At 39.0% G+C, this 144179-nt stretch overlaps 1 protein-coding gene across 6 annotated transcripts; it reads right to left on the bottom strand.

Moving 5' to 3' along the window:
• Window positions 1-28460: 28460 nt before the first annotated feature.
• Window positions 28461-116740, bottom strand: FAR1 (fatty acyl-CoA reductase 1). Of its 6 annotated transcripts, none has more exons than XM_064288393.1 (14): window positions 116609-116717; window positions 115550-115645; window positions 114441-114539; window positions 69588-69787; window positions 60081-60256; window positions 52636-52815; window positions 49746-49923; window positions 48664-48708; window positions 48404-48531; window positions 47420-47487; window positions 46130-46301; window positions 38202-38331; window positions 31622-31749; window positions 28461-30302 (listed from the first exon to the last, which is right to left on the bottom strand). In XM_064288393.1, exons 4-14 carry the CDS (start codon window positions 69774-69776, stop codon window positions 30140-30142), a joined length of 1557 nt encoding a protein of 518 aa, XP_064144463.1. In that variant the 5' UTR covers window positions 69777-69787; window positions 114441-114539; window positions 115550-115645; window positions 116609-116717; the 3' UTR covers window positions 28461-30139. The 6 variants fall into 6 exon arrangements, with proteins under 6 accessions (XP_064144463.1, XP_064144462.1, XP_003412046.1 ...); XM_064288392.1 differs by having other exon boundaries at window positions 115465-115645; XM_003411998.4 differs by lacking the exon at window positions 115550-115645 and having other exon boundaries at window positions 48413-48531; window positions 116609-116740.
• Window positions 116741-144179: the final 27439 nt, after the last annotated feature.

A 144179-nucleotide genomic window follows, 5' to 3' on the forward strand; every position in this document is an offset into this window, starting at 1 on the left:
CTCAGACAAAAATTCTCATTGTTTTCTCAGTAGAAAGTATGTCAGTTACTGAGCCAACCACTGGAGCCACAAGGTATAATACTCTTAACTGGTCAGTCATATGCTCCTTCCCTGAAACTCGGAGAATTGGGATACTATAACTGAAAGAAGGGGGGAATGGATCCTGAGCAGCAAACATTACAAATGATTACAGTACTAGAGACTCCAAACAGAGGTGGCTGAGGACACTGTGTACCAGGACTTGGGAATCTTGTTGAAGATCGCTGTGTCTGAGCTTGTTATAACACACACAGGGTCCACTGCCTCTGAATGGGTTGAGCAGAACATGGGCACAAAGTTCCAAGAGCTGCACCCACCTCCTAACAGCCTTCTTTGGGGAACACCCATAAGCCCCCAGGACTCTTGCACAATCACTAGGCAGAAAAGTCACACACATACACACAAGACAGACTTTGCTTTTTGCGCTAATCCTGGCAGATTTACAACTAAGCCAGATCTGTGTGTTTTAGAATATGAAGTTTGTAACACCCAGATACCCACAGTAGATTGATTTTCATCATATAAACTTTGTTTCCAACCCATTGTCTCATTCCTGTGGTTTCTGTGTGACTGCGTTCCTACTTCTTTCATCTGCTCTGAGTCAACTCTCTCCAGGGTTCCTTTATCACCAGGAGCCACATTTCACAACCACACCTTTCTTTATTCTGCCAACATTATACAGTCCTGGCTGCTACAACCTAATCCTATTCTTCACCATAGAGGTACCGCCCTTCAAAAAAAAAAAAAAAAAGCTTCTTCATTCATGTTAGAAAGAATTGGCCCCTGACCAACACTGCCTATTCCCAACCAGAGATTTAAAACATGGCAAGCCCTTCATTGCGGTACTTTCTGGTTTCCTCACTTTAGAACAGTATTTTTCAACAATTTTTAACCTTTGTTCTCTTTTGCTAGACATAAAAATCCCCTACTCTCTTCTTCTAAGGTAATTTGAAATTTTAAACTAAATATTTTGAAAAAAAAATTAAATGAAAGCAATGATACTCTTAGATCAAAACATTACCCCCCCCAATCTGATATAACCCCACAGTGTGGGGGCATATGCCCACCCCCATGGAAAATCACCTTAGTCATGATAAAAGCAGCAAGGACTTCATATCATGGCACTCTCAGGGTTTTGTGGGTTTTATCACCTTTTTGAGCCTTTTCTGTTCTTCAGTAAAATCCTGCTGACTAATGTAGAATTTTAAAGACACGTGTGAACATTAACCAAACTGAAGCCTTAACCTTATGCATATAGATATATATGCATATATTTATATATATGTATGTTTGTAAATATATGCTTAAGTGTCTGTGTGTGTGTGTGTATATATATAGAGAGAGAGAGAGAGAGAGAGAGAGAATTTGCTCATTCATTCATTTATTCATTCAGCAGGTATGTACCACGCGCCTACCATGTGCCTGGCACTGTGCTGAGCCAATAAACAGCAAAAAACAGACACAGTCCTGTCCTCATGGAGCTTAGTCTAGCTGGGGAGACAGACATTAATCAAATAATGTCACGAACACAGTGGACCTGTGTTTCTCTGCTGCCCCAGCTCAGTGGCAATTACAAATTGGCTCCGTGTAGCCCTTCCTTGGAGAGGGCAAGGGTTCCCCTTGTTGCCCCCATACCCATCAAGACACAAAGACCCCAATCTTACACTCTGGGAGTTACTGAGCGTGCCTGGCCATAGAAAGGTGGCATGTCCTCAGGGAATGATGGGTTTCTCATCTGCCCGGCTCATCTTCTTCCCAGTTTGGGACTTGACCTCTTTTTACTAATCTCTTGGAGAGGAAGGAAAAAACAAAACAAAACAAACCACTCACTCTGCAAATTTGCACCGGAATATTTCAGTCTTGTGCTTAGACCAGCAACATGCTTCTTTGCTTACACTGGAAGATCTGCAGGCTTTTGTTTCTAGTTCCACAGTGGGTGGCTTCTACCGAGCTGTTCAGACAGGCGGGGAGGAGGCCCTCGGGGTTCAGCAGGGAAATCAGTGAACACCAGGGAGAAACACGCTCAGGAGTATTTTGAAATATGATCAATTGTGCCACATAAACAAATGTGTGACCAGTGCTTAAGGAAGACAGCATGATGTATGAAACCCAGTAATGGGGTATATGTTTTAGGGAGAATTAACTGGAAGGGGGAGTCCCTGGGTGGTGCAAATAGTTAACATATTCTGCTGTTAACCCAAAGGTTGGAGGTTCAAATCCACTCAGAGGTGCCTTGAAAGATAGGCCTGGAAATCTACTTCCAAAAATCAGCCATTGAAAACCCTATTGAGCAGTTCTACTCTAACACACGTGGGGTTGCCATGAGTCAGAAGTGACTTGATGGCAACTAGTTTAATTGGAATTGGAAGGGGACACGTTGTGAAAGCAGGAGACCAGTTAAATAAAAATTTTTTTTTTTTTTTAAATTAAAGGAGGTCGTTAATAATAGATCAGAAGAGGGATAACAGTGGCGTGGACTAACTAGGGTGGTGGCAGTGGCAATGTGGTGGAGTGAATGGATTTGAGCTATATTTTGAAAGTAGCACTGACAGGACTTGCTGAGGGATTGGCTGTGGAGGGCGACAGAGAGGACAGAATGGAGAATGATTCCCAAATTTCTGGCTTGAGCAAGCCAGGTGGATGGTGGAGCCATCCCCTGAAATAAGGAATCCACAGGGAAGAACCAGTCTGGGGAGAGGTAGAAAAATAGTCTTAATTGGAAAGAGCTAATTTCTGTACTTGATTTTTATCTTAACAGAGTCTGAAACTGCTTCGAAAAGGCAGTGTGTGCTGTTAGGGCAAAGGGCATAAACAGGCAAGGATTTAAATCCTGGCTCTACCAATCACTGCTTGTTTGATCCTGGGCGAAGTTAGCGACCTTTTGGTATAATAACCACTTAACTTGCAGGGTTAAACGAACATTAAAAGTGAACAGGATGTCTTGTCAGGGCTAAGGCTGATACTTAAGAAGTGAAATTAGTTAACATTCTACCCAAGTATCCATTTGCTGGAATCCATAATCCTGAGAGGATGTGAATGGGTGAGCAGGGCACAGAGGGCCCTGAGCTGGGGCAAAGGGGAAGATGAGAACAAGGTTGTGGAGAAAAAAATGCTGCCAGATCTCTGGCCCCGCTTGAGGCACCGGTTTTGAGCTCTTCCTGATGGGGGCAGGGGATAGGGTCAGAAGCTGAAGACGTTCTGTCTGAGAAGGCATCTGTGCTGCTTCAGGAGCCAAGCCACCCAACATGACTCACTGTTGGGGAAGGGCGTTCACACCACACCCCTCCACTGAGGGCTTAGGGGAACACTGAGAGGACAGGTGTGCCTGACAGAGCAGCATAATATACCAAGGGCATTGTCAACAGGGACACAAATGTCTTCAGGCACCAAATTCCAAAGAGGAGTGGAAAAACATGAATAAAGTTTACCTGAACACAGGTAAACAGAAACACCTAGGGGTGACTTTGAGAGCACCTGGACTCTTTTGTGAGCACATGGGACCCACAGCCCTCAGGAAGTGAGACTCAAGGTTAATTCAACCACACGTACATTCTCAGGCGGGTGAAGCCGGGAGGTGGGGTGGGTGGGAGTCACATAGTTGAGGTCAACAATGGCTGGCAAAGAGTAGGTGTGGCCTATGTGGTCCTCACCTACTCCTGGAACCCTTTTACAATAAAAAGCCCTCTGGCCCAGATTCTACTCTCAGTATTTCACCTTATTGGCATCATCCTGTGCATAACTTAGCTCCTCTATATTGTACTATGCATAAAGTGAACCTAGGTTCTGTTGCCCCATGTCTGTCAGTTTGTCGTACTGTGGGGGCTTGCGTGTTGCTGTGATGCTGGAAGCTATGCCACCAGTATTCAGATACCAGCAGAGTCACCCATGGAGGACAGGTTTCAGCTGAGCTTCCAGGCTAAGACAGACTAGGAAGAAGGACCTGGCAGTCTACTTCTGAAAAGCATTAGCCAGTGAAAAGCTTATGAATAGCAGCGGAACATTGTCTGATATAGTGCTGAAAGATGAGCCCCCCAGGTTGGAAGGCACTCAAAAGATGACTGGGGAAGAGCTGCCTCCTCAAAGTGGAGTCGACCTTAATGACGTGGATGCAGTAAAGCTTTCGGGACCTTCATTTGCTGATGTGGAATAACTCAAAATGAGAAGAAACAGCTACAAACATCCATTAATGATTGGAACCTGGAATGTATGAAGTACGAATCTAGGAAAATTAGAAATTGTCAGAAATGAAATGGAACACATAAACATCGATATTCTAGGCATTAGTGAACTGAAATGGACTGGTATTGGCCATTTTGAATTGGACAATCGTATAGTCTACTATGCTGGGAATGACAACTTGAAGAGGAATGGTGTTGCATTCATCGTCAAAAAGAACATTTCAACATCTATCCTGAAGTACAATGCTGTCAGTGACAGGATAATATCCATACGCCTAGAAGGAAGACCAGTTAATACGACTATTATTCAAATTAACGCATCAAACACTAGGGCCAAAGATGAAGAAATAGAAGATTTTTATCAGCTGCTGCAGTCAGAAATTGATCGAACATGCAATCAAGATGCATTGATAATTACTGGAGATTGGAATGCGAAAATTGGAAACAAAGAAGGATCTGTAGTACCTGTGCACAAATGGGGGGCCTGGCCTTGAACAGTAGGAGGAATATAACTTCTAAGACTCAGGGAAGGACGGCTGCACTCACAGGTGAGGCTCTAACTGGAGGGGTTTTCATGCCTGAGGGTCTCTGATATTTTGGAGGAAGGAATCTAGACTGATATAAGAATTTGTGGAGAGTGGAGAAGACACACAACCACCACCATGGGGAGTAGGCAAAGGAGCCCACAAGAGTTGCTGAGAAGAGCTGATTTGTTTCTGCTTTGTTTTTCCTGCAGCCCAGGTGCAAGAGAATTTGCCGAAGCAGAAAAACAACAGCTGAGTGAAACCCCTACAGCTCTCTGCACGCCACATCCAGCCAAGGGAACTGGAAGACAATGCCTGTATTCATGGCCAGGTAGTCACCTGGCCTTGGGTTCTCTTTTTCCCCTCTTGCACCTTCAACTTTTCTCCAAAAAGCAAGTGTCCTGTGAAACCTTAAGCCATTTTTCTTTTCACAAATGTTTATCAGAAAGTACTGAGAGGCGGGGCCAAGATGGCAGAATAGACGGATGCTTCCAGCAGCCCTCTTACAACAAAGACCAAAAAAAAAAAAAAAGTGAAACGAGTATATTTTTGACAAGATAGGAGCCCTGAACATCAAAGGCAAAGTCAGAAAAATGACCTGAGCGGGGGGGTGGGGGGGGGTGTGTGGAGACGATTCAGAAGTAGAGAGGAGTTACTGGACCTGAACCGCCAGAAACCCTCAGGCACCGTTCCCAGGAGCAGCTGCAGTGGCTGATACTAGCATTCAGCCACAGTTTCCTCAGGGAGAAGCAGCCAGCCACATAGCCTACTCACACCTCCAGAACCACAGAAGAACGGTGCTCTTGACAAAAGTTAAGTCCTTGTGTGTATTCACTGCACCCCCCTCCCCCAAGCCAGCTTCAGTGGCTATTGATTTCCCTGGGCCTAAGATAGGCCCTGTTGAGTGCCTAGAGCCATCCTCCCCACCTTGGAGAAGGCATAAATTTGCAACTGGGGGAGAAGATAATTTGCCAGCTCCACTAACAGGGGGGAGCTCAAGACAGAAGCAGATCCTGTCCAGGCATAAACGGTGCATACACTTTGAGTACTTTTCCCCGCTGCGTGGACCTCTGTGGGCCTATTTCAGGAGAATAGGCCCTTGTTGGCAGACTAAAACTGTTTCAGCTGTGTGGTGGAGAAGTGGGTGTTTGAAGTTTGACACTGCTTTGCATATTAAACAGGGTCCTCACCTACCCACATCAGGGGCCTAAGGATTGGTGGCTCCATTTAAGTCACCGAGCCACTCATGACAGGGGTCCAAGGATAACTGGTACCTCCCAGTCTTTACAACCAAAAACATTGGGTTCCCATGGTAAGTCTACAGAACCCACCCACCTGTATGCTCTAGGAAACAGGGACACGCTTTCCTCAGAGACACTTGGGGCATGACTCTCAGCCCCTTGCCTTGTTCAGAGCGTAACCCCCTGCTGCAACCAGACACCGGTACCTACACCAATCACCCCTTCCACGCTAAGACTGTAGGACAGAGCCTGTACCACACACTTGATGATCAGCAACCTGGACACCTGAGCTGAATTTATACAAGAAAAGTGAATGGACTGCTATACTGATATACCTAATAACAGTTCTAGCCATCTGGTGACAGGACGTCAGAGCTCCAAAGGCAAAAATAATCAAGCTAGTTCACTCAAGCAACACATTTGGGCATATCAAAACAAAACAAAGCAAAAAGCTAAGATATAGTAAGCAACCATAAAATGAACAAATACAATAACTTACACATGGCTCAGAGACAACGGTCAATATCAAGTCACATAAAGAAACAGAACATGATCGCCTCAACAAGCTCTCAAAACAAAGAATCAAGAAATCTTGTAGATGAAAGTGCCTTCCTGGAATTACCAGATACAGAATACAAAAGATTAATATACAGAACCCTTCAAGACATCAGGAATGAAATCAGGCAATACACAGAACAAGCCAAGGAACACACAGATAAAGCAGTTGAAGAAATTAAAAAATTTATTCAGCAACATAATGAAAAATTTAATAAGCTAGAAAAATCTACAGACAGCAATCAGAAATTCAGAAGATTAACAATAAAATTACAGAATTAGACAACTCAATAGAAAGTCAGAGGAGCAGAACTGAGCAAGTGAACTTGAAGATAAAGCACTTGGCACCAATATATTTGAAGAAAAATCAGATAAAAGAATTTACAAAATGAAGAAACCTTAAAAATCATGTGGGACTCTATCGAGAGAAATAACCTAGGAGTGATTGGAGTGCCAGAACAGGGAGGGGTAACAGAAAATACAGAGACAATTGTTGAAGATTTGTTGGCAGAAAACTTCCCTGATATCGTGAAAGATGAGAGGTTATCTATCCAAGATGCTCATCGAACTCCATATAAGGTAGATTTTAAAAAAGAAAGTTAAAAGACATATTATAATCAAACCTGCCAAAATCAAAGATAAAGAGAGAATTTTAAGGGCATCTAGGGATAAACAAAAACTCACCTACTAGGGAGAGTCAATAAGAATAAGCTCAGACTACTTGGCAGAAACCATGCAAGCAAGAAGGCCATGGGATAACTTATATGAACCATTGATGGAAAAAAATTGCCAGCCGAGAATCATATATCCAGCAAAACTGTCTCTCAAATATGAAGGTGAAATTAGGACATTTCCAGATAAACACAAGTTTAGGGAATTCGTAAAAACCAAACCAAAACTACAAGAAATACTAAAGGGAGTTCTTTGGTTAGAAAATCAATAATATTAGTTAACAACCCAAGACTAGAACACTGGACAGAGCAATCTGATGTCAACCCACACAGGGAAATCACAAAAATAAATCAAGATTAAAAAAAAAAATGCTCAAAACAGGGAAACAAAGATGTCATTACGTAAAAGAAGACAACAATAAAACAATAAAGAGGGACTAAAAAATGTAGTCATAGATCTTCCATATGGGGAGGAAGATGAGGCAATACAAAGAAATAAAAGATAAGTTTAAATTTAGAAAAATACAGGTAAATATTAAGGTAACCACAAAGGAGACAAGCTATCCTACACATCAAAATAAAATACAAGAAAAAAATAGAGACTCAGCAGAAACAAAATCAACAACAACAAATATGAGGAAAACAACTCAGCACAAAAAATTAAGTGGGAAAAAGAAACTGTCAACAACACACAAAAAAAGACATCAAAATGATAGCACTAAATTCACACCTATCCATAAGTACGCTGAATGTAAATAGACTAAATAAACCAATAAAGAGAGAGAGAGTGGCACAATGGATTAAAAAAACATGATCCGTCTGTATGCTGCCTACAAGAGACACACCTTAGACTTAGAGACACATACTAAAACTCAAAGGATGGAAAAAAATACGTCAAGCAAACAACAATCAAAAAAGAGCTGGAGTGGCAATATTAATTTCTGACAAAATAGACTTTAAAGTTAAATCCATCAGAAAGGATAAGGAAGGACACTACATAGTGATTAAAGGGACAGTACACCAAGAAGATATAACCATATTAAATATTTATGCACCCAATGACAGGGCTGTAAGATACATAAAACAAACTCTAACAGCTTTGAAAAGTGTGATAGACAGCTCCACAATAATAGTAGGAGACTTCAACACACCACATTCGGTGAAGGACAGGACATCCAGAAAGAAGCTCAATAAAAACAAAGAAGATCTAAATGCCACAATCAACCAACTTGACCTCATAGACATATATAGAACACTCCACCCAACAGCAACCAACTATACTTTCTTTTCTAGTGCACATGGGACATTCTCTAGAATAAACCACATATTAGGCCATAAAGCAAACCTTAGCAGAATCCAAAACATTGAAATATTACAAAGCATCTTCTCTGACCATAAGGCCATAAAAGTGGAAATCAGTAACAGGAAAAGCAGAGAAAAGAAATCAAACACTTGGAAACTGAACAATACCCTGCTCAAAAAAGACTGGATTATAGAAGACATTAAGGATGGAATAAAGAAATTCAGAGAATCCAATGAGAATGAAAACACTTCCTATCATAACCTTTGGGATACAGCAAAAGCAGTGCTCAGAGGTCAATTTGTATCAACAAATGTACACATCCAAAAAGAAGAAAGAGCGAAAATAAAAAAAATTATTCCTTCAACTTAAACAAATAGAAAGAGAGCAACAAAAGAAACCCTCAGGCACCAGAAGAAAGCAAATAATAAAAATTAGAGCAGAATTAAATGAAATAGAAAACAGAAAAACAATTAAAAGAATTAACAAGGACAAAAGCTGGTTCTTTGAAAAAATTAACAAAATTGATAAACCACTGGCCAAACTGACAAAAGAAAAGCAGGAGAGGAAGCAAAAAACCCAAATAAGAAACGAGATGGGGGACATTACAACAGACCCAACTGAAATTAAAGGAATCATATCAAATTACTATAAAAAATTATACTCTAACAAATTTGAAAACCTAGAAGAAATGGATGAATTCCTAGAAGCACACTACCTACCTAAACTAACACAAAGGTAGAACAACTAAATAGACCCATAACAAAAGAAGAGATTGAAAAGGTAATCAAAAAACTCCCAACAAAAAAAAGCCCTGGCCTGGAAGGCTTCACTGTACAGTTCCACCAAACTTTCAGGGAAGAGTTAATACCACCACCACTAAAGGTACTTCAGAGCATAGAAAAGGACGGAATTCTCCCAAACTCGTTCTATGAAGCCACCATACCCCTGATACTGAAGCCAGGTAAAGATACCACAAAAAAAGAAAATTACAGACCTATATCCCTCATGAACTTAGATGCATAAATCCTCAAAAAATTCTAGCCAATAAAATTCAACAACATATCAGGTATGCAGGGATGGTTCAACATTAGAAAAGCAATTAATGTAACCCATCATATAAATAAAACAAAAGATAAGAATCACATGATTTTATCAATTGATGCAGAAAAGGCATTTGACAAAGTTCAACACCCATTCACAATAAAAACTCTCAGCAAAACAGGAATAGAAGGAAAATCCCTCAACATAATAAAGGGCATTCATACAAAGCCAATAGCCAACATCATCCTAAATGGACAGCATTCCCCTCGAGATCAAGAACCAGACAAGGATGTCCTTTATCACCACTCTTATTCAACATTGTGCTGGAGGTCCTAGCAATTAGGCTAGATAAAAAAATAAAGGTCATCCAGGTTGGCAAGGAAGAAGTAAAAGTATCTCAATTCGCAGATGACGTGATCTTATACACAGAACATCCTAAGGAATCCTCAAGAAAACTATTAGAAGAGTTCAGCAGAGTATCAGGATACAAGATAAAAATACAAAAATCAGTTGGATTCCTCTACACCAACAAATAGAACATAGAAGAGGACATCACCAAATCAATACAATTTAGAGTAGCCCCCAAGAAGATAAAATACTTAGGAATAAATCTTACCAGAGATGTAAAAACTTATACAAAGAAAACTACAAAACATTTCTGCAGGAAACCAAAAGAGACCTACATAAGCGGAAAAACATGCGTAGCTCATGGATAGGAACACTTAACATTGTAAAAATGTCTATTCTACCAAAAGCGATCTATACTTTTAATGCAATTCTGATCCAAATTCTAACAACATTCTTTAATGAGATCGAGAAACAAATGGCCAGCTTCATATGGAAGACAAAGAGGCCCCGGATAAGTAAAGCATTACTGAAAAAGAAGAACAAGATGGGAGGCCTTACTCTACCTGATTTTAGAACCTATTATACCACCACAGTAGTCAAAACAGCCTGGTACTAGTACAACAACAGATACATAGACCAATGGAAGAGAATTGAGAATCCAGACATAAATCCATCCACATATGAGCAGCTGATATTTGACAAAGGCCCCAAAACAGTTAAATAGGGAAAAGACAGTCTTTTTAATAAATGGTGCTGGCATAACTGTATATCCACCTGCAAAAAAATGAAACAAGGCCGATACCTCACTTCTTGCACAAAAATGAGCTCAAAATGGATCAAAGACCTAAATATAAAATCTAAAGTGATAAAGATCATGGAAGAAAAAATAGGGACAACGTTAGGAGCTAAACGATATAAACATCGTCAACAATGCAGAAGAGAAACTAGATAACTGGGAGCTCCTAAAAATCAAACACCCATGCTCATCCAAAGACTTCACCAAAAGAGTAAAAAGATTACCTACAGACTGGGAGAAAGTTTTTAGCTATGACATTTCTGATCAGTGCCTGATCTCTAAAATCTACATGATACTGCAAAGACTCAACTACAAAAAGACAAATAACCCAATTTAAAAATGGGCAAAAGATAATGAATAGACACTTCACTAAAGAAGACATTCAGGTAGCTCATGATCATTAGCCGTTAGAGAAATGCAAATCAAAACTACAATCAGATTTCATCTTACTTCAACAAGGCTGGAATTAATCCAAAATATACAAAATAATAAGTGTTGGAGAGGCTGTGGAGAGACTGGAACACTTATACACTGCTGGTGGGAATGTAAAATGGTACGACCACTTTGGAAATCAATTTGGCGCTTCCTTAAAAAGCTAGAAATAGAACAACCATACGATCCAGCAATCCCACTTGTTGGAATATATCCTAGAGAAATAAGAGCCTTTACACAAACAGATATATGCACACCCATGTTCATTGCAGCACTGTTTACAATAGCAAAAAGATGGAAGCAACCAAGGTGCCCATCAACAGATGGATAAATCAATTATGGTATATTCACACAATGGAATACTACGCATCAATGAAGAACAATGATGAATCCATGAAGCATTTCATAACACAGAGGAATCTGGAAGGCATTATGCTGAGTGAAATTAGTCAGTTGCAAAAGGACAAATATTGTATAAGACCACTATTATAAGAACTTGAGAAACAGTTTAAACAGAGAAGAAAATATTATGTGATGGTTATAAGAAGGGGGAGGGAGGGAGGGAGAGGGGTATTCACTAATTAGATAGTAGATAAGAACTACTTTAGGTGAAGGGAAAGACAACACACAATACAGGAGAGGTCAGCACAACTGGACTAAACCAAAAGCAAAGAAGTTTCCTGAATAAACTGAATGCTTTGAAGATCAATGTAGCAGGGGCGGGGGTTTGGGGACCATGATTTCAGGGGACATCTAAATCAATTGGCATAATAAAATCTATTAAGTAAACATTCTGCATCCCACTTTGGAGAGTGGTGTCTGGGGTCTTAAACGCTAGCAAGCGGCCACCTAATATGCATCGATTGGTCTCAACCCACCTTGATCAAAGGAGAATGAAGAACACCAAGGACACAAGGTAATCACAAGCCCAAGAGACAGAAAAGGCCACATAAACCAGAGACTACATCAGCCTGAGACCAGAAGAACTAGATGGTGCCTGGCTACAACCAGTGACTGCCCTGACAGGGAACACAACAGAGAACCCATGAGGGAGCAGGAGAGCAGTGGGATGCAGACCCCAAATTCTTGTAAAAAGACCAGACTTAATATTCTGACTGAGACTAGAAGGACCTGGTGGTCATAGCCCCCAGACCTTCTGTTGGCCTGGGACAGGAACCATTCCCGGGGCCAACTCTTCAGACAGGGATTGGACTGGACAATGGGTTGGAGGGAAATGCTGGTGACGAATGAGCTTCTTGGATCAGGTGGACACTTGAGACTATGTTGGCATCTCCTCCCTGGTGGGGAGATGAGTGGGTAGAGGGGGTTAGAAGCTGGCAAAATGGACACCAAAAGAGAGAGTGTAGAGAGGGAGCGGGCTGTCTCATTGCAGGGGGAGCAACTGGAAGTGTGTAGCAGGGTGTATATTAGTTTTTGTGTGAGAGAGTGACTTGATTTGTGGACTTTCACTTAAAACACAATAAAAAAAAAAAGACCACTATTATAAGAACTCAAGAAATAGTTTAAACAGAGAAGAAAATATTCTTTGATGGTCATGAGCGTGGGGAAGGAAGGAGGAAAGGAGGGAGGGAAAAGGGTATTCACTAATTAGATAGTAGATAAGAACTACTTTAGGTGAAGGGAAAGACAACACACAATACAGGAGAGGTCAGCACAACTGGACTAAACCAAAAGCAAAGAAGTTTCCTGAATAAACCGAATACTTTGAAGGCCAGTGTAGCAGGGGCAGGGGTTTGGGAACCATGGTTTCAGGGGACATCTATGTTAACTGGCATAATAAAATCTATTAAGAAAACATTCTGCATCCCACTTCGAAGAGTAGCATCTGGGGTCTTAAACGCTAGCAAGCTGCCATCTAAGATGCATCTGTTGGTCTCAACCCACCTGGACCAAAGGAGAATGAAGAACACCAAAGACACAAGGTAATTATGAGCCCAAGAGACAGAAAGGGCCACAGAAACCAGAGACTACATCAGCCTGAGACCAGAAGAACTAGATGCTGCCCGGCTACAACTGATGACTGCCCTGACAAGGAACACAACAGAGAACCCATGAGGGAGCAGGAGAGCAGTGGGATGCAGACCCCAAATTCTCATAAAAAGACCAGAATTAATGGTCTAAGACTAGAAGGACCTGGTGGTCATGGCCCCCAGACCTTCTGTTAGCCCAAGACAGGAACCATTCCCAAAGCCAACTCTTCAGACAGGGATTGGACTGGACAATGGGATAGAAAAAGATGCTGGTGAAGAATGAGCTTCTTGGATCAAGTAGACACTTGAGACTATGTTGGCATCTCCTATCTGAAGGGGAGGTGAGAGGGCAGAGGGGGTTAGAAGCTGGCAGAACGGACATGAAAACAGAGAGTGGAGGGAAGGAGTAGGCTGTCTCATTAGGGGGAGAGCAATTAGGAGTATATATAGCAAGGTGTATATAAATTTTTGTGTGAGAGACTGACTTGATATGTAAACTTTCACTTAGAGCACAACAAAAATTAAAAAAAAAAAAAAAGTACCTTTGATTGCCCAGAAATAATATTACCGCTGACGCTTCCAAAAGGCCTCTTCGGGCCTCCTCCTGGCCCGCTTCCTTAGGCTGGACAATGCCTATTAGAATATTGGTTTTTGATGCCAGATCTTCCAAAAACCATCTTTCCTGACAGCCTGAGTGGATGTGCCTGGGTGAGAGGATAGCAGGAGCACATATGCTCCAGATGTGGGAGCTGTTTCTTTGGAGCAGTCTGGAGGCAGAGAAAACATTTCCAGGTTGACGAAGACTGTAGAAAAGTTTTTGGAATTGCCTCAAGCTTCCAAAACAGCAGAAGCTTGGGAAATAACAGTGTCTCCCTTCACTGGGAGGTCCATAGTCATTGCTTAGTCAGCCTCTCTTCAACTGGGCTAGATCCCTCAGCTAAGGATCACAGCCAGCTAAGTGAAAGCTACCAAGACAGGGGCTAACCTTCCTCTTTCTCATTCACTGTGACTTTTTCTGTTTGAATAGCCTGGTGCAAAAGAGCCCCAGCCAACCCCTTAATCCAGTTTCCTCCTGGAGCAGCCCTGGATTGGGAGGCATACCGAGTACAAGTAAGAAAGTGAGAAGCCACCAAGTAAGCCCCTCTGAGGAAGAACATTTAGAAGCATGTACTCCTACACCAGGAGGAAGCCAATACTCTCTCCATGACCTGAACCTGTGGCCCTCCCACCTGTCACAAACACTTTTGTCTCACTCCACTTCACGCCACTCCTACTCTGCCCAGCTCTGCTTCCTCACCCCTTATTCCTGGATTCACGGCATCTCCCCAGTCCCTCAAAGCTCAGCTGCATCCTGTGCCCACATACCTCAGGGCTTTGGGTCAAGAGAACTCCTATAGAGCCCATGGCCTAGCACTCCCATGCCCACCCTGTATGTCCCGGACCCAGGAATGGACTCTTCCTTTGGCAGTTCTTACCTCCCCAGCCCTGTTCATGGCCTCATGGCTAGCTAGTACTTTCTCCTATGGGCTGACTTCTCAGTGTTTCCTTGCCTGACACTGACTTCTGGACCCAGACAGCAGTGGGAACAACTGACTTGCTGAGGCCTCCTGCTGTGGGTTCAGTCATCTGCCTGAGTCACACTGAGCTCCCCACGATGTCACCCCGAAAGCATTAGTTTCCTAGGGCTGCAAAGTAACACAAAGTACCAAAGTACCACAAAGTGAGTGGCTTCTAAGAAGAGCAGAAGTGTCTTGTCTCACAGTTCTGGGGGCTATTGTTGTTTTGTGGCATTGAGTCAATCCTGGCTCATAGCAACGCTATAGGACAGAGTGGAAGTGCCCCCATAGGGTTTTCTAGGCTATAATCTTTACAGAGGCAGATCACCAGGTCTTTTCTCCCACAGAACAGCTTGTGAGTACTAACAAACTTTTGGTTAGCTGTTGAGTGCTTAACCATTGTGCCACTAGGGCTATCAAAGTATGTTGATCCCATCTTAGGGCTCTGGAGGAGAATCTGTTCCATACTGCTCACCTAGTTTCTGGTAAAAAAAAGTAGCAGGCATTAATCCTTGGTGTTCTGTGGCTTGTAGGTGTATCACTCCATGTCTGTCTCTGTGTATCATCTCTTTTATAAGGATACCATCGTATTAGTAAAGCGGGACTAAGACCTATTTTACTCCAGTATGCCCTCATGTTAACTGGTATTATCTTCAAAGGCTCTATTTCCAAACAAGGTCATATTCACAGGTACTGGAGGTTAGGACTTCAACATATCTTTTGGGGAGATCAATTCAATCCCTAACACCCACTGACTATGACTTCCTTGAAGACAGAGATGCTGTTGGTATCAGTTATCTCCCCAGCACTTTACACAGGACCTGGCACAAGCAACAATTTGTGGGTGGACATATGAAGAGATGGGCAAGTGGTTGGCATGGATAGCTATGTGGATAGATGCCATTCCTGCCTACTGGTGTCTGCCAAGTGACTCCTGCCCAGACTTCACCCCAGCGAAGCTTGAAGATATTCTCGCCTTTACTACTGTCTGGTATTTCTAAAGATGAGTCCAATTGGCCCCAGAATTTCTAAATACGAGGGGCTTAAGGAGTGGCAATAAGGTTACAAAGGTCCGGGAGAAAATTTGTCTTAAAGCTGCATTTGCATAGCAAGCACCTCTTTTGTGGTAGACACGGAGATGTACCACCCACATACCCCTTCAAGGAAGGACTTGCTGTTCAACCGCAGGGAGTGCAGTCACCAGGCAGCCTTCGATGTCAGCTCCTGCAGGGTCAGCCTCGGCTGCAGATTTGCCAAGTCCTTATATCTGGTATAGGGCAGTCCATATCTGGTGATGAGTACTGGTTGGGTATTAAGGCTCAGCCATTTCAGCTCAATTCAAGGCTGACTCCTGAGCCCTCTGCTCAGGGGCTGCGACTTTATCAGGCCTGCAACACAGTTTGGTTTCTTCCTCTGCCCAATCCTGCTTCTTCCCTTCTTTTCACAGGTTGATCCTTAGTAAACATTTTCAGCCTAAACCCCAACACAGAGTCTCTTTCTATGAACCCAAATTGCCACATTATTTTTTTTTCAACTTAAGATCAATAAAAGAAGCAATATTTTCTAAAATGCTTATATTCAAGATTTTCACATTTGAGAAAAATAGGCTCCCTGGAGGTGCAGTTAAGCACTGACCTACTAGTCAAAAGATTGGCAGTTCGAACCCACCCAGAGGCACCTTGAAGACAAGCCTGGCTATCTGTTTCCGAAAGGTCAAAGCCTTGAAAACCCTATACAGCACCAGTTCTACTCATGTGGCCACCATGAGTTAGAATCAACTCGACGGCAACTAACATCATTAAATGCCAAGAGATTACTAGAGGGTTTTAGTGGAGATTATGGAGGGACTAAAGCCTCCTCTGGAGTCCCTGGGTGGCACAGTTAAGCATTCAGCTACTAGCCAAAAGGTTATGGTTTGAATCCACCCGGGGTGACTCAGAAGAAAGGCCTGATGATCTACTTCTGAAAGATCAGAGCCATTGAGAGCCCTATGGAGCACGTTTTTATTCCGAAATACATGGGCTCCTCATGAATAGGCATCAACTCAACGGTAACTGGTATGGCTTTTTGTTGTTTACAGTTTTCCTCAACCCACCCCTTTTCACTGACACTGACCTCCTGTGGTGAAGCTTTGTGGTTTGGAAGGCCTGTGGTGCAGGTAAACTCAGTAGGGACAGGGACAGGGAGCTGGTTGCTTCATCTGTATCTAGCGGGGCAAAGGAAGCTGCAGGTTCCTTTCTGGCTGTCAGGCACCTCCCTAATCAGGTAACCAGAAATAGTACCAAAGTCACCGGGGCTCTCCCTCAGGAGAAGCTTCTAGAACTTTGGGGGGTCCAGGACTGGGGGTGAAAGTGTGAGGAAAGAAGGGTGTTCCCTCCTTAGCAACATAGCTGCCAGTTTAGGCCAGGCTTCCCAGAAGCTCCAGGGAAAGCGTGAGTCAGGTTAGCCAGGAAGAATGTTCGTGGGGGACAAAAGGGAAGCTGAGCTTCACAGGGCAGGATGGTTTCCCAGTTCCTTTTGATCATTCTCTGTCTGGCAGAGCACCAATAGGAAATTTTCTTAGGCCAGCCAATGGGGCCAGGAGCTGAGTCGGTTTCCAGACCCCTTACAATTAAATCTAAAATGACCTTGACTGTATAGGGAGTAGGTCTTCTGGAACAGTGATAGCAGTGAAGATGGAGGGTAGTTAACATATCCCAAAAATGTTAAGGGAATAGAATGAAAAACTTTGGTGACTGATGCGGTATTTAGTCATAAGGAGGGGGAAGAGTCGAGAATGACTCCCAGGTTCTAGCTTACCTGGGTGGATGACTGGGTCTTTATTGATGAGACACAGAAGAAGAATTTCTGTGGGTAGCAAGAAGGGTTCCAGAGTAATAGATAATTTCCATTCTGGACAACCTTGAGCAATCTATTCCAGAGCTGAGTTCATCTTAACCAAACTTAAACCCATTGCTGTAGAGTTGATTCCGACTCATAGCGACCCTACAGGACAGAGTAGAACTGCCCTGTAGGGTTTCCAAGGCTGTAATCTTCATGGAAGCAGACCGCCAGACCTTTCTCCTGCAAAACAGCTGGTGGGTTAGAACCTCGACCTTTCAAGTTAGCAATCAAGCGCTTAGCCACTGTGCCACCAGGGCTCCTCAAGTTGATCTTAAAACCCATTGCTGTCAATTCCGACTCATAGCCACTCTCTAGGACAGAGATCCGCCCCATAGAGTTCCCAAGGAGTGCCTGGTGGATTCAAACTGCCAACCTTTTGGTTAGCAGCCATAGCTCGTAACCACTACACCACCAGGGTTTCCAATTCAAACCTAGCGCCACATAAACCAGAGACTCCATCAGCCTGAGACCAGAAGAACTAGATGGTGCCCAGCTACTACCAATGAACACCTTACAGGGAACACAAGAGTCCCTGATGGAGCAGGAGAAAAATGGAGTGCAGAACGCAAATTACAGTAAAAAGACCGGACTTAATGGTCTGAGACTGGAGGGACCCCAGAAGACATGGCCCCGGGACTCTCTGTTAACCCAGAACTAAAACCATCCCCAAAGCCAACTTTTCAAACAAAGATTAGACTGGGCTATAAGACATAAAATGATACTCATGAAGTATGTGCTTCATCTGGAGGCAAGATGAGAAGGCAGAAAGGGACAGGAGCTGGTTGAATGGACATGGGAAATCCGGGGTGGAAAGGATGAGTGTGCTGTCACATTACAGAGTAAGCAACTAGGGTCACATAATAATGTGAGTAAATTTTTGTGTGAGAAATTAACTGCAGCTGTAAACTTTCACTTAAAGCACAATAAAAAAAATTTTTTCCCACAGGAAAAAAAAAAAATTCAAGCCTAGAAAAAACCTGGCAAGCGAACATAGTAACGCTGTACATTCTCTTTTGAAGATGAGAAGAGTGAGTTGTATGGAATGCCTGAAAGCAGCAAGGGCCCAAATCCAAAGCTAAGAATGTGAGATTTGGCAATTTCTAAACACATATATCTGCAATTTCCAATTATACGTGGAACTTTTTTGGTGAACTATTTTGATTCCAAGAGCCTAGTTCAAATGGAAAGATTTTAAATGCGTACATGTGTGGGTGGGATGATTTCTATTTCAGTTAGCTGGGATATTTCAGTTTCTGGACAGTTCATTCTCATCTAGTTACAGGATACAGATAGTGTGTGCCTTTCAAGATGGTTAATTTTTCAACAACTTCTAATGGAATATGTAACGCTCTTAGGGTCCAAGTTATATAGCAATTACAGTTTTGTATTTTGGGTTTCTCTCTTTTAAATACTCAAAAGAGCAGGGAAACTCTCAGAATATTCTTTAAAGAAAACTGAGGCCCAGGAGTTCACACACTATGAACTTCTCAACCTCAGAAGCAAGAGAAGACAAACTATTGTTCACTGGACAGCTGCCTGGACTGCAGATCACTAGGATAATAAGGAGGGGTGAGTTGCCGCAAGGTATGGCTAACAAAAAATCAGTGGGGCTCAGTGGTTTGGGAACTCTCGCCAAGTTTAAGATTTTTTCTGTCCTCAGGGGAAGTATGTTAATGGAGATTTTGTCCTTGGGCGGGGCGGTTTTCAAAGATCTTCACTATCCCAGTAGACAAGCAGCTCCTGGTTGCAGATAAGCCACAGAGGGGAGGGATGTTCAATTCAAGTGATATTAAATATGAATGTGCAAGGGGAGAGCTGATTTTTAATACTTTAACTCAAAATGTTCAAAATGTATATTCTTTAATGATGAAAAAAATTGTGACAGAAATAAAACATTAGAAATAGGAAAATCATAGTGTAAAATTGGAGAATATAAATTGAGTTGTGTTAATATAATTCTCATGGAATTCATTTCACACTTTAGATTTTCTGGAGATTCTGAGGGAAGAGTTACTGAACATTTACAACGCACCATGCACTTTATAATCACATTTTATCATTCAACCCTTATAACCACCCTGCCAGCTAACTATTTTACAGAAGTGGAAACTGAGGCTGAGAGGTTAAATGACTCACTCACAGTCACACAACTGGTAAGTGGCAGTCAACTCATACCTACTCTCAGCAAAACTTACATTCTTTCCACTATACAATTTGGCCTCTCGGTCCTGAAGAGTTTTGTTATTATGATATTTTTTTAAATTTTAGAAGTGACCAGGTACTTCCACTCAGCAGTCACCATGGAATATTATGTTAAAGCTGCAGATATGGAGTATTTACTTATAAAACCATCACAATGTCTGCACTGAAATGGCAGTGGAATTTGCTGAAAATGCTACAGAATTGCAATTTTGCACGTTTCTGTCATCTGCTTTGGTTCTATTTGGAAAAAAATTCTTGAAAAGGTTTGGGTGGTTCCTGAGCTGCCCTGAGTACACCGAATCACCCACAAGGATTGTTATACAGATGCCAGATTCCCATCCCAGATCTCTGGGACTAAAAGATCCCTGGGTAGCTCTATGCCTAAAGAGCTCCTCACAGGATTCTGCTGCACACTACTTGGCTTAGGAAAACCCAAGCTTGGTTCATCATCAGAATCACTGAGAGAGAATTAGAAAAACTCAAATCTCCCTAGACACCACTAAATTCTGGGGATGGGTCCTGGGAACCTCTATGTTTAAAAAGTTTCCCTGATCATTTTGATCGGTCCAGGTATGAAAGCCTCTGGTTTGAAGGTCCCTGGGTGGCATATACAGTTTGCTCATCTGCTAACCTAAACATTGGCAATGTTATAAAGAAAATGTTCTACCTTCTACTTTGGTGAGTAGCATCTGGGGTCTTAAAAGCCCGTAAGCAGCCATCTAGATACTCCACTGGTCTCACCTCTTTGGGAACAAGGAAGAATGAAGAAAACTAAAGACACAAGGGAAACATTAGTCCAAAGGACATTACCACGGCCTCCACCAGACTTGAGTCCAGTAAACTAGATGGTGTCTGGCTACCACTGACTGCTCTGACAGGGATCATAATAGAGGGTCCCGGACAGAGCTGCAGAAAAGTGTAGAACGAAATTCTAACTACAAAAGAAAGACCAGACTTGCTGGCCTGACAGAAACTGGAGAAACCCTGAGAGTACGGCCCCCGAACACCGTTTCAGCTCAGTAATGAAGTCACTCCTGAGGTCCACCCTTCAACCAAAGACTGGACAGGCCCATAAAACAAAACAAGACTAAGGGGCACACCAGCCCAGGGGCAAGGACTAGAAGGCAGGAGGGGACAGTAAAGTCGGTAAGAGGGGAACCCAAGGTTGAGAAGGGAGTGTTGACATGTAGTGGGGATGTTAACCAATGTCATAAAACAATGTGTAGTATTTAATGAGAAACTAGTTTGTTCTATAAAACTTCATCTAAAATATAATTAAAAAAAAAAAAAAAGATTACAGCCAAGAAAACTCTATGAAGCAGTTCTACTGTGTAGCATATGGGGTTGCCATGAGTTGGAATGGACTCAACAGCAAAAGGTTTGGTTTTGTTTGGGGGTTACCTGGAATGAACTCTGGCTGTGTAGTGGTTGGAAGGTTGCAAAGCAATCTGGATCATCCAGGGGGAGATGGAATTTTCATTTGGGGCTGGACTAACTTTTGACCTGATTCTTCAAAGTTCTAGCAGTGCTGCAGAGTGTGTGAGCTCACAGAAATTACCCAACTTAAATAAGGATTAAATAAGCATAGTGCTTATCCTTCCTACATTTTTGTTATTACTTTATATTTCAGGGTAAGCTCCTCCCCTCCCTGATACTCTTTCTCTAATAAAAAACTTACTTGCTGTTATCTGGCAAAAAAAAAAAAAGGTAAAGTATCTGTATATACACAAAGGTCAGTTGGGTTAAAATGAACCTCAGATTAGCAAATTAGCAATGGATATTCAATGCTCTGGAAGAACTCCTTTTGACACTAATTTGTAACTGCTTAGCTATTTTCCATAGCCGCAAACCCTTCATGTGTATCTCTGTCTTGGATATAGACCTTAGAGGAACCCAGAGTCTCCTAGGAGAAACCTGTTGCTGTCCAGTCGACTCTAACTTATAGCAACCGTACAGGACTGAGTAGAACTGCTCCACAGTGTTTCCAAGGAGCAGCTGGTGGATTCAAACTGCTGACCTTTGGTTAGCAGCCGAGCTCTTAACCACCGTGCCACCAGGGCTCCCCTAGAAGAAGAAACAGTCTGATTCCCTGGAATAATGCCAGATGGTCCTGGAAGTCCCAGCACAGCTGGAAAGGGAGCTTTAAAGTGGGAGCTGGGGAAAGCAACGGCTTAGAGGATCTATCACGAATTACATGACAAAAGGCAGAGTAGCAATGGGACTGGGGTGGGCAAACTGCAGTGGCTCTCAAACAGATGAGGCTAACTTATTTTTCCGCATTAAGAAAAAAAAAAAAAAGGCTTCCTTTTTGATATAAGGGGTCCCTCCATTTTCCTTCTAGGGGATAGTTTTGTGCATGTCTTTTTGAAATTAAGCTAGTATGTCTGCCACTCTAGTGACAAGGAGAATCTCTGGATACTCCAGAGCCAATTCCAGAACCCCAGTTCTGACAGTTCTTTAAGAAACTGTCCATTTGCTCTATAATGACCTAAAATGCAGAGGGGGGGTTATATAGTTTACAAATAAAAACAATCTGGCCGGTCTCTTAAGCTGAGTATGGATATTACGTGCTTGTTGGTAAAATGCATTTAACAATACAGGAGAGGTTGTTGTTTTTAGGTGCCGTCAAGTCGGTTCCGATGCATAGCGACCCTAAAGGACAGAGTAGAACTGCCCCATAGGGTTTCCAAGGAGTGCCTGGTAGATTTGAACTGCTGACCTTTTAGTTGTTAGCCATGGCCCTTAACCACTATGCCACCAGGGTTTCCTTCCACAGGAGAGGTAGGAGGGTATACATAACACAGTATGAGTTAGAATACCGGAATTATACGACGAGGGAATGAAGGATTGAAGTCTGGTGGATGTCAGAGGAGGGTGAGCACTGTCTCTTACACCAGAGGACTAAACCCACTAAGGCCTACGAGATGAATTCTGGCACACTGGGGCAGAAGGCAGATGATGTAGTGAAGTGAAAGAGTTCCATTAGCTCATTCTAGTATGCTCTGGCAGGCGTTACATGCACAGCCACCCTCCAACCACTTTAGCACTACTGAGCTAAACAGATACATAAAGCTTATCCAGAGCTTTGCCAATCTAAAGCACATACCATTAGAGCCACCCAGGAATCAGGCTGCCCTTCAGCCTAGGCAATTATATTTCTTTGGCTAAATGTCTTCATAAAGTAAAACTGTGGAGGTAGTGCAGATGGCAATCAGAATTAGTACTTTGACTACAACCTGCTAAGGATTTAGAAGATAGTCATTTTGCATGATTTTACGGTAATGGATAACAAAGAGCCACCCAATATTTGCTGAATAGAAGATGTTGTAAAGTGTGTCAACTGTGCAGTTTCTAACTTGGAGCATTTATATTATCTGTTTTGCTAGCATCTCTAGATGAGAAAAAAAAGGTTGCTGATGTGGAATCAACTTTTACACTTCTTTCAGCAAAGCTGTCTTGATTGCAAAACGCTGCATACATAGCACCTGTGATTAATAAAAGCATGTCCAAACTTCACTCCACCAGATAAGTTGAAACATTTATTGAGTAGCTTCTACGTGCCACGCACCTGAAGAAATATGTCCTGGCCTCTAGGTGAGCTCAAAATCTAATGGAGGAAACGAAGCAAACAAGCAATAAATCTTTTTATAATAGTTAAGGCAAAATAACCCTGATCATTTCAGATTTCTTCAAATAAGACATTCTAAAAAATAGCAATATCTTCAACCACCTGGCCCATGCTATGGTAGTTAAGAGAGGCCCAATGAGGGGGAGGTTGACTGGCTACTTCTCATGGTCTCAGGGGCGGTGGTAGAGAGGTCCCTATGGCACAGGATCTAGAACTCAAAGCTTTACAGGATCATAAATACCTTCTCAATCTACCAAGAGTTGAGTGGTCTCTAGGGGAACTGATTCTCTATAAACTCATAATGGATTTATAAATGAGAATGCCAATGTAGCGTTACACTGGAAATTAAAGGTGAACAACGCTAGCTGGAGGACTGGGATTACTTTGAAGCAGAATAGGACAAACACACTTCAGCTGCCAAGGTCACCAGAGAAACTGGTAAGCACATAAATAAATAATTTACCAAGTATACCAAAAACATAACAAGCAAAAAGACCTAGACACTTTCAAGGGCTATAGCAGTCCAGTAAGTTGTTGTTTGCTAGTAAGGAGATAAAAATTTCATCTCAAGATCTGGAACTAAAAACCCAGAATGTATGGACCCTGACCTGTTACTGGAGGAAAGATATACTTTTTGCCTTTTGTTATTTTTCTAGATTTCATACATCCTCATCTTCAAGTTCCTTTAAAACAAAAAATCTGCTTTGGTTTAAAAATTCTCAGTTTCACTGCAGAAAACTGGAAAAATATGAAAGAATAAGGGGCAAAAAGCTACACCACATTTAACTGCACCATGTAAGCCTAACCTCTTAACATTTTGGCATCATTCCTGCCTGGCCAGACTTTTTCCTATGTCTACCTGTATGTTTTGTATCATACTTTATATACTGATTTTTAGTTTCAAGAGGTACTTTCCTGATGTTCCCAAATCCTAGGCATAAATTCTTATTTGGATCCTGTCGGTATCCCATGAATACTGACTACAATACCGGTAGTTCTCAAACTTTAGTGAGCAGCAGAATCATCTGCAGGGCTCATAAAAGGGTCCCTGGTCCCTGCCCCCAGAGTTTCTGCAGGTCTGGAATGGGCAATGAGAATTTGCATTTCTATTAAGTTCCCAGATGATGTTGATGCTGCTGGTCTGGGGACTGCACTTTGAGAATTACAAAACAAAAACAAAAACCAAAGAGACTGGTTGTTTAGACAAAGGTCTGGTCCGTAGTCTCAAAAACACTTAGTGACACTCTACTGGTAACTTTTTTCTTTCAAATTGATTTCATTCTGAAAGGACATGTAATAGACTATTCATTTGAAGTCCAATCTATTCGTATTTTAGTAAGAATTGGGTTGTGCTTTGGCTAGCAAAACCTGAGTTTGTTGACATGCATTCCACAGCCTACAGCGAATTCCAAGCATGCAAAAGGTCCTTCCCATGCTGGCCCTCAACTACCTCCTCAGCCATCTTATCATTCACAACAAAAAGCTTCTTTGCTGCTCTCCACCCTTAGCAGTCTTGGCACATGTTCTTCCCTCTGCCTGGAATGTTTCCCTATCTCAGCACTGCTCCCAATCAGACTTCAAACCACAATTCCAATGTCATGTTTGTATGAACTTTTTCTTGAAACACTGAAACAATTATGCAATAAATTGCTCCTCAATGCTTGATGCTTGTGGTATCTTGTTCATATCTGTAATATTCAAATGATCTGTTATCAATATCCATCTGATATCTATGTCAAATCATAAAATCCTAAAGTGTAGGCAGTATGTCATATTCAGGTTGGGCCACTGAGAAGCTTACAGTTTGATGAGTGATATAGACAGGTAAAGAGAGAATTATAAAACACAGATCCTAGCCCCAAATAGGTACTCAGTATTTGCTGAATGGATGAATGCTGGGTTTTAGAAATAAAGATGTTAATAAAGACGTTTTAGTCTAACTGCATGTTATAGGACCTCTCTGAACATAAGAAACATTTATGCTCCTATAGTGAAAGACAGTGCAACGAATGAGAGTGTGGTCTTTGGGGCTAGACTACTCGAGTTCAAACACAGGCTCTTGGTCACTAGCAGTATAACATGGGGTAAGTTCTTAACCTCATATGCCTTAGTTACCACATCTATAAGATATGGGTAATAGAGGTACCCTCCTCAAAGAATTGCTATAAGGAATAAATGGGATAATACATGTGAAATGCTTAGAATAGTGCCTGGCACATAGTATGTGCTCAACAAGTGTTAGCTAGTGTCAAACAATTAAGTACTCATGATATAAATATAAAATCTCCCCAAAATGACTATTTTGAAGAAAAGTACACTCGTCTGTATGTTTAGGTGCAGGTGTGTCTGTTAAAAAACAAAATGAAACCTAATTAGTGGCTTTAACACTAGGTTGAGTCATATTAAACTATCTTTCTAGGTCACAGTCTGTCAACTATTAGTATTTTTATATTGTTCAACCTAGGACTTTCTAGTTACATCTTGCTCACAACTGAAGGCAAGTTCTCCAGAGATTTATGCAAGAGAGAGGGAGAGTTAAGTTTTCTGTACAGGAGCAGAAAATGAAGGAATTCTGTGTTCAAAGCATCTTTGGAGGACACCTAATTCAACTTCATGTAGCTATAAGAGGAAAACTAAGTTAAATGTCTAGAAGAGAACCTTTAAAGATAAATATTTCTAAGAGAATAACTAGGACTGTTCGTACGTTTTAATGAATTCAAAAAACCTTGATCGTCTCTCTCCCCTTTTGAAAATTACAGGTATTATAAGTATTATCTGTGATATCTGCCCTCTCCTACTCCCCCCCCCCCCAAAAAGGACAAATTAGCCTTACACCTCTGCGCTGAGGATCACAGCAAAGATATTAAACTCATACTTATTACTTTGGGTTTTTCTTTCTTTCTTTTAAAAAAAAAAGGGTTTTGGAGCCATCAACTTGCAAAGGAGCACACTGACAATGTTACTCAAATTTTTCCTTAACTCAAGATAATCAAAGGAATTATCTAACAATTCTGCACAACAACATTCATCTGATAAAGATGACTTGTTTAGGAATCTTAAGTGATTTTAGAGTAGCAGAGAAGTATGCTAAGAGGATACCACCATACAAACAAACATATTCTATCACTAGAAAACGCTCCAAGAAAAAAACATTAATTCAGTAAGAAAACATTTCATATCTTTTTTTATCACAGAGACTATTCATTTAACTCATTTCAATATCAAGTTATGCAGTGTAGCTATCCCTTTCCAGTTTCTTGTGCAAAGGTTAGAGAGTATTCGCAAAAGAGAGAAAGAAACTTTTAGCACCGTCCAAGTCAGTGCTAACGGTTTCAAGTCAGGGCTTGGAAGATCATGGTCACAAGCCATTAATTAACATTCACTCGCACCTCAGCTTAATGCTTCCCTCCCCCCAAAAAGAGTCAGTTAATATCTATTACTACTTCATGAATCCTTGTACCCTACCCAGCAGACAGACAAATTACTGCAAATGTACCTATAAATTAACGCAGCATCATTCAATGTGGAGGAGTGCAGCTAGAGCCTAACGACACCCTGGCAGTCTCCTGGTACCATTTCTAGAAAACAGAAAAACCACCTTCATTGCAGCTAATACAGAAAAACAATACTTGTAACAAAAAGTGTTCATCCTGCCTATATGCTTCCCCTAAAATATTGTTTAAGGGAGTTAGAATTAAATAAAATGAAGATACAAGAATTAATGAATACACCTAAAAAGGACCAGAAGTATACATGAGGACTGCTTCCTGTAATGTTAGCCATGTTATCTCAAGGATAATTTCCAGAATGTAAAAATACAATAAATACTATAATGGAAATATAGGGATTCATTTATTCCTTTTTTGGTTTACAAACAAAGGCACCCAATAATGCTTCTATTTATTCTTGTAAACGATTATCAATTTACATTTAAAACAAACAAAAAAACAAAAACCCCAAACCAGTTCCTGTAGACAATCACAAAAAAGGAAGAAATAAGACTTTTTCCTCCCTGCTTCCAAACTTTTATTACACAGATTCATAAAATGTTTACTTTAATACCAGCCTTAAGTCAAAGAGCATACTGCTGTGCTTCTCTATGCTGAGCTTTAGGACACATCAATAGCGCCAAGTCACATTTACATGTAGTCACAATGACCTCACAATTGACAGGTGCGTAATATGCCAGATTTATGAGAGTCCATAATGAATGGGGGGGGGGACGGACAAATGTTTTAAAATACAGCTTAAACAAATGAGTTAATAAAATATTAAATTTATTTAATAGGCTATCCCGTTAATTAATGAAAGTTTGTGTAGAGGATATAATCAAACAGAACTAAAATCTACATCAAACAGAAATGACTTCCAAAACCTTTAAGTTCTGACTTAAGCTTAAAGTCTAGTTGGTAAGGGTCAACAATCTATATTCTTTCTATTAGTTTTTAAAATTTTAAGTTCCAGGATGATACAGTTACTTTATTCATTAGCTTTTCTTTTGACCACAGAATTCTAAACAAACAAGCATATGAAATAAATGTAGTAGCCTCTGCATACTCCTAGTTGTCATTTCTCTGAAAGTTAGATTGTAAGAGCAATAAAATAGTTCAGAGGCCTAAACCCCTATACACTACACAAACCTGCCCAAGTTGTACCTGATTCTTTTGCAAGATATAAAGACAACTGAATTGATTCTAGGTATATTTGGCCAAAGTATAAAAAACATACAAATGTTAGCATGATTTCAATACATTATGGAAATATATTTGGAGAGATGGAGCAATCAATGTATACAGCATCTGTAGCTAACTACATGGGCCATTTTAAATCAAAGGCATCAGCATTTATTCCATTTTTAAACGTTTTCATGGTCTCTCACACCTTATACAAGGTATGGTCCTAGACCAGAGACTTTAGTATCATCTCAAAGAATATATATATATATTTATATATACATATTTCTTTTAAAACAATGTTTAAAAGTTTTACTACAGAAAATCTGGCTTCAACATGGAAGCATTTTCCCTTTTCAAGATTATACACCTGCATGGAAGAAGGTGATTTCCTTTACATTTAGTTTTTTTTTTTTTTTAATAACAATAACAAAATAAACTATTTATACACTGCATTTAAATTGACAAAGAAAATTTAGATGTAAAGTTCTATGTAACTTTCTGTATTGTGAACTGACCTCTTTAAACATGTTCAAGATATACTGCTGATGATTTTAATATACTACAACTTGATCAGCTTAATTAGAACAGTATTATGCTAAATAATCTGTTAAAACAAATGTATGTTAAAACAGTAAGTAGAATTAACTACTATTAAGATTTAAAAGGAATTATAAGGTATCATTAAAATATACATCAATTTTCTTGCTATTACTTGTTTCTATGATGCATTTCTTTCTAAAGCTAAAACCACATGCAGAAAAAAATAGATGGTATCTTCAAACTCATTCAACAGTTTGCTACTTTATGTGGTATGTAAATAAAGTCCTTTATTTAATTTTGTACACATTATTCTATTCTTCTTGAAGGAATTCAGCTTTCAAAATCAAAAATTAGTTTCTGTGCTTACACACGTGAGAACATTTCTTAGCTTTATTACATTCTTCCATAATAATGCACTTTCAGTTTTCAATGGAAAGACAGAACAAATCTTTTTAAAGTCTTTTGAATAAAATTTATAAAGCGAGGTGAGCAAAGATATGGTGATGAATCCCTTCCTGCCCAACCAAAACCAAAAAGCCAAACCAAATCCATTGCTGTGAAGTCGATTCCGACCCTACAGGACAGAGTAGAACTGCCTTACAGGGTTTCTAAGGAGTGGTTCGTGGGTTCCAACTGCTGACCTTTAGGTTGGCTCTTAACCACTGCACCACCAGGGGCCCCAACCAAAGGCTCAAGAAATCCTTTTGCTTCAAAACATGAACAAAATCTCACAGGATTGATTTTTATTTGATCATAATTTGGACAAGAAAATTTTATTTCTATTATTTTTAATACTAACAATTTTATAAAATTTGTTTTCATGTTCCTTCAAAAAACACATAGCTCGTGTTGATACGGATTCTCAAACACAATTAGATCCAGTATGGTCTTTAGAAGAATATACAGCCTTCTGATTATGAAAGCAATTGAGTGTTCATAGAAAAATGATCTGTATTAGACCTTTAATCAGAAAAAAAGAGAACATGTCTTTCACATTTGAGACCATTCAGCGACAGGATGACGTGAGAGTAGTTTTGCTATAATATAACAAAGCTAAAACCCACTTCAACTTAGGAAAAAAAATCAAACACTGATGAATCAAATATCTACCAACTTAGCTAGTATTCCTGTCCAAACAGATGCTTTCCATTGCACTGAATATTAGAATTAGAAATTCACTATATGTTTAAGGCATATTTTAATTAATATGTTCCAGAATCGCACAGTTATACTGGTCAGTGTTCCTATTTCCCCACTCCTACCCTCACCCCACCCCTGTCCCCCAGGGATCAAAATGTTAAAAATTATGGTTTCGGTGGCTATCGTAGATTTGAGCTGGCATACCACAGTGTGTTCACTAGGCTTTTATGAGCATAAACATTAAAATGTTACATAAAATGTACCATAATTTACTCCACACTCCGATCTAAGATGGTTTAATGTCTTGACAAAAGGTGAGATGACTTAAGTACAGTTTACATTTTGTGCATTTAGACCACCGTATGCATAGATGTTCTAATGCTAAATTCTTGTCTTCAGTATCTCATAGTGCTGGATGCTCGGAAGTATGACAGAAACTTGTAACACAGACTAACCACAAAGTACCAGATGTTTCTTGCCATTTGTGATCTTGCAATAAAAATGCGCCAGATCAGGATCACAAGGATAGTATTGAAACCATAACGTATGTTCCTCAATCTGGAAAGCAAAGGAAGAGACATGTCGGGCAATTATATCCTAGAATACTATATTGTTGGATGGCAGCTAATTAATGCTCAGGTTTTAATCTACTCAAAGTTCAAATACATGTTAATTTGAAACTAAGTGAATTTTAGTCTTTCATAACAGTACCTTTGGGATGGAAATTTATTCATTCGACAAATATTAAGGAGCATCCTTTGTATACCCAATACTGTGCTAGGCATCAAGTATATTGTACGCAAAACAGATCTGTCCCTTGAACTTCTGGAGCTTCCTATCTAAAACGGTTTATTATATACATCACAATATAAACAAAATATAGTAAACAGCAGAGGGCCACATGATCAACAGCCAACTGGACAAGTCGTCATCTAAGAATGAAACATGGCACTGGCTCTATAAAGGAGGGCCTTTCCATTCTGAAAGAATAACACAAGTTACTTTGCTCATGTTTCAAAACACTTTTGATGGTGTTTGAAAGGAATATAAACTTTCCAGATATATAATAATATATAAATTCTATTAACTTCAGTAGGCTGTGTAAGCTAAGACTATAATATAGGAACAACAGATATAGAGAAAAGAGCTTTCTTTGAATTAGGTGTCAAAAGATCAATATTCTAACTTGCTTTGCCACTTAATATGATATGAGCTAAAAAAAGACAACATCCCTGAGCCCATTTCCTCATCTGTAAAACTGGTTGCTCTGCAAATTCTCATAGAATTGTATAACATGAGAAACATAATAATATGAAAGTTCTGAAAACTTATAAAAAACTACTATACAAATAAAAGAGATTACTATTAAAGTTACTTGCATCTCTAAACAATGGACTATTGATTTTCCCTCTTTCCTGATTTTTTATTTACAAAGAACCTAACAGAATAAAAATTGTTTTATAAACAAAGTTAGAATTCTATGCTGAATGATGTACTGTTATCACCCTTCCTCTTGAACAGTGTAAAAAAAACTTTAATGCATTACCTCCAGTTTACAATATATTTTTATTTTTTCCTAATTAGTACTTCTTCAGTAGTAATAAAAGGGAGGGTCATAGTGACTTTTAAAACTAAATTCCAAATGAACTTCATGCTAAAGAACAGTATAATTTGGCGACGCTAGTAAGCTTCAACAATCCTAGGCTGAAATAAATACCACTACTGTTTTTTTTTACTGTTCCAGTCCAAAGTTAAGTTCTTTTCTAAATACAACAGATTAACACCATCTTTCATTCACCATGCCAAATTATTTTAAAAATTCTTTAATATTTATTTCATAGCAAGACAAGAAGAAATTAAACTCATGACAAACTTACTTGTTCAGATGTTTTCTAGCTGCAGGAAGGCCAGACATCTCTTCATTCAATACGTATTTCTTAGTTCCCATGCAGTAGTTCTCTATATATTCTGCCCAATGTAACTGCCGTACATCAATATTAAATGTCTACGTTAATTAACAAAAAATTATTGGTTACTTTCTGGAGTAACTTTTATCAAAACTAGTCAAAAATTCGTATTTTTCTTACAGGCCAATTCTAAAAGACATGACTATATAATGCTTAAATATGGAATTAACTTTTGAAATCTTACTGTTAGTCACAACAATGTTCTTATTCCTATTTCACACTTTCCATTACACAAAGAAACACTTGAGAAGACATGACAGCATTTGAAGAGGAGTGTGTTAAGTGTAAGGAGAAAGAAACCTACACTATTTTGTTTAAAAAAAAGTAAAAAAGGCAAAATCCCATCGTCCAAATAGTCAGATCTATGTATTCCTCACCACTTTATGCATTTCCAGTTCCTTCCTATCTGCAGTCTCTCCTTTCTTCAATACGTCCTGTATACGACACTGATTAATTTTCCTAAGAACGCTTTTGATATCAAAAGAAAGGATGTGTTATGAAAGCCAATTTAGGAGTTTAGGTAACAGTGACTGGGCCAAAAAAGAAAGCCTTTCAGAAATGCTAAAACCCAAACCCAAAAAATGGTAAAATAACAGGACTACGTACCATGCAGTGCTTCTCAGCCCACAAACAGATTAATTTTTTTGGAGTGACAAAGAGATTATTGACTATAGGCCATCACTTAACTGAAAACAGCAAATTCTAAACTAACAAAAACTCCTACTGAAATAAATCATTAAAAACATGAAAATGGAGGTGAGGCCAAGATCGCAGAGGAGTCACACACTTCCAGTGGTCCCTCTTACAACAAAGACCCGAAAAAACAAGTGAATTGATTATGTATGTGACAAGTTAGAAGCCCTGAACAACAAAGGCAAAGTTAAGAAATCAGACTGAGCTGCAGAAGGAGGGAGAGATGGTTCAGAAGTAGTGAGAAGTTGCCAGACCTGACTTGGCAGGAACTGGCACCCCTCAGCCCCAATCCCCTGGCGCTACAACAGCGAGGCTGGTGGTAGCAGTCAGGACACGGTTTTATCAGCCACAGAGAGAGCTGCAGAGTCTACTCATCCCTCTGGGATCAGCGAAGAACAGTGCTCTCGGCTAAAGTGCTTGCGTATCATTTGCCGCGTGGATCTAAAAGCACCCCTTTTGAAAAAAACTCTCTCCCATTTATCTGATCCCTCCTCCTTCTGCCCCAGGCCCCGAGCCAGCTTCAGTGGCAGCTGAATTCCCTGGGCCTGAGATAGGTCCTGCTGTGCACCTTGAGCCATTTTCCTGGTCTTGGAGAAGGAACAAAATAGCAAATGGGGGGAAAAAAATAATCTGCTGGCTCCCCTAAGCTAAGAACTCAGGGCACAAGCAGCTCCCGTCCAGGCACAAGCGGTCCCCAGACTGTGAATGCCTTTTACCCCTGCATGGACCTGTGTGGGCCCATCTCAGCAGCATTTGCACTTGTTGGCACAGTGCAAGGGTGCATGCACCTCAGGTCCGACTTTTACTGTTTCAGTTGTGCAGTGGAGAGGCAGGTTTTTGACATTTGATGCTACCTGCCTATTAAACAGGGTCCTTACCTACCCACTTCAGGGGCCTGAGGACTGGTGGCTCCACCCATGCCATCCACCTACCCATGAGAGGGGCCCAAGGATAAGTGATGCCTCCCAGTCCTTACATCTAAAAGCACTGGGTGTCCATGGTCCGGCTGCAGAGCCCACCCACCTGTGTGCTCTAGGGAACCGGGATGTGTGATCCTCACATTTGGGGGTTGGTTGTAAGCCCCCTGCCTTGCTCATAGTGTGACCCCCTGCTGCAACAAGATACCTGTGCATACACCAATTGCCTCTGCTCTTCTAAGGCCATACACGAGAGCCTGCACCACATACTTGGTGACTGACTTTCTGGACATCCAAACTGAATCCATACATGAAAAGTGAACGGACTCCCAGGCTCATATACCTGGTAACAGCTCTAGCCATCTGGTGACATCTGGTAACAGGACATTAGACCTTCAAAGGCGCTAATAAGCTAGCTCACTCAAGCAGCCCATTTGGTTGTATCAAAACAAAACAAAACAAAGCAAGAAGCTAGGACACAGTAAGCAAACATAATACAATAACTTATAAATGGCTCAGAGACAACAGACAATATCAAATCACATAAAGAAGCACACCATGATCGCTTCAACAAGCTTCCAAAACAAATAATCAAGGAATTTTCCAGACAAACAGATATTCCTGGAATTACCAGAGGTAGAATACAAAAAATTAATATACAGAACTCTGAAGGAGATCAGGCAAAATGCAGAACAAGCCAAGGAACACACAGAGAAAGCACTCAAGGAAATTAAGAAGGTTACTCAAGAGCATAATGAAAAGTTTAACAGGCTGCAAGAATCTATAGAGAGACAGCAATCAGAAATTCGGAAGATTAACAATAAAATTTCAGAATTAGACAACTCTATTTCGATGGCACTAGTTTTTTTTTTTTTATTATAGAAAGTTGGAGGAGCAAAATTGAGGAAATGAAAGTTAGAATTAGTGAGATAAAACACTTGGCACCAACATATTTGAAGAAAAATCAGATAAAAGAATTTTAAAAAATGAAGAAACCCTAAGAAGCATGTGGGACTCTATCAAGAGAAATAACCTACAAGTAATTGGAGTACCAGAACAGGGAGGGAAAACAAAATATAGAGAGAATTGTTGAAGATTTGTTGGCAGAAAACTTTCTGGTATCATGAAAGACGTGATGATATCTATCCAACATGCTCATCGAACCCCACACAAGGTAGATCCCAAAAGAAAATCACCAAGACATATTATAATCAAACTTGCCAAAACCAAAGACAAAGAGAAAATTTTAAAGAGCGGTTAGGGATAAACAAAAAGTCACCTACAAAGAAAAGTCAATAAGAGCAAGCTTGGACTACTTGGCAGAAACCACACAGTCAAGAAGGCAATGGGATGACATATATAATGCCTTGAAGGAAAAAAACTGCCAGCCAAGAATCACCGCTGCTGGTGAGCAAGAGCCCTGCTGCCTGACCTGCTGATCTTGGGTTTGCCGGCCCCTGCAGCTACGTGAATCAGAAGCCTCTATCTTGACCCACACTCTTGAGATGTTCCAGCCTGTACGACCTTGATATAAATCTCTCTCTCTCTATATTTACACGCTTTACTGGTTTTGCTTCTCTAGAGAACCCAGCCTGAGACACATACCCTATGACACAGCTATTCTACCAAGATATATACCCTACACAAATGTGTGTACATGGGCAACATGAATGTTCTTAGAAAAATTATTCCTAATAACCAAAAACTGAAATATCTATCAACAACCGACTAGGACAAATTTTTTGGCTTTGATATAACTGGAAAAGATCTAATCTCCAAAATCCATGGGAAAATCTAACACCTCTACAATAAAAAGACAAATAATTCATTTTAAAAATGGGCAAACGAAATGAACAGACACTTCACCAAAGAAGACATTCAGGTGGCTAACAGACACATTGAGGAAATACTCGTGATCATTAGCCATTAGAGAAATGCAAGTCAAAACTACAATGAGATACTATCTCACCTCAATATTACTGGCACAAATTTAAAAAAAGCAGAAAATAACAATGTTGGAGAGGTTGTAGCGGGAACGGAACTCTTACACACTGTTGGTGGGAATGCAAAATGGTACATCTATTTTGGAAAACGATACGGCGCTTTCTTAAAAAGCTAGAAATAGAAACACCATACAATCTAGCAAACCCACTCCTAGAAATATATCCTAGAGAAATAAGAGCCGTCACACAGATAGGCATACACACACCCATTTTCATTGCAGCATTATTCACGATAGCAAAAAGATGGAAATAACCTAAGTGTCCATGGATAAACAAACTATGGTACATACACACAATGGAATACTACACAATGATAAAGAACAATGGTGAATCTGTGAAATGCCTCCTCACAACATGGATGAATCTGGAGGGCCTTATGCTGGGTGAAATAAGTCAATCACGAAAGGCCAAATACTGTATGAGACCACTATTATGAAAACTCAAGAAAGGTTTACATACAGAAAGAAACAATCTTAGATGGTTATGAGGGAGTGGAAGGGTGGGGAAGAAAAAACACTAACTAGATAGGAAATGAGTGGTAACTTTGCTATATAGGTTAAGACAGTACACAATACTGGGGATATCAGCACAATTTGACCTGGGCAAAGTCATAGAAGCTTCACAGGCACATTCAAATGCCCTGAGGGACTAAGCTACTGGGCCTAGGACTGGGGACCATGGCCTCGGGGGACATCCAGCTCAACTGGCATAACATAGTCTATAAAGAAAATGTTCTACATCTGGCTGTGGGGAATAGTGACTGAGGTCTTAAAAGGCTGTGAGCAGCCATCTAAGAAACATCTGATTAGAGCAAAGGAGAATGAAGAAAACCAGACACAGGGAAAGATTAGTACAAAGGACTAGTGGACCACAACTACCACAACCTCCACCAGACTGAACCCAGAACTACCACTAACTGTTCTGGCAGGGATCACTACAGAGGGTCCCGGACAGAGCAGGAGAAAAATGTAGAACGAAATTCATATTCACCAAAAAAAAAAAAAGACCAGGCTTGCTGGTCTGACAGAGACTGGAGAAACCCCAAGAGCACGGCCTGCAGACACTCTTTTAGCTCCGATATTATTTTTTAAATGTTCATAAGATTTGAAAAATCAACAGAATTTCTAAAAATAAAAACAGTAACTGAAACCCAAAATTACATTGGATGGTTTAGACACAGCTGATAGACTAGAGCATAAAACTTAAAAAAAAAAAAAAAAAAGAACTACATTTCACCTCAGAAAGAAATAGATATAAAATAGGAAATTAAAAGTCCCAGAGAATACAATGACCTAACATACAGTAGAATTTCATAAAAAGACTAGAGAATGATGAACAAATATTTGAATAAACAATGGCTAAGAATTATCTCAAACTGCTGAAAGACACAAACTTTATATCTAGAAAGCCCAGCCCAAGCAGAATAATTTTTAAAAACTACATCCAGACATATTCATAGTAAAAGCGTAGGACACCAAACATAAACAAAATTTGAAACTATGTGAGGATTAACAGATAACCTGTAAAGAACAGAAATTAGACTGTTCAATAGCAACAACACAAGACAAAACACAAAAAGATTATCTTTAATGTGCTGAAATCGTGTTACAAAAACAAAGGTGAAATAAAGACATGTCAGACAATCAAAATCTGAGAGTTCATTACTAACAGATCCCATCCCCTACTAAGCCATGTTCTAAAGAATATATTTCAGGCAAAAAGAAAATGATCCTAAAGAGAAGATCTGAGATACAAGAAGGAATGGTGAGCAAAGACTCTAGTAGATATATAATTAAATCTAAATAAAAACTGAATAAAATAATAATTTCTAATTACAGGGTTTAAATAGAGAACTAAAGTAATGGGCAATCATGTAAGTTGGTGCAAGTAGGGACCACAGCTAAAACATTTTAAGGTTCTAAATATCAATAAAGAGAACTAAAAAAAACCCACTGCTGTTGAGTTGAGGCCAACCCATAGTGACCCTAGGACAGAGTAGAATTGCCCCACGGGCTTTCCAAGGAACACCAGGTGGATTTGAACTGCCGACCTTCTGGTTAGCAGCCGAACTCCCAGCCACTATGACACCAGGGTTTCCCATTAAAGAGAAGACTATAGGAATTGTTTAACCCTTTGTTTGGTGCGCATGTTAAAAGAACTAGGGTAACCTCAAAAAAAAAAAAAAAAAACCCACACATAAAGAGTTTAAATTCCAAATCAGCAAAGGGCGAAATATAGAATGACAAAAAGTAAGAGTATATAAAAAATGATTTCTGAGAGAAGGTTTTCTCAAAATTCAGAGAAAAAGCACGTGTGGGGAGAATGCATTTTTTTGTGGTTGCCATGGAAATGATTCCAACTCATGGGGAGCCCCCTGTGTGTCAGAGTAGAAGTGTGTGCCCTCCACAGGGGTTTCAGCTGCTGATTTTTCAGTAGATGCCACGTCTTTTCCAAGGCACTGACCTTACAATTAGCAGCTGAGCTAATTAATCATTTGTTTAAATTCCAAACTAGCAGAGGGGAAAATATGGGAATGATAGAAAGTAAAAGAGCATATGCAAAACAATTTCTGTCTCAAAATTCAGAGAAAAGGTGTTGGGGGGAGAAAAGGATATAAAAGTCAAGTTTCTCTCTTAACCCAACATTTAAAGGGAAAGTTAATCAGCATTTCAGTCAAACTTTGAAGACACCTTTGCTGCTTTTAAATACTTACACTATAAATCCTAAGATAAAGCAACTTTAATTATCACCAACAATTATGACTGAGCTTTAATGATTATAAATAAATCGCTGACTTATCCAATTATTTCTCAGGTTGCTAATGGTTCTGTAATTAGTATACTGCTTATTTCCTAATATAAAACAGAAAATACTTGCCTTTTTATCTTCAGGGTTTAGTTGGTTCATTAACATATTGACATTGTCAGTATTCCAAACCCAAGAATTACTTGTGAAATATTCAAGAAACACCATAGCTTTGTGAAGGCGAGTTATTGTTTTCATCATCCTGTATTATAAGAAAAATTGATAGATTCATATTTTGTATCCATTAGGAAAAATTCTACCACCACCCAAGGTACCAGTAACTGCCAATATAGACATTAGCATTAAAATTTTAATGCATAATTAAATACACAAAACCAACAGGGATTAAGAATATTTCTGTATCTTGGAATGACACTTCATAAATTCGAAAAGAAAAACTGAAGCAGTATCAAATGAATTTAATACTCCATATATGAGTTCTGCTGATACATAAAATTAATTCACAAAGGAAATTCAATACTTTACAAAGTCGAATTTTACATAAAATACTAGAGAAATAAATGAATTTAACATTCCCTTTTTGTTCTTTAAACTACATTTTAGTTTAGCTGCATTACTAAGATTTTCTGTAAACTCGTAATACAGTGTGTAACATTGTAATTCCAACTCTTCAGCATCACTAAAGCAAAGCATACAGAAATATTCCTTTGCCATTTAATCAACTCTCTTTAAAAAACAACAGTAACAATAACTTCCTCTTTAGCATTGATTGGTGCCACTCTTGGTCATCTGCTTGTGCCGTGATTTCAATGACTTACACTGAAACTTTCTGAAAAAGACCTTCAAATATTTCATTTCCTCATATAGTCCCAATATCCGTTTTTTATGGAAATAAGAGAGTTCAATAATTTTTTGTTTGCTTCATTTTAAGAGGGCAGGGTCCTTAATCTTTAAATCTGTCAATTTATATATCCTAGCATACTGTAAGTCATTGATATCATAACATTAACCTGAGTGGTATAAAAAAAAAATCTATACAATGTAATTATCACCTATGATAAGTAAGGAGAGGGAAGAAAGAATTTTCTGCAACAAAACACCCAAAAAACCCAACTTCAGGTAAAAACAAAAACATTTTTTGAGAAATACTTTAAAAATAATCCCATTATTATTCCAACAATAAGGATTGGCATTATATGTAGTTTTGAAGCCCCTGAGTTAAGGATGAACATTAGAAATCAGGGGCAAAAATCAAAACAGTAACATTAGCTAAACAATTCTGATGACAGACACATTCAATACATTTAGAGTGAAACCCTGAATCCAGAATACTATGAGAAAATAAGGCAATATGGACTATGTAAAGAAAAACTGTAGTTCATGCAGTAAAATGATTCTAAAACAAAACCCCCATTAAACATTAAAAGAATCATCAAGCATCAAAGGCTCTATTTGGACATGAATAGTTCACACACACAGAAAGCACATGGGGAGGGGGCGGGGGGAAGACAGGCTTGCTTTTAGAAAGAAGAAATTAAGACAATTTTCTTCTAAAAATCAACAAAAAGACTTAACAGGTTTGTAAATAAATCAATACACACTATCACAGTCAGTATAATATATTCAAATGACACACATACTTGGTTAACGCAATTTTCCAACATATATCATAAAAGATTTTCTTCCTAAGTATTTTTCACTGACCATTCTCATCTAGTCTTTAAGATACATTTAAGTGACAGAATTACCCTAAAAACAAGAATTGATTCAGCCATTCAAAAATAATTACAACTAAAAAATGGGAAGAAAGAAATTAAAAAGGCCATTTATATATAAAATTCATAGACTATCAGGCAACAGAACTACTACATTGAATACTATGGAGAATGAAAAAAAACTTAAACATTGCCCATCACTCTTTGGTCAAGCATGCCATAAGAGCAGATGCTTGTGATTATATTGTCACGTATGTTCCAAGTATTTATTTTTTATTACGGCAACATTCAAAAAATAATGGCAACTCTTTAGAGTAGGACGAGATCTTCATGGATATCTAATTCAGAGTTTCTCAACCTCAGCACTGTAGACATTTTGGGCCAGAAAATTCTTTGTTGTGGAGGGCTGTCCTGTGCACTCTAAGATGTTTGGTAGTATCCCTGGCCTCTTATCATCAGATGCCAGTAACAATACTCCCCCCTTTTTAATAACTACGAATATCTCCAAACATTGTCAAAAGTTCCCTGGGGGTACAAAATTGTCCCAAAGTGAGAACCACAATTGAGAAATACTAGGTTCAGAGAAGTTGAGCTCAAGAGGGTTAAGCTAAATAACCAAAGCACAAGACCATGGAGCTATTTTTTCTGAGATGCATTTTTAACAATGATGAAATGTCTACTGTATTTCAAGTGCCAAAATGAATAATTTACCCTGCTTCTACATATAACAATATACATTCTAGTTCCCAACGATTATTAACCAGGAATCCATGTGATGCATGTCTGAGTTGTACTTTTTATAATTATGTCAAGATACATAGTGAGTCAGATTTTTATCTAGCTGCCACTCAGAAAAATGTAAGAGTAAACACCATGAATGACATGATTGATATTAATTTAATATAAAAGTAGGCACTATATTTAAAAAAGAAGCCTAGTGCCTTGCTCAGAAAATATCTACACAAATTTAAAAAGATAAATTTTAAAACTTTGTAGCTAACATTTATAAAAAGTCAAAATAAAAAACATTTATGTCCCTTGTTGCTTTTAGGCTATAATCTCCCAGTGGTCATGAATCATTCCTGCTTTGATACTTAGAAAGCTGGCTTCACACAGGGCAAACCTCAAGTAAGAAGATTCTTTACTTGCTACTTCCTATTTGTGGCAGATTTTAACTTGCAAAGGTGACTGCAATAGTATCTACCATCTTACATTCTCATCTACAATTTCACCTTAAACATCTTCCCATCAAGAGGTGAAGGTCTCTTGTAACCAACAGAATAAAGTGGAAGTAACACTGTAACTTCCAAGGCTACATTAGAAAAGGAAATGGAGCTTTCTGCCTTGCTCACTGGAATACTCACCCTTGAAGCCTTCAGTTGCCACGTATGCTGTCCAGCTCCCCCTGAGGTTGCCATGCCGTGAGGAAGCCCAAACTGGTCCATGTGGAGAGACCACATGGAAAGGCTGAGACTACAGGCAGAGAGAAAGATGCCTGGCCACCCCAGCTGCTTTGTACCTCTTTACCCCTCCTTCCTCCACATTGTACCTGGCTCCACTCCCTGTCTGACTGTACCCCTTGCAAGACTCTAAGCCAGAACCATCTCGCCAAGCCCTTCTAAAATTCCTGACCCATATAGTGAGAAATCATACAAAATGATTGTTTAAAGCCACTTACTTCGGGGTGTTTGTTACACAGCAATGATAAAAGGAACAGATCTTAGTACTGACAGTAGGGTAGTGCTATAATAAAAACCTAAACATGTGATAACAACCTTAGGATCAGGCAGTAGACAGAATATGGGAGGGCCTTGGGGAGACTGCGGAAACCCTGGTGGCATAGCCGTTAAGTGCTACGGCTGCTAACCAAAGGGTCGGCAGTTCGAATCCGCCAGGTGCTCCTTGGAAACTCTACGGGCCAGTTCTACTCTGTCCTATAGGGTTGCCATTAGTCGGAATGAACTCAATGGCACTGGGTTTGGTTTGGTTTTGGGGAGACTGCTAGTGAAACGTGTAACAACCATGAAAAGAATGTCAGTAGAAGCCTAAAGGGCTTTGAAGTGGCTGTTGGTGAGGGCTTAAAGGAAAATGAGGAAGATATTGTTGGAAGAAATAAGGCCATTATTTTGACAGAAAATTTAACAAAAGTGTTACTGCATTATCATGGATGATAGAAACTGTACCTAATAAACTTGTTGGTCTAGACAAGACTTCCAGCCAGTGCTGAAGGTGCCACCTGGCTTACCACAGTAAAATGAGAGAGGAGAAAGATGATCTAAAAACCACACTATTCAGTTTGAGTGGAATTTGGAGGAAATGTAAAATGCCTGACAAGAATTCTTCTAAGGGTAACTTTGGTGAAGTACCCGATACTGGCGGTGGGGGCGGGGGGGTAGAATTCTTCAAAGAAATGGATTCTAAGCATAAATCAAATCCTGGGTGGGGCTGAAAGAGTCTTTGTTAAGACCTCAGGAAAATCTAAGGTAGTGTCTCATAGCATCTTTCAGACAAACAAAAGGCTCTCTCCGAATCTTAAGGACATGTCTCACAGAAATGCTATTGTTTAAAGGCAGGATCTAAGAGTAAAGAGTGCTAAGGGTGTTGTCCCACTACAACCTCATAAAGGACCCAAGATAGAAAAGGGCATATCTTAAAGAGATCTGTAGGTATGGCTTTGGTCTAATGGAGTAGAATGTTTTAAAATGGATATACAGGAAACCCACACAATTTTAAAAAGGATTATATCAGTTTGCACTTAAAGCATTAGAAACAACAAAAAACGAAAAGAGGCCTCTGGACCAGGATATGGTAAACTAGAGCCTGTGAGCGAAATCCAGTCTGATACCTGTTTTTGTAAATAAGGTTTTATTGTAACACAGTCATGCCCATTCATTTACAGACTGTCTATGGCTTCTTTTACACTATAACAACAAACTGAGACCATATGGTCCACAAAGCCTAAAATATTTGCAATTATAGAAAACGTTTGCTGACCCCTGCTCTGTACTCCCAATCTTTTATGGGCAGGAAACAGGCTACCAGTCATTCAATTGTAAACACAGACCATTTCTTATGGAAAAGGAGGGATGGCTCAGAGGGCAGGGCCAATAGCACAGAGAGCAGGGCCAAGGGCCTCTGAGAACGTGCAAAGTGTAGGACTGAGCCCTAAGTAAGAAACTGTCAAGATGAACCTGGGTGGATTTCAGAACTGTTATGGACCAGTGACTGCTTGTACCGCTCATTTTTTCTTTTTAAACAAGATTATCTAAAGCTATTATCCTATGCTTGTTCCCCCACCGTATGTTGGGTGTATGGGCAGTAGATCACTTGTCTTTTTAATTCACAGGTTTTCAAATCAATACTTGAGGAAATATACTTGAGTAGCTATACCAACAAAACTACTTCTCAAGTGTCTCATCCACAGCTGGATCAGATTTAAATTACAAAATCCTGGGCTTCAAACTGATGCCACAGGGGTCTTTGGGAGAAAGGAGTAAGTGTATTTTCCATAGGGAGGAATATGAATTGTTCAGACTAGAGGGCTGACTGTAGCAAACTGCACCCTCCAAAAATGGCTAGAAAAGTATCTTCCTTCTCAATCATTTACATGAGTAAATGACCTTGACCATTCTCCCATTGAGAGATGGGGTCTATGTCTCCTCCTAGAATATGGTAGGGCTTAGCACTTGCTTGTGACCAAAAAATGAGGTGAAAGTGATGTTGCATGACTTCCATAGCTAGGTCAGAAAAGGCAATGTAGGGTCCACTCTGAAATACTTGCTGAAATACTTCCCCCCCGAAGTCTTCAGCCACCATGTAAGCAGTCCAATTCTCCTAAGGCTGCCACTAGTCTGAGCAAAGAAACTATATGGAGACATCCCGAGACTACATGAAGTGACAATGACATTTGGCCAGTCAGGCCTTCTCCCCAGCTACTTCACCTCCTTCCCCCACTCTTTCAGCCCTAGCCTCCATCTGACCACAACCCCAATAAAAGATTCCAAGATAGAACTGCTTAACTAAAAAAAAAAAAAAAAAAAGCCCTTCCTAAATTACTGATCCTGAGAAAAATAATAAATTGACAGAAATAATAAAATGACTGTTGCTGTTTTAAGCTACCAAATTTGAGATGCTTTGTTACGTAGCAACACCTATTCTGAATAATTTGTAAACTTTGTGTCATGGACTGAATTATGTATCCCCAAAAAACATGTGTATCAACTTGGTTAGGCCTGATTTTCAGTATTCTGTGGCTGTTCTCCATTTGTGATTGTAATTTTATGTTAAAAAGGATTTAGGTCACATCCTTGATGCAATGTAAAGGGAGTTTCCCTGGGGTGTGGCCTGTACTACCTTTTATCTCTCAAGAGATAGAAATGGAAGCAAGCAGAGAGTTGGGGACCTAATACCACCAAGAAAGCAGCACTGGGAGTAGATCGTGTCCTTCAGACCTGGGGTTCCTGCCCAGAGAAGCTTCTACTCCAGTGAAAGACTGACGAGAAAGACCTTCCTCCAGAGCTGAGAGAGAGAGAAAGCCTTCCTCTGGAGCTGACACCCTGAATTTGATCCTCTAGCCTACTAGACTGTGAAAAAAAAAATTTCTCTTTGTTAAAGCCATCCACTTGTGGTATTTCTGTTATAGTTGCGCTAGATGACTAAGACATTTGGGCTATTCACTCATTTTTTTAAGTTTACTAAGCCCCCTTTCTCTGTATAAGGCACTGTGATTAATTCAAGCTGTTTTACTTTTTTGACCCAGTTTTGACTTTTCTGCCCTAAATTGCAATAATTTCATTAATATCAAGAAACCATGATCATTATCATTCATAAATTTACATCTGCTTTCTAGTCATGAATAAAATACCGTCAATGACAAATACTGCATTTTGTAGATCGTTCCAGAAAAACTTAACAGTTTTGATATATTTTGGCTCTTTTTACTAGTATTTCTTTACCTATTCTAAAGTTGTTCAATTCAACACATCTCACATATTTCAATATTTAACATATAGAGCTAAAAACATCATGGACAACTGAATCCACAGAAAAATCCCTACAAGCAACTGAGATCCTGGTACACTATAACTGGCAGATACCTCACTTTTATTTTTTGAGCAGTTGATGGAAATTCTGGAATCAGCATCTTCTTTACATATAAATACTCAAATCCTGAACTCTCCAATCAAAGGCTCCACTGTAACGCCAATGTAGTTAAAAAAAAAATAAATATTTTTATAGTATTTCACTGTGATCATGTGGTAATGACAGTAAGAGAACATTATTTAAGCTTGTAGGGTTTCATAAAAATAAAAAAAGGGAAGAAAGGCTAAAACAACTATAAGAAAATAAAAATTTTCCTTTTTTTTTTTTTTTAAACTATGCAATTCCCAACCTGGAAAATTAGTCAGAAACAAGTACCATATTATAAGCTGAATGGGCAGCTGATATATTCTGGTTAATTTTCTAGAAGCATTTGTTTTTTCATATAAAACCACACCATCTACTTAAAGCAAAAACATTTTACTCTTAATCCCCTATAAAAATTCACCCCTAGGTTTTAAGGGGGAGAGGAGAAGGGCTCAACTTCAGCTTATAATAACAATGACAACCTTGACGTAGGACATTTCCATATCATGGGATTTTAGAGCACAATAGCCTAATACAGTGAGAGACACAGTCTCTCCAAATATCCCCAATTCTTATGAAACATCCTGACATCCTGATTGTGATTGTGATTCATTCGGTTAGTAATTCTATAGGAAAAGCTCATGCTAGTGACTTTCCGTCTCTCCAGCAAGCTTCCACCACCTTACCAATACGTAGTGTATTTACTGCTATTCTTCTTACCACGGTTCCTGACCTGTCAACCTGAGTGCAAGATCGTGCAATAATGCAGGTACTGTATGACTGACACCCCTCCAATAATGATGCAATAGGTTGTTGGAATAGAACTTAACATTAGGGCGCCTGAATACTTGGTTTAAAGGATTCATCTTGAAGGAATGATTTAGATAATATCCTGTGGGAAAAATAAGCATCAAAGCATTTTGAATATTATTTGTTACTCAGGGAAAAAATGAAAATTAGACCTAGAATTGAACACATGACAATAAGTTATCATCCAAACTCTAGAACAAATTAGAGTGACTTACAAGACTACCTGTTCTTTTTTGACAAAGTCTTAAATTCAAGAGTCTCATTCACAAAAGGCCATTAAGCCTTATCATAAGCATAAACAAATAAAAAGTTAATAATGCATTTTAGTATAAGCATGGGTTGTTGAACAGTCAGAGGAACAGAAAAGACAGAGCTAGCCATCATTACCTTGGGCTTCTTCCAGTCATCCTGAGGTAGATATCATACAGGAATGCTGGGGCCTTATGGCTTACAGCAATCCAGTAATGATATAAAAGGTGATTGGAGGTTAGATTTACATTGGGCCGTCTGAAGGCCTGTTCGAGAGGATTCCTCTTGAAAGTGGAAATTACATGGTATTCTGAGGAAGAAAAGTTGTGTAACAGCTTTGATAATAACCATGTAATGAAGTTTTGAAAAAAAAACCATGGTTTACAATGCAAAATATTTTACCAAAGATGTCAGAGTTCTCTCATTTACAGAAACAAACTTTTCTACTCTCTATAGTAGCTAAGAGAATATGAGTATTAGACTGCTGAACTCAAGTGGTTTTAGAACTCCCAGTATTTATGAATATTAGAAATGTCCTGAGCAGTTGATGAAATTTTTGCTAAAATTTGCTCTTAAAATCCTTTTAATGTTTTACCTATGCCAGTTTACAATGTCACTTTCTATATTTCACCTCTCACGATAGCTTCTTTCTTTCTGTTCCTCTTTCCAGATTCTTATTACTGTACTTACTTAAAAAAGAAAAGGAAAATCATCACCCTTTGCTTATGAATAAATTGCTCAAATTAACATATACCAACAAGTTTAAAACAACCCAAAATTAACTTCTGCTGTAATTTATTAAGGTTATGCAATGTCAACACTTAAACTTAATAATGTTACAGAAAAACCCTGGGACAGAATGACATAACAACTTATAAATAATTCCATTTCAATGGGCTTTAAATCATCCTATTCCTATCCTGGAACTAGTGGCATATCACACTGTGAATCTGTGAATTCAAATAAGATAAATAAAATAGAAAATATTCTTGCATACTGTATCCTACTTCCTAACTCCTTCATTTATTACCACTCTTGGGTCTATTTGCTATCTTCTGTGATATACTAACTCTTCTTGTAGTTGGAAATGATATTGCCTATCAGACAATGTCAGGACTGAGGGTGCCCATGAGGGAGGAAAAAAAGCATTCCTTCCACACCATAGGTATCTACAAGTGTTGCTACAGATGTCAGCGGAAAAAAACCGAGGTCAAAAAGGATAGGGTGGACTATATAGCAGGATATTTTAAATTTGTGAGACATTACTTAGAACTATAAGGCAGTTACTTCGAAGATGGCAATTAAAATAAGAACAAATTGGTAACTCAGTAGCCTTAATGGCTTCATGGGTCATTCTAACATATAAACTCAGTGCACATTTTAAGTTAAGATTTATTCTAATATTCAAAAATGCAGGTAAAATCATACCAACTTCACCCCAGTGGAAAGGATTAGTGCTGCCTGTTGTGCAATTATACACCATGATGTTCCTTGGTCTGCAAAGACAAAGATCAAAGCAATGAAACATATAAAGAGGCCAAACTTATCCAACCCTAAATCTTATATAATACTTAAGTAGGAAGAAATGAGGATGATGGGTACCTTTTCTATACTTATTATTTAAAAAAATTACCCTTAAAGGATTTTTATGTTTGAATGATTATTTATAATCCCTTCCTCCCTCCCCTACCAAAAACATTATTTATAAAAAAACAGATTACCCCCCCCCCATTTTTTATTCCTTGTATTAGCAGGAATGCCTAGTTTTAAATTTAAGGAAAACAATAACACAACAAATGATTTCAGGTCTTCCTATACGGCTTCCATTTTCAGAGCCTCTAGTTAAAAAAGACTAGAAATGGACTGAGTTCCCTTTTGCCAGAAACAATATATTCATATAATCACATCTCTTCTTTTGAATGATAAAATATTGAATTTAAAAACAAGGGCAATTTATTAGAGAAAAATAAAGTTTAAGTGTTACCTATAACACTACTACACTCTTTTAAAAGAAGGATGGCCATGGTTGGTTAAAACTGCTCTAGTATGCCATGTTTGATATATGTGAACCATTCTCTGTGAATTTCAGTTCTTTATATATGTCAAGTTTACATCAAGTTTTAGTATGGACAGAAAGCAATCTTTGGGAAGGGCAGAATTTTTTCTTTCTTTTTTTAAATCTCTAATGAATTTGTCCATCCTGTAGTATATGAGAATCAATATTAATTCTTAACTACTACTACTGATGAGACTACTTGCTACCACTGGTAAAATACCAACTCTTGCAGTTGGAAGTGATACTGTCTATATATATTGGTATGGTAATATCAGGACTGAGGGATTAATTAACATTAGTTAGTAGCTCTGTTTTCCCTCCTCAGTTACTATATATTTAACAAGCGACATCGTCACCTCATATACCTATTAACTCCGGAATACCAGGCTGCCGCAAGACTCATGTTGACAACTACATCTACAGGAACGAGATCTGCAAGGGCATTGTTGGAGGCACGCATTGTTCGAAGAATTCCTTTCCCTGCCTTTGTTGAAATTAAAAACAACACCTTAAGATACATAAGCCAGAATGTGTGTGTTATATATATACACACACATACACACACAGAAAACAGAAAAATATATAGAACATTAAATAAATAATAAGGTTTACTTACCGCAATAAAGAGGCCACTTGGTCCATTAAAGTTATCGATCCATCCCTAAAACCAAAAATTTTAAAAAAGGGGAGGAGCTTAGAAATAATATGAAACTAGAAATTTCTTATTTTAAAAAATTACAACCTCAAATACATATTTGGTAGTTCTTTTTCCTGAAAACCAAAAAATAGGCTAGATTCAGGCCAAATTATTTTTCCCAAATAGGGGCAGTCTTCCTCTGGGATCTCAAATCACCAAGTGAAAACAGTTTCAAGGGGTTACTTACTCTTACATTAATTCCCTGCAAAGATAATTTAAATAAAAGTTTACATCTGTCAAATACTTTTGCTAAATTAAGCTGGTTCAATTTTGATTTTTTGCTATTTACTGATGCAGCATCCTGAGATTAAGGAGAAATGGTATATCCTTCTCAAAACTACTGCGTTAAGACAGAGGAAAACAGAATAATTGTCAAAGGAACTAAACAGGTTCTATCACTTACTACCATTATAGAGACTCAAGTTTTTTCTAAAACAATTAATGTGTCTCTGGTTTCACTTATTCCAGGGATTCACAAATAATATTTTTATAGCAAGATACCATAGCATCTTATATTGTTCTTAGCTTGTGACCTATACAGAGACAGTCTACCTCTTAGAGGGGCTACCTCTTTCGGTACTTTAGCAAATGAAATAAAATAAGGCCCTGAATATTCTCATTTCTATTCTCTTCAGATTTACAAGGGAAACTTATCACTAAATAATTTTAAAGGCCAACACATGTTGATATGTCAGTGCAATCTCTTGTCAATCACAAAACTCATAAAGCATGGTCTCCTTTGACTCAAGACAATTTCATAGCTTTTGGTTTAATTTCCAATTAGATTTTTAAAAATGTTGATCTGCATTCCTATACATCCACCATCACATTAGAAACAAAAGTACCAATATCTCTTCCTATGAATGGAAAACAGTTTTGCTACCGTGCACCATGTTCAGTAAATAATATTTCTCTTAAACAACTGCCAACTGTTTTTATACAGAGTTACAACTTCGAATCTGAAAATCCAATTATTCACAAATCATTTTCAAACAACTTACCGGAAAAGGTTCTTTCCAGCTGGCACCAACAATCGATGGCCTTATAATCGCCACATTTAGCTTTGCTCCTTCTTGTTGTACAACATATTCTGCCAGTGCTTTTGTGTATATGTATGTATTGGGTCTGTCTCCTATCAATTTTGGGGTGATATCATTTACTAAGCCATCATCCATCCACCTGGTAAATAAAGAAATTGCATGCAAAAATATTTCCAAATTAAAAACCATTTAATTGCACTTTTGCACATTCAAATATATGTTGCGTTGACTCAAATGATTTGACAACTTTTACTAAAAATATACAAATTAGTCTTATTTTCACTAAGCATCAACTACTGGCCTACAATCCCTTATCTGCAATTTCTATATTCAAAAAGCTCTGAAAATTTAGAGTTCTTTCAAAATTACATGGTAGGTAGTAAAACCTGACCTGAACTGATTTATGGTCTTTTTTTTTAATACCACTTTGTGTAAATACTCATGCATTTCAGATATGCTTGATTAGGGATGCTACCTCAGATCTAGCTGAGATTATTTCATATTATACAGTACACATATTACATTTCATTTCTAAGGTCCAAATAAATTCCAAAATAGATGACACTGAGGATTTCAGATTAGGAATTATAGACCTGTATATAATCGCCTAACAGTAGCATACTAATTATATACATTTGCAGTTAACAGACACTTAAAATTAATATAAAAGTTTCAATAATCTAAACATTTAAAGTAGAGCACTGAAAATTATATGCAAATACTACAGTAAACAACAAAAATAAATTGAACCATGCTAAAAAAAAATTAACTAGCAATCTACTATAAAGTCGCAAAATTCTCTGTCTCTACGGAAAAGATCTACTCTACTCATTTGCAAAAGGGGTGACATCTATGGTATTTCCCAATCTAAATTTTCTGATTCCAACATGTTACATACTTGTTTTCAGATACCTTATACCTTTCCTTATTGTCTATAATGCTATGCATACAAGTAGACCCAGTAAACTGTGATACTCTAAGTATACCCACACTAACTGACAAGAAAGCATAGAGATTATCAAGATAAATAATCATTTTCCAACAGGTACATGGGAACACTTTTTGCGTATGGAAGGGAAAAAACACTAAATTGAAGGGAGGTTGCTATGAGTTGGAATCAACTTGATGGCAACAGGTTTGGGTTTTTTTAATTTTGCTGGCACTGGGTTATGGGTTACCCAACTTAGGAAAAATCCTATCGTAGAGATGAGTCTTGAAAATGGGAAGGGATGGCTGATAGACAATAAATGAATGAATGAATGAATGAATGCCTAAAGTGAGCACAGACTTTATCCAGTAAGCCTTAACACTGGCATGAGTGTACTGGGCCAATCTGTGAGTCATCCTAAAATCATCCATTAGTTAGATTTACTTGTAAGCAAGGAAAGGAGATAAAGAATTAGGTTACAGGCTCTTTTCTTAACTCATTAGATGTTTGGATATACCAAATGCTATTAAGAAAAAAAAAGTAAAATACTTGGTTAATTTTCACACTCAACTTTTCCCATAGATATGAAACACTTCCGTCTACTGACTTATGAGGAAAATGACAGGTAAAACTAAAATCAGACTACCCATTTATTTTAAAGTCAAGTGGAAGGACTATCAAAGAACGACTTGCTCTTATGAGAGGCAACAACTCACATGTCAGGAATAAAGAAAAAGACACCTACAGAGTGAGTAGGGGAGATACTTGGGAGCACTAAGAAACGGAGTTAGGAAACAGAAGCCCAAGAATCACCTAAGAATGCCTCTGTAAACTCCCATACTTATTTTCTTACAATATGTCTGTTTCCTCGTAGTGGTTAGCAGGAAAGCCTTAAAGAAAAGGATTTGTGGGCTTATTTCAGCAGAAAGTTAAGAGAAGGAGCTATAACCCTATGTAGCACCCTTGGGAAGAGGTGAATTCAACTGGGAAAGCAGAGTACCACTCTCTTTTACTAAAAGGAGCTGGAAGTGGATAGAATCTCTAGGAAGAAAAGTGACTAAGCGGAGACAGAAAAATAAACGAGGACAAAGGCTACAGGGATATTATAGGAAGAGTAACAAATATGTAAAGATATGATGGGTATTGAAACGCTTCTATAATTGCAGACTATAAAACAATAAGTTTCCTTTTTTTTTTTTTTTCCTGCTGATCCTTTTGGTTTGTTTTACTTGATGAGAAAGCCCAATCTGAAGCAAATGAGGACTCAGGTATAAGCATATTCACTTACTCCCCATGTATCAAATACTTTTAACAAATATATTTCTAATGTAGTAATTGCTGATAGAATCCCAGTCTTCAGAAAGATCATAAAAAATGACACTAGGGGTATGAATGAAAGGACAGTGATGCCTCTGACTCCCTCTAACTGTAAGTCCCTCTATTGATATACTCCACTGGGCAAAAAACAATCAGAGATAATCGTTTAATAAATTAGAACCTTGCTATTAAACAGGCAGTCCGTGGTCTCCAAGGATATCAGATACCTCTTAGTTGCTAAAATTGATTCCTTGAAAAACACAGCCCCTAATATGGATGAGTTGTTCAGAGGTGTCCTCCAGTTTCCCAACCATCACACTTGGTCAAAAGTGAAATCCCTACACTGACTTCAATAACAGTCATTTAGTTATCAATCTATATAATAAAAAAAATAGCAGGTAATCAACAATTTGTTGAATAAAGGAACAGATAATGCATGTATATAATCATATGTATGTGTATATGCGCATGTGTGTGCACATAAATGGAGGGAGAGAGAAAGGAAGAGGGAAACTGAGATAGACTAGGAAACATATATAAATAGATAAACCTGGATCCAAAGTTTTGGGATCAAAGCAAATGTATATACATTTCAAAAAAACATACTCTAAAGAATCAATCAGCTTCTTGGGATCGACGGGGGGTGGATAGACTACTTCATCAATATGCTTTCTATTGCAGTATGCGTATGCTGTTGACACATGCATAAACACTTCCAGGTTCTTCATTTGTTGTGCAAGGAGAATAAGCTGTTGTGTAGCAATCACATTTAACTGAACAGCATCTCTGTAAAAGAAAAAGTGACAATGAAAAGTCAGGAGCAATGTCATTTATTTCACCTGCTTAAAAAAAAAAAACCTTATTTCCATTAGAGAGAGATTTTTGTTTCTTTATAACCGAGCCCTTAGCTCTGATTTTATGTATTTTATTTCAATATGAAGTACATCTACTCTATCAGTTATGTTTAAAAAGAAATTTTCTAATTATTAAATAAACTTCATTGTTAGATTTGAAAAATAAAAGTACAAACTAAAAAAATTAAAATTACCCAGCGATAACATGGATGATTTAGCTTTTTTTACCTTTTATGCATGCACCTTAATGTCATGCTGGGTTTTTTTTTTTTTTGGAATCTTACTTTTTAAAGGTATAACCTTTCATGATATGGATGTGCCACAAGGAGAAGAAATTAAAATGCTAAGGCAAAATCAGCAATAAAGGTGAAACAATAATAATTAAAAAAATCTAGAAACAGTAAATTATGTTAATATATAATCAAATAAGAACGTAGCAAATCAATCCTTCGAACACCTCTTTAAGATTACCTTACAAAAGTCAAAGTGATATTAATAAAACTAGTACATATATTAATAAAATATGTTTTATTGTATTTTCACTACAATAATAATTTAAAAAATTAGTACATTTGTTATAAGAAGCATATCCAAGATCCCAAACTAATCTATATATTCCTTTCTTAGAATTTACTCAAACTAATTCTACAGAAGCAAAAACATGTATGCATAAGTAAATAAAATCAATGAAACGTCATCTAATAATAGCAAAAGCCTACAGAGCCCAAAAATTCACTACAAACGGAATGGTTTAATAAAATAGATATTTCATCACAATGAAAGAATACAACCATTAAAATAATTATAATATGAAAACTATAAAGACATGGAAAATCTATAAAAAGAATACAAAATGACATACACATGATGTAAGGCAGGCTTAAGAATAAGGCTCTTGAGTCAGACAGGCCTGAGTTCAAATCCTGCTTTGGCCTACCTATTAGCTAGGATTAGATGCTCTTGGTAAAGTTACTTCAGCACTCAGGCCTGTTTCCTCACCTGTAAATATGAGCAATATGCAATCTATCTACTATAATTTGTATAAAATTAAATAAAATAAATAGTTTGCAAGCATTTAGCATGATTCTTAAGTCCCAAGCAGGCAATAAACAAGTATTAGTTAAGGTAATGAGATGGCAGGTAGTTTTTGCTCTCTATTAAACTTTCTTTATAATCTGTTATTTTTTAAAAAGGCTGAAATACTTGATGCCAGTAATACCATGATAAAACTGGTAAAGTAACACACTGCTAGTGAGACTTATAAATTGGCACAACTGATCTGAAAGACATGAGGACAGAGTACCAGAAATTATAGAAATGAGATAGTTGTTAATCTAGTTAACCTACCGAAATTGAGAGGAAAAAACTTGTTGGTAAATGAAAACATCCTAAATTTGCTAATCTAAATATTACATAAGTGTAGTATAGCAACATGATGGGATATCATCAAATCACTAAAATTACAATCATGGGAAAAAATTAGAAATATGAAAATTTTTGTATATTCACAACTGTGTAAAATAATATATGCTCAAAGATGGACCAAAATATTTTTTAATGATAACAGTTAACACTTTTCAAGTTTCTCATTATTTTTAGTATTTAAGAAGAAAAAAATCCAACTATTCTTTAACAGGGAGTCCCTAGATGGCACAAACGGTTAAGCGCTACACTCCTAATCACAAAGTTGGAGGTCCGAACCCACCCAGAGGCGCCTCAGAAGAAAGCCCTGACGATCTGTCTCCAAAAGGTCACAGCTCTGAAAACCCTGTGGAGGGCAGTTTTACTCTGAACACATGGGGTCACCATGAATTGAAATCAACTCAACAGCAACTGGTTTTAGTCTTTAAAAAGCCAGGATACTTCACGGATACCCTGTCCACTCAATTGTAAAGTAGTGCTTTGATGTCTATCACATCTGAAAAACAACGGCAGTAAGGAAGGTACTGTTTTAGGAGAGGTGTATCAAGAATATTCTGTTACAGGTTCCTGAGGAAGGGACATCGAGTTCTGGGTCACCAGGAACAAGGAATAACTCATGAGAGAAAAAACTCTGTCCCTTGGTTTTTCATTTAATAGTATCTGAGGAAGAATCTATAAAAACATACTAGAAGGAAATTTTTTAAATTAAATAATTAAATTGGGGTAGTACAATCACGGATGCTATTTTTTTCTTCCTTGTTTCAATTGGGCGGGGGGCGGGGGGAGTCTGTTCACATGAAAATCCAGCAAGACATTTCACAGGGAGGATACTGTCTACTAGACTATAAGAGAATGTGCTATTTTCTTTTGCACCTGCAAAACAATGGGAGTAGAAAGGGTAATGTTTTGAGAGAAACACACAAAGGATATTCTGTTAAGGTTCCTGAGGATGGTGACCGAGATTCTGGGTCACTGAAAATAAGGAATTATTTGAGAGGAAACACTCCGGTGTCTTGCTTCCCCCTAGCCCCCATTTGTACCTGAGAGCTTAAACCTGAAGCTCTTTGTGCCCACACAGGAAACTATGCCAGGCTAGTCAATCTCATTCTATTTTACCTCAACCCAATTTTTACTCTACTGAACTTCACGCTGAGATCCAGACATGATAGCTCAAAAAGCATTTAGTACTAAACAAAAATAGTGTTCTCATTATGTGTTGGTTATATGGAGTCATAAACGCATCTTAAGACTGGCCTGGGGTGGGAGGGGAAGGGGGCTTTGCCAAGGAGTTGATTCCAATTCACGGTGACCCCATGTGTTACAGAGTAGAACTGAGCTCCATAGGGTTTTCCTGGTTATAATCTTTAGAGAAATAAATCACCAGGCCTTTCTTCCATGATGTGGCTGGGTGGGTTCAAACCTCCAACCTTGGGCTACTCAGGACACTGGCTTGGGGGAGAGGGGGTCAAAATGAACAAGCTTTGTTATTATGGTTCATTTTGTTAAAAATGAGGATTCCTGAATATTACTCCAGAAATAGAGGGTCAGAATTTGCCAAGTGCAGCTCAAGAATCTGCATTTTAAACACATTTTCCAGTAATTCTTAAGATTCATAATACATTCTAAGGTTTGGGAATCGATGCCCTTAGACTCAACAGTTTGATATTTTCTAATCATCAATCATTATTTACATTCCTTTCTCAAAACATACTCAGTCATACCCTTAGCCTTTTCACCCACAATTGCTCCACCTCTGAAATCTTGTACTATGAATTTCCACCAGACTACAACATCTGTCCTTTCATTTCTCCGCTTAAACCTGTTGTCCTTATCATGGTCTCCAGTTTGACACTTCTTTATTCTCAGCTCTATTGGTCCTGTCCTGCCTTCACTTCCCTTACTACCTAAGGCAGACCAGACCCCATAATCAACTATTTAAATAACTCCTTTTATTATCTTCGATATTACTCCCCTCTTCACCTTTTGCTAGTATTTTTTTTATAATTCCTAATTTGGATATCCAATTTTTCTCACCTCAAGATTTAGGTACCACCATATCTGAAAATGAATGAGCTCTCTCTCCTCTTAATCCTCTCAGCACTTTATGTGTGCCCTTAAGTAACTCCTTATTTTCTATCCTGTATTATGATTATTTAAGTATATCATATCTTTTCTATTTGACTATATGTACTTTGAGAACAGGATCTGTGTGCAACTTATCTTGGTTTCTCCCAAACTGTTTGGCATAACACTAGAGTAAAATCTGAGTTTTTTTCCTGGCAGTACTTTGTGCCATTTTTTATTTGTGGGTTAACTTAAAAAATGGTTATAAAGAGTAATTGTTTTATGAATAGTTATTTTATGCCAACCTACAGCACTTTAGAATATCTGGTCCAAACCTAATGTTGTCCTATCACCACTTACAAGTCAATATCCATTAGAATTGCTTCACAGAAAACAATAATTTCAATGTGCCTTGACAAGGAAAAGAAGAACAACGCAGTACTTACCACTTCCACAACTTATCTCTAGTAAACGAAGAAATCATAATAATGAAAAGACTTCTCTTTCATTAATGATTGTGTTGCTTTTACTCCAAGGGCAACAGAAAGAGGGAGAAGATTCCCTGAAGCTACTTTGGCCCTCCTCACAAAGGTTGCTTTGATGAGTCTCACCCTAATTAATGTTGCCTATTTTTTATTAACTAACCAAAATAATCTAATTTCCTCTTTAAGCCAATGAGGACTATACCACAATTAGTCAGTATCTACATACGTTTTTTCTTGAAACTTCACTAAGTTTTAGAAGGCTGTGTGAACTTTTTTTTTTTCTTTTTGGTTATGAAGGAAAAAATAAAAAAGCCAGAACTAAAACCAAAACCCAAACCAAACCCATTGCAGTCAAGTCAATTCTCACTTATAGTGACCCTACAGAACAGTGCAGAACTGCCCCACAGTGTTTCCAAGCTCTTGGCTGGTGGGCTGGTGGTTCAACTAGCATTCAAGACCGTTGCAATTAGCATTCAAGCACTTAACAAACTATCCATTAGAATGGCTATTTCATACCGATACCCAATAATGAATTTCAGGAAAGATAAATAAAGCATTAGAAACCATTCATAATCTTAGAAAATGAATTGTACAAAATTATGTACAAAGAAAAACATTTTTAATGTAAAAAACAAAGTTTTGTTAGTTAATGACAATAACAGTTCCTTCAAGCTTTTAAGTGCTGCTTTTTTAAAAATAATTTTTAAAAATTATTTGCTTACATCTTTATTTGAAGGGTAATATATTTTCACCGTGGAAAAAATAATACACAAGTAAAACTAAAAACCTACCTGTAACTGTACTATGTAAAGATAACAACTGGCAAATACAGAAACATGATTATACATATATATATGTATACATGTATTTTATAAAAATGAGATTGTATTATAGTTCTAAAAATATTCTTTTGTCACTTTTGAATCATGAACACATTAACAGTGCACAGTATTCCAACTATTTCACCTGTTGGCTGCATAGAAAAAGCCAAAAAATAAACAAGTAAAGCAACTGCTACACAGACCTTCTATGGTGGACAGGCAAACTGGAAAGTTATCGAAAGACTTTTGAAAGAGAGGAAAAAAAAAATCTTTTGAGAAATATTATCTCAATTTTATATATTAAAATTGAGGCTCAGGGAGGTTCATAACTTGCCCAAACTCACCAGCTAGTAAACGATAAAGGCCAGATTAGAACTAAGTATACAATTCCAAAGGTCACATCCTTTTCCATTACACAGTGTTGCCTCAGGTTCAAGTGTAAAATGAGTTTGTTATATAAAATAATGAATGAGAAAATACCTTGAAACCTATAAAGAACTACTGCAAAAATGTAAGGGACTATTACAGTGCCCTCATCCGACTACTGACAAAATTCACTGTAATGTTTTGGCATTGACCTGTCGTGTTATATAATTAAGGTTTACAGTTATGCATTAAATAATGACAACATGGGGAGTAATCTCAAAACCCTTTGTAATTAGAATTTAAAATTTTTTAAATTTTTATTGTGCTTTAAGTGAAAGTTTACAAATCAAGTCAGTCTCCCATACAAAAATTTATATACGCCTTACTATATACTCCTAGTTGCTCTCCTCCTAATGACACAGCACACTTCTTCCCTCCACTCTCTCTTTTCGTGTGTATTCGGCCAGCTTCTGATCCCTCTGCCCTCTTATCTCCCCTCCAGAGAGGAGATGACAACATAGTCTCAGGTGTCTACTTGATCCAAGAAGCTCACTCTTGACCAGTATCATTTTCTATCCCGAAGTCCAGTTCAATCCCTGTTTGAAGAGTTGCCTTTGGGAATGGTTCCTGTCTTGGGCTAACAGAAGGTCTGGGGACCATGACCTCCAGGGTGCTTCTAGTCTCAGTTAGACCAGTAAGTGTGATCTTTTTACTAGCATCTGGGGTCTGCATCCCACTGCTCTCCCGCTCCCTCAGGGGTTCTCTGTTGTCTTCCCTGTCAGGGCAGTCATCAGTTGCCGCCGGGCACCATCTAGTTCTTCTGGTCTCAGGCTGATGTAGTCTCTTGTTAATGTGGCCCTTTCTGTCTCTTGGGCTCATAATTACCTGGTGTCTTTGGTGTTCTTCATTCTCCTTTGCTCCATGTGGGTGGAGACCAACTGATGCATCTGAGATTGGCCGCTTGCTAGTGTTCAAGATCCCAGACACCACTCTCCAAAGTGGGATACAGAATGTTTTCTTAATTGATTTTATTATGCCAAATGACCTAGATGTCCCCTGAGACCATGGTCCCCAAATCCCTGCCCCTGCTACGCTGGCCTTCGAAGTGTTCCGTTTATTCAGGAAACTTCTTTGCTTTTGGTTTAGTCCAGTTGTGTTGACCTCTCCTGTATTGTGTGTTATCTTTCTCTTCATCTAAAATAAGAACTTAAAAACATTTTAAAGAGAAGGTTTTGAAGTAGTGTTGAAACCTAAAAAAGTCTACACCATCTCAACTGGCATAAGACCATACAATCAGATTAACATTATAAAAAAACTAATACTGAACATACAATCAAAAAGAATGCTCTAAATTAAGCATCATTATTTAAAATGCATATTTGTTAGTATTTTAAAAATTTTTTTTTTCTTGACATGGGCACCTTAAAGGAAATCAAATTTTTTTTTTTTAACTTTAAATGTCCAATGTACCCTGCCCCACTAATCCTGTCACCAGAGTTTTAAAACAAAAACAAGGTATGACTCAAATTTATAGGCTGCTTTGTCTTTTTTTTTTTTTTTTGTCTTATTATGCAAAACCTGAGCCTAATTTTGTTTAATTTTCAGATGGATAAGATATGGAGTAGAAAAAAAAAAAAGCTGCTGGGGTGTATGCTTCTGAAAGAATGGGAGGAGAAGGAAATAAACACTACTAGTTTTTTTTAGTTTTTAGTTGTTAAGACATACACCTACCAAAGGTAAACTTCTCTTTCTTCTATTCCATACTTCCCACTTCTTGCCTCCTTCTTCCCTATTCACATGTTTAAATTCATGGCAACTTCTTCCAGTAAACATACACTAGTTATCCAATGTTTTGAAAGCTAATTAGGCAGAGGAAGGTAATTCTCTTAACACTGTATAGGACACGAAAAACTACACTTAACATATGGTAAACAGTTTCATGTCGTTTTCAAAATAACTTGACTAAAAAGCAGACTTAAAATCAGATGTTTTAGAGTAACTATGTTGAAGTTCAATGTTATATAAATATCTGTACTTACCTTAAATTTTCATTAAACCTTACTGTAGCTGCACAGTGGAATATAATATTGGTAGAATCTATGATGGCCTCTTTATCTTCTTCACTAAGAGCCAGTTCAGGTTGAGTGAGTTCACTGTTGATTGCTATAATTTTCTCTCTAAAGTCTGGATTTTCATCTCTCAGTCTGTCAAAGAGCTATCAAAAGGGAAAAAATATTTTAGGGCAGTATATTTCAACTTTCTAAAACCATTATTACCCATCTTTAACCACTAAGGATCACTACTTAAAAAACTTAAACGATGCAATTCCTAAATTTGCTATTCTTAATTTTTATTATTCTGTATAGATAACACTCTATGAGGCATATACTATTATCCCATTTTATAGATGAAGAATCTGAGACACAGAGAGATTACGTAACTTGCCAAAGACACAGAGCTGGTTATTTGTGGAGATGAATTTGAACTGTCCACACCCTTGTTGATTAGATTACATTGCATCTGAGAATAGACTTAAGCAACACAAACATCAGGACAATGTTTAAAATGATCACTCAGATTTTTTAAATCTAGACCTTAATTTATCACTTGATTTTATTTTGCTTTTATTCTTTTTCAGTAGATTAAACACTACGAGATTCACATTCTACCTAAAATCTTAGAATTAAAAAAAAAGTAAACATGCTAAAGGGGAAGAAAAGAGTTGGTAACCAAATGTGCAGATTAGAAACTGGACAAACTATGATTCTAATCTCAAATTCAACATTCCTTAAATATACCAAAAGGAACCAATTTAGCTAGAGGATCGGCTGGATGACAAGATGATTATAGTGTAAAGACACATTCAACTGTGAGTCAAACTTAGTTTTTTATACCAAATTTTACAGAAGAACACTGATGCTACCTCCAAGTCACTGCTCTATCATACTCTGACTCTCCATTTCACTTAAGGTTAATACTTGCAGTTTAACCAAGGATTCTTAGCCTGGGAGGAAAGCCTACATAACATACTCAAGTGCTCACTTTCACCTTCCTAAATGACTTTAGTATATAACAGTCTTTCCCTACACTGCTGCCAGCTAGTGACTCCAATACTGATGTGTTTTTATACTAACTCAAAAAATATTTACTAAGCACTTCATATTGACCAGGTACCTTCTGGGCCCTGAGAAAACAAGGACATGCATGGTCTTTGCCCCTACATTGTTTAGAGTCTAACAGGAAAAACAAGACAAGTAAATTAAAATATAGTGTGGTAAGTAATAAAACAGACATAGCTTCTCAAAGTAAACGACATTTAAGCTGAGACCTAAATGACACACAGAGTGGAGGTGTGTGTGTTCATGTATGTGTTGGCGGTAGAGAGGACCTGCAAGAAGAAAGCAGAAAATTGTTCCAGCTGGGGATGCATTATATAGAACTGCCTAGAACTGAGTGGGCTTAATATGTTTGGGGAATTATAAGTAGTTCAGTAAGCTTGGAACATAGAGTAGAAACGGAAAAGTGGCCAGAGTTCTGCAGAGGTAAACAGGGCCAGATTAATTGTGACTTGTAAGCCATATTAAATAGATTGATTTTTATCTAGGAGCAATGGTGAGCTATTGATGGATTTTATGCAGGAAAGTGATGCAAGCATGTTTATAATTATAAAGAGCAGTTTGCTTGCAATGAATTTTTGGATGCTTTTGCATCCTAAACCCACATGAAGAAGGATCATGGTCTGACAAGGTAACGGCAATAAGGATGAAAAGATAGATACATATCAAAGATATATGTAGGAAGTACTATCAACAGGATTTTGCCAACGACTGGATTTGAGGGATAAAGAATATAAGCTCCATGAGGGGAAGAACTCTATCTACTTTGCTCCGTATACAGGCCCTAGCTGGCATAGTGCCTGGTAAGATGTAGGCGTGACAAACATTTGTTAAGTGAATAAATTCATTAGATTGAAAATGCCGGAAGAGAAAGGAATGCAGTTTTGTAGATACAAATTCAGTTTTGTGAAGACTGAGATTCAAGTGCCTATGTGACACCCCAGAAAACAGGTCTAATACAGGTGATTGGTTCTGTGGGTCTGAAGCGCAGGGGAGACAAGACTACTGATACAGATTTTACTATCGACATATGCATAGTAATTTAAGCCCCAGGCGTAGAAGAGATCATGTGGGTAGTAGCACTGACGAGAGCCCAAGGTCTAGACTATATGAAGCTTTTTTTCCTGCCATATCTATTTAAACACAATCACATTCATCTCACACAAAACAGGAAATGCTTAGTAACCATCTAAACTGAACCTCTGAGAAGAAATCAAGGCCTAGAAAAGAACCTTGAAGAACTGCACTAGTTACATGACAAGCAGAGATAAAGTGACCTGAGGAATGACGAGAAAACTTCCAAGAATTCACACTTCATTCTCTCAAAATGCTAGTGACCTTTAATTCTCCTTCATATCAGACATTTGTACCACATGATCATGCTGCTTCAAACCTGATCCTTTTCCCTTTTCTAAATACAATCTCTCTACTCAATACCATCTTTTCCAGTGCTTTTGACCTACCAGTGTCCCGATCAATTAACCCACCGTACTTTACTAAGTTAATTAGTACATACTTTAATATACTTTCTAGAATTTACTTCCTGATATCAACTATCTTAATTCAGTCCTCATCATCATGGAGTTTTTCTTGCTGAGACATTCCCTTAAGTCAGGGTTCTCAACCAGGGGTGATTTTGTCCCCCTGGGGACATCTGGCACTGTCTGGAGACATTTTTGGTTGTCAAAAACGAGTGAGGGAAGGGAAGGTACCACTGCTATCTAGTGGGTAAAAGACTGGGAGTGCTGCCACACTATACAATGCACAGGACAGCCTTCATAACAAACAACTATCCAGCCCAAAATGTCGATGGTGTTGAAATTTAGAAACGCTGCTACAAGCCAATGTCCCACTATGGTATACCCCTTTTGCCTATACTCTTATATTCCTGCTTCAAAATCATAGTAGGCCTTAACCTACAGGTTTCTTACTAACGTCAAGTGTACACTCACCGCTACTCAACACACACAAAAAAGGCTCATTTCTATTGATTCACCAGCAACATTATCCGTAACGGGAAATAAGTGGCCCTAGCATTAAGTGGTAGGATGTACAAGGAAGAAATTGAAGCCACAACCTAAAACGATGTAATTTTATGAAGTGCTATTTTAATCAAATATTTAGGGGCAAACCATTTTTATATTGAAAATAATGGCCATATGTTTAGTTTAAAACATAAAACTTCAATGAAATTTCAGGCTTTAAGTAGAAAATATTCATCTTCTTTACAGACTAGACTTACTATGAAGGAAAAGTTTTAGAAACTCTGCCCTGGATGCCCCAGAAGAGATGTCTGCATCTTTCACATTTTACTCAGGCCCTCAATTCCAACCAGAACACCAACTCCAATACCCTCCCCATCCAATCTCCTCTTGACACTCTATACTTTCTTCCTTCCCACCTACCTCTTCAGAACTCTTTAGACTGTGAGGTCCATTAAGGCAGAGAACCCATCTTATTTATCCCTGAATTCAATCCCCTGCATCAAGTGAGGTGCCCAGTACTGAGTAGGTATAATAAAACTTTCCTGGAAATAAAAAATGAATTAAGTAACCCCTTACTCGGGGCAAGAGGTGATTAAAACATACCAATACAAGTGGTTCATGATAAAATGCCAAGATGAGCAGGCAAAGGCTGAAGTGGCAATGGAAAACATGCATGCAGGCATTTTTATTTAACATAAGCCTTGTGGTTTTATAGCTGCCTCCTTGATGGCTCCCTTATTGTAGGTTTTAAGGGAAGCAGTGGATCCCAAAAGGATTCAACAAAGAATCAGAAAGAGAAACAGAAGTTAAAGAGACTAATTCAGACTATCCTGAATAGTTAAGGATAACGATAATTACTACATTTCTGAGAATGGACCACACATCTGAGGGTAAAAATGAGTAAATAAAAAGCTACGCAATGAGGAATATCTGCTGCATGGTGCCAAATAGGAGCTAAAGTGATCTGACAATTAACGCCAATCTGAGAATGGACCACACATCTGAGGGTAAAAATGAGTAAATAAAAAGCTACGCAATGAGGAATATCTGCTGCATGGTGCCAAATAGGAGCTAAAGTGATCTGACAATTAACGCCAATCTTAAGCAACTATCACAAAGGTATATGAAGTTCATTCAAAGTAAAAAGACTGGCTGGTTATGGAAGGGTTTTCCTACTGCTCTGATTTTAAAACAAGTCTGTACAATTTAAGATATTTTAATGGGCATCATTCTCATTCCAAAATACATGCTATCATAGGAATTCCTTTTTGAGATATGCCTGCAGAGTCAGATTCCTTACATGTACCAAAAATAAGCTCACGGCTTTTCAGTCACACCTGTCTCGGATCCCAACGTCATTCTCCAAACCTTTACCACCACACTTGGGTTTAAATAACTTCAGGATGTTTGAAAAAGTCAAATCTTTCCTTAAAGCGGGAAAATTTGCTCCTATTAGGGATATCCCAAAAAAAAAAAAATGGTCTGCGAATCCCTGGGATTCTTTCAGGAAGTTCATAAGGTCAAAACTATTTTCATAATAAAACTAAGACTTTATTCGCATTATTCACTCTCATTCTCTTTTAAGAATCCACAGTTTCCCAGAGGCTATACATTGTATAACATCATTGCTCTAATCCCTAATGGATTGCTCTAATCTCTAACGGAATGTGTGCTTGTATATCCTTGTGCTTTAAAAACCCCTCAGCTTTAATTTCTAAAATGTTAAATAAGATATAACCCAAAACAACAAAACCCCTTTGGAGTCCTCAGTAATTTCAGAGAGTGTAAAGGGGTTCACAGACTCAAAAGTTTGAGAAGGGCTGCCTTAAATAAAGAGAATCTTTCAACCTATTCTGCAGAATGAAAAAGTATAGCCATCCAAACCCATTGCCGTTGAGTGGATTCCAACTCACAGCAGCAACCTTACAGAACAGGGTCGAACTGCCCCATGGAGTTTCCAGGAGCGGCTGGTGGATTCAAACTGCCAATCTTTCAGTTAGCAGCCGAACCCTTAACCACTGCGCCACCAGGGCTCCCATACAGCCATAAGGTAACCATATCGTTTTGCCAATAGATTATAATCAATCTACTCTTTGAGATAATTTGCTCAACCGTTATAATTAAAAGTCACCTGGAGAAAAGCTCTAAATTATATTTTCTCAAAATTGTCCTTATATTACTCTACCAAATAGCTTTCATTTTAAAAAGATATGGAACACAGCTCCGTCCATTTTCTCAGTTCTAGGGAAAAAACTGAGAAAACGAACTTTATACCTACCGCCCATTTAGATGGCAAATTCTTCAAGAGCAGTTATTATGTACCTACCCTTACGTCAGTAAGTATGGGAATATTAACTCACATCTTACTTTTAAAAATAAGTAGCTAGGAAGTTCATGAAATAATTTTTTAAGAGTTTAGTTAAAACTAGCTGTACTTCTCTGATGTGTAATTATGCATATTTTTTTGGTCTGAAGCCCTCTTCCTCAAGTCAAACAAGTGGAAATTAAAAATAATAATATAACTAATAATTTGCATTGTATTTCAGAAGACAGAATCCTCTGGGGGAATGGGAGGGGTGCTGATAGGGGCAATGGGAAGAACGTTGTTGTTAGGTGCCATCCAGTCAATTCTGACTCATAGTGACACGACATACAATAGAACAAAACACTACCAGGTCCCCGCTATCCTCCCAATCCTTGCTATGTTTGAGCCCGTTGTTATGGCCACTGTGTCAATCCATTTTGCTGAGGGTCTTCCTCTTTTCTGCTAGTCCTCTATTTTACCAAGCATGTACTTCTCCAGGGACCGATTCCTCTTGATAACGTACCCAAAGTACGGGAGACAGTCTTGCCATCCTCCCTTCTAAGGAGCATGCTGGCTGTACTCCTTCCAAGACAGATTTGTTCGTTCTTCTGGCAGTCCGTGGTATGTTCAATATTCTTCGTCAACGCCATAATTGAAATTCATCAATTATTCTTCCGTATTCCTTATTTATTGTCCAGGTCTCGCATGCGTAGGAGGGGACTGAAAACACCACAGCTTGGGTCAGGCACACCTTAGTACTAAAGGTGGTATCTGCACTTTCTAACACTTTAAAGAGGTCTCTTGCAGCAGATTTGCCCAAAGCAATACATCATTTGATTTCTTGACTGCTGCTTTTGTGGCACTGATTGTGGATCCAAATAAAATGAAATCCTTGAAAAGTTCAATATTTTCTCCATTTATCATAATGCTGCTTATTGGTCCAGCTGTGAGGATTTTTGTTTTATGCTGAGGTGTAGCCCATACTGAAAGTTGTAGTGTTTGATCTTAATTAATCAGTAAGTGCTTCAAGTCCTCTTCGCTTTCGGCAGGCAAACTTGTGTCACTTGCATATCGTAAGTTGTTAATGAGTCTTCCTCCAAGGCTGACGACGCATTCTTCATATAGTCCAGCCTCTCGGATTATTTGCTCAGCATACAAACTGAGTAAGTATGCTGAAAGGATACAACCTTCACACCTTTCCTGACTTTAAACCATGCAGTATCCCCTTGCTCTGTTCAAACAGCTGCCTCTTGGTCTATGTATAGTTTCCACATAAGCACAATTAAGGACTCTGGAATTCCCATTCTTCGTAATGTTACCCATAATTTGTTATGATCCACACAGCAGAGTGCCTTTCCATAGTCAATAAAACACAGGTAAACATCTTTCTGGTATTCTCTGCTTGCAGGCCAGGTCGGTTTGTCATCAGCAATGACATCCCTGGTTCCATGCCCTCTTCTGAATCTGGCTTGAATTTCTGGCAGTTCCCTGTCGATGTACTGAATTATCTTCAACCAAATTTTACTTGCCCGTGATAATAATGACATTGTTCAATAATTTCTGCATTCTGTTGGATCACCTTTCTTTGAAATAGGCATAAATATGGATCTCTTCCAGTCTGCTGGCCAGCTAGCTGTCTCCCCAAATTTCTTGGCACAGACGAGTGAGTGCTTCCAGCATTGCACTCATTTGTTGAAACATCTCAATTGGATTCCATCAATTCCTGGAGCCTTGTTTTCGCCAGTGCCTTCAGTGCAGCTTGGACTTCTTCAGTACCATCCGTTCTTGATCGTATAATAATTCCTGAAATGGCTGAGTGCTGACCAATTCTTTTTGGTACAGTGGCTGTGCATTCCTTCCATCTTCTTTTGATGTTTCCCGTGTTTAATTTTTTGCCTGCAGAATCCTTTACTATTGCAACTTGAGGCTTGAATTTTTTCTTCGGTTCTTTCAGCTTGAGAAATGCTAAGCATGTTCTTCCCTTTTAGTTTTCTAACATTACAAATGTATAACTAGCCAGGTGAGTTATAGAGTCACTGAGTAGCTCTTAAATGAGATTTTTTTTTAAAGTAATTCAGAGAAAAGTTTTCCTGGTTTAAGAATTATTTAAAGCTTTCACATGGGAACACAGTGGATTAATAAGGTAAACAGTAGAAACTAACAATTTCACAGAAAGGTAAGTATTTTTATTCTTTAAATCTCTATTAATAGTATCAAATGATTTCTTTTTAAAAGGAAAATCTAATAAATAACTTATACCACACTCTTAAAACCCTGTGGTCTACGGTTACACCTTTATGAGGGCAAACAACATAAATAAGTAAAACACAAATCCTTTACATCTATCTGAAGCATTCCTTCTGAACAAAAGTCATATCTGAATAGGAAATCATTTTCACATGATACAGTGCTCAGTTTAGAAAACATTCTAACTACAGTTCAATTTTTCTTAATTCATCTTGAGTCATTATAGTGAATATAAGTTATCGGATTTTATTACAATGTCATGATGTTAAGACAATTAAAATTTGTTAAAACACCGCTGCACTGCTATACGGATCTTATCTTGTCTGTTCTTTCACAGCTGTTCTGTTGTCACACTTCATCACTCCTAGTTTATCCATCCTAACCCATAACTAACTCTTCTTCCTGCTGTGTGTTACCTCTGTTGTTCTCTGCCCTTCATCCTCTTCCTTTCTGCTCTTTGTCACCTTCTAATTATTTCCCTGATACGTTCCCAATTTGCCACTTCCTTTAGGAAGGTAAGCTATTTTTCCCTCAAAGTGTCCCAGCTTAAACTCTTAGAACTAGTAAACCATCCAACTCTAAAGACTGCTTTTCCCACTGTACCACACAGAACTTCCATTGTTTTTTACTTTTCTTATTTACACAGGAATTTGTCATTAGGTAGTCTGTGCTATTTTTTTTTTTTTTAGTCTGTGTTATCGCCAACCATTATCAGCATATCACATAACCACAGACAAAATTACAACCTCTGAGGCTCATTGTCCACATACGTAAAATGGAATATATAAACATCTGCCCCTCAGAGAGCATGAGCTCTGAGTTAGACTGCCAGGGTTCACAGACATTGGCTCTAACACTCACTAACTATATGAGCTCATAAAATGGGAATACTACTAGTACTTCCCTAAAAGGTCATTGTGCTGATTAAATTCATGTAAGGTGCTTTCCACTGTGCCTCGCACAAGGCACATACTCAATGAAAGTTAGTCATTATTAACAAATTCATGGATTTCTATTGAAGAGCAAAACAAACTAGGTCATGAAAATGTATTCACTGTTCATATGTAATCAATTATTTATTCATTTAATAACTCTAGATAGTTATTGTTAATCATGATATCTTTTGACATTTTTCAGCAATTTTTCAATTACTCAGAGTGACTCAGAGATTTCTGGTTTTGTTAAGCATAGGTCATGGCTTCTCTAGAAGGTTAAAAGGTACCTACCAGATACCTAATCACTGAAAATCTAACAGCTACTCTACTGAACTTATAATCAATGAATGTCAGATGTGCTCATTCATATTGAGAGAATTCACAAGCTTATGGCTGTGAAATAATTTTATGCCAGTTCATTTCCATTTTTTCGTAGTAATACTTTTCTAAAGGTTCAAAATGTATGATACATTCTTTTATTCTATATTACCCCTCTGTCACCATGTTCCTTTCCATTTAATAAGAACTCTTGACACACCTACCTCCTTACTGTTGCGAGGAGCAAGTTGTGCTTACAAATTTTAAAGCGTTATCAAAGCACAGTATCTTATAGAATAGTAGGCAGTTCAAAACTACCTCTTAATTATTACTCTAAAGACTATTTAAAATATCTAGTAATTACAATCTCCCTCAACTGTTCTAAAAGCACACTTTAAATATATGCCATAAAGGTAATTTACAACTTGTTATACAATTTTGCCTGTCACAGAGGAAAGCTTATTTTTCCTACTGATCACAAGTCATGGCCAGTTTATTGCCATCTTGTAGGAGCTCCAGCTTTTTTTTTTTTCTTCAGAATACTGGAGAAATATACCAAGCTGTTGATGAATACAGCAGTAATTATACACACAAACACACACTTTTTTCTCCCTCCCAAATGACCATTTTCCACACTTACCTTGCCACTGATGACCTCCTCTACTCGCTCTTGGGGTGTCTGTCCAGCTTTCTGCCTCACCAGAACATACACTGAATTCACCTTAGAACAAGACCTCAGCAACTTCTCCAGAAGTACCTTCCCTAGGAAGCCGGTGGCTCCAGTGAGGAGAACATTTTTGCCTTCATAGTATTCTGGGATTGAAATCATTCTGTCTGATCCTAAGAAAAACATGGCAGATAAGCATTAGTTCAAAGATTTATATTTATTCTTAATTACTAAATATCTCTTGGTACTCAAATAAGTATTTTAAAGAACAGGCAAAAATCAAAGATGAATGTTAACAAACGAGAACTCCAACCTCTGGTTCACTGCAGTAAGGTAGAAAGAACAAGAAACTGCAACAATGGCTTCTAATCCCAGTGCTTTTCCCCTGGATCGCTTTAGACAAGTCACTCACCTTCTCTGGGTCTGAGTTTCTTTTAGTTCAGTTTGTACTAAATGGTCTCCAAAAATCCCTTCCAACATTAAGAGTTCAAATCTTCATTTAAACCTCAGTTAAACGCTAAGTAGAACTGAATAATGTTTCTCTGTCTCCAAAGGAATTCATAGCACTGAATAGAGGTCAGCAGGAAGAGTTAAGATTCAATTGCCTGGCTTGTATAACATGGCTAGGTATCACACTCGCCTATGACCACCAGACGAAACGAGAAGAGGTAACACCAAGCCCTTTTCCCTGTACGTCTGTTAATGACAATATATTCAAAAAGTACTTAAATCTCCCTTTTAAAAAAGTCATACTAAGAAAGACATGGGCCGACTTAACCTCCTTACCCAAATACCACTGAAATAGCAGAAAAGATATATTAAGACAAGGAATAAACAAAAGGGCCATGATGAATGAAAATAAAGAACATGCAGGATTCATGCAATGTCACTACATAAAGCTAAAAACACACCGAAACAATGCTTTTTGCTGTTTAGAAACACACACACAAACATAATATTAATAGATGAATGATAACGAGTAAAATACAACCAGAGAAAGGAATAAGGAGCTTCAACTGTATTTATATTTTATTTAAGATGGGGAGTAGATACATGCACTTTATGTCCAAAGTTTTCTTTAAAAATCCTAATAACAAGAAATAGTACCAATGACAAGCAAAAAAAAAAAAGAACAAGAATACTTATTATTTTTAGAAGAAACAGATGAGACTGAATTGACAAGAGAAGCCATGGCAGAAGAAACAGCAAACCAAGCAAAACAAGCACAGGAAAGGACTATAAGGAGGCAAGAGCGGTCCTTACCAGTCTCCTATATAGGACCTGAGAGAAAATGCCAAGCTCAGGATCGAGAAGCTAGATTAAAAAAAAAAAAAAAATTTTTTTTTTTTTTTTTTTTTTAGGAAATCAAGGTAATTGAAGCTCACAGAACAGCAGAGCCACTCATGACAGTTTTACTTCCTGTATCAACTCTAGCTCCCAGAGTTAGTATCCAGATCCGCTTGTGAAAAGCATCCAGCGTGTGTGCTACGGACAAAAGGGAAGCAGGGCTGAACCTAAGGTTGCGCCACACATCCACACATTACAGGGCAGGGAGTATAAGGACAAAGGAAACGAAAAAAACCACACACTCAAAAGAGCCATTATAGCACTCAGCCCACAGAATAAATAAAAATCTGACATTTATACATCCTCAGCCTTTTTCAGCCTTCTACTGCTGGTCCTTAAACCAAACTTATACAGAGATCTCAATCATCATACCCATTTGGGGAAAAGATCTGGAAACCACTACCAGGTACTAAAATCAACCATCCTAGTCCTTCATAAATATGAATAGATAACATCACTAGGTACAGTAAAACCTGCAAAAGGGAACTTGTATAAGGCAGAAACCTATCAGAGGAGGAAAATTCAAATATTTTCCACTAAAACAAGCAATAATGCGCCCTGTCAAAGGAGGAAAACTTTTGAGACCTGGAAAAACAAGGCAGTTCCATCGAGTCTCAGCTCTCACAGGTTTCACTGTATTTAAGAAATACGAAAAACATTAAGGAGAAGGACCAAAATAAAAAACAACAGAAACAACCCCTACAGAAATCAAGATTATGAAAAACTTAAAGAGAACTTGAATTCTAATAAATATTCTTTAAGCCATTCACAAGAACATTGCATCCATAACATCATAACAAACTACTATGAAAAAGGGGCAAAGAATAAGAAAGCACTTAGAAATCAGAAATTCAATGTACATAGAAAATTCATAAATAAACTACTAGAATTATTAAGTAAATCTAACAAGGTTACTGGATAGAAAGTTAATATGGAAACATATATTTCTATATATCAGCAACAAACATAAAATTAAGTAAAACACACATACACACAAAACTATACCACTTACAATGCCAGGAAAACCCCCCCCCAAAAAGAAATCTAAAAGATATATAATACCTCTACTCCGAAAACTCCAAAATAGTGAGAGAAATTAAATAACACCTAAATAAATGGAAGGACACATTATATGCCTAGACTGAAAAACCTGATACTGTAAAAATGTCAACTCAACATTCTTAGATTCAGTACAATCCTAATCAAAATCTAAGCTTTTTTTGTGAGTGTGTAGATTATAAATATAATTATAAATGAGCAGATTCTAATATACTTATAGAAATGCAAAGGGTCAAGAATAGCAAACACCAACATGAAGAATAATAAAGGTGGAAAACTTATATTACCATATATCAAGATTTCTTATAAAGCTATGAAGATGTGGTACTGGGCCAAGAAATGAATGGTGCTGAATCAGTTGGAGAACCATACAGAAAAAAAACCTTGACTTGTACCTCACACCATACACAAAAATGAATTCCAGGTGAACTGTAGATCTAAATGTAAAAGGTAAAAACTATGAAGAGTTTCTAGAAGAGAGGAGAACATCTCTATGACCTTGGGGAAGGCAAACATTTCTTAAATACCTTTGACATTTTTCAGCAAAAAGTGCTAACCAAAAAGGAAGATATTGATAAAATGGGCCACACTGAAAAATTAAGAATTCTGTTCATACCAAGACACTATTAATAAAGAGAAATGGAAAGCCAAAGATAGCTGTAATATGTATAATGACAACAGATTAATATTCAGAATATGTAAAGAACCACAAATCAATAAGAGGACATATAAGCCAAGAGAAAAATGGGCAAAGCTTGAACAAATACAGTAATAAGGAAAGAATCCAAATGGCTTTACAAAAGAGGATCCAAATGGCCAATCAGCACATGAAAAGGGGACCAACTTCATTATTTATCAAGAAAATGAAAATGAAAACCACAATGTGAGATTTTACTGTATCAAATGAAAATGACAAACAATATAAAATACTGCTAAGGACATGGAGAGAACGGAACTCTCATTTCTTGCTGGAGGAAGTACAGATTGGTACAACACTTAGGAAAAATGTATTACCTACTAAGGCTGAACACTCACATCATACAACCTAGCAATTTCACCCCTAATTATACACTCCACAGAAATGAGTAATATGTTTACCAAACACTCACGAACAAGAATGTTCACAGTGGCACTATCATACTGGGCCCAAATTAAAACAGCCCAGTGGTCATAAACAGTGTATTGTATAAACTGCAGTATACTATATTTATACAATGGAATATTACACAACAATGAAAATGAGAGAACTATCACTACACACGAGATGGATGGATCTCACAAAGAAAACTGAGTCAAAGAAGCAAGGTACAAAAAAATGTGTACTATTATTAAAGTTCAAAAACAGGCAAAACTCATCTTTGATTGAAAGTTAAGACAATGGTTGCCTGTGGGGAAGAAGTAGGATACTGGTAATGTTTTTGATGTGGATGGTTCATTTTTCAAAAAAACATCAAGCTTCCTGTCTTTGGGTCATTGCAATATCTCAGAGAAGTCATGAACAGTACCAAGGAAATGGCTAATGTGGTTGTGGAGGCTGGCAAGTCTCAAATCTGTGGATCAAGTGTAGGCTTTTCCCGACTCACATGGCCTCAGGGGCCAATGAACCCAAATTGGCAGGCCAGACGACAGGCTGCTGGCTTGAGGAAGCTGGAAAATCCTAGAATCTGCAAGTCAGGCAGTAGGCCACTGGCTCAAGTCCCAAGAACTGGAGGACAGATAATGACCAGCTGGATGCAGGATCCAGATGCAGAGAGATAGCCCTGCCAGAGCACCCACACCTATACACTGGATGCAGGCCATACCCCAGGGAAGGGTGTGACTTGAGTAAGGGTGGGATTTGAGTCACGCCCTCCTACAAGGCTGTGACTCAAGATACACCCCACAAAAATCCTGCCTCATCAACATATGGAGGTTAGGATTTATAACACATAAAATGGAGGATAATTAGGATAATTACATCAGATCACAAAATGGAAAACAGTCACACAATACTGGGAATCATGGCCTAGGCAGGCTGACACAAAACACCAACCACCATACCACATTAGGGCTCCATATATCTTACTTGCCTGGACCTACCCAATCAATGTGTGGAAGTCACAAAGAATACAGCAAGAAGGGCCATATTAAGTAATTCACTGCACCGAAATACAGAAAGCAACATTCTTTGGTGTTTTCCAGGGATGGAAGGGAGAGGAAGGGGAATCACTTTCTAGATGGCAGACACTTGTTGGTTTTAGTGATGGGTAAGGCAATACCAAATAAAGGTGAAGTCAGCACAACTTGACCAAAGTAAAAGATGACACTAAGAAGTACACAAGAATAAGGAATGATTTTGGTGACAACCACAACATATACAATTTTGCAACAACAGTAATAAGAAGCAAAAAAAAATGTGTGTAGTTACACAGGTAGATACGTGTGCTTATATATGTACAGGTAAGCACATATGAATATACAGGTGTGCATGTTTAGGTGTTTCTGTAGGCAAATGTTATATACATGTTTGTGTGTGCTGCAAATATATTCATATACTAAAAAACACATGGGGGTGCACTTATGGATATTTCTTAGACATAACCAAACACCTTGCAGGACTGGGTTTTTGGGTTTGAGGGCTTAGGACCATAGTTTCCGGGGGCAACTCAGTGAATTGGCATAACATAGCTCACAAAGATAATGTTCTGCATCCTAGTTTGGTGAGTAGCGTCTGGGGTCTTAAAAGCTTGCAATTGGCCACCTAAGCTACAACTATCATGTCAGGAGCAAACGAGAAAGAAGGAAACCAAATACTCATAGAAGAAACTAGTCTACAGGACTAATAGTGTACGTGAACCACGGCCTCACCTACCTCAAGACCAGAACTAGTTGGTACAGGGCTACCACTACAGACCTTTCTGACCTGGGACACAACAGATGGCCCTGGATAGAATGGGAAAAAATGTAGAACAAAACTCAAATTCCTAAACAAGTCCAGACTTGCTGGACTGGTAGAGACTAGAGGAATGCCTGAGACTATTACCCTCCAACCACTTTAAACTTGGAGCTCAAACCACTCCAGGAGGTCACCTATTAGCCAAAAGACAGAGTGGCCCATAAAACAAATAATATCACCTGTGAGTCCTGTGTTCCTCTAAACAATAATCTAAATGAGACCTACCAGTCAACATTACCCTAGGCCAATGATGAGAAGGTAAAGGGGGACAACAAAGCTAGAATGATGGAAACGGAACAACCAGAATACAAATAATGAGAATGCTGATACATTGTGAAACGTGTAACCAATGCCACTGAGCAATATGTACAGAAATTATTAAATGAGAACCTAATTTGCTGTGTAAATTTTCTCTAAAATCACAGTGAAAAAAAAAATTTTTTTTTTTAAAGTTAATATCCATACAGGAGAGGTCAGCACAACTGGGCTAAACCCAAAGCAAAGACGTTTCCTGAACAAACTGAATGCTTCGAAGGCCAGCGTAGCATGGGCGGGGGGTGGGGGCTGTAGTTTCAGGGGACATCGAGGTCAACTGGCATAACAAAATCCATTAAGAAAACATTCTGCATCCCATTTTGGAGAGTGGCATCTGGGGTCTTAAACGCTAGCAAGCAGTCATCTAAGATGCATCACTTGGTCTCAACCCACATGGAGCAAAGGAGAATGAAGAATACCAGACACCAGGTAATTATGAGCCCAAGAGACAGAAAGGGCCACATACACCAAAGACTACGTCATCCTGAGACCAGAACTAGATGGTGCCCGGCTATAACCGATGACTGCCATGGCAGGGAACACAACAGAGAACCCCTGAGGGAGCAGAAGAGTAGTGGGATGCAGACCTCAAATTCTCATAAAAAGACCAGACTTAATGGTCTGACTGAGACTAGAAGGACCCTGGAGGTTATGGTCCCCAGGCCTTCTGTTAGCCCAAGACAGGAACTGCTCCCAAAGCCAACTCTTCAGACAGGCATTGGACTGGACTGTAAGATAGAAAAGGATTCTGCTGAGGAGTGAGCTGCCTGGCTCAAGCAGACACATGAGGCTATGTGTAGAGCTCCCGTCTGGAGGGGAGGTGTGAAGGCCGAGGGGGACAGAAGCTGGCTGAATGGACATGGAAATACAGGGTGGAGAGAAGAAGTATGCTGTCTCATTAGGGGGAGAGCCAACTAGGAGTATATGGCAAGGTGTATATAAGGTTTTGTATGAGAGACTGACTTGATCTGTAAACTTCCACTTAAAGCACAAAAAAAATTTAAAAACTAAAAAGAAAAAATTCATCAAGCTGTACACTTAGAATTTATGCACTTTCTAAATATGCTATGCTTAAATAAAAAGTTCATTTTTAAAAAATAAAAACAAACACAGGGTGATCATATGTCTTGCTTTGCCTGGAACAAGCGCGGTTTATACCTGCTATATCAGCTTGATTTTGAATACAGCCTTCTTTCACTCTCACTATCAGTTGTCTTCAAGTCGATTCTGACTCATATCAACCCTATAGGACAGCCAGAACTGCCATATAGGGTCTCTCTCCAAGGCTATAATCTTTATGGAAGTAGATTGCCACATCTTTCTCCTGTGGAGCAGCTGGTAGGGTTGAACCACCGACCTTTCAGTTCCAGCCAAACACTTTAACCACTGTACCACCAGAACGCCTTCAAAAGTATACCAGTGTACACTTTTTTTTTTTTTTTCCAGTGTACACTTTTTAAATTATATGGTCACCCTGGTTGTAACCTGCTTCAGGTCTGAAACCATTCAAGATTTCAATAGCTGAAAGCCTCTTTAAAACTTAAAAAAAAAAAAAAAAAGTGCTATCTTTAAAACTACAGAGCATTAAAATTAAATGTTAATAATCTGATATGGAAGACAGAAAGAAAAATTCTGTATCAATATACCTAACAAATGAGTAGGTATTAACGATTACTAGAAATGCACTAAATACATATTAAACACACAGCATCCTGAGAACGTGACCTAGAATCAGTTATCTAATTCTCTAAGCTTCATTTTATTTACACGCAAAAATTTATTCAGGTATAAAAGGAAATGAAATTCTGGTACATGCTACAACATGGATGAACCTTAAAAACATTATGTTAAGTGAAATAAGTCAGATACAAAAGAACAAATATTGTATGGTCCTACTTACATGAAGTATCTAAAATAAGCAAATATATAGACAAAAGTAGATTAGTGGTTACCAGGGGCCACGGGGAGGAAAGAATAGAAAGTTACTGCTTAATGGGTATTGAGTTTCTGTTTGGGGTTATAAAAAAGATTTGGAAATAGACAGTGATAATGATTATACAACACTGTGAATGTAATTAATGTCATTGAACTGTACAGTTAAAAACGGCAGATATTTTGTTATATACATTTTACCACAATAACATTAAAAAAAATGTATTCAACAAATATTAAGTACCTACTAAATATCACTCAAGGGGCCCTGGGCCATGGTTAAAGGACTTGGCTGCTAACTGAAACGTCAGCGGTTCAAACCCACCACCCACTCTGTGTGAGAAAAACACCTGTCCATCTACTCCTGTAAAGATTTCTGCCTCAGAAACCCTACGAGGTAGCTCTACTTTGTCCTATAGGGTCACTGTGAGTCAGAATCAACTCAACAGCACACAACAACAGGTATCATGCACCAGAAAGTTTTCCATAGGTGTACATACGGATTTAAGACAGAAAAAGATAAACAGTTTTTCCTTTAATAATTGAGAATTTATAGCTTGAATATATACATGTGATCAGCACAACCTTAAAAAGAGGGAAACACAATTACTTTCTTTCCTCGTTTATCAGAACATCTTTCAATGCCTAACGAACAAATCTGTTAACATTGAAAGAGCAGAAAATTTTTACCAAACTTAATTCTCTCTCCTCCAGCTTAACAGGTTTTCACAGGCTGATCCTTTTCAGAAGCAGATTGCCAGGTCCTTCTTCCTAGTCTGTCTTAGTCTGGAAGCTCAGCTGAAACCTGTCCTCCATGGGTGACCCTGCTAGTATCTGAATACTGGTGGCATAGCTTCCAGTATCACAGCAACATGCAAGCCCCCACAGTATGACAAGCTGACAGACACGTAAGACTGCATCTTACATACTTTGGACATGTTGTCAGGAAGGATCAGTCCCTGAAGACAGATATCATGCTTGGTAAAGTACAGGGTCAGTGGAAAAGAAGATGACACTCAACGAAATGGGTTGACACAGTGGCTGCAACAATGGGCTCAAACATAACAACGATTTTAAAGATGCCGCAGGGGAGGGCAGTGTTTCATTCTGTTGTGCACAGGATTGCTATGAGTCAGAATCGACTCAATGGCACCTAATAACAACAATGGCTTAACAGTATAAAAATTGTTTTCTTAGAGGACTGTGGAACGAAACTACTTACCAGTCTCAGGTAACTAACTCGAAGCTAAGGTGGATATATATTTACATGTGGTTTTACACAACTAGAATGACATACAAGGCTTTCTTCATGTAAGAAAAATAGCATTCCCACAACCTCCATCTTACAAAGATGCCACCAAAAACTTTACAAGCACTGAGTATGTTTAAACTCTGTCTCTAGGTATTCTTGACTCTCCCATCTAACTAATTTACTTTTCCCAACTAACTTACTGGCAAAGTCAATAAAAAAAAAAAATGAGAATTCTTAAGGCAAGTCCAGACTTGTCACATCTTCCGCATAGTCCTGCCAGTGTGGCCAGAAGCCACTGGAAAAGCAAAAGACAGAAAAAGAATACTGCCAGTGCTTCCAGAGCACGCTGCTCCAATCCCTACTGCGTGATTCCGCCACACAGCAAGATCTCTAAAGCACCTATCTTTGCCGAAAAGTAGCTTCAGCACTGCAATACTGATAAAAAAGCAGCAGCATTACGTTTGCATGCATGGGGCAACTGTTAAATGTGATTTCTGTTTGTTTTCACTGTGCTTGAGCTGCCTTAGGAAACATCACTGGCAACGGTAGCTACGTATTTTCTCCAAAAAACCCCTTACCTTTTGGTTCACAAGTTAAAGAGGGAGAAATATTACCAAATATCGCCATTACTTTGAAGGAATTCACTTAGGCTTACTTGACAAAGTGGGTTTCCCAGTGGCTGCAAAAATTATTTTCATATATTTATATTTATAATTACAGTAAGTATAATTTATAATTACACTTGGGAGGAGTTCAAATCCAAACACTGGTACTCAGAAGCCATGAAATCCTAAGATAAAACTACTACTCTGAACCTGTTTCCTTATCTCTGAAAGAATGTGCTGGTGTCAAGGGTAAATAAATAGGCTATGGCCTTTGGGGTTTTTAGCCTGAAATGGTCGCAAGTGGAGAAACCAGAAAGAACTTGCTAAAATATTACCCCACCCCATATAAACCGCACCCTTGTAACATAACTGTATTCTCTTAATAGAAGTCCTAATATCAGTGTAAGGCTACTCAGGTTGTCTCGTTTAGTTTTAGAAACTTAGTTAAGATAAATGATTAAAGACAAGATCCTCACTTTCTCATTTTCAGCTTTAAGAGTTCTTCAGCAGACAATGCAGTTAAAGTGAGATTCCAAATCAGAAAAGCACAAAAATCTAGCATAAAAAAATGGCGACTTTCCAGTATTAAGAAATGGGTATTCCTTTGCCTGTTTTAGAGCTAAAAATCCAAACTTTTAAAATAATTCCAGCTGGTTGTTACAGACACCTGCTAAGCAGAAAGAGATAAACATGAAAGGTATACGGGAAGTGGGCAACAGAGGAGGATGGAAAGGCAATTCCATGGGCCAGGTGGAATAAGAGTAAAGTTTTACAGAAGATTCACCATGGTGAGAAAGGTAAAGAAATAGTAAAGGGAAGAAAGGAAAAGAAAAACTGTATTCATTACAAACGGTATCTCTCATGCTTTCAGATGCAATTTTCCACAAGTCTCTTCAGTAGCCTTTCTTGCCTAATGTCACTCAGCATACATATGTGGCACAGCCAAATCTGAACCAGTATCTTCTAACTAAATCCCACATTTATAGAGGACACAAAAAGTTCCTACTTGTTCTTCACTGAGGTAAAGGCATCAACTCATGGATACTGAGTGAACAGCACTTAAATAGAAGCAGTTCAGAGAAAATGAAGGAGTTACAGTAGGTGATCTTGAAGGCCCTCCTTCCAGGTGCTAACATCAATGATTCACTACAGGGTCTTTTTGGCTTTTACTAACTGCATAAAATAGCAAGAATCTGCTCCACAGAACATTTTAACATACGAAATAAGGTGAATTCTAGCTGAAGAATCTTTAAAATTCCACATGATTCCACAATGAAAGTTGATGGGCAAAAGTGGCAACAGAGAAAAGAAATTTGACTGTTAACTTGTTCAGGCAGACTCTTAAACAGTTAAAATTCAAAGGCAATTAGACTGTACCAGGATTTCCCTGGAGACCATTTCCAGAGGCAGCCAATAAAGGAGTGAAGACAAGGGATCTATTGTCATACTTAGAACCTGACTCACAAAACCATCTAGGTGGACTTTATTACTGCCACTATCAATTCACATAAAAAAGATATCATTCTCAGGTTAAGAAACAAGCAGACTTCAGTCGTTTTATTCCCAACCCCTCCCTACCAACCCACTGAGAGGCCTTATCTAGTTAGAATCATTTACTAGAGTATTAGAAACAAAAATCTCAAGGCAGTGAAGGTAATAAGATAAGCCAAAAGACAAAAAGCTCTGGGGACTTGTTTAAAATTAAAAACAAAATTCTAACATGTTTCTACAAATATCTATACCAATGTAATCCTATGCATTAGACTTAATGCCTTGGAAATGGATATTGTACTTAGGTACCTTTGAGAAACACAGTGAGCTATTAGGAAGCTAAATCTTTACTGAAGCCTATTTTCAGTATTCCATGGAATCAGGCCCTCCTATAAATTGCTTCTTGCTAAATAAGGTAGGCCCTTTGAGGAAACAAGTCTTTCAAACAACCCAATGCTATGATGAAGTAGAAGAATGCACTCAGGCTCTGAGTCTAGCAAGCCTGGGTTGAAATCCAAGCTTACCCATTTACCTTGGGTGAACTCACTTACCTGTGTGGTTCTGTAGTTTCCCCATCTCTAAAATACAGATAATATACCCACCTGTCTCTCTCCAAGGAGGCCTGGTGGCACAATAGTTAAGCACTTGGCTGCTAACCAAAAGGTCAGTGGTTCAAACCCATCAGCTGCTCTGTGGGAGAAAGATGTGGCAGTCGGCTTCTATAAAGATTACAGCCATGGAAACTCTATGGGGCAGTTCCACTCGGTCCTATAGGGTTACTATGAGTCGAAATCCACTAGATAGCAATGGGTCTCTACCTCATAGCAGAGCCCTGGTCGCCCAAATGGTCAGCGGTTTGAATCCATCAGCCACTCTTTGGAAACCCTATGGGGCAGTTCTACTTTGTCCTATAGGGTTGCTATGAGTCAGAATTGACTCGACAGCAACAGGTTTGGTTTTGGTTTTCTACCTCATAGTATTTGTGTGAGATCTGAATGTAGTAACACACAAAAGACCGGGCCCAAAATTACATTTCTTTATTCATCTTTCCTTTATGTCAGTGATTCTTAGTATGGTTGTCAACTGCCAGTCTGATCTGTAATAGTACAATCTAAAAATCTGTAATAGTTCTTATTATAGGTTGAATTGTATTCCTCAAAAAGATATGTTGAAGTCCTAACCCCTGGTACCTGTGAATGTGACCTTTTTTGGAGACAGAATCTTTGAAGATGCTATAAATCAGGTTAACATGAGGTTATACTGAAGTAGTTGTTGTTAGGTGCTGTCAGGTTGATTCCAACTTATAGCGACCCTATAGAACAGAGCAGAACTGCCCCATATGGTTTCCAAGGCCATAAATCTTTACGGAAGCAGACTGCCACATCTTTCTCCTGCAGAGCCACTGGTGGGTTTGAACCACAGACGTTTCGGTTAACAGCCAAACACTTTAACCACTGCACCACCAGGGCTCCTTATACTAGAGTAGGGCGGGTCCTAAGCCTATATGCCTGGTGTCCTTACAAAAGAGAAGATAAACAGAGACAGGGAGAAGAGGAAGACACCATGTGACAGCTACAAGCCAAGGACCAACAAGGAGCTAGGAAAGAGGCATGGAACAGATTTTCCCTTAGAGACCTTAGAAGGAATCAAAATAGCCATTATTTGGATTTCTAGCTTCCAGAACTGTGAGACAATAAATTTCTGTTCTTATGAGCCACCCAATTCGTGGTGTTTCATTACAACAGTCTTAGGAAACTAGTACAGGGTCATTGCAGATGTAATCAAGTTAAGATGAGGTCATTAGGGTGGACTCCAATCCAATATGACTGGTGACCTTATGAGAGAGAGACACAGAGAGAATGCCATGAGATGACAAAAGCAGAAACTGGAGCGATGTATTAAGAAACAAGGACCAAGGATTGCCAGCAACATCAGAGGCTAAGAGAAAGGCATGAAACAGATTTTCCCCTACGGCCTTCAGAAAGAGAGCACAGACTGCTGATACCTTGATTTCTAGCTTCTGGTCTCCAGAACTGTGAAACAAACTTCTGTTGTTTTAAGCCACCCAGTTTGTGGAAATTTGTTATGGAAGCCCTAAGAAACTAATACAATCCTTTTTTTCTGGAGAAAATCATTTACTTATAAGTTTTAGACTAGAAAAAAGGTTTTTTGTTTTTGTTTTTTAAATTACTAAAATAAAACCAAATAGCTATTTTTATCTCTGCACCAGACACTGCTATATTCACTTGCACATACCGCACACCCATTTTTTAGCGCCTAGTAAAGACATTTGACAAGTCATACTTACTTACTGGCTGAAAGAAGCGTTAACAAGCTTTCCAATGCTTCTTGAGGTAGGACAACAGGTTACAGCCTCAGGGTAGTTTTATCAAAAGCAATATACCCAGATAAACCCTCTACCCTGTGTGTCTCAAACTTGGAGATCAAAGTGTGGAACAATCAGAGCTCTCACGACACTACTGATACAGCAGAAATGGGTATAATGACCTTGCAAGTTACTCTCAAGAAAATACTCAACCAAAATACAAACAAAAATGTGGACCAAAAGACACAAACATGAAGGTTCATAGAAGTACTATTTGCAACAGCCTAAAAGTGAAAATAATCCAAATATCCATCAACAGTAAAATGGATAAATAACAGCATATTTGAACTGCAAATTCTACACAGCAATGAAACTGAAAGAACAATCACGTGGTAGCCAAAGAACCCATGTGTAAAAAGATACATCCTCAATATCACTGAATTCTACCTGTAGAAACTGTTGAATTCATGTTTGTTTTGCTGTGTATGTTCTTAACAACAAAAAAAATTAAAATTATTAAAAAAAAAAAACAATAGCTTAACTAGTAAAGAATGTCTGCCTTGAGCATTATGCTTTTTTAAGATCTATATGAGATCAAAGTGACAACTGCCAACTAGAAAAACTAGACAGGAACCTCGGGGGCAGTGACTTTATGTCAACGCGGGAAGAAACAACTCAGAAAAGGTGGGTGAGAATAGCTGCACAACTTGAAGAACGTAGTCAGTGTCACTGCACATGTAGATACTTGAATTGGTGTATGTTTTTGCTATGCATGTTCTCGACAATAAAATAAATTATATTAAAAAAGGATACATCCTGTGTGATTCCATTTATATACAGTTCAAATGGAAGTAACAGTAATCTAGGTGTTAGAATCAAAACAGTGGTTCCTTTGAAGAGGTGGGACTGGGAAGCACAAAGTGAAGCTTCTGAGGAACTAATGATTTCTATTTCTTGACCTGAGTGTGATTCCATGAGTGAGTTCACCTTACAATTATTCATTGATTAGGCTGTATTTGTGAACTTTCTGTATTATACTTCAAGTTTTGCTTTGTTTTGTTTTTTTAAATATGTCCTTTCCTACATCAATCAAAGTTTTTTGTTTGTTTTTTAATGCCCTTTCTGGACCCCATCATTAGTCTTAAATAGCAATTCTCCAGGGAATCCCCAAAATTTAAGAATCCCATTTGGTTCTAAGGCAAGCTGCCTGAGGACCATACTTTGGGAAACACTGCCCATGCCATTTCCAAAGTAAAATGAAAGAAATAACACAACAGGATTCAAAACAGTCTTCGCTAACCCCAAACTGTCCAGCTGAGGTACTGAAGAGCCTTACCCTAAAGACAGAGCCCCATCAAGTTCCAGAGCTAAGAAGAAAAGACTTGGCAGAGCTTTAAAACCCAAAAAAATTCACTGCCGTCAAGTCGATTCCAACTCAGAGAGACCGACTAGGACACAGTAGAACAACTGTCCCATAGGGTTTTCAAGGCTGTAATCTTTACAGAAGCAGATTGCCACATCTTTCTCCTGAGGAGCAGCTGGTGCAAACTGTGGACTTTTCGGTTAGTAGCTGAGCACTTTAAACACTATGCCACCAGGGATCCTTGGCAGAGTTTTAACATGGATGCCTCAGAAACTCATCTGGGGCTTAACAGATTCCAGATTTAAGACAGCAGACTAGTCTAGGTTCCACATTGCTGGTGAAATCAGGCTGGAACCTAGAACAGTCTGCTGCCTTAAATCTCGAATCTGTTAAGCTGCAGATGAGTTTCTGAGGTATCCACATGCTCAGAGAGCTGCCGTTTATTCCCTATTCTCACAGTAAGGAGGAGAAGCCACAAACTACCCCTAGAGAGCTAAATTCTACATTTCCCACCCCACCCCCTCACCCCCCATTTTTTTGCTTAAAATTTGTACTGCAACTCAGCCTCATGAACTGCTTATAAAAGTACACTGGTACCACAACAGCAGGGTTGAGTGGTAGTGACAGAAACTGTATGGTCCACAAAGCCTAAAATATTTACTATCTGACCCTGACCTGACCCTTTACAGAAAAAGTATACGAACACTTGACCTAGACCAATATCCAAGTTTCTGTTCCAATTCCTGACTTGACTGATTCTCTACTGGTCTTAAACTCTAATTTAAACCCTATTCCTCTTGACTGAACTCTTTACTGTCTGCCTAGCTGTCACCAGTCCCCTCTCCCCATAATCTGTCCCTAAATCTATATAGCCTCTAATTGGAAATTCTGTTTCAATTCATAAATTTCCCTCTTGAAGTAATGAATAAAGTCATATTCAAAGACCCCTGCTCCAGTTCCTACATGCACTGAATCCCACGCCCGTGATATTTTTACCAGTCTAATTTAGAACCCAGTTCATGACAAACCTCCCCCACCCCAAACACATTCATAAATGTTCATTTCTCTAACTCCTTGGGAGGCTACAGCCTTTGAGGGCAGGTAGAGTCCCTTTACTAGTACTTCCCAAACTTTAATGTGTATACGAATGACCTGGAGACATAGTGAAAATGGAGGTTCTGATTCAGTGTTCTGGGATGGGCCTGAGAGTCTTCATTTCTAGAAGTCCTTAGTGATGCTAGGAACCCTACTCTCAATGGCAAAGCTCTACTAGACCCACTCCCACTGCAAGCTCACCACTGAGGTCCAATGTTTGAAAGGCTATATAATAATCTGTAATAATATTTAACTGAACAAGACAACTGAAAAGGCACAAAGACAATATAAAAAACATTCTCTCTCTCTCTCAAACACACCTTTACATATAATTATATACTCATGGTTTCTGACATAAAATGCGATGTTTCAAAATGCTACAATTGGAATTCTCCAAATACAGAAAAGGGAGTATTATCACATCAAACACAAAATGTCAACTTCTGTAATAAAGGAAATGCCATCTGTAATCTAATAAGAAAAAGACCAACAGTTAATCAGATGGCCAAACAATATAAAGTAAACAAAAAATATAAATGACGCTTAAACATTTAACTGTAAAAATGTTCAGCCTTACTCTGAAAAATGCAAATTAAAACTACAAAGATCCATTTTTCACTTATCAGAATCACAAATACCAAAAAAAAATGACAATCAGTGTGTATATATGGAACAAGGACTTATATACTGCTCCCTTGGCTATACATTAATGCAACCTCTAAGGGAGGTAATTTTGCAATATTTATCACATTTAAAATGCCATTATCTTTGATCCCGCAATTCTATTTCTAAAACTGTATCCTGTAGCTGCTTTTGCACATGTATGAAATGATATATTCATTGCAGCATTGATTGCAAAAGATTTAATAACATCTTAAAAGTCTACTAATAGGGAAATGGACAAATAAATGAGTATACTCTATACCCTGGTGGCACAGTGGTTAAGAGCTTGGCTGTTAATCAAAAGGCTGGCAGTTGGAATCCACCAGCCACTCCTTGGAAACCCTATGGGACAGTTCTATCCTGTCCTATAGGTTGCTATTAGTCAGAATCAACTCAACAGCAATGTGTTATTCTATAATTCTATATACTCTGCATCTTGTGAGGAGCCCTGGTGGCACACTGGTTAAAAGTGCTCAGCTGTTAAACAAAAGGTAAGCTGTTTGAACCCACCAGCCGTTCCACAGGAGAAATACGTGGCAGTCTGCTTCCGTAAATATTTACAGCCTTGGAAACCCTGTGGGGCAGTTCTACTCTTGTCTTACAAGATCCATCAGTCAGAATCAACTCACAGGCAGTGGGCTTGGTTGGTTTTGGCTTGCATCTTGTTAAGGATTGGACTATGTTTGCCCAAAATATGTGCTGCAATCCTAACCCCTAATCTTGTGAATAAGGAGGCCTGGTGGCTCAGTGGCTAAATGCTCAGCTGTTAACCAAAAGGCCAGCAGTTTGAACTTACCAGCCACTCCACAGGAGAAAGATGTGGCAGTCTGCTTCGGTAAAGATTACAGCCTTGGGAACCTATGGGGCAGTTCTACTCTGTCCTACAGTAGTCCCCAACTTTCGTTACTCAAGTTACAACGAATCACACTTAAAACCGTTTTGGGGTCTTTTTTGGGGTGGGGGGGGAGTACAACTTATCATCAGTTTTTTTTTTTTTTTTACGATGTTGGAATGTATAATTTGCTGATATCATTCTCAGATGTTCACTTGCAGATGTTCAATGTTATGACTTACAAAGATACAGATAATAAAAGGCAATAATAATGCAGAAGAGGTATTCGACTTAGGTCAGAACTGAGTTACAACAGGGTCGTCAGAATGGAACCCCGTCGTACATCTGGGACTACCTGTACACCTGTGGATGCAATCCTGTCTGGGGACAGGGTCTTCTTCATTATGCTAATTAGGCCATATCAGTGCAGGGCATGTCCTAAATCTAATCACTTCTGAGTGATATAAAGAGCAGCACAGACACACAGACAAGTAAGCACAAAGGGGGCCGAGGGTAAATGAATGCCATGTAGAGGTCACCAAGGAACAGAGGAATGCCAGGGCTGGAGCAGCTGAGACAAGGATTTTCAAACAGAGAGAAAGCCTTCCCCTAAGCCAGCGCCCTGAATTCTGATGTCTGGCCTCCTAACTGTGAAAAATACATTTCTGTCCTTTAAAGCTGCCCACTTGTATTTGTCACAGCAGCACTAGAGAACTAAAACACATCTTTAAAAAAAGAGGTAATTCAATGTATATTGATATAGAATAGTATTTGTGATAAATTTAAAAAGCCAGGATGCAAGATACTTTATGATATACCATCTTTTATGGAAAAGGAAAATGAAGCAAAAAATATGTACATGCTTATTAACACGTACATCATATCTGGAAGAATGTCCAACAAATTGGCAACGATGGCTGCCTCTGGGGGGAGAACTAGATTAGATGGGAAACGGGGATGAGGGACACTTTTCACTTTTTTTTTTTTGTACCTTTTTAATTATGTACTATGTACATGTATTATTTCTAAAAAGAAAGATTTTTGTAAAATAGAAAAATCAGAGGGCTCCAAAACATACTCTGCCAAAGCACAAATCTTCCCCTTAGCCAGTTGCCGCTGTCTTTTGTCTTCTAATAATTACAAATGCATTTTCATCTGTATTCAGAAAAAAAGTGTGGCAAATCTTTTAAGAAGACTAGCATTGTGTTAAGAGTATTATCTTTCTTCTGCTAAATCCTTATGACTTAAATTTTCATTCCACTTCTTTACAAGATGGAAAACCTATTACATTCAAAACCGGATGACTACTTGTCTATAGAACTGTTGAATTTAGCTGGCTGTATTTCCTGAAGGGAATGTGAAAAATCCTTCCCCTCTTCAAGATGTTGATCTTGGGAATGGCTGCCTTTCTCTTCTACCTCCTGAGAGTCACCATGTTCACAAAGCACAAGGTAAACTGCAATGAAGTGCACAGGACTACCAAGTACAGTATTGCAGTCAAGCCTAGACTAACTCTACCTGTATGTACCTTTCTACATCAATATTTATTGAACTGATCTAATAACAGATGAAGGCTACTTGTAGGGAATCTTAGCTCCATGTTTTATATGCTACAAATATTTAGGGATACTAAGCACTGAGTCCACCACTTGTCTGTCAGTTTGTCACACTGTGGTAGCTTGCGTGTTGCTGTGATGGTGGAAGCTATGCCACCGGTATTTCAAATACCAGCGGGGTCACCCATAGTAGACAGGTTTCAGCAGAGCTTCCAGACTAAGACAGACCTCAAAGAAGGACCTGGCAGTCTATTTCAGAAAAAATTGTCAGTGAAAACCTTATGAACAGCAGAACACTCTCCGGTATAGTGCAGGAAGATGACCCCTCAGGTTGCAAGGCACTGAAAATATGACTGGGGAAGAGCTGCAACAATGGAGTTAAAAAGAACGGAATTAACAACAACTGAGTTAAATCCAGCTTCCTATAAATTTCCACCACCTACAGATATACCTAAAAGTGGGGTCCATTTAGTTACCTTTAAACCGGTTCCTCAGTTCAGCACGCAAACAAACTTAAAGTCAAAACCTACCAGTGCTGGAGATGGTGGGAGAGCAAATGGACAAAGAATAAAATATTTCATCAATTCTTCATTTTTTATGCCCCATCAGGTGCAATTCCTGGATTTAATAACACAGCCACATCCAAAACTGTTCTGTTATTAATTTTTTAATTCCTATCTCACTCTCCTACACAGCCAAAGTCTCGGCAGGACGACCGATGGGCAGGAGTACTGAAAGGAATTCACACAGCAGACAGAAGGTTTTTAAGATCCCTTGGAGTCCATGACTGAGTAACTAGGAACAAAAAGAACTTCAAATACCTTTAAAAGGGGGTAATTAATTCCAAAATATTTTGAACCAGGAGAGGTGGCTAACAAACAAGAAGCTAGCTTGAAGGCCATGGTTTGCTGACTCCTGTTCTAAACGATAATTTCTAACATTCCACAAACATTCAGAAAACTTACACACGAATGAGAAAGGTGTACATCATCGGATACCAGTTCAGTCTAAAAATCTACTGCCTACGATTTCACTGGAGTCCCTGAACGGCACAAACAATTAAGCACGCAACTACCAGCTGAAACGTTGGCAGTTTAAACCCACACAGAGGAACCTTGGAAGACAGGCCTGGCAAACTGTTTCGAAACAGTCACAGCCTTGAAAACACTATGGAGCAGTGCTTCTCTGCACACATGAGGTCACCATTAGTCGGAATAGTCTCAACAGCAACTAACAACAACGATGTCACCATTGCTAGAATTACTGTGCATAATACTGTAAAATGGACAGTAAATACCTACTTGATATAATATCCTCAAAAATGGGGCAACAGATGACTGTCCAAAACCAAAACCCACTGCCATCGAGTCAATTCCAACTCATAGCAACCCTATAGGACAGGGTAGAACTGCCCCATAGAGTTTCCAAGGAGCACCTGGTGGATTCAAACTGCCAACCTTTTGGTTAGCACTTAGCCACTAAGCCACCAGGGCTTCCAGATGACTGCCAGGCTTCAGAAATACAAATATAAGAGGCTAAATGCAAATGGAAGACACAAACCTATAGCTTTTTTCAAGGTGTGTTAAAAAAAAAAAAAAAATTTGTATTTTTAAAAGGAAAGTACCTTAAGATGTCCAGGGTGAAGTGTGGGCATTATTATTTTTGAGAGATGGTTAAAGGTGAGGAAAAACATGGAATACAATCCCATTGCAGACTCAGAAACCCTTGAACACTACTTTGCTGAAAAAACATCTTGATGAAACAAAAAACACATAATTTAAAGAGGTCAACAGCTAACCCAATGCTGTGGCAAGATATAAAGGTCTGTTTTTATACTGCCTTACACTATAGTCTAGTCTTCTCTAGAGAAAAGTATAATTTTACTTAGCCAAAGGTTTTATACGAAGAAAAGAGACTAGGCACATGGTAAGTTATCATACAAATAAGAAAATTTTCCAGACAACTGCATTGAACTACAACAACCATGAAGGGAGTCTACATAAAGACCTTTGCTTCCTCCCTTTTTGTACCCTTTCTTTTTTTTTTCCACTGAAAAGGAAATGGAGATTAGGTAGCTCCAACCAATAGGAATTAATAACTTTCTAATTCAGAGGTTCACGAACCGGCTTCAAGGGGACCCAAAACATGTTACAGTTAAATGCAAAATACTGTGTGTTTGTGTGTGTGCAAGTGTGTACCCCCATCCATACATCTGCACATTTTTCTAGGGCAAAAACCCACTGCTTTTATCAGATTCTCAAAGGAGTCAATAAACCCAAACAGTTAAAAACTATTGCCAAATCATTTGTGTATTTATGTGTATATGTTGGGGGGAGGCGGGCAGAAAAATGCAGCAAATAGAGCTTAACGGGCACCAATAAAAACCCTCTTAAGACCTAATCTGAAGTAAACCGTGTAAATGCTTAAAACAATCTGCCTTGATGCCAAATATCATAGTAACTAAAATTATGGTACAGAGCAAAAGGCCTTCTAAAGATGATACATAGACTTAGTCCATGATAAATTTATTATGAACCCTTTCCAACTTGTAGGAGACAGCTGCAGTTACTAAAACATACTCTATCCAATACTAAGGGTGGAATGGCTTTCCCAAATGGATGGAGGAAAGAATGGTAGAAAAAAATAAAGTAAATGATCCCAGAACAAATCCTTGAGGTACACATATTCCTGACTGCACATCTATATATTGCCAAATCTTGGTATACAGTAGCAGATTCAGGAAAAGTGTGTTGTCTGGTTACCTGTTGTTATAGAACAACATAAAACCCAGTGCCGTGGAGTCAATTCCGACCCATAGCGACCCCACAGGAATAATAAAAAAAAAAAAAACAATATGTAAAACTTAAAAAGAGTCATAAGAACAGTAACAATCATTTTACTATCTGTCACAATTTCTGTGAGTTAGGAATTTGAGAAGGACCCAGTGAAGCAGTTCTGGCTAAGCAGTTCTAGCCCTGGGTCTTGGAGCCTCTTTCCTGTGGTTTCTCCACACGAGGCTTCCTTATAGCATGGTGGCCTCAGGCTGTTCGGACCACACCCACTCATCACTTATCCACTCAGTTAGGTTCCAAAGACCATGTCATTATGCAAAATTTGGCGTTATGCAAAAATGGAGGATTACCACATCATATCACAAAACGGAGGATGACTACATCATTACATAACTGCCAAATTACATCATTACATAACTGCCAAACCACTGAGAGTCATGGCCCAGCCAAGCTGACACATAACCATCACAGCATGCGTTACTCTCGTCTCCCACCGCAGCATTTGTTACTGCCAGACATATGTCATTAATACACAAAATAGTTGGATAGTAGATTTACTAGTGTCGTAATAGAAAATGTCAGAAAACAAGACAGTCGATAAGTGAGGAGTAGGTGTACTTACAAGACTGCTAAAGGCGGCCATCTACCTACTGAAGCAGGCAGAGGCTCTCCTTTTTTGACCCAGCCTTCGAAGTCACACAGCCTAACTTCTGCCACATTCTACTGGTTAAAAGTGATTCACAAGACTGCCCAAATTCAAGGGGAGGGTAAATAAACCCCACCTTAGAATGGGAGGAGTCCCTGGATGGCACAAATGGTTAAACACTCGACTACTAATCAAAATGTTGGAGGTTCTAACCCACTCAGAGGGACCTCAAAAGACAGGCTTGGTGATATGCTTCTCAATGATCACAACCTTGAAAACCGTATGGAGTACAAATCTACTCTGCAACACATGCGGTTGCCATAAGACAGAATCAATCAGCAACTGGTTACCAGCAGGATGGGAGATACATCAAGGACACAGGGAAAGAAGTGGGGTGGGAGATATTGTTGCAACCATCTTGAGAAAATACATTCTGCTACAAGTAGCATCAAGTGAACCAGTTGCCACTGAACTGATTCCAACTTATGGTGAACCCATGTGTGTCAAACTACAATTGTGCTCCGTAGGGTTTTCGACAGCTGATTTTTTTTTAGAAGTAGAACACCAGGCCTTTATTCTGAGGCAGCTCTAGGTGGACTTGACCCTACAACCTTTCGGTTAGCAGACAATTTCGTTAACCATTTGCATCACCCAGGGACTCCAGCATCAAGCAAAGTAACTGCTGAATGCTCTTAAGTTTATCAACCATCAGTCTAAGCTGGACCTATTTCATGGGACAAGGCAACAACCCTAGTGGCACAGTGGTTAAAAGCTCGACTGCTAACCAGAAGGTTGACAATTAGAATCCACCAACCATTCCTTAAAAACCCTATGGAGCAGTTCTACTCTGTCCTATAGGGTCACTGTGAACTGGAACCAACTAAACAGCAATGGGTTTTTTCACGGGTAGGGAACAACAAAGAGTTGTTCCTTGCTACCCATTTTTTTAACCATCCAAAACTCCTTTAAAAAAAAATGTCAACTTCCAGCCAACACAGTGCCATAGACACAAGCACCACACCGTCCCTCCATAGCAAAGACCCGAAAAACTGAGTAAAACAGGGACATATGTCATTCCTGGAACCCAAAGTGTCAAATGAAGAGATAAAGAACACAGCTAAACACCGAAAGGAATAAGAAACTGAGAGAGGACAGAGGGCAAGGAGAGACACATGCAGAGGTTCCTTGTCAGCTAACGCAGCATGAATTTGCCAACTTGGACTCCTGTTGGAGATCAGCTGACAGGGAGCACAGAAAAGCAGCTTCATGGAGCTCCCAGGAAGACACAGAGCACAGGATAACCAGCGATACACGCTTTCCTGCCCCCCATCCTCTTCCCGCTGTTCTACCACCGAGCTTCCTGGCTGGCTGCTGTGGCTCTGCTGGCCAGGAAGTGCAGCGTCCATGCAGCTTGGATCTGCCCCACACTGCAGATCAGCAGACAGGGAATACAAAAAAGAGACTTCACTAAGTTCTCAGCAGGAGACAGAGGACCCGGCAACGAACGATACACGCTTTCCTAACACCCAGCCTTCTTCCTCTCCCACTTCGGCCTCCTCTGCTTCCCGCCAGCCACAGTCTCTTGGACAGGAAGCAACTGCTTCCGCCCCAGGCTGCTTGGATCCACTCCGCCCACACTGGCCAGGTCCCTGAGGCTGCTGTTGCTCCTTTCCGTCTCTTTTGGTTTCTTCCATGCCTCTCACAACCTGCCCCCGTGTGCAATCTTTGCTTGTTCTCGAAAGGCTGTGAAGCCCCCTTGACTGGGGAGCCATGACCCCAGCCTGCGACACCATGCTGGTTGGATTCCCTAGGGCTTTAAAAAAAAAAAAAAAAAAAAATGATTGTTTTGTTTTGTTCTTCTTTGTTTTCTATCTCTTTCTGCACTTGGGACTCCCTTCTGGCCGGCCGGGCTGCACTGCACAGCTTAGGGGCCACTCCCCTAATCTGCGAAGCTGCATAGGCGGGATTCCTGGGAGCATTTCTTTTTCTTTTTTTTCTTCTCTCTTTTTCCGTTTCTTTCTTCATTTCTCAGTTCTCATTCATCTATACTTATCTTCTTTTCCTGTCTCCTGAACACCTGGTGCTGTGTGACATCTATACCCCCTCTAGCCAGGCTATACTGTGCAGCATGGGAGGCTTCCCTAGACTTTGTGGCTGCACCGGTGGGACTTCAGGGGGGTTTTCTTCTTTTTCTTTCCCAAATTTGTATCTAGTTTTTTTTTTTTCTTTTTCCCCGTTTCTTTTCTCCATTTCTCAGTTTCTCATCTCTCCACTAAAATGGCAAGCTCCCATTGCACTCTTTCTTTTTGTTTGTTTGTTTTTGGCCCTATTTCTCTCTTCTCTTTCCCGTACCCATGTCAGCTCCATACATCACAACCTCCTCCCCCATTCCTGCCCACATGCACCATGCACTGAACATCACACCTCCGAGTACCATAAGCACAGCCTACTGGAACTTGCCCAGCACTGATTCCTGGCCCACCCTGTCAGCCCTAGTATGTGCCACAAACAACCAATTCCAGCCCCTCTCCTTCAGCTGGACCTGCCCTGCTGCACCATAGCTGAGTTACTGGCCCCGCCAATTGGACAAGGGGACGAAAAGTATCGCAACCACGAATGAGCAAACAACAAAAAACGCACAGCCTGCCTGCTCAGGCATAACCAAATTAAAAAAAAACAAGGATGATACAAACGAATCTACAATAAATTAAAAAAACAACTACTGAATGTCCCAAAGACAGCACTCGGTTTCAAAGCGTATTAAAAAAAGAGGACAGGGTGGTTCCACTAGGCGTCCAAAATAAAACATTAGATGACTTTCCAATAGAAGAAAAGGCACTAGAACTACCTGACAGGGAATTCAAATCTCCAACATTCAAAGTTGAAGCAAAAAGCAGACAAAAATAAGAAAAAATAACACAAATTTATGGAAAAAGCAGACAAATTTATGGAAAATACAGACAAAAATGGAAGAATTCAGGAAAATAATACAGGAACAAAATGCCAAAATAAAGTCACAGCTTTTAGAAATCATACAAAACCAACAATGAGAAAACAAGAAGATAAACAACATGATTTCAGAAATGGACAGTGTCACAGAAGGGCTGAGAAGCAGGTTCGCAATGATGGAAGAGATGATCGGTGAAACTGAAGGCAAACACTTGGATGCAACTCTGCTGAAAAATCAGAAAAAAGGACAAAGAAAAATGAAGAAACCCTGAGAATTATGTGGGATACAGTTAAAAGCAAAAATCTGCAAGTCATCAGAGCTCCAGAACAGGGAGAGAAAACGGAAAACACAGAGAGGATCATTGAAGAATGCTGATAGAAAACTTCCTAATTTAATGAATGATGGAAAGCTGACCATCCGAGAAGCTCAACAAACCCCATATAGGATAGACCCCAAAAGAAAACACTAAGGCATATCATAATCACACTCGCTAAAGCCAAAGATAAAGAAAAAATTCTGAGAGCAGCTCAAGAAAAACAAAAGGTCACGTACAGAGGAGATACAATAAGACTAAGCTCTGATTATTTGCCAGAAACCATACAGGCAAGAAGGCAATGTGATGACATACATATAACCTTGAAAGAAAAAAACTGCCAACCACAAATAATATATCCTGCAAAATTTTCATTCAAATATGATGGTAAAATTAGGGCATTTCCAGATAAACGGAAATTAAGTGAATATGTAAAAACCAAACAAACCTACAAGAATTATTAAAGGGAACCTTCCATCTGAGAACAAACAACATCAGACCACAGCCTGAATCTAGGATGCAAGATTTTACCAGCAAGATACCAATATAGAAAATGAACTCTCAAGGACTACCCGAAACCAAAAGAATTTCAACATGAAACCAGACAGGTTAATCTGTAAATGGCAACAACGTCGCAACAATAAAAGTGGGAATAAATGGTGTAGGTACAGAAGTTTCTAATGAAGAGGAAGGCAAGGCAATACCAAGTAATAATAGCCTGGTTCAAACCTAGGAAGATGAGCATAAACTTCAAGGCAGCCACAAAGAAAGTTACCAAACATACTCATCAAAATAAAGAAGAAAAACATAAAGTCTCAATAAAAACAAAAGAAATCCACAAACAAAAGGAACTCAGCACAGGAGAGTAAGAGGAACAAAGAAAATGTTAGCACCACAAAGAAAAGCACTACAAAATGACTGCAATAAACTCACATCTATCAATAATTACACTGAATGGAAATGGCCTAAATGTACCCATGAAGAGACAAAGAGTGACAGAATGGATTAAAAAACAGGATTCATCAATATGCTGTCTTCAAGAGACACACTTTAGAAACAAAGATGTAAATTTATTAAAAATAAAAGGGTGGAAAAAAAATTATCAAGCAAATAACTACCAAAAAAGAATAGGAGTGGCAATAATAATCTCAGATTTTAAAACAAAATCCACCATAAAAGACAAAGAAGGGCGCTATATAATGATTAAAGAGACAATCCGTTATGCAGACTTAACCATAATAATCACCTACACACCCAATGACAGGGCTCCAAAATACATAAAACAGACTCTAACAGCACTGAAAAGAGAATCTGAGAGTTCCACAATAATAGTAGGAGACTTCAACACACCACTTTCAGTAAAGGACAGAACATCTAGAAAGAAACTCAACAAAGATAAAGAAGAGCTAAAGAGCACAGTCAACCTGACCTCACAGGCATATATAGACCACTCCACCCAATAGCTGCAAAGTACACATTCTTTTCCAGCGCACATGGAACATTCTCCAGAATAGACCGCATCTGAGGCCACAGAGCAACCCTCAACAAAATCCAAAACACTAAGATAATACAAAGTATCTTCTCTGACCACAATGCCATCAAAGTAGAAATTAACAACAGAAAGAGTAAGGAAAAAAACCTCAATTTCATGGAAACAGAATAACACCCTGCCTTCTCTAAAAACCACTGGGTAATAGAAGAAATCAGAGATGGAATCAAAAAATTCCTAGAAATCAAACAAGAATGAAAACACATCATACCAAAACCTTTGGAACACAGTAAAGGCAGTCCTCAGAGGTCAATTTATAGCAATAGATGCACACATCAGAAAAGAAGAAAGGGACAAAATCAAAACATTAGCTACACAACCTGAACAAACAGAGAACAGCAAAAGAAGACCACAGCCACCAGAAGAAAGGAAATAATAAAGATAAGAGCAGAAATAAATGAGATAGAGAACAGAAAAGCAATAGAAAGAATCAACAAAACCAAAAGTTGGTTCTTTGAACTGGCCAAACTGACAAAAGAAAAACAGAAGAGGACGCAAATAACCTAAATAAGAAGTGAAATGTTGGATATTACAACAGACCCAACTGAACTAAAAAGGATTATAACAGAATACTGTGAAAAACTATACCCCAACAAATTTGAAAACCTAGAGGAACTGGACAAATTTCTAGAAACACACTACCTACCCAAACCAACACAAAATGATGCTGAAAATCTGAACAGCCCCTTAACAAGAGAAGATACTGAAAAGGCAAAAAAAAAAAACCTTAAAAACTCCCAACACAGAAAAGCCCTGGCCCAGATGGCTTCACTGGAGAATTCTACCAAACATTCAGAGAAGCGCTTCCACCAATACTACTCAAACCATTTCAGAACACAGGAAAGGAAGCAATACTTCCAAATTCATTCTATGAAGCCAGCATAACCCTGATACCAAAACCAGGCAAAGACACCACAAAAAAAGAAAATTACAGACCAGTGTCTCTCATGAACATAGATGCAAAAATTCTCAACAAAATTCTAGCAAACAGAATTCAGCATCATATCAAAAAGATAATACACACCACGACCAAGTAGGATTCATGCCAGGTATCCAAAGATGGTCAACATTAGAAAATCAATCTAAGAAAGAAGAGAATCATATGATCATCTCAAGCAACACAGAAAAGGCATTCAACAAAGTCCAACACCCGTTTCTGACAAAAATTCTCAATAAAATATGTATAGATGGAAAATTTCTCAACATAATAAAGGGTATATATGCAAAACCAATGGACAACATCATTCCTAATGGAGAGAGGCTGAAAACATTCCCCTTGAGAACAGGAACAAGACAAGGATGTCCTTTATCATCCCTCCTGTTTAACATTGTGCTGGAAGTCCAAGCTAGAGCAATAAGGCAAGAAACAGAAATAAAGGGCATCCAAATTGGTAATGAAAAAGTTAAACTCTCCCTATTTGCAGATGATATGATACTATACATAGAAAATCCAAAACACTCCATGAGGAAACAACTGGAACTAATAGAGAGATTCAGCAGAGTAGCAAGATACAAGATAAACATACAAAAATCAGTTGGATTCTATACACCAATAAAGAGAACAAAGAAAAGAAAATCAGGAAAACAATACCATTTATAAAAGCCCCTAAAAAAAATAAATCTAACCAGGGTTGTAAAAGACCTATACAAAGAAAACTACAAAACACTACTGCAAGAAACCAAAAGAGATCTACACAAATAGAAAAAAAAAAAAAAATACCATGCTCATGGATAGGTAGACTTAACATTGTGAAAATGACAGTTCTACCCAAAGCAGTTTACAAATACAATGCAATCCCGATCCAAATACCAATGACATTCTTTAAAGAGATGAAAACACTTATCATTAACTTTATATGGAAAGGGAAGAAGCCCTGGATAAGTAAAGCACTACTGAAGAAGAAGAATAAAGTAGGACTCTCACTACCTGTCCTCAGAACCTACTATACAGCTCCAGTAGTCAGAACAGCCTGGTACTAGTACAAGGACAGATATATTGACCAACGGAACAGAACTGAGGACCCAGATGTAATCCAGCCACCTATGGTCACCCATCTTTGACAAGGGCACAAAGTCCACCAAATTGGGAAAAGAAAGTCTTTTTAATAAATGGTGCTGGCAGACCGGATGTCCACCTACCAAAAAAAAAAAAGAAAAGAAACAGGACCCATCCCTCACACCATACACAAAAACTGACTCAAAACGGATCAAAGACATAAATATAATGCCAAAAGCCATGAAGTTAATAGAATAAAAAATAGGATGAACGCTAAAGGCCCTAGTACACGGCATATAAACCACAACCAACAACACCCAAGCTCCAGGTGATAAGCTAGATAACTGGGATCTTGCAAAAATTCAACACTTACGCTCACCAAAGAGTAAAAAGAAAATCTACAGATTGGGAAAAAATGTTCGGGTATTTTAAATCAGACAAAGGTCTAATATCTAAAACCTACAAAAAAATCCAACACCTCTACAACAAAAACACAAACCGTCCAATTAAAAAATGGGCAAAGGAAATGAACAGACACTTCACCAAAGAAGACATTCGAGCAGCCAACAGACGCAGGAGGAAATGCTCACAATCTCTAGCTATTAAAGAAATGCAAATAAAAACCACAATGAGGTACCACCTCACCTCGGCATTACTGGCACCAATCAATAAAACAGGAAATAACAAATGCTGGAGAGGCTGTGGCGAGATTGGAACTCTTATGCACTGCTGGTGGGAACGCAAAATGATACAACCATTTTGGAAAACGATATGGCACTTAAATACCATATGATCCAGCAATCCCACTCCTAGGAATTTATCCTAGAGAAATAAGAGTCGTCACACAAATAGACATACGCACACCCATGATCACTGCAGCATTGTTCACAACAGCAAAAAGATGGAAACAACCTAGATGCCTACCCACAGATGAATGCATAAACAAACTGTGGTACATACACATGACAGAGCATTATGCCACGATAAATAACAGCAATGAATCTGTGAAGCATTTCATAACTTGGATGAATCTGGAGGGCATTATGCTGAGTGAACTAAGTGAATCACAAAAGGACAAATATTGTGTGAGACCACTACTGTAAAAACTCATGAAAAGGTTTACAAACAAAAAGAAACAATCTTTGATGGTTATGAGGGAGAGGAAAGGTAGGGATGGAAAACCACTTAATAGACAATAGATAACTGGAAACTTCGGTGAAGGGTGAGGCAGTACACAATACTGGGGAAGCCAGCACAGCCGGTACAGGGCAAGGTCATGGTAGACCCACAGACACATCCAAAGGACCAAATTGCGGGCTGAGGGCTGTGGGGACCATGATCTTGGCAAATATTTAGCTCAATTGGCATAACAGAGTATATAAAGAATATGTTCTACATTCTACTTTGGTGAGTAGCATCTGGGGTCTTAAAAGCCTGTGAGCGGCCATATAGGATACGCCACTGGTCTCACCCCTTCAGGAGCAAGAAAGAATGAAGAAAACTAAAGATACAAGGGAAAGATTAGTCCAAAGGACTAATGGACCACATCTACCATGGCCTCCACAAGACTGAGTCCAGTACAATAAGATAGTGCCCAGCTACCACCACTGACTGCTTTGACAGGGATCACAATAGAGGGTCCTGGACAGAGCTGGTGAAAAATGTAGAACAAAATTCTAACTCAAAAAGAAACACCAGACCTGCTGGCCTGACAGAGACTGGAGAAACTCTGAGAATATGGCCCCTGGATATTCTTTCAGTTCAGTAATGAGGTCACTCCTGAGGTTCACCCTTCAGCCACACCAGCCCTGGGGCAGGGACTGGAAGGCAGGAGGCAAGAGGAAAGCTAGTAATAGGGAATCCAGGGTTGAGAAGATAGAATGTTGACACATCATGGCGTTGTTAACCAATGTCATAGAACAATGTGTGCACTAACTATTTGATGAGAAACTAGTTTGTTCTGTAAACCTTAATCTAAAGTACAAAAAAAGCATACACACATACACACACATATATACATACATATATACACACATATATGACCAAAAGGTCAATAGCTATTTTAAAGCAAAGATGAGAAGGTTGGGGTGGGCAGGCATATTAAGTAAATGGAAGTGAAACAACTAGAACAGAAATAACAAGAATGTTGACACGATGTGAAGAATGTAACCAATGTCACTTATCTTTATGTCTAGAAACTGTGGGAGCAGGTTTTGGTGTGTATACTTTAACCAAAAATAAAAAATAAATAATTTTTTAAAAATGCCCCCACAGACATTATGCCTTGAAATGTTCTCCTATGTTCAATTAACTAAACTTCTAGTACGTTACCACTTGAAGTTGACATAATTCTAACCAAAAGCAAGCCAATTCATTTTAGTTAAGACTATGAAGATGCCCCACCTTGGCAGGTAAAGAATAGACTTTTGTAAAAATGGTGAGTGGTGTCAGAGGTCCTCTAACAGCACGAAGGGAGAGATAATCAACCATCAACAAAAGTCCAAGGCTGACTGCTACGTGGTCGAAGTCTGACAGACCTCCACCCTTTTTACCAATTCTAACACCTGCCGTCCCTGCCACGGTACTCTCTACACTACGCTGGATTGATAATTCGCTGCAATGGCCACACAGGATTCACAGACCATACTCACAGTTATGGAATTTATTAGGGAAGTAACAGGTTACAATTCAGGATCAGGAGCAACTCAGGACACGGTTTTTCAGTCAGGACAGCTTCTCAGCCGTGCCTGTAGCAGGTCTCTCTCTCGGTCTCTCTCTCTCTCTCAGCCCCTCAGCCTTTTGGCCTGGCCTCTGCCCTGCTTGGGCAAGTATTACAAGGCTCTTTAAAACCAAAACCAAACCCACTGCCATCGAGTCGATTCCGACTCATAGCAACCCTATAACTCTTAGCTCTTCCATTAAGTACTCGGAGGCACCCCACTCTGCCAGCAAGCCTCCGACTCAAAGGCACTCACTGAGCTCTCTTGCTCCACTGGTTGGCATACCCACTGTAGCCACCTCGCCTGGTGGGCCGGGAAGCCCACAGCACCATCGCACATCAGTTTCCTGGTTTTGCTGCCACTGTTTCTCTACTGCTCCTTCTTGCCGTCTCACGCCCTCTCCAGTGTTACAGCTCTCTCTTTCTCCTGGGTCTAGGAGGTTCTCAGCATATGGACCCAGGGTCCAAAAGATGCATTCAACTCCCGGCTTTTTTTTCCTTGCTGACAGTGAGGTCCCCCTTCCCACCTCTGGGATAGCTCATTTTAAGCCTAGCGGGATGGCAAAACCGACCAATCCCTTCATTAGGGTTCCATACACCTTACTGCATGGACCCAAACCTGCAAGGGCTCCATGCACCTAATCTGCATTGTTAGCAAGCTGCCTAAACCCCTTGGTGGGCCACAAATACCTTATTTTCATAGTCCCACCCAATCACTGTATGAGATTTACAAGACCATGCGTGGCTAAAACGGCCATATTAAATAATTCACTACACCACAACTTTCTTTTAAGATTTTCTGGTAGACTCTCATCTGGAGGCATATTGGGAACCACAGGTCTAGTGTCTTTTCTACTATATTTTGGCAACTCCAGAAACTTTGTGTAAATATTTTGATTAAAATTCAACATAAAAGAAAACCTCCTCTGAAAGTAAGCTGTAAACTATATAAAAGCGAAAAAAAAAAAAAAAATCAAGGACCAAAATGCAAACTCAGCATGCACAAACTATTATAGACAAGCTAACAAGAACAATGGGTTCCCATTTTCCTTTCCAAAAATTAAGGCTCATAAGACTTTTTTTTATTCCCCCCCACAAACAACAGAACCGCTCTAGCATCCTGGTTAAAATTTCTTTTTTCAGTAAGAGATGCTAGTGTCCAACACTGTTGTAAACACCCATTGAAGGAGATATAATGGACACTCTGTTTGCCTACAAAGGCACTGATAAATACCAGTACTTAACTCTTTGTGTCCTATTTTCCTGAGGTACTTCTTGGTTGTAAGGAATCCATAAGGCTCATTAGTTCATAGGCCACTACACAACTATTCTGTACAGTGCTGTTGCTCTGTCAGCACGGTGCTTGTTTGGCAAGAGTTACGAAGCCTCTAAGACCTTATGCTCTTGGAAAATGTTGGACATCGGGGAAAATCAGACTCGGAATTCCCCTGAGTGATGTAAAACTCAAACACAAAGACACCTTAAAAAGTCAAGTTCTACTCCATCAAAAAGAAAATATCAATTCTACAGTGTTAAAATTCTCTCCTGACAAGAAACTTTTTTTTTTCCCCTCAGTAATATCCATTTTCCTTTGTTTCTATCTCTGTCCTCAAGGACTGTACCAGCAGGCTAGCTTGTCTACTATTAAGCCTACAGAAGAAGGATTTGTCTTGGTCTTTATTATTATTAACACATACCTTGGTAATACTGAAAAATAAAACAAACAGGACGAGACATTCAAAATAAGAAAAATATAAACAGGTCTAGCAATTAGTTAAGTTACTAAGATTGGGAATAGAAAAAAAAAAAAACAAAATTTCAATGCTTGCAAAAACTTGTATCTGATTCCACTCTACAGGAAAATATAAAAAAGTAATTCCCACTAGTAACACATGATTAAAAAAAAAATAAACTATTGTGCTACAGATTCTCTTCACCTTAATAAAGACGTTTTCATACTGAGATGAAATTACAGTGAATACTTTCAGACTCAGAACAGTGAAACACGGTATTCCAATACATATAGGTAAGCTAATATTTCAAGTGTACTACCTACTGTGGTGGCTTGCATCTTGCTATGATACTGGAAGTTATGCCAACGGTATTTCAAATACCAACAAGGTCACCCATGGTGGGCAGGTTTCAGTGGAGCCTCTAGACTAAGACAAACTAGGAAGGACAATCTGGCAGTCTATTTCTGAAAAAACTGGCCAGTGAAAACCTTATGAATAGCAGCAGAATGCTGTCTGATATAGCGTCAGAAGATGAGCTTCTCTGGCTGGAAGGCAATCAAAAGACGACTGGGGACGAGCTGCCTCCTCAAAGTAGAGTTGACCTTAATGACACAGATGGAGTCAAACGTTTGACATCTTCATTTGCTAATGTGGCACAACTCAAAACGAGATAAAACAGCTGCAAACATCCATTAATAATTGGAACGTGGACTGTAAGAAGCATGAATCTAGGAAAATTGGCAATCATCAAAAATGAAATGGAATGCATAAACATCAATATCCTAGGCATCAGTGAGCTGAAATGGACTGGTATTGGCCATTCTGAATTGGACAATCATACGGTCTAACATGCAGGGAAAGACAAATTGAAAAGGAAGACCAGTTAATATGCCTATTATTCAAATTTACACACCAACCACTAATGCCAAAGATGAAGAAACCAAAGACTTCTATCAACTTCTGCAGTCTGAAATTGATCAAACACGCAATCAAGATGCATTGGTAATTACTGGTGATTGGAATGGGAAAGCCGGAAACGAAGAATTGGTAGTTGGAAAATACAGCCTTTGGTGATAGAACTGATGCACGGATAGCATGAGAGAATTTTGCAAGACCAACAATTTATTCACTGCAAATACCTTTTTCCAACAACATCAACAGTTAAATATACACATGGACTTCGCCAGATCGAACACACAGGAATCAAACTGTCTACATCTGAGGAAAGAGACAATGGAGAAGCTCAGTATCATCAGTCACAACAAGTCCGGGGCCAACCGTGGAACAGACCATCAACTGCTCATACGCAAGTTCTAGTTGAAGCTGAAGAAAATTAGAACAACTCCACGAGAGCCAAAATATGACTTTAAGCATATCCCACCCGAATTTAGAGAACATCTCAAAACAGATTTGATGCACTGAACATTAGTGGCCAAAGACTGGACGAGCAATGGGATGACAACATACATGAAGAAAGCAAAAGGTCATTAAAAAGAGAGGAAAGAAAGAAAAGACCAAAACGGATGTCAGAAGAGACTCTGAAACTTAATCTTAAATGACGAGTACCTAAAGTGTAAGGAAGAAAGGATGAAGTAAAAGAGCTGAAGATTTCAAGGGGTGGCATGAGAAGACAAAGTAACGTATTATAATGACATGTGCAAAAAACCTGGAGTTAGAAAACCAAAGGGAAGAACACGCTTGGCATTTCTCAAGCTGAAAGAACTGAAGAAAAAAATTCAAGCTTCGAGTTGCAGTACAAAGGATTCTATGGGCAAAATACCAAACGACACAGGAAGCATCAAAAGAACATAGAAAGAATACACAATAGAGAGAGAGGGAAGCCGGCAAAATTGTCAAGAAAGGAGAGACTGAAAGGGCTGACTCAAGACGGGGAGAGCAAGTGGGAGTAGGGAGTGAGATGTATGTAAACTTATATGTGACAGACTGATTGGATTTGTAAACGTTCACTTGAAGCTTAATAAAAGTTATTATAAAAAAAAAAAAAAAAAAAGAATACACAGAGTCACTGCACCAAAAAGAACTGGTAGACGTCCAGCCATTTCAGGAGGTAGCAAATGATCAAGAACATACGGCACTGAAGGAAGAAATCCAAGCTGCACTGAAGGTGCTGGTAAAAAAACAAGGCTCCGGAGATGTTTCAACTAACAGATGCAATGCTGGAAGCACTCACTCGCCTATGCCAAGAAATCTGGAAGACAGCCACCTGGTCAACCAATTGGAAAAGATCCATATTTGTCCCCATTCCAAAGAAAACTGATCCAACAGAATCCAGAAATTAAAGGAACAATATCATTAATATCACATGCAAGTAAAATTTGGTTGAAAATAATTCAAAAATGGTTGCAGCAGTACATCCAAAGGGAACTGCCAGAAATTCAAGCCGGATTCAAAAAAGGACACGGAACAAGGCATATCACTGTTGATGTCAGATGGATCTTGGCTGAAAGCAGAGAATGCCAGAAAGATGTTTAACTGTGTTTTATTGACTATGCAAAGGCATATGACTGTGTAGACCATTAACAAATTATGGATAACGCTGTGAAGACTGGGAATTTCAGAACACTTAATTGTGCTCATGTGGAACCTATACATAGACCAAAAGGCAGTTGTTCCAGCAGAACAAGGGAATACTGCACGGTTTAATGTCATGAAAGGTGTGCATCAGGGTTGTATCTTTTCACCACACTTATTCAGTCTGTATGCTGAGCAAATAATCCAAGAATTTGGACTACATGAAGAAAAATACAGCATCAGGATTGGGGGAATACTCATTAACAACCTGTGGTAAGCAGACGAGCATAACCTTGCTTGTGGAAAGAGAAAAAGAAGCACATACTGATGAAGATCAGAGACTACAGCCTTCAGTACGGATTAAAATAAAAAAAAACCCAAAGCGATTGCTGTTGAGTCAATTCCAACTCATGGCAACCCTACTGGACAGAGAATTGTCCCATGGGGTTTCCAAGGACCAGCTAGTAGATTCAAACTGTTGACCTTTCGGTTAGCAGCTGTAGCTCTTAACCACTGTGCCACCATGGATCCTCAGTATGGATTATACGTCAACATAAAGAAAACAAAAATCCTCACCACTGGACCAATAAGCAACATCACGATAAACGGAGAAAAGACTGACGTTGTCAAGGATTTCATATGACTTGGACTTCACAATCAACGCCCAAGTGGCAGTCGAGAAATCAAATGAGGCATTGCACTGGGCAAATCTGTCACAAAAGATCTTTTTAAAGTGTTCCAAAGCAAAGATGTCACTTTGAGAACTAAGTTGTGCCTGATCTAAGCCATGGTATTTTCAATCATCTTATTTCACGGTATTTTCAATCTTGCAAAAGCTGGACAATGAATAAGGAAGATTAAAGAAGAACTAATGCCTTTGAATTATGACGCTGGCAAAGAATACTGAATATGCCATGGACTGCCAGAAGAATGAACAAATCTGTCTTGGAAGAAGTACAGCGAGAATGTTCCTTAGAAGCAAGGATAGCAAGACTTTGTCTCATGTATTCTGGACATGTTATCAGGAGGGCCCAGATCCTGGAGAAGGACATCATGCTTGGTAAGCTAGAGGGTCAATTAAAGAGAGGAAGACCCTCTAACGAGATGGAATAACACAGTTGCTGCAATGATGGGCTCAAGCATAGCAGCAACTGTGAGGATGGTGCAGGACCAGGCAGTGTTTCGTTCTGTTGTACAGGGATTTGCTGAGTCGGTTTTGACTTGACAGAACCTATCAACAACAACAACCGACAATGAGGAAATCTGGTGGTACGGTGGTTAAATGTCCGGCTGCTAACTAAGGCCCAACAGTTCAAACGCACCCAGCAGCTCCGTGAGAGAAAGATGTGGCAGTCTGCTCCCGTAAAGATTTTCAGCCCTGGGAACCCTATGGGGGCAGACCAATATATCTTCTCAAACTTTTCCAACACAGCAGGGGAAATTAAAATAAACTGTCTTGCGTAAAAAATCATGGAAGTTGTGCATCTGACTCCATAATATACCTAAGATTAAATTTAAAAATATTTCAAGTTACTGGGTAAAACTAATATTACATCTTTACCCTGAATACTAGTAGTATACTACATATGGGTTTACCCCAAAATTGGCTCAGATAAATTACTAATCAATTATATATCTTATGTAGATGTAGTCTAATTAAAAACCACTGAAGCATACTCACGAAGATTAGTATCTTTCCGAACAAGCTGGTAGAATCAAAACAATCTGGGGTATTTTACTGGTTATAGAAGCAGTTAAGACTCAGTCTGATATCCCAGAAAATGCTTTGGCATCCCTAACAGCAGAGAAGTGCTTTGAAGCTCCTCCTTCAGATACATGCATATGTCCTGTTTCTCTCCTGTCACTCTCCTATGCTGAATCTGTCCTCAAGGCTAAAAGCAGGCTCCAGTCCTCTAAAGCAACATTTTTCAAATCCTGGTAAACAGGGCGGGGAAACTGTATACTCCATCCCTGACTAGGAGATTAACAAAGTATATTAGCATATCAAAGACTTCAAAATGTCCTGAGGTAAAGGAAATCAGTTCACAAATTTCCCAACACTGCTAAGGAAACAATGCTCTTGAAAAGTTGTTTATCATGTCAGCTTTCTAAGGTAATGATTTTCCAAAAATGGGCCAAACCTCTTGACAGGCTTCAAATAATTTAAAAAGCATAACTTTCCACTGGTCCAAAGGGCTACTTATGAATAGACTACTAAACCAGTTATTAAGAGTTGTAGCCATTAACACATTAGTAGAACTTACAAAGATACCAATTTATACTCAACTAGAAAGTCTTTTTTTTTTTGCTGTAATACTGTAAAGTTCCTACCATATATGCACACTCAAAATTGGAATGCTCTAATTTTCAAGAGAGACACTGTCAATGAAGCTGTGTTATTTTTAGCTGGTCACAGTTTTCAATTCTCATTATTCTTTCTGATTAAATTATCATTATGCTTTTTGATTAAAAATTACTTGGGGGGGCTCGTGGGAGTCACTCGAGGATAAACTCTATGAAGACCTTGGCAAGCCACTGTCCCACCTACAGTCCACCATGCAAATAATAATAAAATTATAATAGAAAACATTAGGGAAATGATTGGTAACTTTTTGGATTCTTAATAGCTGTTTCTAGCTGTGAAATAGACTTAAGGGCCTAAGAAGCCTACCCAATAAGCCTAGTCACCAGGAGTTACTGTTAAAAAAAAAAAAAAATGGGGTGAGAACACACATAGCAAAGTAAAACATTAATAAATTCAGGGACTTTCTTAGTTCATCTGTCCACTGAGAATCAGGTACAATGCTAAAAACCCTAGTGTTTTACGTAGGTATTTCCTTCTCCAGATACTGATACAGAATGAAAAAAAGACCAGAATACCTAAGTCCAACAGACCTACCAAAAATCAGGTAAAATAAGAAAAAATCACATTGAGGATTGTCACAAACCAGCTGAGCTAGGGCAAGTCAATTAACCTCTCTGGTCATTCATTCATGTCATTGAAGAGGAGGCCAGGTGACTGCTAAATCCTCTACTGACTCTGAAAGACTATTATTTCTACTACTATGTATTGGAATAAGTTATTTCCTAGTATTACATAGATACTCAGAGAATTATTAACTCCAACAGGTCACAAGGGTTATCACTTCAAGCAATACACCTAATATTCACTGATGTTCAAACACTGCTTTGCAGTGACAAGTGTCACATTACCAGCTAATTCGTCTAGGCCTTCTGCTTCGGCTAACCATTGTTATGGTTACATTTTAAAGTGTAATCTACAAGTTTTAAAAACCACCATTTCTAAAAATCTCAGATCATCCACCAAACTAAGTAGGTGATAAGTACTAATGATCTCAGGGTCCCACTGAGAATGAATTCTTTGTCAGCCAAATTCACTTTTCTAAGATCCTACATTACTTCTAAAAGTTATTTCAAACAGATATGAGCTTCCAAATCCTTTGAAAGGTCCTTTCCTCCACAGAGCTTAACTACCTAAGGAAGGGCTGGGTAGGTCAAAGAAGTTTCTTCCTTCACCACTGGGGGGGGGGGGGGGGGGGCAGTATTTATGCATTTATTCATTCTTAGGTCATATATTCCACCTGTTAATTGAGGATAAAGAGCAATCATTATATATACAGTTCCATACGCTTACTCCAAATTCTTTGGCAAAACTATCATTCCTACACCTTTATTAAACTGGCTCCAGCTTATTTTCTCCCAAGAATTTAATTAAGAATTGGTCCATTTTTTTTTAATTAGGAGTTTGTATAATCAGCTTTATAATTTCATCACTGCTAATAATTAAAAACACTTTAAAAGATGAATACACACAGAAATACAACTGAGTTGAATTTTAGCGTTATGCTTTCTGCCTGCAGAGTACAGAATGGGTTATTATACCAGGATCCATAGAACACACCCCCTCAGTGGTATCTGAATAGGCTCTGAGGGTCTTAATAATTCCCTGAATTCTATGAAAAATAAATTTGCATGTACATTTTTCTGAGGAGATAACACGAAGCTTTGATAATATGCTCAGAGAGGTTTATGACCTTTGACTAAGATTTATTCTCAGAATACCTCAAAGTAATAAGATATAATGCTAAGAATTCCTTAAATTCAAGAATTTCTCATATGACTGTCATGCCAACATTTCTGATAAGAATTCCATAAAAGACAAGAATGATCTAAACTAGATTCAAAGTAGTCTTAAAACTGTCAAATAATTAACATTTAAATTAAATGTATACACACACACACATTCTAAACAGAATGGATTCATTAATAGCTGTGGTATTAAGATATTTAAAGATTTTTTAAATGAATGTGCCAAGTAATTCACCATGGACAGCAGTACACTCACGAAGTAGTATATCCCTATTTGTAACACAGCAAATGGCTTTTTTCAAGTATTGACCTAAAGTAAGATCTACACAAGGTCAATAATATCTTGTAGGGGGTCTAAAACATATAGAAACACAGAGATTGAGATGTAACTTATCCTATGGAACCAAAGTTAGATTTTTCTGTTTGTTTTATTCATGTGATCACCCTCACCTCACGCCCTAAATGTTACTTCTCCCTGTCTAAATCCTACTTTCATTCAAGAAATAATGTAAGTTCCCACTTAGGAGTCTCTACCACCAATTCTGGTAAATGATCCCATGTTGCCACATTCTATTTCACACTTGTATAGTCCGTCTCCCCAATTATTATCCCTGACCTACAGTAGCTTATATCTAATTTCTCTTGTCCAGCACAGTATAATCCACAAGTCTCAAAATACATTTATACAAACAAATTTCTACCTCATTTAGATTAACATAGCTAGTGTTACATTTATCATGCTGTATGGTAATAAATGACAAAAAATGTCTAGGGATTTGCTTCAAAATAAAAAAGGGGAGAGGTGGTAGAGGTATAAATGAAACAAAACTATAACCGTTGAAGTTACTGATTGCATATTATTGTATTTTTGTTTATGTTGGCAATTTTCCATAACACAAAGTCTAAGGACATTTGTCTCCCCTGACAAGAACAATAAGTATCCTAAGGACAGGTCCAAGACTTTTCTTCCATATACATCTGGTCCAGCAGAAAGCAGACAAATTTACTCTAACTTTATTCTTGAAGCAGAATTACCTTTCGAGAAACTTTAGCTTTTCGATACTTTATTTAAATGATTTTTTATTAACTCAGATAAAACATTCATCCATTCACTATTTACCGGTTAACTACCTTCTATAAACTCCTATCTTGGTTAATGCAGTATATCAAAAACCATTCATTCTAATAAATTAAGATTCTGACAGGACTCTCAAGGATCCACAGCGAAAAAGAACAGGGAGGGAGGACTGGGAGATGAAGGGAAAGATCAGTAAAAAGCAATACATACAGTTTTTAAAAAAGGGGATCTAAGGCACCCACTCTTTTAATTCGGAAGGCATACAGCTTGTTCAAGCTGAACAGGACTGAAACTTCCCCTCCCCCTTCCACTTTGCACAGGAGGAAACTAAAGCCCAGAGAAAGGAAGTGACTTGCCTAAAGTTACACATCAGGTTGCTAACAAAACAAAAATTAAAACTCAAATCTGCTGATTCACGGTCAATGTGGATTTTCTACATTATAACACTTTTTCCTCATCATAATAATTTAAAATGAACTATTTTACAGTATTAATATATACTCAATTCTGTATCATACCATACTAAAGAAGAAAGTAGTAGTTGATAAGTAAAGGAAAAGGGGAACATGGCTGGGAAGAAACTGCACACAACAAACTGGTAAGACAGTTATGCACGAAGACCATATGCATGTACCATACTTCCTCAGTTCTGAGACACGTTTAAGACACAGTATCCATTTCATAAGCTTTTTTAAATAAACCAAAAAAATCAAACCCACTGCCGTCAAGTCGATTCCGACTCATAGCAACCGTACAAGACAGAGCAGAACTACCCCACAGAGTTTCCAAGGAGCGCCTGGCGGATTTGAACTGCCAACCTTTTGGTTAGCAGCCGTAGCACTTAACCACTACGCCACCAGGGTTTCCACTTTTTTAAATAGTGCAAAATACATCTTCATTTCCAAAAAATGCTAAAATTTGAAAATAAACACCTCTAAAGCAAGAAAATGTAATATAATGTACCCCCTTAAGACACACAAAAATCAGCATCGTTTATTTAGTGCCAATGTCACAGGGCACATAAAGTTTACAAACACATAAAACAAGAGTCCCATGTTTTAAGGTAACAAATAGTTACTAAATACCTAAAGCTATGTGGCATTTTTTTTTTCAATTCTAGGTAATAATATAAACAAGTCCTTGTTATTTGTCTCATAAGCATAAATTTTAGGGTTGACAAAGAAAGGTTTGAATCCCAGTTCTGCCACCTAGCAGCTCCCCAACCTTTGGAAAGTTACTAACTTTTCTGAGGCTCGTTCTTCTCATCTGTACAACTGAATATTATTTTAGAGGATTGTGTAAAAATTAAATGTGATAATAAAGGAACATAGCACAGTGCCTACATGAAATGGGAATCCCATTAAGGTTAGGTTTCGTTTCACAATCCCTATGGGCCAAGTAAATTTTACAAAAAACTTCGTCTTATTCTTGACTTATAAGATTCCTCCTTCTCCATTTAGGAGATTGGAATAAACCTATACTGATCCTAGGGCAAACCCAATAGAATTTGCTTAGAAATTATTCTTTGATTAGAAAAGTTTATTTTCTTGAGATTTGTCTCTTTTCCCCCCTTCAAAATGTGAATAGGAAACAATGATAAATTTATGAGCATTTAAGTTAAACTAGTTAGATAGAAATTCAGCACTTTCATGTTGTATAACACAGACTCTATATATCACCGTAACTAAGGCAAAGCCACCAAAGGGAGGACTATAGAACCGATGTGTGGGAAGAAAGACGGATGCAGTATATACAGCCAAAATTAACAGCTAATACGACTCAATCTTACGAGTGTGTGTGTGTATTTTAACTTTAAATTCATTTATTAAACCTTTTTTTTATTTTTTTTTTAAGAAAACAAATGTTCAGGAAAGTCAAGGCCATATCTCCATGATTTGAGGTATTTTAGGAACTTGATCCCTCAGATTAAACAAATGCCATCTTTCAGTATGCACAGTTTCAGAGTTTTAGGATGTTTCTACCAATAATAACCCAGTTATTTCCAAGATGGGAACCTGCCTACCAAAGTGGCTGGTATGGAGTAGACACTGAAATAAGATCGTCTTTTCTCTATTCCAGGCACAGCTCGGACTAGCCCATTCACATACACATAGGCAACCCCCAGATTATGAACAAATTTCAGTCCTAAATCTGTCTTTAAGTCAAATTTGTACATAAATCAGATCGGTGAGATGTTTGTCTTAGTATACAGTATACAGTGTCCCTTTCTATGCATAAAAACATTGAAGAAAGTCTTCCAGAGACACTAAAACATCTTCAACCTAATAATACAGTAATAATAATAATGTTTTGATGCACATCACAAAGTACCACCTGTTTGTTATTACGAACCATTTTATGTACCTTGCATTTTTAATAGGCTTTACAGGGATTGGTTCTAACAGCAGGGTGTACTTAAGTCAGATGTGCACAACTGGGGGACTGTCTGTATTTCTTCACTATTATCCCATTTCAGTTTAATGTCCCCATCTGACCCTCATTGTAAAAATAATACATGCTCATTTTAGAAAGTCTGGGAAATACAAAAAGTATAAGCACTTTTAAACCACTCATGATCTCACCAGCCAAAGACTATTAAAGCATTAGAAGGGAGTCACATCAACATCTTTCCTATGAATTTAGTCATAATTGTGATCAGACCGAATATTTAATTCTATATAGAATACTTTCTACTAAATGTGATTAACTGCTGGCCCATATCTTAGTATCTTCATTCCAGCCTAGAGATTAAATTCATATTACTTTTTTCCTTACTTAATGGTATCTTCCTGATTTTTGTTCTTGAGTCTCTCAGCTACATATTTTGCAGCTGACCACTTATTTCTTAAAACTCTCTCTATCCTAGGTTTCTTTAACAATATAATTTCTCAGTGTCTATAAAAATCTCTCCAACTAATCTTTTTCTCCTTCTTCACTGGCTCCTCTTCTATTAACCCTGATAATCTCTTAAAAATGGCTGAGGTCTGACCTTTGGATTTTCTTGTCAACTTTGAATCCCCAGCATTTAGCACAGTGCCTGGCATCAAGAAGATGCTCAATAAACCATTCACTGATTGACTTTGCCAATCCTGGCCTTGCCAGTTACTAGCTGTATGATTCTGGGCAAGTTAAATCTAAAACTCAGTCCCCTCACCCTATAAAATAGGGATAATCAAAATGAGATGATGTTTGGAAACTTAAAAACTCAATAAATTTTGTTATTATTATCAACATAATCTATTACAGGACTCAAAAATGTTTCTGATTATTATGGATGGTTGACCACCAACTCTACCCCTCAATAACCCAACTTTTTCACTACATTCAAGTAACTATCAAATAAATATACTTTTTGCTCTTCCCTTTACTACCTATCTTCAGTTCATCAATTAACTGTTTAAATTCTCCTCTCCTAGCCACCATATAGAGCCATCATTTATCAACTAAGCTACAACAGACTTAGTTGATTTCCATACCCCTAATTTATCTTCATTCAAATCTTCCTTAAAAACCATTTTTAATTTGTCACTCTCATTCATAGTTTCTTATACCATGTCCAAACTACTGAAATGTCATCCTCATTTCTTCCAATAACCCATGCCCCAACTCCTGGTTCAAAAGATGGCTAAAAACTCACCTCTTCCAGGAAACCTTCCCTGATTAACTTCACACCACTCGGATTACTTCTCTGCTCCAAGTCGCCTCAGCACCTCAGCACTTAGGTATTGTGTTTATACTAAGGATAAAATTTGATCACAGTAAATAGCATTACCAAGGAATTACTCCATAAAATTATTTCTACATTATAAAGAATGGTCTATTTCCTATAATGCTTTGCCAATCTGGCTACAAGGAAACATCCTATACAACAAATACTCTCTTTGGTTTTTGTCCTGGACACTTTGCTATTTTACCTTTGTCAGTAAGTGCTAAACCCTAGTCCTAGCCTCAAACAAATTATACCTCAGTGCCCATCATCTCCTCTCTTCTGAATCTACTGGAAATGTGACACGGGTCACTTTCTTCCCTACTACCTCTTCTCTGCCCTACCCTCCACCCACACCCCATAAATAAAAATTCCAAAAGCTTAAAAGAGAAAGGCATAGTAGTGATACATACACACGTAAAATAGAACTCAATCTATTTAGCTACAAAACTACCCCCAGGACTGTGAAAATTTTCCCAACAATGCATGATACATAAACAAATTCCACTACATCAAAACAGTTAATCCCGTATACTGGGGTTGCTATGAGTCGGCAAGGGGTTTGGTTTTTTTTCTTTTTTGGTATCCTGGCAGAAGCAGCCCTGGTGACACAGTGGTTAAATAGCCCAGCTACCAACTGAAAGGCTGGTGGTTCAAACCCACCAGCCTGTCTGTGGGAGAAAGGTATGTCAGTCAGCTTTCCTAAGGGTTATAGCACTAGAAACCCAATGGGACAGTTCTACTCTGTCCTGTAGGGTCACTGTGAGTTGGAATCCACTAGAAGGCAGTGGGTATATATTAGCAAGACTGAAACTCTATGGGGCAGTTCTATTCTGTCCTATAGGGTCACTGTGAGTCGGAATCAACCGGACCGCAATGCGTTGGGTACCTATATGTTCTCACTTGTGTTGCTCTAACAGATCTTGCATTGTTTATATGCATGTATTACACACACCCAACAAGGTAGGTGAGAAATTCCCTTGCAGAGATTTTTCACAAAGAAACTTCTGATGTTGTCTTTAAACCACCAAATTCCAGACCTTTTTCTTTTAATGTAAAGACTCCTCGATGTCATCCGATCAAAATCAAACAATATTTCTGTTATGCAATTACTTCTGACAGGGTGAGTTTGTTTGCTGCTGAGACAAAAAAATGAGAGGGGACTGTGATGGGGGAGGGCCGAAGAGCCTCAGCAGTCCGAGTGTTTGGCCCTGGAGGAGTAGTGAATGAACCTATTACCTGGCTGACTCCTACCTGACACATTAGGCCCTCCTGTCTCTGCATCTACCAAAACGAATAGCGGTACTAGCTTGCCTGCTCACAAAAGATCCACACCCTTCAGCTGTCCACACATAAATCCACCTCGTTTGCTTCTCACATACTTTCTAACTGGCCAACTAACGCTTCCAAGTCAGCCTCCAACCACACCTCACCTAAAACCTCTCAGTCACCTTCCGGTTTCACTGGGTGCCTCTAATTCCACATCCACAAGTCTCAATTTGCCTACAGTCCTTAACCTTCAAAACCCAAGCCTGTCCTCCCTTTACTCCCAGCTGATTTTCCCCCACCCTCTATCAATCTCTATTTCCAAGAGACCAACTACACTCTCAGGGTCCGCACCTTCTCCTCGGGCACCTTTTTTGGGCATCACCCTTTTCTTACCACTTTCTTCCTTCCCAAACACGAAATCCTTCAATCACAGGCCTCCTTTTGCTGCCACCCTCGAGCTCACGAGCCAGCTCCACCGTTAACTACCTCGCTCCACCTTCCGACACCTCTACGCGGCCTCCCCACCCGAGGCGACGCCCCCGGGCTCCGTTGCTGCAAACCAGGCCCCTCCCTAAGTCCCCGCTTGCGGTCCCGACTCTCCGGAGGGCGGCGGCCTGGCCCAGGTGCGCAGAGACCACCCGGGCTGAAGCCCCTGCCCTCCGCGCACAGCGGACGAGGGTAGGGGTGGAGGCGGGGTGGGGGAGAGTGGGTCGTCACCCCCGCCTCGGCCCAGCCTGCCGCCCCAGCTCCCGCAGTCGCAGCCGCTGCCCGCGCCAGGCGAGGAAGGGCCCGCAGCCCGGCCTCTCCCGCCCGACGCCCGTGCCTCTCACCTACGCGCGGAGACTCAGGTCTCGCTCTCCTTCTGGCGGCCCAGCTATGGCTCAGGCGCCGCCGTCGCGCTCTCCTCACACGCTTTTTCACCGCCCGGGACCGGCTGCTGAAAAGCGGACGGGCAGAGGCACGCCCATTGGCTGCGGCGCGCACTCGCGTCAGCCAGCCCCAACCCGGACCTCGGGCAGTTACTGGCTGGCGCGGCGTCTCTTTTCCACGTCTTGTTCTGATTGGCTCTCTCGCGCTCCCTTACCGGGAGTACCGCTCTCCCTCCTCCCCGCTCTGGCCTCCCAACCTCCCCAGCCTGTTTCCATCTGGGCAGAAGGAGGTGGGAGCAGGAGCGGGTGGGACGCGGACGGCCAATGGGGGCGCGGGCAGAGGGCCGGAAGGTGGGCTCTGTGGCCGGCCGGCCCGCGGGGGAAAGCTCAGCCAATGGGCACGCGCCCCACATCCCTGGCTCGGCAGCGCCCTCTCCGGCCTCCCTTGTCCCGGCGGGTCGCGCCCAGAGCCACGCCCGGCTTCTGTCGCGCGGGAGGAGTGCCCACTGAAGAGCTGGGGGGGGATGCGGCGAGGCTGGCGCGGGAGACCGTGGGGCAGCTATTGTGTCGTCCTCGGGCACTGCCTACGAGGGGCCTGACGCGTCTTTCAGTGGGGCATGGGTACCCTCCGGCTACTCTCGGGTGTTAGGGACCCGCTCGGAGTACTAGCAGCTTTGTGGGTCATGCTCGGGTCGTTGAGAGCGAAATGGTCGCTCTGTGGGCCCCTGGAATCCCCTTAGGGTGCCCAGTAGGAAGGAAACCAAGCCTGGGTCTCGTCCAGCCCCGCAGGACTCTTGGCCAAATCATTCCGTCTTCCACTCCCTCCAAAGTAATTTCGTACAAAACTAATCCACGGTGACAGATGTCCGAATAGTTGTTATGAGGGGGGAAGGAGAAGTATGTTTACATAAACAAATTTCCACTTCACTGAGATTAACATACCTATTGTTACATTTATTAATTTTTATGGTAATAATGTAGGGTCACTAGGAGTCTGAATCGACCCCACGGCGCACCACATGGTAATAATTGGTAAAAATGTGCAGAGATTTGCTTCAAAATAAAGGGAATCTGATGAGAGCTGTAAACGTTCTTTATCTTGATCAGGTGTGTATACACATGTAAAAACTCATGGAGCTGGACATTTGTGTGAACTCTATGTACTGTATGTATAACTCAATTTTAAAAATAAAAGTAAAATAATACAAGGATTGTGAGAATTAAAAATGAATGAAAAGTCCTCAGGCAGGGAATATAGCACACAGACATTGGTAGTTTGAGGATGGCCCAGGATGGTCAAAGTGGTTTTTCTTTGGTTATTTAGAACTAGTTTCAGCACCTGGCCCTTTTAGGAGCACAAAAGCAGTCATAGCACTGTATCCAACTGGAAAAGCTTACTAAATTGCCTACTTTGTGGCAGACCTAAATTCTAAGCCTTAATTTGAATACCATGGCTTCTGCCTATGGGAGCTCACAGCCCAGCACCAGGTACCCTCGTTTCTGGAGGCGGGCACAGTTACACAAAGCTAACACAGCTGCTTACCCTCAGGGATGACACATTCTGCGAAATTAGGCCAAAGGTGTGTGTGTAGAACCCAGTCTAGCAGCAGAATACTGAAATAGCCAGGACCAGGTAATTGCTTAATGAGTTCATTATAATTTTCAAAAATAGATTTAGAAATTGGGAGCATAAAGCATTTCCTCTGATTCAAGCTAATGTGTATGTAACGCGTGCCTCCAGCAGGGACCTTAGCAGGTGAACAGAGTGGACTTAAAATTAAAAATAAAATATCAGCTCACTCTCCAAGAAAATATAAGCTCATGGGTAGGGTACGTTGTACACCCAGAATCCCATATGGTGCACCATCATTCTTAAACAAATTCAGAGAATTCATGTATCTACAAAAAGTGAGTAATCGATAGTCTACATAAAAGACAATGAAGAATTTTGTACCAAAGCCTAACCTAGAAAGTGTAGTAATACCAAAAAATTATTAATTATTAGTTCAACTACTTGTCCCATCTTTCCTCAGCAAGAACCCTAAAATTTGGCCTGCTGTATGCTGGGATCAACTGCATTATAATTTTATTCAAAGTTTTATGAGACGCCATTATGTGTCTCAAACCCAAAAACCGAACCTGTCGCCGTTGAGTCGATTCCAACTCACAGCAACCCTACAGGACACAGTAGAACTCCCCCATAGGGTTTCCAAGGCTGTAAATCTTTATAGAAGCAAACTGCTACATCTTTCTCCTGCACAGCAGCTGGTGGATTCGAACCATAGACCTTCTGGTTAGCAGCCAAACTCTTAACCACTGTGCCACCAGGGCTCCTTTACGTGCTTTTTACACATGCTAGAGAAACACTGTGCTGAAGATGTAGGGAAATTACACCAAGCCAAAAATGCATTATTATAGTTTACAGGCTAAAGGGAGATACCATAAATTACTGAGAGAAATACATAGGAATAAACAGTAAAAATGTGTATGCTTTAATATAATTATAGTTGTATATGAATCCAGCAGAATTTTACAACTTCTGTATAAAAACAGGAAATAAGTAAGGTCAAGCATGAATTTTTTTTGTAAATACTACCTCTTCTTGCTCTGAGGAAACACTTCTTGTAGCATGTATCATTTTCTAACCCATACATTTTTCTAGCAATGTTTTATTAAGTGTAGTTCTGATGAGGTTTTTCACTCTATCCTCACAACGACCTACCATATACAAATACTGTATTTATCTATTCAACTGAATTCTGTAGAAGAGGAAATTGAGACTCAATGAGACAAGCAACTTGCCCAAAATAACACAACTGTTAGGTGGAAGAGGCGGAATTGAAATCTAGGTCGATTTGAGGCCAAACCCCAAAAGCTTTCTACTATGCTGCATGTGCCACCTCCAAAGCAAAGTCAAGTCATCGTATTTTGTCCTTCTGTTGTTGTTAGCGCTGTTAAGTTGGCCGCCCAACTCACGGTGACCCAAGAACAACAGAACAAAACACTGCTTGGTCCCGTACCATTCCCAAGATCGATTGCAGATTGGACTGTTGTAATGAATAGAGTTCTCATTGGCTGATTTTCAGAAGTTGATTGCTAGGCCTTTCTTTCTAGGTCATCTTAGTCTGGAAGTACCACTGAAGCCTGTGTAGCAGCATAACGACAGACAAGCTACACCGACAGATGAACGATGACTGCACAAGAGGTGCAGTTATTTTTAAAGCCTATTAGAGGAGAACACTTAGGAAAAATAGTACCAACCTAAGAGTATAAAATTCTGTCAAGTTTCTAACATTTCCACTAGTACATCAATTGCTAGCCTGAGCAAGTACACAAGATCCCTTTGGCTTCATTTCCTCATCTCTAAAAGGAAGGGGAAATTTAATACCCAGTTTAATACCCAGTGTTAACTTCTCAGTGTTTCAGAGATCTGTGAAGTAAGTTTGGTTTTCACCAGGAGGTGAATGATCTGACCCTCCAGTATTCAACGGTTTTAATCTGAGTGGAACAAAAATGGAGCTAAGTCCCTGGCTCCTCTAAAGCACTCTTTGTGCTGACCATTGATTCTCTGGTTCTCAACTGTCTCCTCTGGATCCCGTTTATTGATAAAAGCACCTGGTGTTACCTAGCTCGAAGGCGTTATGAGCAAGAGGAGCAGCATTTTTAACAGTTCTTTAGATATTATCTGTGTCTATTTTGCCAAGCATCATTGCAAAAAGAAGAAACTATCTTCCTGGCCAATTTCTTTCCACATCCAATTAGGCAGTCACAGTTTTGCCTTTCTTTTGTGGTTGGCATTGTCTTTGGACCTCATTTGTGGGTAGTAGTAACTGAATAGAACCCAGGCACCTGGGCATAATTCCTTTGTCTTCTCTTCTTCCTTTCTCTTTCTGTGTCTTAGGGTGTTACTTCCTTTGCTCATGAGTCAGAACAGAGCTGCTACAGATTCTCAAAAATGGGAATCACTAGTTTGTCAGTTCCCTGTATTCTAACTCACATCGCAGTATATCCAAGGTGTAAACCACAGACTCTGATATGCCTGTTTCCTGCTCTTCGGGTAGTACTTTGCTTCAGGCAGTGCTTAAAGTCTCTATCGTCAGTACCAGGCCACCTTTGAACTTCTGCGGAGAGGCTTTCTTCCAGATTGATTTGCAAAGGCCCTGAACTAGGAGAACCTCAGGCAATGAACCACACCTTCAGGTAAAAGATTGTCAGTGTATATAAAGGTATGACTCTTCAAGGAAATAAAGGTTATGTTTACTCAGTCCCTAATCTCCTATTCTCCGGAGCAGAGAACGGTACACAGATCATGATTTCTGTCTTAGCATTTCTTAGAGTAGCCAATTATAGACATTTTCTAATGAAAAAAGTGTTTAGTTGAGGAGAATAGAATGTAGCGGTTAAAAGTTCGGACTCCACAACTGAATTCCTGGGTGTAAAATCCTAGCACTTTCATTTACTGCCAATGCAGCATTGGCCAAGTTACTTCACCTCTGAGCCTTGTCTCCTAGCAGTAAAAAGGAAATGACAGTAATAGTGCCTACCTCACAGGAGTGCTATGATGCTGAAATCAGTTAATGTTTTAAATGAGTCGGGACAGTTTCCATCACATGGTAAGAGTTAAAGTATTTTTTATAAATCTTAAGGAAAAAAAAGAGTGAAATTTGATTTTCAAGAACAAACAATAATGCCTGTCTTCTATTTTTTGAAGCTCTGCTAATATGCCAGACACTTTATATACATTTCTAAACCTCACAACAACGTTGGTATTACTATTTCTTAGTTTTACAGATGAGGAAACGGGAAGATTGAGGATCTGACTTGCCTAAAATCACATTAACTACTCAGGAGTAGGGAATTCTAACCCAGGTATGTCTGATTCCAAAGCATGTACACAAGTTTGCCTTCTAGACTTCTGCCTTTTTTTTTATTATTATTACATTCTCCCAGTGCTCTGCATTTATCTACATCCACACTGTTTTAGAACTGGTCTTACTTTAAGAGTGACTTGGCTCACCCCTTCTCTTCACAAATAGGTAAATTGGAATCAGAAGAAGTTAAGTGGCTTCGCCAAGGCTACCTAACTGCTCAAGCAAGTAGTCATTGGGTAACAACCAATTGTGGGGCGTTAAACATTTGCTGGAAAGGAAAGAAATAAAATAATCTATATTCCTTATTGGTCCCTGGGTGGTGAAAATGGCTTGCTCTCAGCTACTAACCTAAAGGTTGCTATTTGGAACCCATTCAGTGTTGCTGCGGAAGGGAGGCCTGGTGAACCACTTCTATAAAATTTACAGCCAAGAAAATGTTATGGAGTCCTTCTACTCTGCAACACATGGAATCTCCATGAGTACAAATCGATTCAATGGCAACAGGTTTAGCTTTTTTTTTGGATATTGCATATTACAGTGACTTTCATAGAGTAAACAATCAACACTGGCTATTTTTTATCATTGTTCATTCATTTAGCAATCATTTATTAGACATTTCTTGCAAGTCAGGTAACTACGGAATACGAAAGTGAAAAAGACATGATTCCTTTCAAAGCACACACTAAAACTGGCCAGTATAGGAGCCACTAGCCACATGTGGCTACTGAGCACTTGAAATGTGGCCAATCTAGACTGGCATGTGCTATAAATATAAAACACACCAGAAATTAAAGACTTAGTACAAAAAAAAATAGGCAAAATGCCTCTGTGGTAATTTTTATATTAATTACATGTTGAAATGTATTTGGGATATATATTTAAATGTATCATTAAAATTAATTTCACCTGCTTCTGTTTACTGTGATTACTAGAAAAGTTAAAATTACATGTGGCTCACATTATGTTTCCATTGTGTAGCACTGGCCTAGATGACAAAAAAGATGAACACAATAAAACATAAGTGATATGAAAAGAGTCAGTAGGAAGCTCTGTGGGAGCAGAGGAACAACTGCCTGGGGGAGTTAAGGAAGGCTGCACAGAGGGGCTAATATTTGATTTGAATCCCAAGGAATAAGTAAGCATATTTTTGGAAGAGTATTTTCCAGGCTAAACTTGAAAGAATAACTGGTAAGTTCAAACATGGTAAGTAGCATGTTTTTCTCAAGTGTAGGAGAGACGACAGAAGCACTTAATGGGAAGTAGTAAGAGGAAAGTGAAGCAAAATTATGAAAAGTCTTGTATGCCAGGTACTATTGACATTTTTTATAAAGACAACTGTTGTGATTTGACTTAAGCTTTAGAACAATAACTCTAGTGACCAAGAGAAGCTTGGAATGGAAAAGGAAAACGACTTGGGGTGGGAGAATGAGAAGCCAAGGTATGAGATTGTTGTTGCTGCTGTTGTCGTTAGGTACCATCCAGTCTATTCCGACTTATAGCAACCCTACGTACAACAGAACGAAATGCTGCCCAGTCCTACACCATTCTCACAATCATGCTTCAGCCCATTGTTGCAGCCACTGTGTCAATCCATCTCGTTGAAGGTCTTCCTCTTTTTCACTGACCCTCTACTACCAAGCATGATGTCCTTCCCCAGGGACTGGTCCCTCCTGATAACATGTCCAAAGTACGTGAGACGAAGTCTTGCTATCATCACTTCCAATGAGCACTCTGGGTGTACTTCTTCCAAGACAGATTTACTTGTTCTTCTGGCAGTCCATGGTATATTCAATATTCTTCACCAACACCATAATTCTAAGGCATCACCTTAGGTCTTCCTTACTCATTGTCCAGCTTTCACATGCATACGAGGCAATTGAAAACACCATGGCTTGGGTCAGGCACACCTTAGTCCTTAAAGGGATATCTTTGCTTTTTAACACTTGAAAGAGGCCTTTAGCAGATTTGCCCAATGCTCATTTGATTTCTTGACTGCTACTTCCATCAGCATTGATTCTGGGTCCAAGTAAAATGAAATCCTTTACAACTTCAATCTTTTCTCCCTTTGTCACGATGTCGCTTATTGATAGAGTTATGAGAATTTTTGTTTTCTTTATGTTGAGGCATAATCCATGCTGAAGGTTGTGCTCTTTGATCTTCCTCAGTAAGTGCTTCAGGTCCTCTTTGCTTTCAGCAAGCAAGGTTGTGTCATCTGCGTATCATACGTTGTTAGTCTTCCTCCAATCCTGATGCTCAGCATACAGATTGAATAAGTGTAGTGAAAAGACACAATCCTGAGGCACACCTTTCCTGACTTTCAGCCATGTGATATTCTCTTGTTCTCTTTAAATGACTGCTTCTTGGTCTAAGTATAGGTTCCTCAAGAGCACAATTAAGTGTTCTGGAATCCCATTCTTCACAATGTTATCGTAATTTGTTATGACCCTCACAGTTGAATGCCTTTGCATAGTCAATAAAACACAGGTAAACATCTTTCTGGTATTCTCTGCTTTCACCCATGATCCATCTGACATCAACAATCATATCCATTGTTCCACATTCTCTTTTGTATCTGGCTTGAATTTCTAGCAGTTCACTGTTGATGTACTGCTGCAATCGCTTTTGAATGATCTTCAGCAAAATTTTACTTACGTCTGATATTAATGATATTGTTTGATAATTTCCAAATTCTGTTGGATCACTTTACTTTGGAAAGGGTACAAATATGGATCTCTTCCTGTTGGTTGACCAGGCTGCTGTCTTCCAAATTTCTTGGTATAGACATGTGAGTATGTCCAGTGTTGCATCTGTTTGTTGAAACATCTCAATAGATATTCTGTCAATTCCTGGAAGCTTGCTTTTTGCCAGTGCTTTCAGGGCAGCTTGAACCTCTTCCTCCAGTACCATCGGCTCTTGATCATATGCTGCTTCCTTAGATGGTTCAAAGTTGATCAATTCTTTTTGGTACAGTAACTCTGTGCATTCCTTCCATCTTCTTTTGACGTCTCCTGAATCGTTTAGTATTTTCCCTATAGAATCCTTTAATATTGCAACTCCAGGCTTGCTTTTTTTTTTCTCTCTCTCTTTTTTTGTTTTCACCTTGGGAAATGCCAAGCGTATTCTTTCCTGTTGGTTTTCTATGCCCAGTTCTTTGCACGTTTCATTATAAGACTTTGCCTTCTTGAACCACCCTTTGAAATCTTCTGTTCAGCTCTTTTATGTCATAATTTCTTCCTTTTTATTTAGCTACTCTACTTTCAGAGTCTCTTCTGACATCCATTTTGGTCTTTCTTCCCTGCCTCTTTAATGACCTCCTGCTTTCTTCATATATGATGTCTTTGGTGTCATTCCACAACTCGTTCAGTCTTTGGTCATTAGTGTTCAATGCATAAAATATATTCTTGAGATGGTCTCTAAATTCAGATGGGACATACACAAGGTCAAACTTTGGCTGTCGTGGACTTGTTCTAATTTTCTTCAACTTCAACTTGCATAAGAGCAATTGATGGTTTGTTTCACAGTCGGCCTCTGGCCTTGTTCTGACTGATGATATTGAGCTTTTCCATGGTCTTTGTGCACAGGTGTAGTCCATCTGATTCCTAAGTATTCCATCTGGTGAGGTCCAAATGTATAGTCACTGTTTACGTTGTCGAAAAAAGGTATTTGCAATGAAGAAGTTGCTGGTCCTGCAAAAACTCTATCATTCCATCTCCAGTGTTGTCTCTGTCATCAGAGCTTTATTTTCCAACTTCTGATCTTTCTTCTTTGTTTCCAACTTTGACATTCCAATCGCCAGTAAAAATTAATGCATTTTGATTGCACGTTTGATCAATTTCAGACTGCAGAAGTTGGTAAAAATCTTCAATTTCTTCATCTCTGGCCTTAAGTGGTCGCTGTGTGAATTTGAATAATAGTCACATTAACTGATCTGCCTTGTAAGTGTATGGATATTATCCTGTCACTGACAGCATTGTACTTCAGGATAGATCTTGAAATGTTCTTTTTAACAATGAATGCAATTGTCATTCCCTGTATAATAGACCATATGATCGTCTGATTCAAAATAACCAATACCAGTCCATTTCAGCTCATTAATGCCTAGGATATTGATGTTTATGAATTTCATTTCTTTTTTGTCAATTTCCAATTTTCCTAGATTCATACTTTGTACATCCCACCTCCCTGTTATTAACTGATGTTTGCATCTGTTTCTTCTCATTTTGAGTTGTGGTATATCAGGAAACGAAGGTCCCAAAAGCTAGATTCCATCTACATCATTAAGGCTGACTCTACTTTGATGAGGCAGCTCTTCCCCTCTCATAGATTGAGTGCCTTCCAAACTGAGGGGCTCATCTTCTAGCAATGTCAGACAATGTTCCGCTGCTATTCATAAGGTTTTTACTGGATAATTTTTTTTCAGAAGTAGATCGCCAGGTCCTTCTCCTAGTCTTTCTTAGTCTAGAAGCTCAGCTGAAACTTGTCCACCATGGGTGACCCTTCTGCCATTTGAATACCAATGACATAGCTTCCAGCATCACATCAATGCTCGAGCCCCCACAGTACAACAAACTGACAGATGTGTGGGGGAAGATAGGAGATAAGAAAGCCATAATCCTAAATGGTAGTAGTAATTCAGAGGACTACAGGGCCACAAATGATGTCCCAGAAGTAGAACTGAAGAGACCTGGTAGTTCATCTGAGAGGCAAAGAAAGGGGAGATCAAGGGAAATAGCCAGTTGTATTTCCACTATATCTTATGGCTCCATAGTGACCATTTCTTTTGTTCATTCAACAAATATTGAATGAAGGCCTACTTACGTGCCAGGTGGTAGGGTAGTAGCACTAACGGGCTCCTGGTGGCAATATCTTAACATTGTGTGAATATGTTTAAAATGTTCACTAATAATCAAGGGAGAGTAAATAACTAAATCCATACTTAATTATTAGAGCATTAATGAAACACTTCTTTAACTTCTGTGGACTTATATCTTATTATCAAAGACCCTAAAAGGTCGAAAAGTCTGTGCTGTATTAAGAGTTGGGTTTCCTCATCTAATGAGATGTCCATTTAGAACAGGAATCTAGTCCCAAAGGGAAAAGGTTAACCCACAGAATAATGGGTATAAAGTCTGATAATAAAAAGTTTAGGGGAGTGTGGTGGTTAAGGTTATGTGTCAACTTGGCTAGGCCACAATTCTCAGTGGTTTGGCACAAATTATGTAATCATCCTCCATTTTGTGATCTGATGTGAACAGCCAATCCGTTGAAAAAGGAATTTCCTTGGGGGTAAATCCTGCATCCAATATGTGCAGATCTTCTAGCAAAGCTCACTCTCTGAATCCTGAATGTGACTCGTCATCCTCTGATCTCTGATTCTTGGGACATGAGCCAACAGCCTACCGTCTGACCTGCAGATTTTGATTTTGCCAGCTCCCGCAGCCCCGTGACCCAGCAGCCTGCCAACTAACCTGCCAATTTTGGGTTCGTCAGCCCCTGCAACCAAGTGAGTCAGGAGAAGCCTCCAGCCTGATGTCTGACCCATGGATTTGGAACTTGCCAGACTCCACAAATGCGTGAGCCATTTCCTTGAAATTCTGTCTCTCCATGTATATATATATATGTATATATATATATATATACACACACACACTTCACTGGTTTTGCTACTCTAAAGAACCCAGTCTAAGACATTTGGTACCTAGAGTAGGGTGTTGCTCTAACAGATACCTAGAATGTGGAAACGGTTTTGGAATTAGGTAATAGGTAGAGGCTGGAAGAGTATTAAGATGCCTAATAGTAAAAGCCTAGATTGACTTGAAGAGACTGTTGGTAGAATTACGGATACCAAAACCCCCCAAAAATCAAAGACAGTTCTGGTGAGGGCTTAGAAGGAAATGAGGAGAAACTCTCTGTCTTCTTAAAAAAAAAAAAAAAAAAAATTTTTTTTTTTTTTTTAGAGAATACATATGGCTCCAGCAACAGAATGTGGGTAGAAATGTGGACATTAATTGTGCTCCTGATGAGGCTTTAAAGGAAAATGAACATGTGATTGGAAAATGCTTTCTATGCAGTGGCAAAGAACTTGTCTGAATTATGTTCAAATGGATGGTACGTAGAACGTGGTGGAAGGTAGAACTGGTAAATGATGAACTTGGGTATCCGGCTAAAGAGATTTCTAAACAAGATCTTAAAGGGACCACGTGGCTTTTGCTTGCCACTTACGCTAAAATGTGAGAGGATTGAGATGGACTTAAGAATGGATTGTGCAAAATGAAAATGGAACTTAAAGATTTGGAAAATTCTGTTGTACAAACAAAAGACATGAGTCCTAGAATATTCACCAAGGACACGGCTACACAGTCTTTTGTTAAGGAGATTAGGCTTGTTACTGATGAATCTAGCCAACTACTACACCAGAAAACCCTTTAGCTTTGACTGAAGGGGACAGAGAAAGAACAAAAGGAAAGAACGCTGTCTAACTCTCGGAATTCTACAGAGAAGAAACAGGCCAAAGGAGCTAACATCTCTTGTCCTCCAAGAAAAGAAAAGGACCATCCCTGGATGTGCTCAGAGATCAGCAGAACTGTTGGAAGGAGAATGAGAAGCAGGGCCACAGTCTCCTGGAACTCAAACGGTGGGGCCATAGCCTCCTAGGTATAAAACAATCAGATCTTTGCCAACTCGGTTCCAGAGTGTGGGGTTCCCATTAAGATGTGCCAGGGGAATGTGACTGCCACTCAAAGCTGAGGGGGGCAGGGTTGCCATGCCAAGGGCAGAAGAATAGGGCCTGCAGGGGCTGAGGGGGTCGGGTCGCCACTCAGATGGACTATGAGAATGGGGCTGCCCAAACCCAAGGGACTAGAGTTGCCATCCCAGTGGACCTGGAAGGCAGAGCTGAAGCCAGGGGCTGAGGGGCCTCCACCCAGAAACCAGAGAGCATGGCCAACATACAGAGCCTGGAGGGCAGGACCATTGCCTAGATGGTCTCAGAGAACAGAGGACTATTTTCAAGACTTGCGTGCTAATGTAATTTGTTACGCTGAGTCTTGAGTTTCTTTGATGCCTGTTATCCCTCCTTTCCCTCCAATTTCTCCCATTTATAGTGGAAATTTGTACCTTGTGCCTGTTCCACCATTGTACTTTGGAAACAGATAACTTGTAATCAATACTTCACAGATTCACAGATAGAAATGAATTTTGCCCCAGAATGGAATACACCTAAAGTCTCACCCATATTTGCTTTAGATTATTCAGTAGCAGAGATTTTGAACTTGAAGTGGATTTAAAACTTTTGGGATGATGTGATGGGGTGAATGTGTTTTGCACGTGGCAAGGACATGAATTTTTGGTTGCCAAAAGGTAGACTATTATGGGCTGAATTCTGTCCCCCAAAAATATGCGTTGTAAATCCTAACCTCTATGCCTAGCCTCTGTGATGGCTTTAAATTATGGTGTTGGTAAAGAATATTGAATATACCACAGACTGCCAAAAGAAAGAACAAATCTGTCATGGAAGGAGTACAGCCAGAATGCTCCTTCAAAGAAAGGATGGCGAGGCTTTGTCTCACATAATTTGGACATATTATCAGGAAGGACCAGTTCCTGGAGAAGGATATCATGCTTGGTAAGTAGAGTTAGCAAAAAAGAGGACGCCCTTCAGTGAGATGGCTGGACACAGCGGCTGCAACTATAGGCTCAAACGTAACGATTGTGGGGATGACGCGGGACTAGGCAGTGTTTTGTTCTGTTGTATATAAGGTAGCTAAGATTTGGAACTGACTCGTCAGCATCTAACAGTAACAACATACCTGTGGCTATAGTCCCATTTGGGAATGGATTGTCTTTGTTAAATTAATGAGGCAGGATTAGTGTAGGCTGCATCTTGAGTCAGTCATTTTTGAGATATAAAAGAGATTAAATAAGGGATCAGACGAGAGATGTGGTAAGACAAATGCCAAGACACATGGAGATCTCTAAGGAACTAGGATCAGAAGCTCAAGAGACAATAACCTTCCCCCAGAACTGACAGAGAGAGCAAGTCTTCCCCTGGAGCCAGTGCTCTGAATTCAGACTTATAGCCTCTTAAACTGTGAGAAAATAAATTCTGTTTGTTAAAGCCAACCGCTTGTGGTATTTCTGTTATAGCAACACTAGATAACTAAGACAGGGAAGATGTGAAGGAACAGGAACTCCTCCTTAATCTGCTTGTACATTAGTACCTTGCACTCTGAAGAGCACTTTGGCAGCTTGTAGTAACAGTCAAGAAATCAAACAAGGCATTGCACTGAGCAAATCTTCTACAAAAGAACTCTTTAAAAAGTTCAAAAGCAAAAATGTCACTTTGAGAACTGAGGTGTGCCTGACCCAAGCCATGGTATTTTCAATCCCCTCATATGTATGTGAAAGCTGAACAATGAATAAGGAAGACTGAAGAAGAATTGATGCCTGGAGAAGAATAGTGCATATATCATGGACTGGCAGAAAAACAAATCCATCTTGGAGGAAGAGCAGCCAGAATGCTCCTTAGAAGCAAGGACGGTGAGACTTCATCTCACCTACTCTGGACATGTTATTAGTCAGCACCAGTCCCTGGAAAAGAACATCATGCTTGGTAAAGTACAGGGTTATTAGAAAAGAGGAAGACCCTCAATGAGATGGGCTGACGATGGCTGCAACAATGGTCTCAAACACAGCAATGATTGTGAGGATGATACAGGACTGGGCAGTGTTTTGTTCTGTTGTACACAGGGCTGCTATGAGTTAGAACTGATTCGACGGCATCTAATAACAACAGTAAAACTGAAATGTTTGCATTCCTGATAACTCAGCCATTGGATTTCTGTATCCCTGAATGGTACCATGCAAAGTGGGCCCCCACCATCCCAGGTAAAGCATGTGTGGGAAGAAAACAAGAGAGCTTCTAATTACATGCATTTTTTTTAACTTCTTTAAAATTTTATTTTGTTGTTGTCATTGAAAATATGCACAGCACGACATATACTAATTCAACTATTTCTACATGTACCATTCAGTGACATCGATTACATTCTTCAACTTGTGCAACCATTCTCATTCTCCTTTTCTGAGTTGCCCCTCCCACATTAGCATAAACTCATTTCTCTCTAAGGTTTCTGTCTAATCTTTTCAGTTGCTGTTGTCAATTTGATCCCACATGGATAGTTCTTAAAAGAGCATAATGCTCAAGGCAGACATTTTTCTCTAGTTAAGCTAAACTATGGTTTGGTTTTAAGAAGATTTCAGGGAATATTTTTGGTTTAAGTTTTAAAGATTATCTCAGGGCAGAAATTTCAGGTGTTCATCCAGCCCCCGTGGCTCCCGAAAGTCTGGCATCCATGAGAATTTTAAATTCTGTTTTAGATTTTCCCCCTTTTGATCAAGATTCTGCTATAGAATTTTTTATCAAAATGTAATTACATGTATTTTTTAGGACATATTTACCAAAAACATATTTACAGAAATAAAAAGGAAATTGAGTTTAACTAAAATTTACTACATGGATTGAGACTGGAGCCTTCATTCAGTCTGTATTTGAGATATCATATAGATGCTGACAACTTCCAAATTTAAACATCCAGACTTATCCTCTCCTCTGAACTTTGCTTGTTATCTTCACTTGGAAATACATGATTAGACAGAAAAGGTGGGAAGACTAGGAAGCTAACAAATAATTTATTAATAAAATGAATGAGCCAAAAGATAGTGATATACATGATTATTTAGGTTTATCGAGGCAAATGAGGGAATTCCATTTTGAGGTGCCAGAAACATATCTCCCTGTCCCTACAGTTCTGACAATAAGAGTGAGCTTCCCCCAGCATTAAGTCACTGGTCTACAGTTGAGGCCCTGATGAGTGACAGCAGCAGTACTGTGTGGGCTTGGGAGACTGTTGAGAAGCAGAGTTGACAAAGGGGCTTTAGGGTTAGGGATCTGACCAGGGACTGAACTAAGAGGCAAGAGATTAGTGGAACAAAGAGCCTAAATAAAGGTTCTGTGGAAAAAGGAGAGCCAATATATCAGGGAGTGGGAAAATTAGGGTAAGAAGCTGTAATGAGATGGAGTTTTGCCTTTCTCATCCCTTCTCCTCTTCATAAAATCACAACATGGTGAATTTGCAGTCTATCAAGCTTTTTTTTTTTTTCACACTTGTCATCAAGTTGATCCTGATTCATGGTGAACCCATGTGTATCAGAGTGGAACAGTGCTCCACAGGGTTTTCAATGGCTGATATTTTTGTAAGTAGATTGCCAGGTCTTTCATCCAAGGTGTCTCTGGGCCAACTCAAAAATTCAACCTTTTGGTTAGCAACCGAGTACATTAACCATTTGCACCACCTAGTTTTTTTAGGACCATAAGGGTGGTAGAAAAATTAAGAAGGAGTGAAAGAGGTGATGAAGGAGAGCATGGTATGGAAGAGTATCACAGCAGCAACGGGATGGACTTTTCCTTCCCTTTCTTGCTCTCTGTCCTACCACTGACACTAAACAGAAGTGAGGATCGGAATGGGAGGGGAAACTGAGTCAAGACCCTGGAACCCTGGCAAGGATGGCAGATTCCAGAGAGATGGAGAAAGAAGAGGTGTTAATAGCTCATCCACATTATAATTGGAACCTCCCAATCTCCACCCTATCCTGGGAGAGGACTACACAGAGGTCAGGCATTTCTAGACAAGCTTGTCTGCAGTAATAATTTTGTGAGTAAAAAGTCATCCTTTCCATTTCTTTAATGTCAAAGGCTTTTAGTTACTGTAATAATCACCAAAAAGTTATGTGTAATAAACTATGAACAATGATGAGAAAATAAATACTCAACAGCCTTCGTTTTCATTCTGGTTTACATAAGAATGCCCCATGCTTGACTCACTAACACACTGTTTTTGTCTATACAGGGTATGATGACCCATGAGTAGTAAAGAAAAGCTCTCAGTTATAGTAAAAAAAAAAATTTACTAAAAATTATTGACGACTAGTTTAGAGTCATCTTGACCAGAAGAACTTGCAGTTCAAGGCAAAGTTTTAGCAACTATGAAAATAAAGTAAGGAAGGAGAAGGCTCTAGTACTTGAAATACAAATGGAATGAGTATTTCTCTCCTCACCCCTGAAAAGAAAAGTGGCAATTCAGGTTACACAGGCCTTCAAACACAGAATGATAAGGAAAAGCACAAGGAAAGAACAGAGAAATTAAAGAAAAATTAGTGATACAGGAAGAAGAGAATTATGTTCTTCTTTTTCAACTTGGTAAAAACCTGGTAGAGGTCAATAAGCACATGAAAAGAAGCTCAATTTGATTAGTCACTGTTGTTGTTGTTGTTAGGTGCCCTCGAGTCAGTTCCAACTCATAGTGACCCTATGTAAGACAGAACGAAACACCACCCAGTCCCTTGCTATCCTTGCAATCACTTTCAATGCCTTCCAACCTGAAGGGCTCATCTTTCAGCATTATATCAGGCAATGTTCTACTGCTATTCATGAGGTTTTCACTGGTTAGTTATTTTCAGAAGTAGACCGCCAGGTCCTTCTTCCTACTCTGTCTTAGTCTGAAAGCTCAGCTGAAACCTGTCCGTCATGGGTGACCTTGCTGGTATTTGAATATCGATGGCAAAGCTTCCAGCATCACAGCAATGTGCAAGCCCCCACAGTACAACAAACTGATGGGTGCATCATTAGGCAAATGCAAATCATAACCATAATGAGATATCACTTCACACCCACTAGGATGGCCAAAGTACGATCATGAGTATATTCTACCTGAATTTAGAGACCATCTCAAGAATAGATTTGACACATTAACACTAATGACCAAAGACCAGATGAGTTGTGGAATGACTTCAAGGACATCATACATGAAGAAAGCAAGAGGTCATTAAAAAGGCAGGAAAGAAAAAAAAAAAAAAAGGACCAAAATGGATGTAAGAGGAGACTGAAACTTGCTCTTGAATGTCAAGTAGCTAAATGGAAGAAATGGTGAAGTAAAAGAGCTGAACAGAAGATTTCAAAGGGCAGCTCAAGAAGACAAAGTATTATAAAAACATATACAAAGACCTGGAGTTAGAAAACCAAAAAAGAAGAACACACTCAGCATTTCTCAAGCTGAAAGAACTGAAGAAAAAATTAAGCCTCGAATTGCAACAATGAAGGATTCCATGGGTAAAACACTGAACGAAGATGGAAGGAATACAAAGTCACTGTACCAGAAAGAATTGGTTAACATTCAACCATTTCAGGAGGTAGCATATGATCAAGAACTGATGGTACTGAAGAAGTCCAAGCTGCACTGAAGCCGCTGGTGAAAAACAAGGCTCCAGGAGTTGACGGAATACCAATTAAGATGTTTCAACAGACAGATGCAACGCTGAAATCACTTACTTGTCTATGTCAAGTTGGAAGACAGCTACCTGGCCAACCAACTGGAAGACATCCAAGTTTGTGCCCATCCCAAAGAAAGGTGATCCAACAGAACGCGGAAATTATGGAACAATATCATTATATCACACGTAAGTAAAATTTTGCTGAAGATCATTCAAAAGCGAGTGTAGCAGTACATCAACAGAGAACTGCCAGAAACTCAAGCCAGATTCAGAAGAGGAACCAGGGATATCATTACTGATGTCGGATGAATCATGGATGAAAGCAGAGAATACCAGAAAGATATTTACTGTGTTTTATTGACTGTGCAAAGGCATTTGAGTGTGTGGATCATAACAAATTATGAATAACATTGTGAAGAATGGGAATTCCAGAACGCTTAATCGTGCTCATGTGGAACCTATACATAGACCAAGAGGCAGTTGTTCAAACAGAACAAGGGAATACCATATGATTTTATGTCAGGAAAGGTGTGCGTCGGGGTTGTATCCTTTCACTACACTTATTCAATCTGTATGCTGAGTGAATAATCCCAGAAGCTGGAATATATGAAGAAGAACGTGGCATCAAGATTAGAGGAAGACTAATTAACAACCTGCAATGAGGACATGACACAACCTTGCTTGCTGAAAGCAAAGAGGACTTGAAGCACTTACTGAGGAAGAGGAAAGGCTACAGACTTGAGCATGGATTACACCTCAACATAAAGAAAACAAAACTCCTCACAACTGGACCAAAAAGCAAGGTCATGAGAAATGAAGAAAAGATTGAAGTTTCAAGAATTTCATTTTACTCGGATCCCCAGTCAATGCCAAAGGAAGCAGCAGTCAAGAAATGAAATGATGTATTGCATTGGGCAAATCTGCTGCAAAAGACCTCTTTAAAGTGTTAAGAAGCAAAGAAGTCACTTTGAGGACTAATGTGCACCTGATCCGAGCCATGGTGTTTTCGATCACCTCATATACATGCCAAAGCTGGACAATGAATAAGGAAGACAGAAGAGACATTGATGCATTTGAATTAAGATGTTGGCAAAGGATATTGAATATATCGTGGACTGCCAGAAGAAAGAACAAATCTGTCTTGAAAGCAGTAAAGACAGAATGCTCCTTTGAAATGAGGATGATGAGACTTCTTCTTACATACTTTGGAGAAGGACATCGTGCTTTGCAAAGTACAGGGTCAGCAAAAAAGGGGAAGACCCTCAACTAGATGGACTGACACAGTGACTGCAACAATGGGCTCAAACATAGCAATGATTGTGGGCATGACACAGGACCAGACAGTGTTTCATTCTGTCGTGCATGGAGTCACTATGAGTCAAAACCAATTCGACAGCACCTAACAGCAATAACAACCATTCCAGATTAGAATTTCTTTCTCTTAATATCACTTTAAGGGACAAGATTCTGCTAAAAGATATACCCAATTTACTTTACTAAATTGGATACATAATTTTTTAACATAAATCCTCTGTATTTGGGTATTTCCAATGCCTTCCTGAAGAAAAATAGTTGACTTATAGCCATATAACTAAAAAGTCATGCAAAAATGATATCTCCTAGGACACAGGGCATGCCTGCCTCCAAAAGCAAGATACTTCTTCATCCTAGCCAGCAGAAAGTGCTTGCAACATATAAAACAAAAAATTACCTGCATCTCCTTTTTTTTTTTTTTTTAAGATTCCATCTTAGCAAGCAAACTCTTAAACCTCAGTTAACACAAATCATTTCACAACAGCTTGATGTCCAGGACATGGGTAAGCCTATGTTTTTGTTTTGGCTATTTTTCATTCAGGGGCCCACCTGGCTCCAATTACCTGTGGCCATGTTGTACAGAGTGAGATGGTTACCTGGTGCAAAACAGGACTTCTCCATCAGCACAGGCCATGGATGGTGTCTTAGTTATCTAGTGCTGGTATAGAAGAAATACCACAAGTGAATGACTTTCACAAATTTATTCCCTCACAGTCTAGGAGGCTAGAAGTCCAAATCCAGGATGCCAACTACAGGGGAAGACTTTCTCTCTCTGTTGACTCTGGGGGAAGGTCCTTGTCATCAACCTTCCCCTGGTCTGGGAGCTTCTCAGCACAGGGACCCAGGGTCCAAAGGACATGCTCGGCTCCTGGTTCTTCTTGCTTGGTGGTAATGAGGTCCTTTTCCTCTCTGCTTACTTCTCTCTTTTATATGTCAAAAGAGATTGACTCAAGGTACGACCTAATCATATAGATTGTGTTTTGCCTCATTAAGGTAACTGCCTCTAATCCTGCCTCATTAACATCCTAGAGGTTAGGACTTACAATACATAGGGTCATCAGATCACAAAAAGGAGGACAACCACACAATACTGGGAATCACGGCCTAGCCAAGTTGACACACATTTTTGGGGGGCACAATTCAACCCATTACTGATGGCATTGTAAACATGGCAAATTTCTTGATAGCTCTCTCTGGTATCCCGTATCATACCATCATTCCAATACCACTGGGACAATTTGGTATCCAATATCATTCTGAGTGATAACCACAACAGAGAGCTTCATGGAACAAGCATAGAGAACAACAAATATTCTAAGAACCGGCTTAGGTCCCCTTCCTAGTCATCCTCCCCCTCCCCGCCCCCAAAACAGCGGTACAAGAAGCAACTCAACTTCCTCATTGGAGTTTCTGCTTCTATTGAGTAACACTGTATTTCCTACAGGCTGCCCTGGAGGAAATGCAACTGTCTAGAGAACAGAGCAGAGTAGGTGGGAAGGAGATTTCACAAATAGTGATGAGGCTTTAGAGATATTTGTTTGTCCCTCAAACATGTGACAGTTGGCAAGAGTGAGACCACTGTTTTTCTAGCACTAGTAATGTAGCCTTATTGGGGCCTTTGAGTTTCCTTAGCGCAGGCAAGAAGAAAGAAGCAAGTGAGAGGAACCGCTAAGAAGCTGCCTTTTGCTTAGAGCTACATTCAACAAGACATTGTTTCGCTTTTTATTTGATTTGTTTTTAAGGCTGAAAAGAGGCCAAGTTAACAGAGGAGGAGACAGAGGTTGGAAAAGATTTTGCAACTTCTTTATCTCTACCTCCAGGCAGAGGTAGAGATTTTATTTTTTAATCTTTGCCTAAATATTATTATACGTCTGAAGTGCCTTTGCCTGTGACTTGAAATAGTGCTTTCCCAACTTGGCTTCAACTCTGCTTTTGAGGAAAGTTTTCACTGTAAGGCTTTCAAAATTTTGCTAAATTTGGCTTGGGGTGGGGTAGGGTAGGAGTGGGGAGTTTCTGTCTTATATTACTATCAACTAGTCTTGCAAGGACTGTTATTTTACTTAATCTTTGGGCCTCATTTCCAAGTCACTAAACTTCTTTCCCACAAGTTTTCGAGTTTTCTAAAACTTCTTAGTACAGAACTTGGTAAATCTGATATTTCTGTTCAAAACATAAGTTTAAGCCGAGGTCCTCAAACCAAATTTTACCTTGCCCATATTTAAGTTATGGATTCCCATGGATGCATGGAGTAGGAAAACCTCCAGTGATAAAAATAATCATGACTTATTGAATACATATACCATTTTCTGGGCACTGTACAAAATACTTTTCACTTAATGCTCACAACTCCATGTGGTAGGTGGCGTTATCTCCACTTTACAGGTGACAAAAAGAGAGAAAGAAATTTAGAGAAGTTGAATAACCTACTGACCCCAGGTCACCCAATAGATTGGAGGAAGAGGTAAAACTGAAATCCTGGTATGTCTGATTCTTAAGACTATATTTTTCTCTTGCACCACTTCAGGTAATGACTGGGTGGAAGTTACCTACTGCTTATAAATTCCTTTGCCCGTATGCTTATACTGGTTTGCTAAATATTTGAGTATCTTCAGTTCTATGTTAAATATTCTTTGTTTTTCAGACTTTTCGCAATATTTGTATTTGCTCTTTCTTAAGACTTGGCTCTTTCCAGGGCCTGGATAAGTAAAGCATTACTGAAAAAGAAGAACAAAGTGGAAGGCTTCACACTACCTGATTTTAGAACCTATTATACCGCCGCTGTGGTCAAAACAGCCTGGTACTGGTACAACAACAGATACATGGACCAATGGAACAGAATTGAGAATCCAGACATATATCCATCCACATATGAGCAGCTGATATTTGATAAATGCCCAAAGTCAGTTCAATGGGGAAAAGACAGTCTCTTTAACAAGCAGTGCTGGCGTAACTGGATATCTATCTGCAAAAAAATGAAACAAGACCCGTACCTCACACCATGCACAAAAACCAACTTAAAATGAATCAAAGACCTAAACATAAAATCTAAAATGATAAAGATCATGGAAGAAAAAATAGGGACAACGTTAGGAGCCCTAATACATGACGGCACCTGGTTTGGTTTTTTGTATAAGATAGAAAATGATACCGGTGAGGAGCGAGCTTCTTGGATCAAGTGGACACATGAGACTATGTGGGCAGCTCCTGTCTGGAGGGAAGATGAGAAGGTAGAGGGGGACAGAAGCTGGCTGAATGGACATGGAAATAGAGGGTGGAGAGAAGGAGTGTGCTATCTCACTAGAGAGAGAGCAACTAGGAGTATACAGCAAGGTGTATATAAATTTTTGTATGAGAGACTGACTTGATTTGTAAACTTTCACTTAAAGCACAATAAAAACTTATTTAAAAATTGAAAAGACAGCCCCCATAGAATGGGAGAAAAATTCTGCAAATCATGTATCTGATAATGGCCTATTATTCAGAATATATAAAGAACTCTTACAACTCAACAATAAAACTATGACCCAATTTAAAAATGGACGAAGTATTAGAATAGGCATTTCTCCACAGAAGATATAATCTGACTCATAAGTACATGAAAAGGTACCCAGCATGATTAGTCATTGCCAGTACCAGTTGCCGCTGAGTCCGTTCCAACTCTTGGCGACTCCATGTGTGTCAGAGCAAAATTGTGTGCCACAGGGTTTTCAATGGCTGAGTTTTCTGAAGTAGATCTCCAGGCCTTTTTTCCAAGGTACCTCTGGATGGATTTGAACTGCTAACCTTTTGGTTAGCAGTGAAGCCTGTTAACTGTTTGCACCACCCAGTGACTCCAATTAGTCATTGTTGTCAGGTGCCGTGGTGTTGATTTCAACACATAGCAACCCCATGTGACAGGGTAGAACTGCCCCATAGGATCTTCTAGGCTATAATATTTACAGGAGCAGATTGCAGGTCTGTTCTCCCGTGGAGCCACTGGTTGGGTTCAAACCGCCAAACTTTTGGTTAGGAGCTGAGTGATTAATCATTGGGCCACCAGGGTTCCTGATTAGTCATTACGGAAATACAAATCAAAACAACAATAAGATACCACTTTATACTCACTATGATGGCTAGAATAAAAAACAAAAAACAACAAAAATGAAAAACAGACATTAACAAGTGTTAGTGAGGATGTGGAAAAATTGGAATAATTATTCATTGCTAGCGATAATGTAAAATATTTCAGCTGTTTTGGAAAACAACTTGGCAGTTCCTCAAGAAGTTAAACATAGAGGTACCATATATGATCCTGCAATTCTACTTTCTAAGTGTATAAGCAAGAGAATAGAAAATGTATGTTCACACAAAAATTTGTAAACAAATATTTGGTTACTTATAATAACCAAATGTAGAAACAACCCAAATGTTCATCAACCGATGAACGGATAAAGAAAATGTGGTGTATCCATACAATGGAGTATTATTCAGTCATAAAAAGGAATGAAGAGAGGCGGGGGCAAGATGGCAGACTAGGTGAATGCTACCGCAGATTCCTCTTGCAAGAAAGACTCGGAAAAACAAGTGAATCGATCACATACATAACTACGAACTCTGAACAACAAACACAGATTTAGAGACGGAGAACAAACAAACACGGGGAGACAGCGATTGTCTTCAGAGCCAGGAGCCAGCGTACCAGTGGATTTTCTGGAAAAACTAGTTTCCCAGTGATGGCTCGGAGACAGCAGTCCATATCAAACCACATAAAGAAGCAGACCATGACAGCTTCTCCAACTCCCCAAACAAAAGAATCAAGATCTTTCCCAAATGAAGATACAATCCTGGAATTATCAGATACAGAATATAAAAAACTAATTTACAGAATGCTTAAAGACATCACAAATGAAATTAGGCTAACTGCAGAAAAAGCCAAGGAACACACTGATAAAACTGTTGAAGAACTCAAAAAGATTATTCAAGAACATAGTGGAAAAATTAATAAGTTGCAAGAATCCATAGAGAGACAGCATGTAGAAATCCAAAAGATTAACAATACAATTACAGAATTAGACAACGCAATAGGAAGTCAGAGGAGCAGACTCGAGCAACTAGAATGCAGACTGGGACATCTGGAGGACCAGGGAATCAACACCAACATAGCTGAAAAAAAATCAGATAAAAGAATTAAAAAAAATGAAGAAACCCTAAGAATCATGTGGGACTCTATCAAGAAGGATAACTTGCGAGTGATTGGAGTCCCAGAACAGGGAGAGGGGACAAAAAACAGAGAGAATATAGTTGAAGAACTCCTGACACAAAATTTCGCTGACATCATGAAAGACGAAAGGATATCTATCCAAGATGCTCATCGAACCCCATTTAAGATTGATCCAAAAAGAAAAACACCAAGACATATTATCATCAAACTCGCCAAAACCAAAGATAAAGAGAAAATTTTAAAAGCAGCCAGGGAGAAACGAAAGGTTTCCTTCAAGGGAGAATCAATAAGAATAAGTTCAGACTACTCAGCAGAAACCATGCAGGCAAGAAGGGAATGGGACGACGTATACAGAGCACTGAAGGAGAAAAACTGCCAACCAAGGATCATATATCCAGCAAAACTCTCTCTTAAATATGAAGGAGAAATTAAGATATTTACAGATAAACACAAGTTTAGAGAATTTGCAAAAACCAAACCAAGGCTACAAGAAATGCTAAAGGAGATTGTTTGGTCAGATGACCAATAATATAAGGTACCAGCACAATACAAGGTCACAAAACAGAACGTCCTGATATCAACTCAAATAGGGAAAGCATAAAAACAAACAAATTAAGATTAATTCTAAAAAATAAATAAATAAACAAAATAATACACATAACAGGGAATCATGGAAATCAATAGATAAAAGATCACAATAATCAAAAAGAGGGACTTAATATAGGAGGCATTGAACTGCCAGATGGAGAGTGATACAAGGCGATATAGAACGATACAAGTTAGGTTTTTACTTAGAAAAATAGGGGTAAATAATAAGGTAACCACAAAAAGGAATATCAACTCCATAACTCAAGAAAAACATAACGACTCAACTAACATAAAGTTAAACATTATGAAAATGAGGATCTCACAATCTACTAAGAAAAACGTCTCAGCACAAAAAAGTATGTGGAAAAATGAAATGGCCAACAACACACATGAAAAGGCATCAAAATGACAGCACTAAAAACTTATTTATCTATAATTACGCTGAATGTAAATGGACTAAATGCACCAATAAAGAGACAGAGAGTCAGGGACTGGATAAAGAAACACGATCCATCTATATGCTGCTTACAAGAGACACACCTTAGACTTAGAGACACAAACAAACTAAAACTCAAAGGATGGAAAAAAATATATCAAGCAAACAATAAGCAGAAAAGGAGTAGCAATATTAATTTCTGACAAAATAGACTTTAGACTTAAATCCACCACAAAGGATAAAGAAGGACACTCACTATATAATGATAAAAGGGACAATTATCAGGAAGACATAACCATATTAAATATTTATGCACCCAGTGACAGGGCTGCAAGATACATAAATCAACTTTTAACAGAATTGAAAAGTGAGATAGACACCTCCACATTTATAGTAGGAGACTTCAACACACCACTTTCGGAGAAGGACAGGACATCCAGTGAGAAGCTCAGTAGAGACACGGAAGACCTACTTACAACAATCAACCAACTTGACCTCATTGACTTATACAGAACTCTCCACCCAACTGCTGCAAAATATACTTTTTTTTCTAGTGCACATGGAACATTCTCTAGAATAGACCACATATTAGGTCATAAAACAAACCTTTGCAGAGTCCAAAACATCGAAATATTACAAAGCATCTTCTCAGACCACAAGGCAATGAAACTAAAATCAATAACAGAAAAACTAGGGAAAAGAAATCAAATACTTGGAAAATGAACCATACCCTCCTGAAAAAAGACTGGGTTATAGAAGACATCAAGGAGGGAACAATGAAATTCTTAGAAAGCAATGAGAATAAAAATACTTCCTATCAAAACCTCTGGAACACAGCAAAAGCAGTGCTCAGAGGCCACTTTATATCGATAAATGCACACATACAAAAAGAAGAAAGAGCCAAAATCAGAGAACTGTCCCGACAACTTCAACAAATAGAAAGTGAGCAACAAAAGAACCCATCAGGCACCAGAAGAAAACAAATAATAAAAATTAGAGCTGAACTAAATGAATTAGAGAACAGAAAAACAATTGAAAGAATTAACAAAGCCAAAAGCTGGTTCTTTGAAAAAATTAACAAAATTGATAAACCATTGGCTAGACTGACTAAAGAAAAACAGGAAAGGAAACAAATAACCCGAATAAGAAACAAGAAGGACCACATCACAACAGAGCCAAATGAAATTAAAAGAATCATTTCAGATTATTATGAAAAATTGTACTCTAACAAATTTGAAAACCTAGAAGAAATGGATAAATTCTTGGAAAAACACTACCTACCTAAACTAACACATTCAGAAGTAGAACAACTAAATAGACCCATAACAAAAAAAGAGATTGAAACGGTAATTAAAAAACTTCCAACAAAAAAAAGTCCTGGCCCGGACGGCTTCACTGCAGAGTTCTACCAAACCTTCAGAGAAGACTTAACACCACTACTACTGAAAGTATTTCAAAGCATAGAAAAAGACGGAACACTACCCAACTCATTCTATGAACCTACCATCTCCCTGATACCAAAACCAGGTAAAGACATTACAAAAAAAGAAAATTATAGACCTATATCCCTCATGAACATAGATGCAAAAATCCTCAACAAAATTCTAGCCAATAGAATCCAACAACACATCAAAAAAATAATTCACCCTGATCAAGTGGGATTTATACCAGGTATGCAAGGCTGGTTTAATATCAGAAAAACCATTAATGTAATCCATCACATAAATAAATCAAAAGATAAAACCCACATGATCTTATCAATAGATGCAGAAAAGGCATTTGACAAAGTCCAACACCCATTTATGATAAAAACTCTTACCAAAATAGGAATTGAAGGAAAATTCCTCAACATAATAAAGGGCATCTATGCAAAGCCAACAGCCAATATCACTCTAAATGGAGAGAACCTGAAAGCATTTCCCTTGAGAACGGGAACCAGACAAGGATGCCCTTTATCACCACTCTTATTCAACATCGTACTTGAAGTCCTAGCCAGGGCAATTAGGCTAGACAAAGAAATAAAGGGTATCCGGGTTGGCAAGGAGGAAGTAAGGCTATCACTATTTGCAGATGACATGATGGTATACACGGAAAACCCTAAGGAATCCAGAAAACTACTGAAACTAATAGAAGAGTTTGGCAGAGTCTCAGGTTATAAAACAAATATACAAAAATCACTTGGATTCCTCTACATCAACAAAAAGAACACCGAAGAGGAAATAACCAAATCAATACCATTCACAGTAGCCCCCAAGAAGATAAAATACTTAGGAATAAATCTTACCAAGAATGTGAAAGACCTATACAAAGAAAACTACAAAGCTCTACTACAAGAAATTCAAAAGGACATACTTAAGTGGAAAAACATACCCTGCTCATGGATAGGAAGACTTAACATAGTAAAAATGTCTATTCTACCAAAAGCCATCTATACATATAACGCACTTCCGATCCAAATTCCAATGTCATATTTTAAGGGGATAGAGAAACAAATCACCAATTTCATATGGAAGGGAAAGAAGCCCCGGATAAGCAAAGCATTACTGAAAAAGAAGAAGAAAGTGGGAGGCCTCACTCTACCTGATTTCAGAACCTATTATACAGCTACAGTAGTCAAAACAGCCTGGTACTGGTACAACAACAGACACATAGACCAATGGAACAGAATTGAGAACCCAGATATAAATCCATCCACATATGAGCAGCTGATATTTGACAAAGGCCCAGTGTCAGTTAATTGGGGAAAAGATAGTCTTTTTAACAAATGGTGTTGGCATAACTGGATATCCATTTGCA

The sequence above is a fragment of the Loxodonta africana genome, chromosome 7 (genome assembly GCF_030014295.1).
Source record: "Loxodonta africana isolate mLoxAfr1 chromosome 7, mLoxAfr1.hap2, whole genome shotgun sequence".
Lineage (NCBI taxonomy): Eukaryota > Metazoa > Chordata > Mammalia > Proboscidea > Elephantidae > Loxodonta > Loxodonta africana.

What these genes read in the sequence shown, in the direction of transcription:
- FAR1 (XM_010592214.3), bottom strand. Translation starts at nt 69,776, where the DNA reads ATGATTTCAATCCCAGAATACTATGAAGGCAAAAATGTTCTCCTCACT. An exon ending in AAGCTGATTGATTCTTTAGA is followed by an intron (nt 49,924 to 52,635) that starts GTATGTTTTTTT and finishes TTTATTTACCAG; the next exon opens with GTGGATGGATGATGGCTTAG. An exon ending in ATGACTGGAAGAAGCCCAAG is followed by an intron (nt 38,332 to 46,129) that starts GTAATGATGGCT and finishes CTTATAATACAG; the next exon opens with GATGATGAAAACAATAACTC.